At 52.8% G+C, this 137,963-nt stretch overlaps 6 protein-coding genes and 3 long non-coding RNA genes across 14 annotated transcripts in view; 4 read left to right on the forward strand and 5 right to left on the reverse strand.

The window, feature by feature from the left end:
• Positions 1-13,040: 13,040 nt before the first annotated feature.
• On the forward strand, positions 13,041-15,664 carry P2RY4 (pyrimidinergic receptor P2Y4). Its single transcript, XM_020784454.3, has one exon. It carries the CDS (start codon positions 13,178-13,180, stop codon positions 14,324-14,326), a length of 1,149 nt encoding a protein of 382 aa, XP_020640113.3. The 5' UTR covers positions 13,041-13,177; the 3' UTR covers positions 14,327-15,664.
• A 1,518-nt stretch (positions 15,665-17,182) lies between these two features.
• Positions 17,183-28,048, reverse strand: LOC110074308 (diacylglycerol O-acyltransferase 2). Of its 2 annotated transcripts, none has more exons than XM_020784357.3 (8): positions 27,681-28,048; positions 23,306-23,437; positions 21,919-22,026; positions 20,756-20,826; positions 19,332-19,536; positions 18,656-18,830; positions 17,882-18,084; positions 17,183-17,337 (listed from the first exon to the last, which is right to left on the reverse strand). In XM_020784357.3, the coding sequence occupies exons 1-8, from the start codon at positions 27,718-27,720 to the stop codon at positions 17,183-17,185; spliced, it is 1,089 nt and encodes a 362-aa protein (XP_020640016.2). In that variant the 5' UTR covers positions 27,721-28,048. The 2 variants fall into 2 exon arrangements, with proteins under 2 accessions (XP_020640016.2, XP_072837244.2); XM_072981143.2 differs by lacking the exon at positions 27,681-28,048 and adding an exon at positions 24,300-26,337.
• On the forward strand, positions 17,971-21,547 carry LOC140702264 (uncharacterized). The gene is made up of 2 exons (XR_012081374.2): positions 17,971-18,101; positions 18,700-21,547. It is a non-coding gene; the product is annotated as an uncharacterized LOC140702264 (long non-coding RNA).
• Positions 28,049-28,191: 143 nt separating the features above from the next.
• On the reverse strand, positions 28,192-33,475 carry IGBP1 (immunoglobulin binding protein 1). Of its 2 annotated transcripts, none has more exons than XM_072981148.2 (6): positions 33,247-33,475; positions 32,463-32,768; positions 31,246-31,441; positions 30,701-30,780; positions 30,385-30,509; positions 28,192-30,086 (listed from the first exon to the last, which is right to left on the reverse strand). In XM_072981148.2, exons 1-6 carry the CDS (start codon positions 33,438-33,440, stop codon positions 29,929-29,931), a joined length of 1,059 nt encoding a protein of 352 aa, XP_072837249.2. In that variant the 5' UTR covers positions 33,441-33,475; the 3' UTR covers positions 28,192-29,928. The 2 variants fall into 2 exon arrangements, with proteins under 2 accessions (XP_072837249.2, XP_020640017.3); XM_020784358.3 differs by having other exon boundaries at positions 30,397-30,509; positions 33,247-33,473.
• A 1,088-nt stretch (positions 33,476-34,563) lies between these two features.
• On the reverse strand, positions 34,564-75,856 carry EDA (ectodysplasin A). Of its 4 annotated transcripts, none has more exons than XM_072981147.2 (8): positions 74,535-75,856; positions 54,829-54,934; positions 44,376-44,402; positions 42,422-42,601; positions 41,525-41,559; positions 40,369-40,420; positions 38,717-38,832; positions 34,564-37,484 (listed from the first exon to the last, which is right to left on the reverse strand). In XM_072981147.2, the coding sequence occupies exons 1-8, from the start codon at positions 75,480-75,482 to the stop codon at positions 37,233-37,235; spliced, it is 1,716 nt and encodes a 571-aa protein (XP_072837248.2). In that variant the 5' UTR covers positions 75,483-75,856; the 3' UTR covers positions 34,564-37,232. The 4 variants fall into 4 exon arrangements, with proteins under 4 accessions (XP_072837248.2, XP_072837247.2, XP_072837246.2 ...); XM_072981146.2 differs by having other exon boundaries at positions 38,711-38,832; XM_072981145.2 differs by having other exon boundaries at positions 38,717-38,841.
• LOC140702263 (uncharacterized) lies at positions 37,484-41,118 on the forward strand. Its single transcript, XR_012081373.2, has 2 exons — positions 37,484-37,985; positions 40,345-41,118. It is a non-coding gene; the product is annotated as an uncharacterized LOC140702263 (long non-coding RNA).
• Positions 75,857-83,070: 7,214 nt separating the features above from the next.
• On the reverse strand, positions 83,071-107,020 carry NALF2 (NALCN channel auxiliary factor 2). Its single transcript, XM_072981142.2, has 3 exons — positions 106,121-107,020; positions 92,344-92,515; positions 83,071-90,768 (listed from the first exon to the last, which is right to left on the reverse strand). Exons 1-3 carry the CDS (start codon positions 107,018-107,020, stop codon positions 90,323-90,325), a joined length of 1,518 nt encoding a protein of 505 aa, XP_072837243.2. The 3' UTR covers positions 83,071-90,322.
• A 173-nt stretch (positions 107,021-107,193) lies between these two features.
• Positions 107,194-112,503, forward strand: LOC140702262 (uncharacterized). The gene is made up of 3 exons (XM_078380651.1): positions 107,194-108,527; positions 110,861-111,113; positions 111,417-112,503. Exon 1 carries the CDS (start codon positions 107,194-107,196, stop codon positions 108,310-108,312), a length of 1,119 nt encoding a protein of 372 aa, XP_078236777.1. The 3' UTR covers positions 108,313-108,527; positions 110,861-111,113; positions 111,417-112,503.
• Positions 112,504-133,614: 21,111 nt separating this feature from the next.
• The window catches only part of LOC144584475 (uncharacterized), a 6,376-nt gene continuing 2,027 nt past the window's right edge, over positions 133,615-137,963 (reverse strand). The window contains exon 2 of the long non-coding RNA XR_013538740.1: positions 133,615-135,658. This is a non-coding gene — a long non-coding RNA (uncharacterized LOC144584475). The remainder of the gene's footprint in view (positions 135,659-137,963) is intronic.

Consider the following 137,963-nt stretch of genomic DNA (forward strand, 5'->3'; position numbering starts at 1 on the left):
GCTGTTACATCTGCCACCAGTTTTTCTGGATGTCACCCCCAACTCATGAGATAAAACTTTGCTACAAGACCCTTTATGGTTTGTTGCTGCCCCTGAATGGCACTCTCTCTATTCAACTCCACAGTGAATGTTTTCCACACTGGCTAGGATCCCCGTTCAATATCGATCTTTGTGACACCCCAGCTGCAGAATCGCCAGCTGTGACAACCCAACCAAGTACTGGCTACCCACGAGAGTGTGTCTCATGGCATGGCCGGGTTGCACCACGGCCCTAACTTCCGATGTTGGAATTCACACACATAAATTTTGAACAGGGTATTTTGCATATAAGTTGTGAGAAAAATGAAGAAGGAAAAGGACAGAAACAGCAGGAAGGGAGAAAGGGGTGGTGGTGGGCATGCATCACGGTAAAAGAAGAAGTAGCCCAAAGCCCTGAAAAGGTCGAAGGGGTGGAAGGTTGTTTCCAAAGAGGACACAGGACACTTCTGCCACTGCCATCCTATCCTGGGGGAAGCCCTGCTTCTGTTGCCCCCCCCCTCTCTCCTCACAGATCTTGCGATCTTGCTTTCAGGGTTGTGGCCTTACTGGACATAAAGGATTCAGGCTCCAGGCTAAGAGGATGCTTATCAGCAATGAGGGGGAGGGGAAACCACCCAAACGCATTTGAAATGTCTTATTGGAAGGAAGCTTTACAGATACTTTGGACTTCCAGGAAGACAAATACATGGACGGTGGACCCAGTCAAACTAAAATGAATAAAAACAGACTATTATACTTAGGATGTATCAGGAGAAGATAAGAGTCACTAGAAAAGGCAACAATGCTAGGAAAAGTTGAAGGCAGTAGGAAAAGTAGATTGACTTAGATTGACTCTCTAAGGGAAGTAGAGAGCGCGCTAAGTGGTTCATTACACAGCAAAAATTCAAGAGACGTGATACTTTTGTTGGACCCCTAAAATCAACATTTAGCATCAGATTTCATGACTATTAAAGGCATGCATCAAAATTTTGTGGAGAGAATAGCAAAATTATAAATGAATGTCCCAGAATCTCATGGTAGAATTCTGGGACATTCTGGTAAAAAAGAATTCTGGTAAAAAAAACTTCTTAAGGTGAGTGTGTGTGTGTGTGTGTGTGTGTGTGTGTGTGTGTGTGTGTGTGTGTGTGTGTGTGTGTGTGTGTGTGTTGCGTGCTTTCCCCAGAACCACGTGTTTGTACTTTTCTGCTCAGCTGCTGGGAGTTAAGGCAGTCCCCCTACCCACCCGTGTGCCTTTTTTGCAAATCAAGTTTTCTTCTTGGGAAAGCTAGACCATGAAGGACGGCCTGGCCCTGAGCTTACAAGACCCAAGCAGGGCTCTTAATGGCAGGACCTCTCGGAAGCCGTGAATCCCTAGGGTTGCCATGAGTTGGGAGGAACCTGAAGCCACGCCACAGCAACGCCCTTGTGAAAATGCTGGACAGCTTGCCGGTGCCTGTGGGAAGGTTCCCTGACCCTCAGGCAGCTCTTCCTCTCCTGTAGATTTTGCACTTTGGTTTTATTTCAAGACAGCAACGTCTGGCTATTCCTTGGCAGAAGACGGGGCGGGATTGGGGTGGAGTGTCCGGGACTGAAACACAACAGGCAGCATGGGCCACTTTGCCTGTGTCAAAGCGATGCTCTTCAGACGACCAGCCTCACTGTGTATGGAGCAGCTCCATGCGAGCGCCCAACTCTACCTGGAGGATGTTTGTGGCCAAAGCTTGCCTTCTCCTGCGTGGGGAGGGGCACCACTTATTTTATGACTTGGGACAAACGCAGACAGAAATCTGGATCCTCCCGCTTGTTGAGCCCTCTCCTGGCCCTGCTTCTTTCTCTGACCTCCCTTCCTGATCCTCTTCCCATGAAAGCAACACGGAGGAGGATCAAGGCTTTCAAAATAACGTAGTACTCCAGAGAACGGAGCAACAGATGCCATTGCATAAGCTGCACGGTAGAGAGGCTGGCCCTTGCACGAGCGTGTTCAGGCTCTGCTGGATGCCGTGCCAGGATGGCCTCAGCCACTCTTCCTTGGCCTCTCCATTTTGAACTCCCTTCTTCTGTCCTTCCACATCGTCTTCGTCCTCGGCTCTTGGTTCTCAGAGTCGGAGCCTTCAGTTGTGATCCTTAGGATTTTGTGAGCTGGACCAGAGCCTCTTGCAGCTGATGGAGCACGTTGCCCAGTGCTAGGGCTTCTTATCCCATAATTGCCGCTGCAGAGCAGCTTATCTTTGCCAGATTAGCTGTGACTATTTCTATCAAGGTCAACTGAGCAATGAGCAATTTCTGGTTGTTTGGTTCTGGTGGTTTGTTTTTTTTGCTTGTTTGTCTGCTTGTTTTCCTGCTTTGTCAAACATCTAAGAAAGTGTGTGTGTGTGTGTGTGTGTGTGTGTGTGTGTGTGTGTGTGTGTGTGTGTGTGTGTGTGTGTGTGTGTGTGTGTGTGTGTGTGTGTGTGTGTGTGTGTGTGTGTGTGTGTGTGTGTGTGTGTGTGTGTGTGTGTGAGAAAGCCTTCCTGGGCTTGAAACAGATGGATGGGCCCTCCAACCACAAGCTAGGCTCAGTGGGTTCTCGGGGGGGGGGAGCAGTTGCTGTTGTGTATGGGACCCTGGGGTGGCATCCAGCCTGCAGGTTGCACTTTGCCCCCTCCTCTGTTTTAAGAGTGGTATGTCTCAGCCTTGGTTTGCCAGCCTTCTCCACAGATTCAGCCTCTGCCAACAAGGGTGCCATTTGGGGACATATTCATGCCATCCCTTCTGATTTCCACTCCAAGTCACATTTTCAAATGTTGGAAAGAAAACAGATGGCTAGATTCTCTTACCTATTTTTGCATGCAAAAATTAATACAAGTCATGTGTAATGCTGTAATCCTCAAATCAACATAAAAAACAGATTTTGAACCTTCAGAGGTTCTTTCTTAAACAAATACAAGTCATATTTAATGCTGCAGTCCTTCCACCATGTTTCCAGACATGAGCCACATAGGCAGTGGCTGAGGTTTACTCATAGGCAGTGGGCAAAGGGAAGAGACAGGTGCCTCCCCCCTCTGCACTTTTCATAGTTGTGAAGAAAAGGGCATTTCTGTGTGCTTCTGTGGCTGAGAATATGGCCATGTGCTCGGTTAGGTTTGCCTATGGTTGTTATCTAAGAAAAAGGAAGTGCCCCAATCGCTCCCCTGCTCCCCCCAGCCTGGATTAGGACAGCAGTAAATGAGCAAGGGAGGTTCACCATGTCCTTCAAGCCACTGCTGCCAGCCTCCCGCTCATGTTGGCACAAGGAAGTGCCTCGCTCCCAGTGCCCAGGCAAACATGCGATGGTAGAGTTTCTATTTCCAGGTACGGAGGGTGAGGAGAGAATGGGCATGAATGTGTGTGTGTGTGTGTGTGTGTGTGTGTGTGTGTGTGTTTGTGTGTGTGAGAGAGAGTTGTGGGTGGGGAAAAGGATCACACCCACTGCTGCTTTGCCCTGGGATTGTCTCCTGGGACCTGAGTGCTGCCCGTTGGGCATAACCTTATGTTGAACCTGAAAATCCCTCTTCTACAAAATGATCCAAGAAGGAGAAATTACTGGGATTACCTCTGAGTAGTCACATTGCTTGTCTAATAATGAAACATTTCACTCCCCTTCAGAGGCTGGACCATCCCACTGCTTGGCCTCCTTTTCTAAAGCCCTGGAATTCCCAATTATATTCTTCTCTGTTTGTTGCTTAGAGGTGGCTTTTGTCCCTTTTTGGGTCAGTCATTGCACTTAGAAGTGCTTTTTGTTATTTTCCTGCATGGGGTTGGTGAATCTTTTAACGCTCCAGATGTAAAAGCCCCTGTCCTCTATCACTGGCAAAACAGGCTGGCACTTCTTGCAGTTGTAATCCAGCTGTGCTGTCATGATGTTTCTAACTTGTGGTGACCCTAAAAAGGTTTTCAAGGATGGTGAGATGTTCAAAGAATGGTTTGCCGCACCCACCCATCCAGTTTCCATGGCTGAGCAAACATTTGAACCCTTGTCTCTTGGGCCTTGACTGCCACTCTTTCGACTACCTCGCTCTGACTCTCAAGATGGTTTTGGTGTCCCTTTATCTTGCTGTAGAAAAACAACAACCCACATTTCAATAACTTTTTCTTGACCCTTCCAGGGTACTAACTGGCAAAAGTCAAAAGCCCCAGATCAGAGCTATATGGAGAAGACCTCACGAGAAAGCAGGAGATGTTTCCACGGGTCTGAGAGCCCACGATTTCACTCACGTTGGACAGAGACCACGAGCCCAGCACTGAGAAGTCTGCCATGGGGCTTCAGACTTTTCTTATGTTGTATTATATGAGCTTTCTTATCCTTTGCAAAGAAGGGGATGTTTGCTATTTTTCATATATGGGCTGAAAGGCTCTGGTCTCGCTGTGACTAGCCAGGAACACGATCATCCGGTTATGGTGGTATCTTAATCAAATGCATGGTTGCTGTGGATGAGAGAAAGCTCCATATTGTGCCTAGTTAGAAGTGGAATGTAAAGAAACCTGCAGATGTCTTGCTGGCAAAATAGCACAGCCACACACCTCCCATGGCATAACCACTCTTGGAAAAACACCACTCATGGTGCTGGTGACTGTCCTGCTCAGGCTGGCACTGTGATCCCACAGAGCAGCCAGATGATGGAGTACCAAGGACAGTTCCCGCTCTGCCCTCCCACCAGGGAAGACGTATCTGAGAGGATGGTGCGGCAGAATGAAGCCTGCTGCTTGTTGCGTTCTCCAGGAGCTCATAGGAGGCTCCCAGGATCATGGCGCTCCTGGAAGAGCAAAGCTTGTTCTATTTCTGGGCCATGATCTGAGAGGGTGGAAGGCTGTCAAAGGCAAGAAGGCCCCAGGTTTGCCAGGGCTGGGTCTAGTCAACTGTCATGTTAGGGGTCTCAGTAGCTCCAGGGTCTCAGTTCTGTCTAGCTCCGAGGTGAGACCCCGGCCAGGGAGCTTTCTCTACTGGTTTCTCAGCTTCCATGCCTGGGTCCCGGCTACTGGGCAGGCACCATTCCTGCACCTGAAGAAACAGATTGCGGAGCTGGAAAGGGGAAACAAAAATTATTGAAGGTCTTGAGCTACTCCTTGGTGGGGAAATGTCCCTAGATTCAGAGTTGCTACTCTTTGAAAATGGTGAACAAAGGAAGATATGACAGAATGTCTAAAGCTGAGGAAAAAGTTGATTGTCCATGTAATTCTAAAGTATGGGGCGGTCATCCACTGGAGACTATTGGAAGGCAGCAGTTCTTCACCCAATGCTGTGTTAAAAATGTGTCATTTGTAACCACTTGGTATAGGAATGGCTGTCAATTTGGAGAGCTTTTAAAAAGGAGATTAGACAAATTCAGAAATGAGGGAATGAGGGCAGCTGCTCATTATGACACACATACATAATTCCTCCAGAATACAGAAATAGCATCTGGCAATATGCCTCTGTATATCTTGGTGGCGGTGAATGCCACTCATGTCTGGCCTGTGGCACGCTATGCAATATAATATATGGTGTGCGTTACACCGGAGATGCTGTTAAGTGCTTACTCTTCCTGTGGGCAACTGGTATTGCCTGTGTGTGAGACAGACTAGTGGGTTTATAGTGGCCGTTGGTCTGGTCCACCAGGGCTCTTCGAAAACTCCTCAGCCTTCTGGTCTTGGAGGAACCCCTAAGAGTGACGTTGTGGACTTGTGAGCAGACACTTACCTTGAGCCCATTTTTATTTATTTATTTGTTGCTAAGTTTCTTTCTGGAACCTAGAAAGCGGCGGGCTCCTGACTGAAATCTGCCCCCCCTGCTACCCACCACCAGCTCTAGCCCCCTCCGTTGCACCCTCTGGACACGGGCCGGCCCTCTCTAGTGCTTCAGGCAGGAGCCGCCTTTCTGGCCTGCCCAGGGATCTTGTCGGGAGGGGCCAAAGCTGGGCGGGAGCCCTTCTGCCGGTGCAGAAAGAAGGTCTCTGCCTCGGAGCCTCAGCCCCTCCCCAGCTCACTTGGCCAAGGAGGTGGAAGAGGCGCATCCCACCACCGCCACCACCACCACCGCCCACGGATGGCCTTGTGAGGAAGGAAGGAAGGAAGGAAGGAAGGAAGGAAGGAAGGAAGGAAGGAAGGAAGGAAGGAAGGAAGGGAGGGAGTTAGGGAGGAAGGAAGGAAGGAAGGAAGGAAGGAAGGAAGGAAGGAAGGAAGGAAGGAAGGAAGGAAGGAAGGAAGGAAGGAAGGAAGGAAGGAAGGAAGGAAGGAAGGAAGGAAGGAAGGAAGGAAGGAAGGAAGGAAGGAAGGAAGGAAGGAAGGAAGGAAGGAAGGAAGGAAGGAAGGGGGCAGAAGCTGGCATATCATGGTTTTGGTTTTGTTTTAGAAAAGAAGAAAAAAATTTTTTTTTAAAAAAGCACAGGCTTCTGCTGTTGAGGAGCGGCTGGCAGGTGATGAGCCCTCCGGTACCCACGCCATGTGTTGCACCAGTGGCCGAGGCCAATACTCTTTCTCGCCCTTCCTAGCTTTGCCTCCTACAATCCCAGCAGCAACAGATGGTGGCTTCTGCTCATCTGTAATTAATTGAACTCTGCTGACAATCATCTTACTCCAGCCCTAATTAGCTTCTCAGCTGGGAACTCTGGCCATCACTGTCCGGCCAGTCTCTGTGCACCCAGCCCCAGCTCTGCCCCTCCCTGCCCCTTTGACTTACACAACAATTTCCTGCTTCCAATCGGTTTATAACAATGCTAGCAGAGGGGGGAGCAGCTTGGTCGAGGGCTAGCTGTGATTGATGACTGCCTCCCCCAAGAACAGTGTTCTAGGAGAAGGGCTTTAGCCTCAAAATGGCTCAGCCTCAGCCGTGAAAAAAAAAAGGGGTTTTTTTTTTCTCAGGATGGCCAAGAGGAGAGAAGGACAAAGGCTGCAGTCCGGAGGGGTTGCCGCAGGCATGGCCAGGGGAACATTGCTGCGATTCCTTTCCTGCTGTGGGTGACTTGAGTCTTTGTTTGACACAACACGTGCAAGTAAAGGAACAGCGGTGTTGGGACTGGGACGGAGAGGAGTGGCCTGTCCTCCAGTTTGATCTGCTTCCTCCGTTTTGTGAAAGCTGCTTCTGTGTTCCCACCATTCAGAGATGGACAATGCGAGGTGCCTTGACTGTGCTTTGGGAATAACCTGAAGGGAGGCCGAGGTTGCTTATCAGATGGCAGGTACTGGTGCTTCTCCTTCAGCTGGGCCGACCGGAGAGCTTGTCATGCAAGGGACTGGATGGGGATTCATTCACCCTCTGCTTTCTCCACCTCACTCCTCAAAGCATAACGTAGTCGCCATACAGTATTTTGCCCAACTGCAACTTCTTAGTGTTCACTGCAAAAATGTATAAAGATTGTTTGCTTTACTCAATGAGTGCTTGGACTTCTTCCTAGGGCTTGTGGGCCACACTGCCTTCCATTCCATTGAGCATCTGTGTAAGCTACCCATTAAGCCTTCTACATAAACGAAGGTCTTCTCTGTAATTTCCTGGGGATCCCCTCAAACTGCACTCCAACAGCTGGGGAGCATTACAGATGGGTACACTTAAAATGACAGCAAGACTAAGCTTTAAGTAAAAGTAGTTATTCACAGAATATGCACACAACTTAACAATGTAATTCAGTGCCACAAAATGTGAAAATGAATACTAATAGACTTCATTTAAAAACAATGGGACCAGAAAACGTTTGCCAGACTTCTGCCAAAATTACATTATCTTGCTCTGAGTCAGCCACAGGCAGGTCTGGTCCCATGTATATGTGTGTGCAGAAGGTTTGGGGGCATTTATTTGATCTAATCAGGTTTCCCTTAACCACAGACCAAAGTCAGAACATTTCCTTCTCTTCTGCTGCTCACCTTGAGCCTTGGCTCCCACCCTCAGCCCTGGCACAGGAATTCCCAGAGACTCCAGTTGGTTGGTGCTGAGGCCTTGCTCATGCTAGGCGCATTCTTGATGGATTCCCTGTCCCAGCATCCCTGGTATAGCAGGCTTGGACTCAGTCAAAAGGCGTAGCGTAAGGAGTTCAGCATCCTCCTCCAGCTGCTGCTTGCTCTGACTCACCTGGGCAGGAGCCATTGTCCAGGCTGCTGGTCAGGGTCTGGGAGGGTGAGTGCTGTCGCCCGATGGAAAGATGGCAGGAGTCCCAGTAAGTTCCTTCTGTCCCAGATCACCCACGACCTTTTGCTAAGCACACACGTGCAAAAGTGTGCGTCCACTTGAACGAGTGGGACCAGAAACCACTTCTTTGTTTGCTTGTCTGTTTGAGTATCCCTATACTGCCTTTCTTAGAAAAATCACCATGGCTGACTGTATAAAACAACTGAAAAGCAACAATATCATAAATAGTAAAAACCATGGCTCAACCAACACTAAAAGCCATGGTTCAAAACAAAGAAAACCACTAAAACAGTTTAATCAGTGAGATTTAAAAGCTATGCCTCACTCACATCTTTCCTAAAAGCAGAGAGTGGGTCCTACTCTGGCCCAGTCTAGGAGCAACTGGTTGGAGAAAGAGAGGGGACCAAAGAGAGGGGACCCGAAGGCTGCCAGCAAAGGGGTGTCAGTGTCAAGAAGGGAGAGCAACCCAGAGGCTCCAACCAAGCCCCGGGGCTGTGCATCCCCTCCCTCGCCCCGGTCCCAGAGGCCCTGGCGCTGGTCTGCCAGGTCAAACCCTCTGCCTGCCTGCCTGCCTGCCTGCCTGCCTGCCTGCCTGCCTGCCTGCCTGCCTGCCTGCCTGCCTGCCTGCCTGCCTGCCTGCCTGCCTGCCTGCCTGCCTGCCTGCCTGCCATGTGCTGCTCTGCTGATTCCTGGAAGGCAGACCCAGCGTTAAAACTGGGTGGTGGCCAGGGTGGCAGCTGCTGCTCCTGGGAGTTTCTGTCCCTCTGGCCTCCTCCCTGTCCTCCTCACTTGGCTGCCAGGGCAGAGGTGGACTCTGTGCCAGGAGGAGGAAGACTGAGGACTCACCTGTGGGGGCCTGTGGACAGGCCATGGAGAGGATCCTGCAGGGCTTTCGGCCAACAGAGGTTAGCGGTGGGGGTGGGGGACCAACGTCTTCACATAACACCCACCACACCCCAGAGGGAAGGGGTTTCCCGCAGGAGTTGCCTGGCGGGGGGGGGGTGATGGAGGGCAGGTGGGACGGAAGGTGTGCGTCTACCAGGTTTCATTCCGGCAGGTTGGCCTCCTCTTCTCCTCTCCCCCCGCCCCCAAAGCCCTTGCCTGGATGCTGTGGCCACATTGCATTTTCCCCTTTGATGGCACTGGGCTTTCATGGTGGGGGTTTGGATGACGTGTCCTCAGTGGGCTCCTTCTGCCCACCTCTCCCTTGCCCCCTTGCCCAAGCCCCTCTTGCTGCTCCACTGCCAGACGTAGGCTCTGACAGAGGAAGAAGCGCTCGGCTCCCCAAGCTGCCCTTCTCCTCCATCTGCTGACCACTGGGGCCCTCTCGTGTGTGCGTGTGTGTGCGTGTGTGCATGCGTGCATGCGTGTGTGTTTAGCGGGGGGGGTTTGGGGCTCCTGGTAATTAAAAATAGGTGTGCCTCCCTCCCTGCCAGAAGCCCAAATCCTGGCCATTTCACAGGCGCCTCCCTGCTCCTTGGCCACAGGGAGCTCCAGGGCTTCCCCAGGGGCTGAGAGCTGCCAGGGTGCCTGCCAGGGTGCCAGCACCTCCCTTGTCCACCCCCTTCCTTCCTTTACAGACCCCCTGAAAAAAGGCCCTCGGCCGTCTGTCCGGATGAGCATGGCCACAAATTCTCAGAGGACAACATTGTGCACTTCCTAGATCATTTGGACTTGTTCCCCCCGCTCCCCGGCCTCTGTGTAGCCACGGATGAGCAGGGGGATGGCCCCTTGCCTGTCTGGTGGCAGGGAACCCCCTGAGGGGCCACAGTCACCCGGGACGGTCCTTGTCGTGCCTTCTCAGTCCTGACCTGCAGATGGGTACATGGAGGGCACAGCGTAGAACAACCGAGTCTCCTAAAATCGCCTTTGTTTCCACATTGGGGGATGGGGGTGGTACCTTTACCACATACCATTGTGCCCCCCATCCCCTGACTCCCTTTCTGCTTCCCTGGAGGCTCCTGTTCCTTGCTCTCCTTTTCCTCTCGTGCAGTAAGTGGGTGTGGAGAGTGGCTTGTTCTATTCCTCTGACTTGGTCCGTCCTCCAAAGAGTCCCAAGGACCAGCCTGGCCAGCCCTGCAGAGAAAGGAGACTCAGAGGGGCTCCGCTTGGCAGCCATCCTGGAAAGAAAAGAGCAGGAGAGGGCAGGGGCCGGCCAGGGCAGCAGGTTGCCTCTCTGAGAGGCAGGCCGCGGGCCATGCCAGGCTCCTGCAGAGGGCCTCAAGGACGGAGCCTGGTAGGGCTGGACTCCTGGGGTGGCCGAGCGAGGCTTCCTGAACCAGGGTTGCCCCGTGTTCTCCTCCTGCGCCCAAGGAGGGAAGCCAGAAAGAGGCAAACCTGAGAGAGCTGGTGGGAATGGGGAGTCCCGTGCCTGCTCCTTTGCCAGGTCACACTCCTCCCACCCCCACATGCACACTTCTGGTGTAAGTCTTGGAAAAGGATTATGCTCTGCGTGGAATACAGCCTCAGGCAGGTGTGGCTGCCTCTAGAATCTGATCACCGTAGAAAAGAAAAGATTGCACAGAGCTGAAAAGATGTGGAAAAGGGCAGACAAAATGACCCGGGGCTGGAAGCTACTCCCCAGTGAGATGGTAGCTCAAAATGTGAGTTTAGGGGAAAAGGACAAGAAAAGAGAGTCTGAGGAGTAAAAGAAAAATCACATCTAACATGGAGGAAGTGCCTAGGAAGAAAAGGGTTCCCCTTCTTGCCGGCAGTAGAAGCTCGGAGGATGGGTGGGGGGAAGGCGGAGAGAGGTCCTGCAGCAAAGCTGGATGATGGGAGATCCAGGACAGAGACACGGAAGTACGACCCGCCCAGCCTCTAGTTAAGCCACCCGTAGGATTCCCTGCCCTGGGAGGAGGGCATCCTATTACCTTGTAGACACGAGCTCCACCCTTTGCTATTGACAGAGGCGAGGCGAGAGAACAGCAGCTTCACTGCTGCCTTCTGTCCCGGCTGAGAGGAAGATCACCTCCACCCTGTTTCTGATTGTTTTATTACGTTTAGCTGAGCTTTTTACAGAACGGTGGGCAGCAGGACAGCTTCTTGCATTCTCCACAGAGAGCTTCAGCCAGTCCAGTCCCATTCCCCAGAACATCACTTAGGCAGAAATAAAGACAACAGACAGACAGAAAATGGGCCCATGACGCTCCGGTGCCTGTGTGGCATGCAGGGATGAGGACCTCTCTCTGCACTCACCTGCACGCTACACCTGAGAGCAGCAGTCAAAGCAAATGTGGCACATGTCCTTCAGTTTTAAGCATGCTGAATCTTCATTGGGGCCTTTGCGGTCCATAGAGGGAGGGGCTCAAACCAACAGACCGAACATTCTCAGCATCCTCCCTGGAGTGCAGCTCTGGGAGGGGTTTGGAGGGATCCAGAAGAGTGAAGTCAGTTTTACGCTGGGGTCCAGTTTCAGTGGAGAGACCCCAGATCCCTTACCTGAGCCTTTGCCTCCTTTTGGGGATTTCCTGAAGGGGCTGTGCAGGATGCAGCGATGCTTTCTGTGCGACCATTGCACCCTCCTGAGTGTGCCTGCCTTGGGCTGACCTCTCTTAAGGCTGACTCACATTCAGGAGTGCCAACCTGCTGGGCATCCAGGCCTGCTGACAAAGGTCCCATTGTGCACTGCACAAGGGGTTTATCTGAGAAGCCTGGGTCATGAGCGGGGTGGGGTGGGGGCTGGCAGAGGAAGGAGCCATTTGCTCCTTGGGAGCAGGCTTTCTAGAAGGCTGGGCTGGATGGAGCCTGGCTGCCGTGAACCTTCGACCTAGAGGAAGCCAATGAAGATGGAGCGGCTGGGCCACCACTCCTAAGTGACCGGAGGGTGAGTACAGGAGAGAGGGAGAAAGAGAATGGCAAGAGGTGCCCCCAAGCTCAGCCTCCCCCCCTCCCCCCCCCGTTTACTGCCCACCAACCATGTCCACTCAGCAGAAAGCCCCGCTGAGGTCGAATGAACCCTCCCATCTCGACCCATAGTTTTCCTTCCAAGGACCAAAGGATGGCGAGTGCAAGAGCCAGTCTCCAGTCCAGAAGGCAAGGGCCATTGTAGGCACCCACACGCTGCAGGCTCCTCCCCGCCCCCCCCCCCCATCGTACAACCACTCCTGTGATTAGACACAGAACTAAACTTGCCAGCAATACAAGGCTGGGCAGGCAGAGGAGAGCCTGGAAGAGTTGGAAGGAGTGGGGGGCGGAATGGATTCAGCTGCCCTTCGCATATGCGAGAGGAAACCAGTAATTATAATATGAGATACTGTACCATGTTTCCCCGAAAGTAAGACAAGTTCTTATATTAATGTTTGCCCCAAAAAACACATTAGGGCTTATTTTCAGGGGATTTTTTCTTCCACGTAGAACAATCTACGTTGATTCAAATACAGTCCTGTCACCTTCTTCTGGTCGCTGCACAAAGGTGGAAGGTGGGGTTTCACTTACCCGGGGCTTATTTTGGGGGCACGGCTTATATTACGACCATCCTGAAAAATCATACTAGGGCTTACTTTCAGGTTAGGTCTTATTTTTGGGAAAACAGGATATTTTATGATGTGATGTGATACATAACAGTTAAAAGCTATCTGAGCATGTGTTGAGTGCTTTCCCCTTGTGAACGGGCAACTGTAAAGGGAGTGGACCTTCTTCCTCCAAGAGTCCTTGGCACAGCCGTCCTGTGCATCTTCCTCGTACCCCAGGGCTTCCCAACTTTGGTTCACCCAAAGGGGTTCTAGGACTGCAATTCCCAGAAGCCTCCACCACCAGCTGTGCTGGCCAGGGTTTCTGGGAGTTGCAGTCCAAGGACATCTGGGTTACCCAAGGTTGGGAAACACTGTTGTACACAATTAAGCCTTCCTAATTGCTTGCTGCCAAAGGATCATTTCTAAATGCACAGTTCTTGAAAACGGCAAACATTATGGCTTCTTATCATCCCACCACCAGGCACTAGTGCACACTTTTTGTCTGTGAGAAAGTGTGCCCTGTGCTACATGGAAAGCTTGAGGGGGGGAAAGAGAGGTGACCCATTTGTGTGACCTTTGTAGCCTTCAGGTGATGACCAGCCCTAGGATGATGACGCTTCCAGACCTTGCCTTCACCGCCATATCAAGCTCCCGGGTAGCAGAGAATGGCACCGGTGGCCCCATGGAAGAGACGTGCATCTTCAACGAGGAGTTCAAGTTCATCCTTCTGCCGGTCTCCTACGGGGCCGTCTGCGTGGTGGGGCTGCTCCTCAACTCCTGCTCCCTGTGGCTGTTTCTCTTCAGGATGAGGCCCTGGAATGCCACCACCACGTACATGTTCAACCTGGCCGTCTCCGACACCCTCTACGTCCTCTCCCTCCCCACGCTGGTCTACTACTATGCTGACCGCAACAACTGGCCGTTTGGCGAATGGCTGTGCAAGATTGTGCGCTTCCTTTTCTATGCCAACCTCTACAGCAGCATTCTCTTCCTCGCCTGCATCAGCATCCACCGTTACATTGGGATTTGCCACCCCATCCGTTCCCTCAGGTGGGTCAAAACCAGGCACGCTCGCTTGGTGTGCCTTGGCGTGTGGCTGGTGGTGACCCTCTGCCTCATCCCCAACCTGGTCTTTGTGACCATCAGTGTCAAGGGCAACAACACCCTCTGCCATGATACAACAAAACCTGAGGAGTTTGACCATTATGTCCACTATAGCTCAGCCGTGATGGCCCTTCTCTTTGGCATTCCCTTCCTGGTGGTCGTGGTGTGCTACTGCTTGATGGCTAAGCGGCTGTGGAGCCCGCAGCCTCTTGGGGGCTCCCGCCAGACTCTTCCCTCTTACAAGAGACGCTCCATCAAGATGATCCTGGTGGTGCTCTCGGTGTTCGCCATCAGCTTTGTGCCTTTCCACATTACACGGACCATCTACTATGCCTCTCGGCATCTCAAAGCCAGCTGTTACACACTCAACATTGTCAATGTCACCTACAAGATAACCCGGCCTTTAGCTAGCGCCAACAGCTGCATAGACCCTGTCCTGTACTTCTTGGCTGGTGACATGTACAGAGGGCGGCTGCATCGGGCTCTGTTCAAAATGCCTAAATCCAAGCAGGCATTGTCCACTTCGACAGTTGTGTCCCAATTTAGGGAGAACAGTCTACCTGCTCAGAGAAGAAACAGCTTCTGCCTGAGAGGAATCAGCAGCCATGCCCAAAACAGTCGGGGAGAAAGCAGGTGATCAAAGGACCAGAATGGTTTTGATTGATGGTGAGACCCATGTCCCTTTGCAGATCAGGGCAGGCCGGCATGACTACACCATGCATCGTATAATGGTTACTGATCAACTTGGAACAGCGAGACCCAAGGTCAAATCCCAGTTTAGATAGTGTCAGGGGGCCAAATCTACTTCACAAAGTTGTTTTCATAATAACTTTTTCAACACAACCTTTCAGCATGTGCAAGGAAAGGAGAACCCTGTACATTGTATGTTGGTGGTGCAAAGAAAGAAGTAAGGGAGGGGAAGAAGTGAGTGAGTGAGTGAGGGATTCTGGTAATATTTCCATATGACGGCTGCTGTTTTTGCTATAAGTTTTTTTCTGATGGAAAAAGCTTCCTATGCAACTATGAGAATATCACAGGAATCCCCTCCTTAGTGATAGAACTTGGAAGAGGAAAGTGTTGGTAAATTACAACAACTGGGGGGGGGGGGGAACCACAAGACATCATGTTCTACAGAGATATGGACTACATATTTTATATTAACTGGAAAACATCATAGAGTTTCTTTGCCATATATATACACGCATAAATATGTACATGCATACACACCCACCCATCCACCCACACATGTGTGTGCACACAAACACACATACATAAAAGAAAATGCCAATCCAATGTGATTTCTCTTTCCTAAACAGCCTGCCTCCATTAGCTGCTGTTTTGTTTCACTGCTGTGATCCGTACTGTAGTAGGGAACGAGAATCATAGCAGAGCTTGAAATTTTACTTTTAGAACTTTTACCATTCAGAAAACCTCAGGCAGAATTGGCGCTAACTACATTGGTTGGGGGACTCTGGGTGATGTAATGCACAAGAGTAATTTTGCTAATTTCTGCTTCCTAATAAATAAAAATATATGAATATATGATTTTCCTATAGCTTTTTACTGAGGTGTAAGACACATTTAGTTTAGTAGGACATATATTTTAGTAAAGAGTTCAAAGGGTTGAGTTCTTCTAAGACATATGCGGCAGACTTAGTTCTTTGAAAAGAACATTATAATTTCCTTATCATTGTTTGAAACCTCTTTCCAGAAATGTAATATTCACAACTCTTAAGTTCAATCTTAGGGGGGGGGGGAGCAGATGTTTCTAATAATTTATACTACAGAAAGGTTTGACAGGCAGAGGCTAGCCTTCCTCCCTCAGGAGTTCCCTCTTGCTCCAGGTCATCAGGTGACTGGGACTGGCAGAGGTGGGCACAGACCGCGCAGAGAGGCTTCGTAGGACTGGTCTGTCTGGGTCAGAGGGCAGAGCCTCAGTGCTGCTGCCTGGGGCTGGCCCTGCTGTTTGCCATGGAGATGCAGCAGTAACACAAATGCGGGGGTTCTGAGCTGGAAGGCCTCCCAGCTTTGATGCCAAGGAGAGATGCCAGGCAGGGCCTGCATGTCTCTGTTGGGGAGGAGAGAAAGGGATATCTCTCTGGCCAGTTTTCCACTGTAAGGACTTCTGTTGCCTTGAAAACCTGGGACCGCATTTTGCAGGGCTTTTGAGGAGAGGGGCACAGCCCTCCCTTTTCTCTGGGTGCTTGCTGGAGCAATACAGGGGCCTGTGAAGAAGCCAGGGCTGAGGCTAGAGCATAACCCTCTTGCTGTGGGGGTGGGAGGTGGGGGGAAAGAACAGCAGGGCTGAGCAACCTTGAGGAGTTGGGCACAGTTGGGAAGGCAGAAGAGGGCACACCTGGTTCAGTGGCCAGCCAGTCAAAGAGCCACAGCCCTGTGGGGTCACCAAAGCCTCTTTGGTGCAAATGGTGTGGGCGGGTGGGGTAGGGAGGGGCAGGGGAACACATTCAGGGACCTGGGGGTTAGGAGGTCCCTCCACCAGCTCCACAGCCCCTGAGATGTTAGAGGCAAGGCTCCTGTGCTGGGGGGAGGCAGCTCCCCTCCACCTTTCACCCCACTCCTCCCGCTGAAGCCAAGGCCTGCCCCTGGATTAAGAGGAAAGCTGCCGCTGAAGGTGCCCATGGCCACAGAGACGGGCGAAACGTTAGGAAGAACAACCTTCAGAACAAAGAGCCAAAGAGCCCGGAAAACCCACAACAACCATTGGATCCCGGCCATGAAAGCCTTCACGAATACACTGAATTTTAAAGCTGGGGCGGGCGGGGGGAGCGCTCCAAGGAGCCTCGAAGCCACACCGGCTGCGGACTCTCAGCTGAGCGATCCCCCGGCCGGGCCCGAGTGGCAGACGCAGGAGAGATGCAGCGGCCTCCCTCCGCCAACCAGGCCGGGAGAGAGGGAGGAAGGGAAGGCAGGCAGGCGGGCTCCGGGCACGTGAAGACACGATCGTGTGTTAGAGGTTTACCACGTCCAAAGCACAAGGGCAGTTTGACAGCGAGACAGGGGAGCGCGGGCGGGGCAGGGCGAGGCGGGGGGGGGGCTCTCTTTGTCGGAGGGTTTGAAATGGACGGTAAGGGTCGACCTTTCCACGGGGGGGGGGGGCGGACTAGACGAGACGGCCCCTGGGGGGCTTTACCCTCGGACTTTCCGCAGTCCACCGCACCATCTAGCGGCATTTCGTCCCCTGGCAGCGGCCGCTTTCGCCTCCGGTCCTTGAGCGGCTTGTCAACCCGGAGAGGGAGCCCCGGGCCCTCCGCGTACGAAGTGCAGCCTCTCCGCCCCCCCCCCCCCGCATCCGTGGGCCAAGCGGCGGGGGTGGGAGTGGGGCGGGGAGCCCCTGCTGAGGGGCAGCGCGCCCCACCGAACTGGGAGGTAGCCAGGGAGAGGCCGGTCCGGCGCCCCGGAAAGGAAGGACGCGCCCGCCTGGCCTCGGCCGAAGGGACCCCCCCCCCCGCCTCTTCTCCGGAGCGGCTCTCCGTCAAAGGATGCGCAGCTCCTCCGTCTCGGGCAGACCGTGGGCGACTTTGTGCTCGTCGAAGAGTTTGCGGAGAGCCTGGACGTACATGGCATGGTACCGATCCACCATCTCCCGCGTCGGCTGCTCCACCTTGGGCAGCATCAAAGGCTCTCCGACTGGGCGGAGAGAAAAGCGCATCAGGCCGCGCGGTGGACCTGCCGGCAGAGCCCCCCACTGGGACAGCCTTCCCCGGGGGTGCGGGGTCGTGAGTGGGGGCGGCCCTCGGAATGTCCCCCGGCCCCCGAAGGGCGCCCGAGAGTGCCGCGCCACCCCCGGGGGGATCCCCAGCCCGAATCCTCAAGGGCCGCGGGGCCCCTCTGTCCGGAGCGGCTGAGGGCCAGAGCCTTCCCAGCCTCCGCCTCCGGCCAGTGGGCGAGCGAGCGAGCGAGCCACCTTGCCTCCCCCACCCCCACCCCGCGCCAGAGGTGGCTCAGCTGCCGCCCCCTCCCTGCCCCAGGCTGGGAGCTGCAGGACAGCGGTTTCTGGAAGATCACACGAGGATCAAGAAAGGCGGACACCCCCCCACGCCCGAGGGGGGGGGCAGAGGCGGGGGCGGGGGGCGGCCGTTGCGGGGAGCGCTCCCGTCGGTCCGCTTGCCGGCCGGGCGTCTCTACCGGGAGGCTCAGGCTTGGCTCCAGCGGCCGCTACGGAGATACTCACTGACAGTGGTGACCGGTCGGGGAAAAGGGAGAAAACCCCAGGAATGGACGGAAGTGAAGCCTCTGCCGTAGAAGAAGCAGGGAGCGACCCCAAAAAATTTCCGGACCCGGTTCTGGAGGCTCCGCACCCAACTGCCTTCCTCAAAATGGACCTGCTGGAAAAGGTCGTTCTCTCCGAAGGAGAAAGCCGGAACCAGATGGGCCCTGCGGGGAGAAAGAGGGTGGGTGGGGGCGAAACGGGAAGCGGGGTTGGTGGCTGAGTGGGGCGAGCCACGTCCTGGATGCAGGCTTGGGTGCAGACACCCCCCCCCCCGTGTGGCGGGCAGGCAGCGCCCCGCGATCCAGCCTGGAGGATCCCTGCCTCAGGCAGCCCCCCTCCCCCGTAGGGGCCGAAGAGCTGGCGTCGCTCCAGGGCTGGGGGGAGCGGAGCGCTGTGTGTGTGTGTATGTGTGTGTGGGGGGGCACCCCGGGTCTCCCGGCCTTGCCCAGGAGGCGCCCCTCGGACTAGGAAGGGGGGCTGTGCGCGCGCGCGGTTATGGGGGCAGAAGTCACGGGAGATTTCTTAACTCTGGAATTTTATTCACTGGACGAAGGGAATGACCCTCAGGAACAGGCAGGAACCCCTTTATGCACCGCTCTTCTTTTCAGGAGACGGCCTTTCCTCCTTTCCTCCCAACCCCCCCCCCCGAACCTGTGTGCCTTCAGCTATTCGAAAGAGGAACTGACAGTTTGACGGGAGAGGGTGGGAGATGGGGGTGGGGTGGGGGGGACGCACCCATGCTGGAGAGCCATCTTGACGAAGCCTTTGCGTCTGCTCAGGATTAACTTGGTCACCCCTGGCTGGCAGGAGAGCGACTCGGCGGCGCCCCCGACCACAATGGCCACGGCGTTTCCGGTGCCGTTCCTGGAGACGAGGTACTCGATCCCGCGGCGGGTCACCGGGTAGAGACCTGGGAGAAAGAGCCCCAAAAGGGTTACAGGAGTTAAAATACCCAAAGGAGAGACCCTTCGGAAAGCTGTGAAGAACAAGAAAGGAGCATTTCAATAAGGCATCAAAGAGAAAAGCCCTCCCACCCTGCAGTCAGCGCTGAACTGCCAAAAACTGTGAGGAATCCTAGAAAAAAATCCTGGAAAAAAAAAGGGGGGGGGGACTGGAATTATCATGACTACATTAAGAAACCTTCATTAAAGAATGTCCAGCCTTGCCTTAATTACACCACTGTGAAGTTAATTAATTAATATTATTAATTAAAAGTACTATTTACTGAATGAAAACCATAAAAGAAAAACAATAAGTTTAGAGGGTTGGGTTACATCTTATCCTAAAGGCTGTGGATAGCTCACAGATAAAGGGTTGTTTTGATCACCCCTAAATTCTGCCTCCTCTACCCCAAAGGAACATCCCGGCCAGGGGACAGGAGAGGAAGGGAGGAGAAAAGCAACAGGCTCACCGCCACTCATGAGGTATTCTCTGATCCCAGGCAGTCGGAAGTTCCCGGCCAGAGTGCCCAGAAAGGGTTTGATGCCTGGGAACTTTTCACAGAAGCCGGTGGAGCGGGTGACAAAGTTGCAGAAAGCTCCGATGCACAAGATCCCGTGAGGATGGACCCCAATGATGTAGTTGTGGCTGGGAAGCAGGTCGTGAGTCTTCACCAGCTGAAGGCAGAGGACAAAGCGGACGACGGCTGAGCCGGACAGGCTCCCCCCCCCCCCCCCGTTCTGCATGGGCTTCTGGGCCAAGGGAATTCGACACAGGCGGCAGAGGATTCTGCAACCCGCACCCTATGTTGACCTCTCAAGAGACCCTTGGGAGTTCAGGGCATGCGTGGCCTGGATCATGCCCCCTGTGGCTCTGCAGAGTGTGCCTGTGGCAGGAAAAGCTGGGACTCAGCTGTTTTTCAGAAGGACTCCTACCCAGGAAGCAGAAGCCACATTGAATGTTCCTCCTCTGGAGGAACGCCAGGTAGAATCTAACCGTCTTGCAACCATGAAGGGAGAAAGCTGACAATGGGTCAAGATGCTCTGGCCATGAACCGGGGTGGGTGGGTTTGGAACTGAAGGCCTTCCAGGCCCCTCCCATCTCTGTTATTCTGTGACCCCCACCCCCCACCCCCAGCTGCTTTGCCTCCTTCTCGTGCTTCTCCGCAGCTGTCCTTTCTACCATCCCTGTCCCACACAACATGGGGGGGGGGCTGGGAAATGGGCCCCACAGCTTTGGAAGCCAAATTCTAGCCAAGCGATGGTGCTCAACTAGGAAGGCATAATCTCAAAGCTCCTTCAGCTGGGGCCAAGGGCCGCCCCAGTTGCTTGGGCTTGACTCCGGTGCAGGGCAAGGGAGAGCTTTTGCTTCAGGCCCCTCTCCCCACCTCTGGTTTGTCCCCTTGGGATCCTTTGCAATGTCCTTCGAAACACACTTCCCTGTTGGACCTTCACCTCTGGAGCCATTTCATATGTTTGATAATGGTTAATATTTGGGAGGCTCCAATGCAGAAATGGGCATCTGAGGGAACAGTTGCAGACACCTGATCCAGCCATTTTGTCATCGGGCTGATTGGCTAGGAAAATTACTGGACAAGACCTTAGCAATACAGGGAAATCAGTTGTGCTGTGCTACAAACCTGTTGCTGTTTGGAAATGGAAGGCTCTCTTGCCCGCCTTTGCCTTTCTCTGCCAGCAGCTGCTTGGGTCTTGAACACCTGCAGTTGGCTCCAGTTCTATCCAGGTTCTGACGCTGAGGTTCTTCCCCAGCACCAGAGATAAATCTGCAGCCCAGGGCTCCTCACAAACATGCAGCGCCTCTTGTCCAAAATGGAGGCTGAACAAACACCTCTCCCTCCCCTGCCCACCGCCTTCTAACATCCCTGCAGGTTCTCACCTGAATGGGAAAATAGTCTCGGAAGTGATCCCAGACGGCCAAGCTCCGTATCCAGGAAGAGCTTCTCCCACCTGCAAGGCACCAGAAGGGAAAATACGTGAAGGGCAGGAAGGCCATCAACGTCTCCACTGGGGAGGAACGGGCAGGCGAAGAGCAGAGCAGGTGGCCTGCAATAACCAGCTGGGGCTGTTCTCTGCCTAGTGAATGGGAGAGCGTCCATCTCAGAGCTTTAACCTCTAAAGCATCCTTCTTCTTCCAGGCTGCAGCCTCCCATCCAAGCATGTGTCTAGAATGTTGCAACAGCACCCTAAGAACTTAATGGGAATTATAGGCTAGTGAGGAGCTTCTAGTGAGGAGTCTCTGCTAGACAGTCCCTGGGGAATTCCCTGAAATCCTACAAAAAAAATTCTAATTCCCTACCCCCCCCCCCCAAAAAAAAACCACACAAACCTTTGCATGTATTTTATAACTCTATAAGCCCTTCTGGAAATTTTGTGAAAGGGGAGTATAGTTGCTTTGTATGAATCATGAATCATCCTGGACCTCTAACATTAACAAACCTTCTGGCTGCATCTGCACCCTCCAGAATGGTCTGCCTCTAGGTAGGAAAGGGTCGGTGGCAAGAGGGAACATTTGGACTTTTTTTTTTTTTTTTTAAGTGGAGTGTTGTACCTCATTGCTTTTAATCTGTTTTTGGTGTTGATTTTGTTACCACTTTTTAGTGTGGCATTTGAATACTTTTAATATTTGTATACTTACTGTTTATAGCTTTTAAATATTGTCTTTTAATGATGTAAGCTGTCTTGGGTCTATTTTAAGGAGATGGATGGGATAAAACTATATTGAACAAACAAACAAATAACCATGAGAACTTAGTAGGTGGCATATTTTGATGGTTGGAAGAGGGTTTATATCACTTCTTGAGAAATTTTGGGAACAAAAATAATAGTAAAAGCAACGCAGCAACTACACGGAAGTCTGTACATTACTGTATGAGAGGGACAGAAACCGTTTCCACCCAGGCTCATGGGGGAACTTCAGATAACTTTTTTTTTTTTTGGGAGGGGGGAATGCTCAGGAATCAAACCACTGATGCCAATAGATAAAAGGCTGAGCAAGTGGGGGATAGATATCTTGTGAAAGGAAGACTTAACTCTACGCACCTTTCTCAGGCGTTTCCCAGTCAAAGATAAGCCAAGCCACGTAGAAGGCAGAAATGGGCCAGAAATTGGTGAAAACCAAATAGATGAGAAGAAGCAGGAGAACAATTCCTGAGGGGAGAACAATAACAACCATAGATGCCCGTTTCCCACCAGCACCCACATATATAGCCTTGCCCACATGCCAGGCGTCCTGAGATCTAAGGGTGGCCCTTGGAAGCTGTGGCCTTGCCTTCCTGTTTTCCCTTCCCTCCCTCCCTTCCCGAATCTTCTTCAGGAACGTCTAGTAGGTGCCAAGAAGGATGTGATCTTTGAGGCCTCTTTGAGAAGTCACCGATTTTCCTGCCTTGCAGACTGGCTTCCCCTATTTCCCCTCATATTTGGCAAGTATGAAGTTACAGCAGGAATCCACCTGAGATCCTTTTCTCTTTCTTGACTGCTGGAGCCCCTTTGATGATCTCTTTTCTTCTTCTCTTGCCTCCCAGCTTTTCCTGAAAGCCCCAGCCCGAGCCGCTTCCTGGAATCTAAATCCAGCCCAGCCTCCACCTGCCTTTGTGATCATTCATGATCTGGGTTTCAGTCTTGCTTCCTCAAGTTCCTAGTTCCCTCTTCTGAAGCAATGGCCTTGTACTTGTTTGGTAATTTGTATCATTCTCTTATTGTCTGGCACTGTACCATAAAACTAAGATTTGCTTGAAATATGGTGCTGGAGGAAAGCTTTCGAGGATACACTGGACTGCTAGAAAGATGAACAAGTGGGTCCTAGATCCAATCAAGCCTGAAACATCTCTGAAGGAAAACAGGATGAAACTGAGACTGTTCTGCTTAGGGCATATGGTGAGAAAACAGGATTCTCTGGGAAAGACAATAACGCTGGGAAAGGTGGAAGGCAACAGGAAAAGAGGAATACCAATTATGATATGGACTGATTCCCTAAAGGAACCCGCAGGCTTGGGTTTGCAAGTGCAGGGCAGTTGAGGACGAGATGTTCTGGAGATGGCTCATTCATGGGGTCGCCACAAGTTGGAGGCAATGGTGGTTAAGGACAACAAGGCAAGGGATGGGGGAAAAACAGAAGCCCACCAGGACCACCCCGGGCCACCACTTGCCCACTCCTGGCTTGAGGCCTTGGGGGCCCACTTGGCCAGATGGCTCTGGAAGCCACCGTCAGGGTGCGGGAAGAGGCTGGCAGCCATCTCAGTCGTCCTCTTCTGTACCCCAAATCAGGAATGCATCCCTCTGGAAATGAGCACGTCTACTATAGGAAAACCTTCCTGAATCTGAAACAGCTTCCATCCTTCTTTTTGCACAGAGGCCCCTGGCACTCTGCTTGGCCATGATGATGGGCCGAAGTGATGCTGCTGTCAGTGCAAATCGGCTGATCACTCACCCATCAACAGGAAGCTCAGGATCCACTGGAAGACCGAGAGCAGCTGGATGCAGGCCCGGACGTCTCTTTGCGAAGGCCAGGGAAGGGCCAGGACGGAACGCAGGAGAGCAGCCTGGATGCTGGCATGGCTCCCTGCCAAGGAAAACACAGCTGTCTGCCATCGTCCCCTTCCTGCCTCCTGGTGACCTGCCCCCTCCTGGCCACGTGACGTCCACCTGTTTGCTCAGCTTTTCCTCCACCCTCCAGCCATGGCTTTTCCAGCTGAGCCAGGCCCTGTAGACAGCAGGCAGATGGATTTGCCTCCTTTTTTCTTCAGGGACCCCAGCAGGCAACCAGGCAGGCAGCATCCTCGGCTGATGTCTGAGGTCTGGAGCACATGAATACGGCCCTTTATGCCCCACTAACGGCTTGACTGGGACCAGAGAGGACTGGCTTCTGAGCTGACATGTAAAGTACTCCTCTGATCCAAGGAGGAAGATGGGCAGATAAAGCAACAGCATTCTCCACCCCCCCTTCTCCCCTGCCCCCTGTGTGATCTCACACACCACCATGTTATTTATTTGAGGAGTGGAAGCATCAGGTGCCCTGGATCCAGAGTGTCTTCGGTGTCCTCAACTACGTATCTGTGAAGTCAGGGACCATGTTTAGCCTGCCGCTCACAACCACGGTGGTGCCCAAGCTCTTCTCCCTGGGCCAGCCTGTCTGAGGCAGAGGCTGCCTGCCAGCCCCTGTCTGGGCACCGAGGCCATCCTGTCCTAAAGCGACTGATAAGGCGGGAGGCCTCAGGTCAATGTCTCTTCCTCCCGAGGCCTCAGCCTTGATACCGGCTTCCCACCCAGCACCAATACCCTCTTCCTCGTAGCAAGTATTGGTGAAACATTAACCCTCACAGAAGACATTGCAAACAGAGCCAAGGGAGCTGGGATACTGATGCACCCCCCACCCCCACCCCCCACAAGAGGCCTTAAGTTTCACATTCAGGAGTAAAACTCACCATGATCTGTGGGCCGGCAGGAAAGCGTTTGTACAGCCCATCTTGACTGGGTTAGTTTCATCACTTGGCTGCATATTTCATGTAAGAGGCACCCTCTCCTCCTTGATGCCCCCCCACCTTCACACACAAATGAAGACACAGCACATGTTTCCATTTGTGGGTGAACTTTGATTTCCTCTTGCAAACAAGCCCTCTAAAGTCAGTTGCCCAGAGAAGCATTCAGAAGTCCTCTGTTCCGTCATCTGAACATTAACCAGCTGGCATTACGAAATGGGGTCGCTCTACAAATTCACGGTCACAGGATTACATTTACAGAATATGTGAATTAAAAAAACTACTTGTGTGAAACACAATGCAGGAAACACGGACCAATAAAAGCAGTTTTAAGATGACAGGTTATAAAGCGAAGAATCCATGGAGAAAACCAATTTACAAGTGACATACTGTAGCTATTGTTATTTGTGTTATGGGGAAACAAGGTTGTTAAACAGTTACATTTCAAAGGTATTATAAATAGAACAAGAAGGAAGTCACTTTGCTGGTTTAATGAGTAACATTTCATAGTCGCTTTCAAACGTGACTTCTGAAATGCACTTTACAAGCATTTTGAGAGAAATCCCCCAAGTTTTCTGCCATTTGCTTAGCAGCCCTAAGAGGGGATTTCTAATAATCCGTGGTGATCTAAAAGATCCCAATTGATTCGATGCAGCCTTTCCAGCTTTTGCACCATTGAAAGCCAAACATTTCTCTGCAACCTCTGTCTTCCAAATGATGTGCCAGTGCCAGTCATTGCCGTTTTTCCGAGAGTCCAAAAAAGAAGTTGTGCTGATTCACAGAAATGTCTACGCATGCATGGCTGTATGCGCACGTATAATCCGCCCATAAACTCTTACTGCAAACAGTAGCTCTGCACAAACATCATACCCAATTTATTAGCTCCAGCTGACTGCCCGAGAATAGTCTGTGGCAGCACACCTTGGACTTTGGCCTGCAATTGCGTGATGCGGGAGACAGAAAGATGCTGCCTTGCTTCCAAACCGTCTCAGACGTGCCCCCAGAGAGAGAGGTCAACAAGGCAGGGGGCTAGTCAGTCTCCTCTCTCTCTCTCTCTCTCTCTCTCTCGCTGGGGATCTCTTGGGAAGTTAATAGCCCATGGTCTCCTGTCCTAAAACCAAGCCACCCCAAATAGCTGGCATGCCACTAAGATAGGTTGAAGTTGTGAATCTAATTACTTTAAAGTTGACAGCTAAGTGCAGGAAGAAGAGGGGAGTGGGGAAGAGAGGGAGAGGAAGTCTCAGGGTGTCCCTCTCCCAAGCCTTGGCACCACTACAGTGATATGAGCATGTCTGTGTGTCAAGGCAGAAGCAGCTTAGAGCAACTGCAGCAGGGCTTCCAAGATGAGGCACTTAAAGTGAAGTTTCACCAGCGCACACACACATTTCCATGCTGAGTGGGGATTCGAACCCAGGTCTCCTGAAACCAAGTCCATCACTCCTTCCAGTTCACCACTCGGAGGAAGGTGGGCTGTTGGTTTCCCCCTGCTGCTGCACCCTCCATGACAGGAGGGCCTCATAAAGTGGAGGGATGGAAGGGCTGCCCTCACCCGTTCTGCCCACAGGATTTCTTGTGAGCCGGCCGGAGGAGAGTCAGACGGCAGTGGGATGACAGTGGTCTTCCGGGGGCCTTGGGCTTCGTTTTCTAGCAGCCGACCCCAGCCTGGCTCAGGGCAGAGGTTTAGGGGAGGTGAAGCCCAACATTTCAGGAGGGCCAAAGATTCATCACCCCTGAGATGGAGAGAGCGTTCACCTTAACTTTACAGAAGATGTATCAGAGTAGAATCAAAACCTGGCAATTGGGTGACCAGGGCAGAGCGGTTATCCCAGCCCATCCTTTTCCCAAGCTGTTCTTCTGTGAGCTCGCAGGAGCACAGGGTGGCCTCCCTCCTCCTCCTCCTGGAAGCCCTGTGGCCGGGCTCAAGGCCACCCAAGCGCCTCCGTGGCCTGATGGGGAGCAGTGAAAACAGGCAGGCCTTGGGTTCCAAGCCAAGAGTGAGAAGCCTGGGATAGCTCATTTAGCTTATCTATTTTCATTGCTTTATACTGTTTGTGTTCACATTATTTGCTATTAAAGTCTCCAGGCAGTTCAGATTAAAACTAGGCATGACAACTGTATAAAAGTAATATCCAAACCCAAAAACATTTCACAAAGAACACAAGAAAAGGAGCAGAGCTAGAGCGACCAGGAAGGAAGCTTCCGAGAGGAGGCTCAAAGGAACACGCTTGCTTTTGCTCTCTGGGAGTCCCAAAAAGCAGGCCCAGTCGCTGAATAAGGCAGCAGACCTACTTTTGTGATGTTGCTGGACAGCTGTATTTCGGTTGTGGAAGAGCCAACAGGGCCGGAAGAGAATATCTCAGCCCTAGTGGACTGCAGACCGAGGAGACCTCTTAGGGAATCCCAGGCATTCGGGGCTTTGTGTATTAGCAAAACCTGGATGTGGTTTAGCAGCTAAAACAGGCAGTAGGAGCAGAGCTCCTCTTCCAGCATAGATGTTGTGGGTGCAAGGCAGGGTGCCTCTCTGAGCCCTGAAGCTGATGCTCTCTGCATGCAGTTTTACCTCTGAACATGTCGGTGCAACGGTGGCCCCCCGCACAGCGCATGCTAGTAATCTAATGATGACACTCCCAGCGTGCGTGGCCCATGGCGGCAAAGTCACCAGGGAGTAGCAGAGGGATTGCCACCGGACTCTCTTCCTTGGTGGGGTCAGTTAGGTCCCCAAAGATGGGCACAGGACACCCCCAAACTCCATGCCTTGTCCTGCAGAGGAAGTGCCACTGTCTGCAGCACAAGGTGCCTCCCGGGAGGCTGCTTCTCCACAACCATCCCCTGGAAAGCTCAGCGGCTCCTTCCCGCCAGAGCCGAGGCCATTGCTAAGCCCAGGGTGTGGGTGCCAGAGGCACATTCCGAGTCTCTCCCTTTCACAAGACACCCACTGGGCTGCATTATAGTCAACACAAATTATTGACAATTACTTACGATAACGAGGAACCATCTTTTGGCTTGGTTTGTGGAACAGAGGATTGTACCTGGCAAATCTCATCCCTCAAAAACACCCCCCCCCAAACTGCCAAAAGTCAAAATTCCAATGTGATACTTTAATTCTGAAACCTGTTTATATTTAGGTGCAATTTACGCCCCCTGAACTAGTACTTTAAGTTATAACCAAACTCCTCACTGGCAGCCCCCTCCCATCCAAACATCAGAAGGGAACCAGGAAATTGGATTCTGGAAGCAGAATTTCAGTTGCAAGAGGACACACACCACCAGCCAACGCTGTAGCAAAAAGTCATCACAGGCCATTTCTCAGCCTTCAGCCTCTCTTACCGCTCTGGTTTTGTGAATAAGCAGCGATGATTGTTTTCATGGTGTCCACAGCACTCCCGAGTCCCTCCTTCGGTCTGCTTTGGACTTTGCTTCCAACAACAGCTGCAAGGCAGCTTTGCAAGTCGGGAGCCCCGTGCTTTTGACTTTAGACCCTGCTGGGGCTTTGCAGTGAGGCCAGAGGAGAACTCAGTCCATGGGAGGGCAGGCCAAGCAGACAAGTAAGTCCTCCTGACCCTCCCACAGGCTCACAATTTTCCAATAGGACAGAAATGGGGAAAGGGAGCCCTCCGGAGGACGCAAAGGCCCACAAAGGCTCCAGCTCCCCCCTCCCTGCCTCAAAGGGTGGGCAGATGTGTCACTCCGCCCGCCCGCTGCCCCCCCCCAGGTCAGGGTTATGGCTTTGGCCTTGCACCCTCTCAGCACATCCAGGACAGTATCTTTGTTTGGTGTTCTTTCTCTTGCACATACAGCTACACTTTTAATACAAATATATATTTTTTAAAAAACAGTATTCATTTGAATGGCCTTTATTTTTGTTCCTTCACATTCAAACTGTTTTTTCCCCTTCCCTTTTGACCTGCCCACAGATCCTTCCAGTGTCCTCCTCAGGGCCACCGAGACCACATCCTCCCAGGTGACTTGGGAGAGGGGAAGGGCGGCCATGTGGATAAAGGAAGTTCCCTCCAAAAGAAGAATGGCTACTGGAGCAACCAAGCAGCTTCACCGCGGCTCAGTTGTCCTCCTGGAATCTTCCTGGAAGGAGAGGCAGCTGGATTTCAGAAGGTGGTGCTGGGGATTTCTGCTGCACCCTGTCATCACAGGCCTGGTGTGTTTTTTTGGGGGGGGGGAGAGGCTGAGTACTGTAGCTCCCCTTTCCCTCCCCATGCTTTTCAACAGGTACCCCAAACCATGTTCTTCTAGAGCTTTGGACAAACCTGTGTTTCTACCACATAAACCCAGGGAAGAGCCAGAAATTCTGAACTGTGCCTGGAGGGTTTTCGGATGGCTAATAAACAGAGGCTTAAGTGCTGGCGAGACAGAGCTCCCTGTGGATGGGGAAACTGGCTGTTCTGGACAGAGATCTTGCACGGGGCTAGAGACGGGGGCCTCCATTCCCTCTGAAAACTCCACAGGGTTTGCTATGCTTTTTAACCAGCTCCAGCTGCCTGGGGAAACAGATCTTGCTCCAGTAACCTGGGCTGTGGTTCCTTCTAACCTGGATTGCAGCAATTTGCTGTGCATGGGGCAGCCTTTGAGGCAACCAGGAGCAGAAATTGACTCCCCACCTCAACCCCAAAACCATCCTCAGTGAAAAAGAATGGGAGAGCTGGAAAAAAGGCATTTTTCCCACTTGTAGTGCAGGACTAGTAAAAGAAACCATGTTTTTATATCACATCTTAAAAGTGGATGAGGCCTTTCTCTGGGCAGGCCGACTCCTTGCAGCGGTCAGTCACACTTCTGTGCTTGAGTCACCAAATTATTAAAAGCTTTTCTGATTTACAAATTAAGGACCTTAAGGTTTTCCCCTGAATGAGTCGGCCAAGGCATTCTGTTTTACTTTTTAAATAAAGAGGTAACAGCTGAAATCCTTTTTGTGGAACTGGGCCTGCACAGGGCTTATGATGTCATCAGCCAGGGCTGTTTTTCATACGTTAAAGACTTCCAACTCTATCCCTACCCCTGAACAGTTCCTGGGACCCATTTCATCCTGGGAACTTTGGGGGCAGGAGTAGAGAAAGAGTCTTTAATTTCCCAAAATCACTACCAGTGGTAAAATCGTGTAGTGAGAAAGGTCTTTCCATCCCATAGCTTCCCCCGCCCCTATGCCAAGGGCTTCTCAGAACAAAATAGAACCCTAAGGAAGACTCTGATGGTGTGGGAGGAATAGAAGCCTTTCACTTACACAAAAGGACCACAGCTGGTGACATCATCAACCTTATGCAGCAGACGATCCACGAGCAGGATTTGGGCCACTGACAGAGGCCTGAGGGAAATCCACTTGGCTTATCAAGCATGGTTTTAGGAAATGAGAAATTCAACCCTCCCATAAGGCCTCCACATGATGACGTTTTGGCTGCCTCTGCTTCCTGGCACACATACAAGGTCAGCCTGATATCGAACCTCACCCCACCCTGACAAACCTCATCCTGCCCACCCTTCAGGAGAGGGAATCCACAGGAGGTGCGGTGTGTATTGACGCTCCAGGTGGTCAGCCAATGGGGCCCATGGTTCTGCTTAGGCTTGCACCTCAGCCCATGTTCTTCCGGTTGCCATAACCTCTTGGGTGGGTGTCCTTCCACTCGTCCCATTCCCGTGCTTTCTGCACTGCTTCATCCCTCTCTTCCTCCTCTTCCTCCTCCATGTTCTTCTTCTCTTCCTGGTCCTTCTGATGCTCTTCTACACCCCCTAGAAACAAAAAGCCATAGCCACACTGAGACTCTCAGCCGGCTGCCCTGAACCACACAATTCCCACCAACCCAGAACACAAGACTGCCAGCTTACTCTGAGGCTGGCCACCCATTTCCTGCAACATTTATATTATGAAGAGTTGGGTGTGTGCTGTGTGACGCTGAAGATGGCCTGTGTGTGCTGAGAGAGTGAGAGTCCAGCAGAACAAGATTCCCAGATCAGGCCTGCTTTGCCTGGCCCTGAGATCTGCACACCTGTAGGCCCAGCAGCAGGCCATTCCCCACCCACCTCCTACCTGTGCACCTACCAGAACCTTTTGAAGAGATGCCTTGGTCTGGTAAAGCCCCATGCTTCCGGTGCTGCTCATACCAATCATCCACTGTCATCGTTGCCAGGCTTGGGTACCCAGCACCAAACACCCTAAGATTTAAAAAAAGAAAGAAAGAAAAAGGCCGGATAGCACTTCAAGGTGGCCCAAATACTGCCTTGGGTAGAAGGGGGACTTCCAGAGAACCTGAGGCAAGGAAGGGAGCAGCCCCCAAGGCTTCCCCAGACTGACAGTTCTGTTGTTCCTTCCTTCCTCCTCCCCTCCCCACAAAATAGTGATATACTTGGCCTGTGCAGCATCCCGGGTAAGGATGAAGGGTTTCATTGGAGGCCGTGGAGGCTGGCAAGGCTGCCTGGCTGAACCCTAGAGAAGAGGGGAGTGGGACAAAATAAGCAAAGCATTTCTCAGTACCTGTTCAAAGGCTCCCACACACAAGCACTGCAGGAAATGCCTTGTGCAAGGCAGTGGGGAGAGGCAGTGGAGACAGAAAGCTCAGTCACTGGGGGGTTCCTGCCTCAAATAAGGAGAGCTGAGCTGGATCAAAGCAAGAGTGCCTCCTGAGCACAGCCCGAGTAGAAATGTGCCCTCTTCCCGGCTGCCCTCATGATGAGGAGCCACTAGTGTCTTCGGCCTCTTATGTGAATCGAAACATCAGCCACAAAGCAAACACGGGTCGTGGGGGAGGTCTAGCCAGTTCCTTCTTATGCAACTGGTTCAACCTGCACTCTGAACGGGTAGCCCAGGAAAAGCTGTTTATCAGATTGTCCCCATCTCTCACCCACCCCCTGGCATACAGCTGCCCTCAGAGCATCATGGGCAGGCTCTCACCTGCTTCAAAGCGTCCCGTCGACTGAGGATGGCTCTCTCCTGATCAATGCTCTCAATCTCCTCCAGGCTCGTGCTGACCCACTTCTTTATCTGCAACAAATAGAACTCCCGAATCTGCTCCTCGGCTGCCTGGCCACTGTCGATGAAGGCTTTTAAAGAAGCCAGTTGGTTCTCTAGCTCCTTCTTCTGCTTGTACCTCAATTTCATAAGAGAGAGAAAAAAATGCCTTCAACAGACTTCAGCTGCAGGTTGACAAACGGCAATACTTCTACAGTACCCTGGACAGGATTCATTCTTAGGTTGGAAATGCTGCTGCCACGACAGACTAAGGTTGCTGAAGCAAGGACTGTCCATTAAAAAGATGCCCTCCCTCCTCTCCCTGAGCATCTAGAACATATCACACATTTTTATTTATTAGGCTCATTTTCTACTTCCCACCTCCATCTAAACATCACTAGCAATAAAATAAATTAACACAGATAAAGCTGCAATAACAAAAAATAATAAATACACTATGTGTTAAAAGCCAGTTAAGAACAAATTAAAAAAAAAACTGGGAGGAAAAGATAGCCCTGTATGGATTAAAAGCTCCCTTGACTACCACACACCCTAACTGTCAAATGTCCACCTGAGAGCAAAAAAGTCTCTGCCCTGGGGTATCAAGAGGCAGGAGGGAGCAACTCAGCTTCCACAGCCAGGAAGCAGCTACCAGGAAGATCCCTTCTCATGCCCTCATCAATGTTTCTTTCAGGGTGGTGGAGCAGAGATAAACAGAGACCACTGCATTTATGAGACCTTCCCCTGACAAACTCAAAGCCCTAGCAGTCCCTCAGATACTCTGGGTCTGCATCACACTAGTAGCATGTGTGGCAACAGCTAGATTGGTCATCTCAGGGAACAAGCACAAAGAGAATCTAAATGCTTAAAAGAGATCCCTCTGCTTATGAGACACTAACTGAGGGGCATACCTACTCAACATCACTAGTGGTGGATGAATAATGGCAACAGGCTGTCCAGCCATGTGAGAAATCCCACAGATCTCAAATGCCAATGGAGATCATGATGTGATGCCTTCAAAAAAATTCAAGCCACTGGTACTAACACAGCAAGTGGGAGGCCCTGCAGGATGACGACACCCTCTCTTGGCCACCTGCATTGACCAAATGGACACCATCCCAAGGCAGGAAGAGCAGAACAAGCACTGCCTGCCTGCTCACCTTTCGATCTTGGCCTTCCTATTCGAGGCCATTGTGAGGAGAGCAGTCTGGTCAGAGGCTGGCGCCGGGCTGCTCCAGGAAGTCCCAGCAGATTCGCTGTCCTCAGGTTCCCGCGGAAGCTCAAATGGCACGACCTCGTAGTCCTTGCACACTCTCAAGAAGTCCATGAAACAAGCCCGGGCCCGCTCCACGTGCTCCAGGCGCTTGTTCGGATTGACCTGCTTCAGGATGAGGGCGGCCAGCAGAGCAGGCACCAGCATGAACCTCAGGTCGACTGACGGGATCTCCTCCAGCTCTTCATTCCGGCTGCAAGGAACCAGAGGCAAGGAAGGGTCCCGTTGGGTGGGAAGCAGGCGCTGGAAGGACCCACCACGCCTTTCGGAGTCACCAGGCCCCGTGGGGCTTCTCCTTCCCTGGACCTGAGGTGGGAGACCGGGGGTGGTGGTGGTGGTGGTGGAGTTTCGGGCCTTTGGGGCGCCCTCTTGGGACCCTGGGCTAAGAAGGGGGGGGCAGGACGGGGAGGCGGCTCCTTTCCCCCCCCCGAGGGATAGAGGCCCGAGGGGGGCTTCCTCCTCTGCAGCTAGTCAGGGGCTCTCTGGGCATGGGCAGAGTGCCCTCCGCCGGCGCCGGGGATGCCTCTCCCACTGGAGGGGGCTCTGGAGGCAGCTAAGGGGGGAGGCAACAGGGCGAGGGGCGGTGCGCCCCTCCCCCGGCGGCCAGAGGACGCGGCTCGGCCTCGAGGAGGCCGGCACTCTACACATGCTCTACGGCCCCAAAGCCCAACCTGAAGAGCTGGAGCTCGGTGACCGCGCGGGCGGCCCGCTCCAGGAGGGCGATCCCGCGCTGGACCTTGCGCTGGACGGCGGGCGCCCCCGAGGAAGGCTCGGCCCCGCTCTCCACCTCCTCCAGCAGCCGCCATCCGGTCTCCAGCAGCTCCGACAAACGCTCCGGCTCCTCCGTCGCCGCGCTGGCCGCCATCTTGGGAAGGATCGACGCGCCGGAAGTGACGCGCAGGAAGTAGAGCCTGGGGGAGGGGCGGGTCGGGTGCTTCGAGAGCGGCGCAGGCGCTCTCCCGCCTGTTGTTCTCCCTCCTTCCCGTCCAGCCCCCGCCGGCGCCCTCCGAGCGCTTCACATTCTCCGGCACGCCCCCTCGAGGTGCTTCGGGGCGTGGCTTGGCGGAGGAGGCGGAGTCTCTCTCTCTCTCTCTCTCTCTCGCGCGCGCGCGCGAGCCTGCCTGGCAGGGTGGCTGTGCGCGAGGAGGAGGTCCGCTGGGGTCAGATGGCCTCGGTTTAGGAGGCGCTGTCCGGCCTGAAGCGATGTCCGTATCCGTGGGGAGTCCCGTTTCTGTGCAGCGCTTAGGACAGGGCGCGTCCAAACGGGCGCTCTCTCGGGGGTCCCCGTGGGTCAGCCAGAAACGGACTCCCCGTGGCCGGAGGGAAGCCGGGGAGGGACGCAGGAGGAGGAGGAGGAGGAGGCCGTGCCGGCTTGCCCTGCCCTGCCCTGCTGGGGTGCTTCCCGGGGGAGCGGGTGGCCACGGCTGGGGGGGGGCGGCGGTCCTCCTCTGCGCAGGGGGAACCCACTTCCTCCCTCTCCGAAGCGGGACTGGCCGGCCTGCCCAAGACCTCCAGGACGGGAAGGGGCTGAGAGGAGGACCGAGGCTTGGCGGCTCGTCGCGACACCCGGACTCTCTCCTTGTCCGGTTTTCCCTGCAGCTCACGGGGGGGGGCACGTATCGGGCAGAGGCAGAGACCGGATGCCTCGCATACCTTCATCTTCCTCCTGACCGACGGGGACGCGGCTGATTTGGGGCAGTTGTGGCAGCTGGACCTGAGTGCAAACCCACTTCAGAGAGAGAGAGAGAGAGAGAGCCCTGAAGCCCCTCCACCACCTCCACACCCCCATCCTGGCCACAAATCGCCTCTTTTGGGACCACGTGGGCAACGGAAAGAGGCATGCGAGTCGCTGCAGACTCTGGTGGTCCTTGATACCAGGCTCTGTTCCTTTCTAAATCCAGATTCACATCCAGAACCACAAACGCCTCCCCGTCCATCCCCACAGGCTGTGTGGATACCTCCCAAAAGTAAAATGGGAGTAAATGAAGTCACATCAGAAACATTTTATTTTCAAAGAAAATACTGACAACTTACGGAAAATTACATCCCAGTCTATATACATTATATATATCTATATATATCTTTATATATTTTTTATATACAGGTCACACAAGGTGAGCTTTGGTGTTGGCCAGCTGAGCAGCATACCACCCCAAGACACCTCTCCCTGTGCCAGCAAGACGGCCTCTCTCGGTCCCAGGTGTGTAGCACTCCTGCTGCTCAGAGCTGGAGCAACCCTGAGAGGGATGGAGGGATGGATCACCAGCCCTCCCCTCTCCCCACAAGCAGCCCCCTCCTCAGGACGCTACTTGTTCCAAATCACCAGGGATCCAACAGCCAAGAGGTGAACGAAGAACAGAGAGAACTCTGCAGGGCTGGGCCCGCTGCCAAAGCCCCCTTCCCTCCCACACCCACAGGCCCGTGCGATCGGGAGGTGGCCTTGGGGTGCTCAGCTTGGCACCCAGCAGAAAGGTGAGAGGCTTGCCCTTTGGGCTGGGAGACTGAGAGGAGGCATGCAAGGGCCAGGGGTATTTCACCAAGCCCCTGCTGAGGCAGGTGTGCTGGCAGGAGGGGTGCACTGGAGAGGTGGCTGTCCTCCTCCACCTGTGGTGTGCCTGAAGTCCAAGATGTGGGCTGTCCTTCTGCTACATTCCTGTCAGTTTCCAAGAGATAAGAAGAGGCTGTGAAAGCCTCTCTGACAGAGTTCCTGCTGGCAGGACTATCCGCCTGCACCTGCATTGCCAGGGATCTCAGGGCTGCCTCCCCGCCCCCACTACATGCTTTTCTTTCTTTCTTTCTTTCTTTCTTTCTTTCTTTCTTTCTTTCTTTCTTTCTTTCTTTCTTTCTTTCTTTCTTTCTTTCTTTCTTTCTTTCTTTCTTTCTTTCTTTCTTTCTTTCTTTCTTTTCTTTTCTTTTCTTTCTTTCTTTGCTTTAGAAATGCAGAAAGAGCTCTTCCATCAGCTGACAGAGGCTCCTGTGACCTGGCAAGGGTGGAGAGGAGCAGCCCTGTCATCAGAATAGAGACCACTGAGAACAGAGAGATGCCCAGCCTGCTGCTGATTGTGCCTCCCGGGACCCACAGCTGTGAGGAGCCCACGAGGGCAGGTGGTGCCTGTGCCCCCTCCCAGCCAAAGACTTGACAGCCACAAAAGGCGACACCTCGCACAGCATAAGGGCAAGGTGGGTGGGCGGATCGTTCAAGGAGGGAACCAACCAAAGGCTCCCACCAACTGCCTGTCGGAAGGTTTCTGCTTGGCCTCCTCAGAGGCGCATCGTAACAGGGAGGGCGCTGGGGTCCATCACAGAGGTCAGGTGAATGGCTCTTAGCCGCACGCTGCTTCACAGCTCCAGGGGCACGAAGACCCTGGCCACTGGGGCATTCCACAGCCACAGAAGCAAGCTTTCCCTGCAAGGGGATGAAATTGTCCTTCTCTTGTTCTCTAGCCCATGAAAATGGGCCTGCAAAGTCTGGATGTTCGCTAGAACGCAGCTGCCCACCCCTCTCCCAGGAGCAGTCTACCTGTGGAAAGGACCAGCCTCAAATGAGAGGTGCAAGCTGTGCTCCCACCGATTGGGTTGACTGAGACTCAGCCCAGAACAGGAGCAGCAAGGAAGCAGCTGCTGGAAGCCCCTCCAGCAGCCCCCAGACACCTTCTCCCTTCTCTGTTCTTGCTGCTACAGTCATCTAAGTCCAGGAGGCAGGTGGCAAAATGGGGCTGGGGACACGACACCCAGGGCAGATTTTCCTCTCTCCATGTGAAGCCAGAAAGACCCCAAGCGAGCCATGGAGCCAGGGAGGAAGCCTGTCACCACCAGACCTTTGCCTTGGGGTGGAGGTGTTTGAACTGGGCAGAGTGGCCTTGCTGAAGGCACTTCAGGAGGCCCTGGGAACAGCAGCCCCCCCCGGTCTATGTTGTCCCTGTTGAAACGAGAACTCCTTGGCTACAAGACGGCTTCACCCCCATCCCTCCCTGGAGGGAGGATCTCAGGGAAGCCCTGGAATATCTGGCATGGAGCCACAACACAGGGAGGGGGACTTTGGGGCTGCCCTGCCTGGCACCTTTGTAACACAAGCTCTGGGAAGGGTTGGCTTCCCAGAGAAGCCTTCATTTTGTTCTCAGGGGTCTTGTTCTCCTGATGTTCCTGTCGCTGCCCAGAATCCCTGGCCAAGACCACGTCGGTCTTCTCCCCTGGCGTCAGGACCCCCAGCTCCTTTGAAAGGGCTCCTTGGGCTTTGGGGGCGGGGAAGCCCAGGCCACCCCAAACAGGTCATGCTCCCATGGGCGTGCTTGGGGCGGGTGGGTGGGCAGAGCAGCCCTCCAGAGGACCCCTTCCTCTGGCCCCTCTGCACCACAGCTGTTCTTCCTAGTGCAACTCTGAAGTCGGAAACCACCCCCTCCCCACAAGTCTGGAGTGGGTGTCGGGGTGGGCCTGCCCTCCTCCCTCGGTTTGGCACGTCATCATCCAACTTTCAATGTTCCCGCCACGCAAGCCACAGGAAGTGGCCCTCTTTTCAGGTGTGGTGGCATCCACAGCGAAGTCTCTCTGATCCTTTCACCTCTCTTGAGTCCTCAGCAGTGATTTTGCCCCCGGCCACTCTGCTGGATGGCAGGACGGCGGGGTCCTGGGTGCCTCTCCCGCCAGGCGCTCTGTGGTTTTAAGACACAGGTGCATCTCCTAGCCGAATGGCTCCGAAGAAGGTGGTGTGCTTGCTCATGTTAATGGAGATGTCAGCGTGGACCATTTTCACCGCGATTTTCTGCCGCGCTCGGAGGAGACAAACCCCAGCCGTGTAGCAGGTGTTGAAGTTGGTCTTGCCCGTCTCAATGCTTCGCGTGCATTGCAGGAAGGGCTTCTCGTCCACCACCACCTCGTAGCTGGCAAAGTCTGTGAAGTTTATGTAATAGACCTGGAGGGTAGCAGACATGAAAAGAAGGGCTTCGCTGAAGCAAATGCACAACTGCAGACTCTCCACACAAACTGTAAGAATGACATGCCTGCCTCACATATGGGAGGCGTCCTGCTGACTGCCTCCTAAGGCCTGTGCTGGCTCCAGGCACCAGATTCTCTTGCCAAAGCCGTTCCTCTACTCAGTGGCACTCAAAGGGTGCATCTGTGAACTTTTGAATTGATTAGATGCAATTTTGCAAAAATAATTCATTGGACTTTCTTCTCTCCAAAACCCCTCTCTGCTTGCTTTCACCTTTCAGCAGCCACACGAGGCCGCATCTGTCTTCAGCTTCACTGCCTGACACCCTGTAGCCTTGCCAAGCCCATCTGGGAATGGACTGGAAGACAGGGGAACTGTGTGCTCAGCTTTGCTCCAGTGGGGGCAATGGCATGGTCAGCACAGGGACCTATTTGACCGCTGACCACCATGACATTTCTTGGTCTCCTTGGCCTGTTTCTGGTAAGAATGATGCTGGCTGCAATAACGTGTATTCTGCAGAGAACACTGCACCCATTTAAAAACCACTGCAGAAATGCCATCAGCAGGGCAGGCAAAAGGTGGCTGTTCTGAAACAGGACACCTGACTTTACACCCTCACATTCATACACAGAGGCCACTTGCTGGAAGAAAAGCCAGCCAGTGGGACCTGGGGGACCCTTAGCTCAGTGCTTTCTGGGCCAGGGATGGGCAGTAGGTGCCCCTCCAGATGCTGTGGGGCTGCGCTGCCTGGGGCCAGGGGGCGTCACTGGTGGGCCACATCAGAGGGTCAGGCCTTGCCCACGCTGGGCCTATGGGATTGGGCCACAGCTTTCCGGAGCACCTCCAGCCTAATCTGGACATGACTAAGGACTCTGAATCACCATTACTCCCTGATCAGCCCATGGTCCCTTCAGCTTCCCCTGACAGACGGACGGATGGACGGACGGACAGACAGACAGACAGACAGACAGGAAGCCAAGGCTCTCCGGGACCTGACATGCAGCAGCCAGTGCCATGGTCTGCATGAGTGGCATCCATTGGCCACCCAGTTTTGCACCCTAAATACAAACTGCACCCAACAAGGATCCATGTGGTTCCTGCCTTCACGGCCTCCAACTGCCCCCCCCGGCCCCCTTATGCTCTTCTCACATCCACATCTGTAGCTGGGACATAGGAAATGGAGTTAGGCCGAAGACCGTACTCACTTCTACCTGACTATAGACGAAGTAGGTGCCGTCCACCAGTACCTCCAGTTCTCCGCTGCGGGTGTGCAGTTTGAACACTCTGGGGTTCATGGTGATGCGAGACCAGTCATTCAGCACTCCACCTGAAAGATCTCAGTATGAGAAAACGGCAGTCACTCAGGACTCATCGAGATGGAAGGCACAAAAGCAGCACAAACACAGGCACTCCCCAGATTTCCTTCCCTAGCAGGCTAGGCTGCTGGGCTGAAACCTGCTGAAGCCGAGCTAAAGACCCTTTGGTCAAACCTTTCTTGCATAGGGATTCCCGGCTGAGATCCGGTGTGGGGGGGAGGCACGCAGAGTGCTAAAATGACCTTTTGAGGAACCCTCAGCTTAGGACGACATTGCACACTGAAGGGAGCCCCACCTCCCGCTTGTCCTCCGTCCCACAGAGCTAATCAGCTGAGAGTGGCCACATGTCAGGTCAGGTAAATCTCTGGCTGAGAGAAGTACCGAATGTCTGTAGAAGAAGCTATTTTTCTTCTGCAGGGGTGAGGGTGGAGAAACAGTCCAAAGGGGAAGAGAAAGGGGGGTTGCGAACACCAAGCCCTCCACTTGGGCTGCCGGTCCCTTTGCTTCCCTCCCTGTCATTGGTTTTTGCTAAGCGGGAGAGGCTGAGTCTCTGGCGCTGGTCCTCCTCTCGCTTCTACCATCCCCACAGGTTTGGTGGCTTTTCTGTAGCAAACATTTCAATGCCAAAGAAACTGGGGGCGATAAAGATTCATTCAATTATCTGTCTTGTGTGTGTGTGTGTGTGTGTGTGCGCGCGCGCAGCATGTGTGGGTGCATATGGGCAGTTCGGCAACCTTTCTCAAGGGCTGGGTGCTTTCTCTCCTCCTGGCACACCAGCTGTGGACTAACAACTTTGATTGCAACCAGAAATGGTGTGATCTCTCCAATGAGGAAGCCCCCGTCCCCCATTTCTTGGCCAATACTTCAGAGAAGGAACCCAGACTCAGAGGCACAATCACTTCCACACTTTAAAGCTCATTCTGGTGGCAGAAGCAAAGCGCAAAGGGACCCCTTTGCTAGGAGGAGGGGCAGTTTAGAAGAAGCAGGCGGACTTGAGACCCAGGGGCGCGTCAGGTGAAATCTCACGACATGGAAGGCTAAGCAGCTCAAAGCACGAGGGATGGGGTGAGGGGCAGGCTGCTGAAACCTCGCACAGACGGAGCATTTTGACTGTGCTTTCCCTCTAACAAGCTGCCAGGTCTTGAAGGCAACCCTTGAAAGAGGCTCAAAGGCTGTTTTCTAGTAGAAAAGTACCAAGCAAGAGGGTTCGCTCCCCTTTCTCCAACAAGAGCTGCTCCCAACTCCCAGCTCCCCAGGCTAGTTCCTCCCTCTTTTGCCCCCCTAGATGGCCTTCCTGTGTCAGACCAATGGAAAGGCAGAAGGCCAACGGAGAGGGCAGTGAAGGTGAAAGGCAGCCGGGCTGGTTGAGACGGGAGCCAATGTTTAAGTGGCCACAGGGAGAGAAGAGAGCACACACCAAAGGAAAACAGAAGCTGACTCTCTAGCTGCTCTATACCATTATAACCTCCTGGAGTTCTGTTCTAATATTAAAAACTACACACTCTCGCTCTGTTTTTTTCCAGGGACCACTTGCTTAGGATTCTTACCATTCTTGACTTGAATTGCTGATCCTTGGCCTTGAAGATGAACAACTGCAGGCTGAAAATCAAAACACGACAGATTTGAGATAAAAACTTTGTACATCTCAGAAAGGTGCCATTTCCAACACTGACAGCATTGCTGAAACACGTTATGGGAACGTGGCTGCCTACGCCCAATGGGACTCAGTTCACATGTGATTCCACTGCATGCATTTTCCACTATCTGTCTGGAGATGCAAGCATCAAGAAGACACCGATCGTCTTGTTCCAGGGGGTCAGAAGTGGCTGCCAAAGAGGTCAGGATCCTCTTGCATATTTTTGTTGGTGTGAACACTAGCACGTGAGCACCTCCCAAATCTTGGAAGATATAATTGTATGCCACACCATGTATATGTTTCTATGGGAAGGACTGGAATGTGATATTTTCATAGTGAACCATAAGTGGCAATTAGCAGGTGGTCGGATAAGGATAAATATGCAATAGGATATAGTTTTGCTAGAGAGGTGTTAGTTGATAGATGGTTGTCTGATAGGGTCAAATATGTGATAGTGTTAGCATGGGGTTGATAGGTTTAGCTGTTAAATAAGTCAATTGTCTATTAATTAGAGTAACTATGCCTGTCAAGTTTAAGGAATATATACTAGGATGATAGAGTCAAGTACCAGTTTAAAATATACCAAATGTCAAAGCACTGTGCATTTATTCTATTCTACATGTGTTTTAAGCAGTAAAGGTTCCTGAATGTTTTTAACAAAGACAAAGTAACCATTTTATTTACTTTCAACTATTTTCTCTCTCTCTGTCTCTCTCACACACATGGGAGAATACAATTTTTACTCGGCGTGTGTGTTTTTATCATAACATTTGAAACAGCTATGTGCAAACTCTGTCAGTTACATTTAATATTTTTAAAAACCAGATCAACACAGAATTGGTCAAAAAGCATCTCAACACATCATCTGAAGGAAATTAATGTGATTATCAGAGAAGGACAATTTAAAGCTGGTTCCCTTGTAATGCAAGTGGAAGCCAACGTGTCGCCAAGAAAGAATCTTTCGTCTCATTAAAAGACATATTTGCAAAATGCCACCCTTTCTCATTAAAACAGAGGCCCCAATCTGGTCGTTTCAAGGGTGGAATGACACTGACTCATTCACTGACCTGTGCATCTCGAGGTCCTGCTTTATCTGTGGTACCTGCAAAATGGATTATTTTATAATAATAAACTAGCAATTAACATGGTCATGCACAGCCTATGGCACCAAGTTTTTACAGAAGGCACCCTCACAGCATCAGGATTTCAGTTCCAGGGAAAAAACATATTATGGGATACTGACATGGGGGAAGTGCTGTGCCACCCCCTGTCCTGCATCATGTTTCCATAAAGGGCATCACCTGTCAACAAATTTCATGCAAGCTGCTTTCCTTAGAAAGAAACCAAGTCCAGCTTCCATCTGGAAGGGGCAACTTGGATAAAGCTGCCCACCCTCATAGTAGGCAAAAGGTGGCCAATCTGCAATTTGGGGGGGTGTCTTGTCCAGATGTGCAATCAGCCTGCCCAGAACCTTCTTTTAGCAAAGAATTACTTCTTCAAATTGGGAGAGGGGAGGCGTTGTTAGCCTAGAGGGAGAAAATGGAGGAGATGGTGGAGGCACTTCATTTTTGCAGAACACAGAGCCAGAGAGCTGTGAAAGGTCTCTTTCTTTTGACTCCTTCCAGCCTCTTGCTTTAAAAGTTTACGTCAAGATCACAGTCTGTTATGTGCGCTTTGGTGCCAGTTTTGCTCCTGCTGTCTCATAAACCGTGTCTGTGTCTCTCATCAAACCAAGGACTGGACACTGATCCTAAATGGGGTTGTGGAGGTGTGGGGTTGCTATCTGCCCCATTATCAAAATGCAGTTTGAAGGGCATTTGAGGAACCCAGAATGGGTTGTGAGCAGCAAAGAAAAACAAGGAATGCCGATGCTGCAGGCCAAGCAAGGGGTTTTGACCTGGGCAGGTTGAAACCACAGGTTGGGGAGGCATCCTTGTAACCCTCTGCACGTCCCAGACACTTACCGGTAGGGCCCTGCAGCCCAGGGGGTCCCTGAGCGCCAGGAGGGCCCGGGGGGCCCGGGGGCCCCATCACTGTGGTGCCTGGAATTCCAGGGATCCCTGGAATTCCAGGGGGTCCTTGGGGCCCTGGGGGGCCAGGGGGTCCTTGCGGGCCGGGAGGTCCAGGTGGGCCGGCTCTTTTACCTGTGGAAAGAAGGGCAGCGGTCACTTCTGTCCCTCGGGGGGTGGGGGGGCAAAGGGAGGGAGGGAGGGATGGGGCCGAGGCCACCCCTTGGACACACTCAGGCGAGTGGGCCAGGGAACTGGCAGGGGCCACTGGGCTGCCGTTCACTTGGAAAGACGCTGTGTAAAGACCACCTGCCTTGCGGGCATGACGGCTGCCCACCCATGTCCTGCTCCACTCAGCCAAGAGTCTCCTTCCCGGGAAGGGATGGCATCGTCCCACCCCAGCGCATCCCTTGTGGCTCCCTTGACCCGAGGCGGCTATGGCATGAGATGATCCTCCTTGTGGAAAGCAGTAACCAGGAAAGGCTTGCCACCTTCATGGGCTTTTCTGGCACCAAGGGAAATAGCTGTTTATTCTTCCCCATGTCAGGCTACGATGATTGCTGGTGACAGTTACTGCCTTGTTTTACTCTTAATGAGTGGGTTGAAGGGCCTCAGCTTTAGTGGCAGAGAGAGCAGGGCCTGGTGTGCCCACCATCTCCTGTCTGTGGCCTGGCCAAGGCAAAGGGCACCCCAGGAGACCCCGTTCACTTTGGACCCAGCACCCCATTTTGTCACCAAGGGATGTGCACAATCTAACACCATAGCCGAGAAGAAGGGCCTGCTGTTCTTTGAGCTCCCCACCATTTTTCAAGAAGCGGGCAGAAGGGCCACCACTTGGCCGGTGCCCTCCCTGGAGGGAGTGGGTTCCTGAAGAGACCCAGCCCAGGCCCTCCCCTCCACTGGCCTTGGAGGCTGCCGGGGAGCCGTTGACTAGCCGAGGCAGGCAGGCAGGCAGGCGCCTGTGGCCTTAACACCAGCAAAGGTGGCAAGGTCCTTCCACAGGGCCAGGAATGAGGAGCCCCAGAGCCACTGTGAAATGCCCTGGCCTGCTCTTCTCTCTCTCTCTCTCTCTCTCTCTTGGCCAGCCCAGGCTTGGCCAGCCAGTGGCACAAAGCCCCTTGCTATCCGGTGGTGCCCTCGGGCCAGTCAGCACCTCTGGGGCTGCTGGCTGCCTCCTCTGACCAAAAGCAGCACAAGGCGCTCGCAGAAAAATGCCAGTGCTTCCCTCTGGATCGGCACTCACGGCTCCCGCCTTTTAGGTCTGAGCTGGCTAGTTCGCCCCTCGGCTTTCTTCTCCCTCACTCCAGACAGGCTGAAAGCTGTACACCTGAACCATGCCCCAGAATCTGTATCTTTCACCCCAGAGCATTCAGGACTAAATTCCTTGGTACACGCCTGACATCTTCATCCTAGCCTGCGCTTCCTGGAGGATCTCAAGAGGTGCGCCTTGGGCAGGTTTGAAGAGGCAGGTCCCAAATCAAGGGGAAAGACTGACCATCGCTGTTTTGATTAATCCTGCCCCAGAGGCCCATTTGGCTACTAAATCAGCGAACACTTCAGGTGTAACACAATTACATGTAGCCCCGAGAGGTGCTCAGGGAGGCAAGCCATCACTTTGCAGGCCAGACACCTGGTTTTTCCATCCCAATAAGATTCCTGCTTGCCCAACTCAGGGAATGTTCCCCACCTTCCTCCTGCCTATGCCCATCTTTAATTAACCCTGCATGCCCCAGCGGATGTGGCCTCCATCTGGTTTTCTAAGGTGAGAAATACAGCAGAGTTCCCCAGCCACTGGCCACCTTCTCCTGGCATGCAGAAACAGAGAGAGAGAGGGGGGGGGTGTCTGTATTTCTAACAAGAATGACACAAGGAACAAAGAAGTACAGAAAAAATATGGACACAAACTTACCTTTCTTCTTTTTAGCGGAACTCGCGCCTACGAAGAAAGAAGGGAACATATTTCAGACACAGAAATTAAGCCTGATCTGTTCTCAGCACCAACTGAACAGTTGACAGTTTTCATAGATTAGGAATTCAAAACTGCTTAGATTTATTATCCTCAAAGCCTAATAACTGAAGATCAAGGAAACCGGTGCAACTCAGATTATTTGTTTAGAATACATGATCATTGTTTAAAATGAAGAAATTGGCTTAAATACAAAGTATTTTATTTTATTTCATTTTGTTTCTAGGCTGCTTTTCGTCTAGGGATGGGCCCCCAAAACAGTCTACAAAGTAGCCAAAAACTAGCAATGCTTAAAAACACAGTTAAATTACAAAGGCTACAATGTAACAAAGCCCATTCTAATGTATTAAAGTGCAATTGACATAAAAACTCTTTAAAACACCTCACTTAAAATACTAGATATACTGTACTTTACCTTAAGAAATAAAAGGAACCCAGAAAATCACATTACTACGACCCATCCTTTTTCCAGAAACAGACGAAACCCAAACATTCAGTAACTATAAAGGATAAAGAACATTTTTCTTTTCATTGAAGATTTTAATGACTGTCAAAGTTTTTCTCAGCCTCTGAGGGGAAAGGGCATCCGGATCAGTACGGTTTGCTCCAAGGATCGATTTGGGTTTTCTTGCTCCCCTAAATACACAGTGGTGCAGGTGTCACCCGGGGAGCCCCTTTGCCCAGACCATGCAACACACTTTCTAAAAGAAACAACGCTTTGCCACCACTCGCAAGGAGTCTGATTTAGGGCTGCAAATGCCCCTCTCCTCGCCCCCAGGGACCCTGTTTTTCCTTCCATGACACTGACATGCCCTTGAGCCAAGTTGCTTCCAGAGGAGGCCACAAGGGCAAAATGCCTCTTTTTCAACACGTGGTCACCCATCCAATGTGCCAGGGGGTCCATTTGTGCAAGACAGAAATAATGCGAAGGAGAAGGTGCAGGGAGGGGTGGGGCCTTCCAGGCCCACCCTTGAATGGAGAGGAAGTCCGGCAGAGCTGGTCCTACAGCAAGACGGTTTTCTGCAGGGGTGGGTGGGTGTGGGTGGGTGTGTCAAATGTCACATGGTCCCCCCCTCCATGCTGGACTCACCTGTGGCCCCTCTATGCAGCCTCTGCCTTCCCACGGGCACATGAGTGTCAGGTGAGGGACAAGGGAAGGAACCCCAACCCTTCCCCCAGGGCAGCAAACGCACGGGGGGGGGGGGGAGGTTTAATTTGTCCGGAAGCCTTTCTGAAGGACTGGAGATCAGGAAAGCTGTGGGCTCCTCCTGGTGCCGCTGCCTGGGTTCATAGGATCAGAGCTAGGAATGGCCCCCCTCCCCCTGACTGGAACCCTCTCGTTCTTATCCCCCACCCACTCCTGCCAACACCTGTCTGTCCTGTGGTAGGATGGGAAAAAATATCTTTGATTTTGCATAATAGGTCAGACGGCCTGCTTCATGCTAGGTAATTAAAGCCACCTTTCCCAGGAAGGCTGTGTCAGACCCTTCACCAAACGCTCTGCTAAAAGCCAGCCTTCCTGCAAAGGCTTTGCCAAAGGGAAACCAAAGACAGCCCCGGGAGAGACTCAGGAGCCCCCCCTTCGCCTTTCACAGAATGGGAGCCCCCTCTCCCCTCCACCCCTTCCAGTCTGCCAGCTGTTTTTAGGTCTCCAGCTAGATAAAAGGCCAAGGAGCTTCCCCCCCCCCCCCGGGCGATCTCTCCCAGCACCCAAGACATCCTCCCGAAGGGAGAAAGGAATGCCTCCCCTCTCCATGAATCCTGCAGGGCACACAGAAGTCAAATGGCTGTGGGCCTTTCCCCCAAAAGACCTGGTTCAGTGGCTGGACATTCTGTTAAAGCACTCTTATGAATAAGAAGACTGTGCCCTGCAGCCGTTGGGCAAAAACAATGCAGGCCTCTTTGTCCTCGGTTTCTGTTGGACAGGCACTCTGTGTAAACTCTGTCCCTGCAATCTTGACCATTGGCTATTTCTAGGCTCATCTTGGTATAAGTATAGATATGGCTTGATAGCATTCTGAGTTTTGCTTGTCTTGTATTCTTGTGCCTGGAGTAAGGGTGACAAGAATACTCCCACCCACAAACACACCCAAAAGATGTTAAATCTTCTGCTTTTAATCCCCTTCAGCCACCACAGCTAAGTCTAGCTGTTCTGGGAGGAACAGGCGACCACGGCCCACGATGCAAGGACAGCCGGATCCGATTGCCATGGGTCACCTGAGATGGGCTGCTTGTGAAATGCTCATTCGTTTCCTTGGGGGGGGGCACAGTGGCCGGCGCGGCTTCTGAGTGGGAACGGGCCGCACAGCAAATGCCTCCTTCAACAAGCCTTTCAAAGCTCTGCTGACTTTTCATCCATTTTTCGATGCCATCTGAAGGGGCAGCTGCAAACTCCAATACACAAAGCCAGGGAGAAAGGACCTCAGAGGCTAAACCAAAACCCAGGCAGAATCAGAATCAAGACATAAACAAACACATGGAATGAAGAGGCCAGAAACCACAGTTTCTATAAACAGGTAAAACACAGAGCCTGCCCCCAAACCAAGAGTATATAACTGAGAGATTCAAATTGAATGTCTAGGGAAAGAGCCAGGTATTCCTGGCATTGGGACCCTTTGCCCTGGCACTGGTGATCACTCGAGGGGCACCTTTCTCCTGTGTGTGTAAAGTCAAAGGACCCTCCTAACCTGGGAGGGAACTTGCTGGAGAATCCTAACCCTCCCCTTCCTCCCCTTTTCCTCTCTCTTCCCCCCCCCCCCAAATGCCCAAAGGACGCCTGTTTCTGAGTCAGGCCAGGGTGAGAAAGGCAAGGAATTGGGGGGGGGGCTGGGGTTCTCCTCCCTTGTGATACTTAAGTTTCTACACTTTCCTGAAATGCAGAGGGATTTCTGAAATGCCCCAAGGAAGGCAAAGGGGTGGGGAGGCTTTTAGGTGGGTTTTGGGCCACCCGGTTTGGCATTTCCAACAGACAACATCAGAAATGCTCAATGGCAACTCTGCCGGTGGAGCGTGGCTCAGCCATGAGGGCGCTCAAGTGAGTTTGGATCCATGAGAGAGGCTGGAAGAGGACAGAAGGTCCTTCCTGGCACAAAAGGAGGGGTGCAATCTGGTGGCCACCCCCACCCCACCCCTTCAAAGTCACACACATGCATTTCATATGTTTGCATGAGTATGTCTACACCCACACACCCCGCCTCACGCCATCAGAATTATAAACAGAGTGAAAGTACAAATAACTGTGGTGCGGCAAAAACATCTGAAAGGGATGGAAGTCATTACCCCCAAAGGCAGGCAGGCAGGCAGGCAGGCGGGATGAGAACCACATGAGAGGATGTCACCCGTCGGCATCTCTGTTACAAGATGCTCTTCTGTGCCAGGCTCAGCCAACGGAAGCCCTCGGGCTCCCTCCCTGGGAACCGAACTCAAAGCATCTCCCTTGTTGGGCTCTCTCTGCTGCCCTGCTTGCCCGGCCCATGTTAGCAGCCCAGCTAGCTTACACATGCGCGCCCTCTCGGATGGGGGTGGGGTGGGGTGGTGGTGGTACTGCTGCTGCTGTACAAACTCTGGCACCCCGGCCACCTCCCTTCTCAGCCCCTTGATTGTTCAGAAGATGCAGGAGCCCCACGTGGAACCTCTCGGGACCAGGCAAAGCCCACCTGGTTGGAGCCCTCTGGGCACCGGGGGGGGGGGCTGCTGAGTACTGCCTGCCCAACAGGATCTCGGGGTCTGAGACGAGGGAGCAACGGCTGCCCAGAGCAGGCCCACCGAGACCCTCAGGCCCCTCGGGCCCTGCAAGAGGCACCAGGGAACTGCTCCCAGGCTTCTTGGGCAAGTTCAGCAACTTTCCCACATTGGCCAGTCCATAAAACCCTCCGTGGCGACAGAGCGGTTGGGTCTTTAAGGTGGCCTTTGGCAGATTCGGATGTTTCTGGGTTGAAAAGGAGCATTTTGGAAGAAGCATAGTTTTATGTGAAGTCACTGCAGCTCAGGTCTTTTTTGGGAGAAAGGTGGGAATTACATATTTTAACTAACTAGCTAAATAAATCTTTCAAGCACATATCTTTATATCAAGCCAATTCAGAAGCCATAAATCTAAAGAAAGAATCTGTGTCCCATAGATATGGTTCTGTGGTGGCGGTTGTGTAATACAGCACCTGTGGCACAGAAAGTCAGAGACAGGAGCCGAACCTCCTCCTCCTCCTCCAGAGCACAGGGTCTTAGCCTAAAGCGCAGGCAGACCTCGGCTCCTTGGAAAGGTGCCCAGGTTACAGAGGAGAAAGGCAGCTGGTGACGCAAGGCAAACAGAAGGTTGGGCATCTTTTCATTTGCAAAGACAGGAATCGTGTGCACACCTTTGCTAATTGCACTCTTTGTGTGCTACAAAGCTCAAGAGTTACTCTGCAAAATTTCAGCGTTCTAATTGCTCTGAGGCGATCATCCTCAGTCTGTTGGCCTCTGGATGTTTTGGAGGACACAACACCTGACTCCTGGTCGGAGGCTGATGGGAGCTGGAGTCTAAAACAGCTGGAAGGGATATTCCTGTCAGGGAGGCACAGGCATGAGCTCTCCTGGAGAGCCAAAGAGGGACGAGGGAGGTCTTGCCTGGACTCGATCAGCAGGTGTGGCAAGGAGGTGTCCCTCGGCTGGCCTCTCTTTTTGAGAGAGGTCAAACCGCGGCCTTGCCCTGCTTGGCATGGAGCACGAGTGGACACGGATGGACACACATGAACACACACGTACACCCCCACCCATACGCCACCCGATCTCCCTTCCTACCAGAAAGTGCTCCATCGCTGGGCACGAGGATATGGCACACCAGCCAGATGTTTGATGCCCTGTGAGGGGGGCAATGGAGCTATAGGCACCCCAAAGGGACAGGAAGCATTGGCCTTCCCCCCCCCCCGAGGAGCCATAGAGGCCAGGAGTTGACCGCCCAGGCATTTGCGTTCAGCTTCCACAGGAGCTCCTTCCCACGGAAAACTCTTGCGGTTGGCAGTACAGCCTGCCACCACGTTGGTCCCCACCCGCCAACTGGTCTGCTGCCAGCCTCCCTCTGGTCTGACTGGTCCACTGGAGACCTTTCTATAGCCAGCGGGCTCCTCCCCCTCCCCCTCCCCCTCCTCCAGTCGGGGACATGGTGGTCCCTCTTCTAACCCCTGCTCCCACCTATTCAGAGCAGGCACAAACCCCACAGTTCAGGCTAAAAAAGCTCCTGTTAGACAATCGACAGACCTCGCTGAAAAGGGAGCCAACAGAGAGATCGCCATGCGGTGGAGACAGCGCATGGCATTGGATGAGCATCATGAAACCAGAGTCTTTTGGATGTGAAATGGGTAGAGAGTGAATGTCAGAGCCTCCAAGATGTGAGAATAAAGTCACTCCTAGAAAACTGGACCAGCTGACCTGCCGACTTCAATAACAGGTGCCAACTGGAAGAGGCTCCATGTCCCTCTGGCCCTGCTCATCCTAGCACCACTAAATGTTCTGCTGAGAAGGAGCAGGTGGGCTACCCCGCAGGAAGGAGGAGGAGGAGACCGACCATGAACTGCTCATGAAAAACAACAACAGCAGCAGCAACAGAGTAAAGCTGAAGAATAACACTAAAAGCATCATATGCCCCCCCCCCCAGAATTTAAACAATATTTTTGATCAATCTGAATTCTGCACAAAGAACAGATTGGTATTATTAAATTCAGCTGACCATGAATCAGAAGAACCATGGGCTGAAACCAAGGAATAGTATTGGGGAATAAAGCAAAAAGACAGTTCTTTTAGTTAAACATAAAGAATACCCCGGGTGAGTAACTGATGAACAACTCTTAAAGGCGACTTTTCAGTAAAGATAAAGACAGAGAGAACTATTAAAATACTCAGTTGAAAAAAAATAGATAAGAATAACACATCCACAGTTTAAGGGAATCTCCTTCTGAATTTCTTGCTTTCTCAGTAGTCTCAGGATATTTCAGGTTTTAGAAGAGGTAGTCTGTGCTAAAAACAACACAAAACAAAACAGGCCAAAAGAAATAACAAAAATAAAAAATAATGATGACAAGAATGTTGTGGCACCTCAAAGACAAATTGCTACATTTTAGTGTGAGCTTTTGTGGACAAGTCCACTTCCTCAGACCATTTCAAGATATTTTAAGGCTCACTTACAGATGGAATCACTCCCTAATACGTGAATGAGGCCCACACCTAACCGTGACAGCTCACAACCGTGGCAGATGTGGCTTCTTGTGCACATCGGCTGCAAGCGTGTCAGTGAAATGCTAGTCTTTTCCAGACTCCCGGACAAGTAAAGAAGGCCTTCCAGGGAACAGGTAAGAGTCCGCTCACACTTTCCACCACAACTGCACTGAAATAACTTTGGCAGCTCTATTTCAAAACATTAAGAAATGACAGCTTGAAAAAAAAACAAGAAGGAAAACCTCAGACATGCAACTAATTACAAAATTACTCAAATACTTGTCCAACTTGGTCTGAACTTGTCTGCAGGGGAAAAGACATATTGGCAAAGAGAGGAGAAATTGTGCAACTGTGAGCAAGCAGCACTTTGCCCGAATGCAGGTTACAGACCAGGTGAGGCTTCAAGACCAAAGTGACAACAGCAGGGAGGGAGGGAGGAGGCTTTGCCGGATGCTTCCTTTTGGCCCACCTGTGCCGTAAAAACAGCTTCGCCAGCTTTCGCACTGCATACACTGGCAGTGCCTCTGAGCAGATGGAGGAGTGTGGTCAGGGTGACCTTGCAGCCCATTTCAAAAGCCCCGCCAGAACTTGGGGAGGCTCTTCGTCTATAGCCTCAGCCACAGCTGGCAGCATCACACATTCGAACCCAGCCCTCGGCACAACTACCGAACCCTTGAGAACATCTCTGGTTACTGGCAACTGCAGCAGGCCACAGCTTGTGAGTATCGTAAGGGCTTATTTCTCTCAGCAGTTGCTCCAGTTCTTTCTTCACCTGTGAGTAACAAATAAAATATGAAGCAAAAAGCTGCTGACAGAAGTCTTAGTCATCCGAGCGAGTGCAAACGTTTGTTTCTCAACAGCCAAAAATGTCCAGAATTATAGCAGAGAGGTTCATGGTCTGGGAAATCTCCCCCATTGATTTCTTTCTAATGCCATCGTGTGGTTTTTTTGTGTGTGTGTTTGTAACTACTCTTATGACAAACAATAAATATATGTGAATATAATAAATACAGACAAAGAACAAAGAAATACAGTAGAGGCAAACTAGAAACAGATGAAGTGTCTGGCACCCGCTGTTGAGGCCAATCAATGGAAGATCAGACTGAGGCATCCTCCAGGTCATAAACAGACTGCATAAGGTGCTATCTCTCATGAGTAAGGTCTAAATTAATAGAGCCATGTGTACAGTGTGTATTGGTAGACTGGCCACTAAATATTCTGCTGATTAGGATGTGGCACTTCCATTAAAATTTCCTGCTCCTACTAGGATTCATTTAATCTCTCTTGGATCATCCAGGAGAAAGAAGCTTCGGATCATTCCGAAACGACCACTCACAGTGAACTAAACTGGCAACAGTTAAACAGACGTTGTCACCAAAACCTCAACACACGTCTGAGAACTCACAGACTTCCTTCAGGTCCTGCCTGTTTCAATTCCACCCCATCCCTGCTCCCAGATTCAACTCAAAGCAAGGACCAAGGGCCACCTCGCCTGAAACCCTGAGCTATCGTGAAGACAGGAGGTGTGTGTGTGTGTGTGTGTAGGGGGAGGCCCATTTCAGCTGCACTTGGCCAGTTGCCCTGGCTCCTCTCAGAAGCATGGCCACCTTTCGTGGCCAAGTGGGACTGGCTGGGAGGGCTGCAACGTGACACCCTCCCCTCCCCTCGCTTTCCCCTTCAGGCATTTAGGTGGGAATCCAAAGAGTTTTGTTTGTTACAGAGCTGACAGATGTTGCCCCAGTTTTAACATATGCAGACTAATACGTTTAAATCAAATATCCAGAGGCTTGTTGGCTGGAACTTTCACCTAACCCAGCTCGCTCCCTCTTGCTTCAGCACCCCCAGACACACATGCACGGCACACTCGATGTTGTGCTGTCACGGAGCTGCAGCGGTGTCTCTGTGCAGGTGAAGCCACAGCCTCTCGGGCCCTTTAAGCCGCAGCTTCTCGGGAGACCTATAGGCAGGCTGACCTATAAGAGCAGCTTGTCGGACAAGGGGCGGTGCCGTTTCCTCTCTTAAACAGAGGGACTGTGTGGGACTATGAGAGAGAGAGAGAGAGAGAGACAGAGCCTATTGCCCAGGTGTGTGTGTGTGTGTGTATGTGTGTCTGTCTGTCTGTCTCTCTCTCTCTCTCTGTGTCTGTGTCTGTGTGTGTGTCTGTGTGCGAGGTGAGCCCTCTGGAAACAAATGCTCAGGAGAAGGGAGTGCAGGAGCACATCATCCAGGTACCGAGGAGGTGATCCAAGCCCACACCTTGCACCAAGGCAAACCCAGGATATGTTAGCAAGGCTGGGGCTGGGGGTCTAGAGCCCATTACTCAGGAAGGGGTCACTATCCCAAAGGGTCCAACGACATGAAATGGTGGCTGGTTGGAGAGCTCAGTGCTTTAGGCATCTCTGACTGTGGAGCCAGAGGATGGGAGTTTGATTCCCCCACTGGGCCTCCAGGGAGAAGACCCAGTCTATGGGGCCTTGGGGTCAAGATGCACAGTGGTCCCAGGCGGCCCCAAAAGAAGGCAAGGGCAAACCACCCCTGAGTGTTTTCTATCCAGAAAACCCTGATAAGTCAGAAGGGACTTGATGAAATTTGTTTGTTTGTTTGTTTGTTTGCTCGTTCGTTCGTTCATTCGTTTGTTCGTTCGTTCCTTCCTTCCTTACTTACCAGGAAGGCACCACACAATCCCTTCCCTCCGTGCCCTCCATCCCCCACCACCACCCCACCCCCAACACTTAAAACGGTGTCACACTTAACAGGAGCTACTTATCAAGGGTATTCCAGAATAATAATAAAAATAAACATTCAGGAGTGTCTAGGGAACTGAAAGCCCTTGTGATTATTACGGTGTTACTTTTTGGAAATCTGGCAACAAGGACATCTTTTCAACCAGGAATTTGCAAAATATTTCAGGCAAGGCAGAGAAAGAAACAAGCTACGTGAGAAGCTAACCATGCCACAAAGCCTGGGTGCCCACTTTCCTGCAGATCTTTCCTGCAGGGCCACCCCTGCACACAGCCCTCCAGAGACACGCATGGCGGGGTGGAGGACAGAACAGCCTACCCGGGAGAGTGCAGGCTCAGCTGCCTCCCACCCCCCCCGTCTCCGTCCCCAAGCCAGCCTGGCCAGGAGCAGGGGTCGAATCAGAGAAGGGTCTGGACCTTCCCAGATGTTGCAGCCTTCCAACCTTCAGATTGAAGACACCTTAGCGTCAATGCTGACCCACAGTTTCTGCCATACTCTTAGATGAACAAATCTCACTCTGCTCGACTTATGCAGCCCCTTGTATTTTTGGTGACTTCTTTCTTTGGAAACCTGGGGTGAGTGGGAAGCAATGCCTCTGCATCACTGCAGCCACAGTGGAGGAACAAGAAGACATGCAGAACCCCAGCCCCAGGCCCCCCTGGAGAACCTGAACATTTCACAGAGCTGCAGGGCATGGCTCTGTGTGTGCCTCAGCCCCTCCCTGGCACTGCCTCCAAGGAAGCCCTCCCTCCCCCCAGAAGCGTGCCACAGAGGCAGTGGGGCAAGCTAGATCCCCTTTTCTTGCTTCAGGTCCAGCCTGGAACATTCCTGCCATTTCCTAAGTTTGCACTTGATGTTCTGCTTTTTGGCTGCTTGACTTTCTCCATGTAAAAATGATCTCTCCCCACCCGGGGCCACTTCCTCTCCTCTGCTTACATCTCCTCACTTGGACCAATTATAGCTTGTGGGAACAAAAGCTGTACGCTGGCAAGAGAGTGCCAGAGGCTCAGAAAGTGTCTGGCAGGATGAGCTGTTCGACATTTTAGGCGCTTAGAAGTGGCATTGATTTCCTTTATGGAGTTTGAGCTACAGAACAATGGGAGAAGTTTCAGAGTCCAAATGAAAGGGAGGATAAGCTAACATTTCAGTCTTTGAAATCGTCCAAATGTGAACACAGCAATCTTGGAAATGGAGAACATACTGTAGAAGAAAGTATTTCCATTACCAAAACACTTTAATGAGCAAGGAAAAACTAATTCTGCCAGGAGTAATTGCAAGAGGAAAGCAGCCAACATCTAGTGATAAGGAAGCTGACATCCCGTTAAGATGACTAAGAGGATGCAGCTTGTGCAGTTAACACTCTGAGGGCCAGCCGAAAGCAGGAGGTGGTCTCATATACAAAATGCTGTGCTATGTTCTTGTGCTCACAAAGATATTCAACATAAAAATAAAAGTGATGCAAACTCACCCTCTGGTCCTTCACTGTTTTTGCTTCTCTTATTCCTGCGGACATGGTGATTTTCTTCCTGAGAATAAGACCTTTCTTCCATGGAGAAGAAATTCAGCAATGCCACCTGAAAGCCCATTAAACAGAAACTTAGGGGAGAAATAATAAGCAGCACAGAAACTTCTCAAAGTCAAAATGCACCACAGCGAAGGAGTCAAGACAAATGCGAGAACCACAGCAGGTGCCAGCACTGCAGGAGTGGAGGATTGGTTCACATGTTTATTTTGATCCCAGTCTTTTTAAAAGGTGACCTCTTAAAGGTTGCTTCCATACAGAAGTGGGCAACTTCCACAGGCCAAAGGCCTGTCATACTCTTCTGCACCCAAGTTCCTCTCTGCGGGTGGGGTGAGGGGGCTGCATGTATTACCAAATGTGTGATAGAATGAAAACTGATTGTGCTCAAATATTAAATCTTTAAACGTTTGTAATTCCATGTATTTTATTAATATATTATGAGTTGCCTTAAGTCAGTCTTGAAAGACAAAAATAACACAACACAACATGTAAAGTCATGATCAACATTATATTGACAAAGCAGTGCAGGGCAGTAGAAAACAAGCACAAAGTTAAAACAGGATTAAACTGAGGTCTTTCAAGAAGCTGCTCATCGCTGACATTGTTTGACACAGGCCCAGCTATAAAAGGAATGCAACTCTTCAGAAAGTAGAAAGACCTACAATCTGCTTCCCATAATAGAGAAATTATTTCATGAGCAGCATCTCCCCAGTCCTGCTGAAGGGACCATTCTTTGGCTCTAAAACAACCATTCCCAATGAGAGCCATATGCCCCCCGGGGGGGGGGGGCTGGCACCTCTGCAGGGGGCCACAGACTGAACAATATTTCTATTCACCTGTTCATGTCATATCCTTGTTTGACAGGTGGCTCTGGAACCTGAGAGGAGCTCCTAAGAGGGCTCTGGTCTTAAAAAGAGGCCATTCCCACCCCCCTGTGAAATAAGGAAGGCCTTGGGTTGTGGGCAAACAAGGATACAAGAGGAACAGATGAATCGGTGGGAGCTTTGAAGTGAGTGCACGGGGGGGGGGGCTGCTCTAAAGAGAGGGCTCAAAAATTCATCTTCTAAATCAAGAGCAAAGATCCTGAGAGATAATTTTAGTTCCACAGAGAAAGTGAGAGAGGATCTTGTCCTTGACAGTCCTCCTTTGGTGAAAGGAGAGGAGAGCAGAGGAGAGGAGAAGAAAGGAAAAGGAAAAGCAAGGGAAGGGAAAAGGAAATATTCCACAAAGCCAAGGAACCCTTTTGGGACAAAGCAAGATCTGCTTGAACAGCTCAGCCCAGCCACCCATCTCCAGAATTGGACATGGGTGTACGATGCTAACACCACCTGCGCGCAAAGTGCTCCCTGGGGTCCTCTCCCACCTCTCTCAACTGCTACCAAGAGGGACAGAACCAGGGCAAGGCAGAACTGAATCTGGGGGCAGTGGGCTTGGTCTGAGTCAGGATACCTGAGCAGGGAAGCACCTCCACCAGGAGGGCAGCTAGTCATGGAAGTGAAACATGGCCCCTGACCTTCTCCAAAGGGCATGTTTGCTGAAAGGAAGGCGGGAGCTTGGCCAGAACTTAGGGATCAAATCACAAGCCATGGATTGCTTTTCAAACAACAACGACAACAAAAGAGATTCAACGAATGCCCAGCTGCTTCCTGAAGCCCCTGCCCTCTTAGAGGCCAACTGGAGCATCGTCGGCTCCTGTGAAAGTGGTGTCGTGAAGATCAAGAGAGAAGCCAGGCAGGAAGGCCAGCAAAGAGGTCACCCTGAACCTTTCCCCAAAGGATGCCCGGACCGAACGTCTTGCAGGCAGCAGAGTCTGGATTGTGCCAGGCTGTTCCCTCTGGTGCACTTTAGGGCTCTGGAGGAAGCCCCTCCCCTCCCTGGTCAGCGCAGGAGCTCAAGCTGAGCAACCCCCTCCGGCTGGCCCAGTTACAGAGTGGCCACAGAGTGGAAATAAGTGGCTACAGCGTTGCCTCTTCTTGGCTGTCACATGGGGACTAACCGAGGCTTATGAGAAAAGCACTTCAGCTCCTCAGCCCCAAGCTGAGAAACCTTTGGCAAGCCTCTCGCTCCGTGCTAAAGGCCGGGAAGACGGCGAGATGGGAACTCTGCAACCCTCCAGCTGATCCACACTCCTCTGGCTCACACATGTTCTTGCTAACAGCTGGGATTACACTTGAGTGCATCATTGGGCTCATTACACAGGTGCTGAAGCAAGGATAAAATTTCAAAAAGGCTGGGATACCTCAACACCGAGGAATGTGTGATTCCCTTAGGGAGGTCACTCCGCCCCACATGTTACTTCTCAAAGTGGTAATATCCAAATAAATTTAATGCAAACTATTTTCTTACAAGTGAAAGCTAGCATTTGGGGGAGGAGGCAAGAAAGCCACAAATTTAATTTCTCTGAGTCAAAATTTGCCTTTTCTTAACTTTGGATATCCACAAGTAACGGTCTGCTTGGAGCCCCTCCCCCTGTGGACCTCCCCCCCCTTTAGGGGGGTCTCTGTTTCTGCATTACTGTACTAATGGCAGTGTAGAAACAATAGTGGTGATTGGGGGGTGGAGCATGGTGTGTGTGTGTGCGCACATACACGTACATGCTACATCTCCTCTTCTACACAGTGACCCAGAGGGGTGTGTGGAGAGAAGAAAGGGAGACAGAGAGAGCACTAGGATGGGTGGGCGCTTGGGGGAAGGGAAGAAATCCTTAGTTCTGGGAAGGGAAACAAGCCCTGGTTGGCAGGCGGGGAGCTGGAGGGAGAGGAAGGCAACCAAGGTTGGTGGGTGAAGGACAGAAAAAGCCTGGACCAAAGGGGGGGGGGAAGGAAAGAGCACCCCAGCAGGTGCAGGGGACAACAGATTCCTAACCGGGTGCTTCAATAAAACTGCACCCCACCTCCCAAGCAACACAAATCCTGAGACAGAGAACAAACATCCAGGCCAAAAAAGCGACCGAAGAAGGAATTGCTTCTATGGAAGCCAAGAGGTTTCTCTCTTTTTAAATTATTCCTTCTCCTTCTTCAGTGGCGTTTCCTTCCATTCCATGGTTTGGTTGGGCTGTTCCCTCTGCTCACTGCCAAATAATCATTCCAGTCCCAGTCGCTCCACACAGGCCGAAGGCATGCCTGTGGGGTTCAGGTGCCTTATGCCTTTCTTGATTCAGGGCAAGGGTGAAGTGAGGCTGCAGTGGGAAACGCCAGCCTACGGATCCGCTCAGCCCTCTGAAGAAGGCAGTGCGCCAGCAGCCCAAGGGGCCAGACGGACACAGATGGCCTTCCCAAAGGACTCTACTCAAAACCAGACAAAAGTCAGGACAAGAGATCCAGCCAAAGAGATTGTGATCTAAACACACAAGGAACCCAAGCAGGACAGGAAGCAAAGCCATGCTTCAACCTTTGTTGGACTTACAAATTACAGTATATGATACAAAACACCAACCAGCCAGCCAGCCAGCCAGCCAGCCAGCCAGCCAAGCTAGCAAGCAAGCAAGCAAACAAGCAAGCAAGCAAGCAAGCAAGCAAGCAAGCAAGCAAGCAACCAACCAACCAACCAACCAACCAACCAACCATGACACTTGTGGAGAAAGATGGGTTCCTTTGAATCCATTAAAAAGAAGAGGTGAATTTACTGTACCACTTTCAAGAATGAGAGACCTACATTAATGACATTTTTGGGGGTCTCCTACTATGATGCCACACACTTCAAATGCACAAATGCTGGTTGCTCATCCACCAAGCTGGTTCAGAGAATTCATGGCAAAAGGGAGAAAGAGTAATGGCGTCTTGTCCGGAGCACAAAACACAAAACACTTGCTGGGGTTACTGCAGGTCTCCAAATCATTCTCCAAACATTGCTGCTCACAGTGGGGTATCTGTGTCCCCACCCAACACAGAGGTGCTCAAGGCACAGCAGAAACCCAGAAGGTTTCTGGGTCTGCTGGCCCTAGGACTGGATGGAGGAGTCCCGAGGGTCAGCAGCACTGTGCCTCTCCGTACTGGCCACACAGGGAGTTACAGGTGCAGCCAGTGCAGGCCAGTGGGCTGGATGGCCGAGTGCCCCCCCCTTCTGCTCCAGCCCAGACACACAACCCTGTTCTTTGCTTCTTCATTCCCCATAACAACAAGGGACCTCGATCAGGCAGCAACCAGCTGAGGGATGATCAGCTGGGTGGGGAGAGTTTCCTCCCACCGAGGCACCTCTTTAGCGCCTTTCAGGGGATTCTCCTCTTTGAGTCTCTCTCTGCCAGGTCCTCCTCTCGGGAGTGCTATGCTTTTGGGCCATCAGCCATTGTCCCACAATGTTCCGAGGGCTCCCTTGTCTCCCACGATGCCAGTTCTGCCATCTCACCACCTTCCTCCTATCCTCACACGGCTGCCGCTTCCCCTCTGGTCTCCGCAGAGTTTAATATTCGTGCACCAAAGGCATCCCCTGCCCCTCCCCTCCAAGCTCCTCTACCTCCATGGCATCAGCCATGCCTGGGAGCCAAACCCCGTGCTGAAGGCTTGGACTAGAGAGATATTTTTGAAAAACCTTATCAGACATGATAGCAACACAACCAGACTCTTTGCCAAGGCTGGCATCTCTCATAATGTACAGTATTTGGGGGAAAAACAACAGCACACAAATTACATCCTTAAGAGGTAGTAATTAAAACATCAACAGCAGTGACATTGCCAGATCACATAACTGTTCCAAACATATATTACAATGTGCACTGAAAGAGGAGAGAGAAGCCCATCTTTGTCCGAACACGAATTGCTCTGGATGGGGAGAACGTTGTTTGTTCAGACTGTTGTACACAGTTTTGCCAGAAGCAAGAATACACAGAGAAAGAAGAAAACAACAACAACAAAACAACAACACAGGAAGTGAAGGACAGATCATATACACAACAAAATTGAAAACAGAAGCACCACCAAACCTGAAGTCCAGGGACAGTGCCTAACCAGAGGAGGCCTCCGTTGGCTCAGATGCCAAGAGGCGGTTGCAGGGGTAGTCGTGTGGATGCCCACAGGGGCTGACAAGCTGCCTCCAGGGCCCCATGAGCTCAAGGCGACCTCCCTCTCTTGCACTTTTCTTACACTTTTCACATGGCTCTCACCTGTTTCTGCACACCCACACCCTCTTCCTCCTGCTGGAAACCAGAGGCCAGGATGGTTACAGGAAACATGGGATTCTATGGCTTGTCTCCCTGCTTCCTCCCTGCCCCTTGTGTGTTTGTGTGTGACCAGATGTGGGTGGACGGGGGATGGCCTAATCCAGCATGGCCCACCATCTATCCTTCAGACTGGGCAGCATCCTGAACCGCTTTTGCCCGCCTGCAAACATAAGACATCTGTCCCTCTCCTGGGACTTTTTGCACCCTGTTCCTTCCCACCCCTTCCCTGCATTGCTAGCACTGAGAGCTTAAGCTTGTGGCCCATGGACCCAATTTTGATGGACAAGTATTTCCGATTTGGAAGCCAGCCATGCAAAACCCAGGAGAAAACATGCCTGCTGTCCCCACATTTCACTTTACACAGGCTCTCATTCAGTTTAAAAATACACAAAATGCCCAGCATGGATCCAAAGGAAAAGCCAGTATGTTTGGCAGGCATTCTTTTCCCTCTCCTTGTTGGTATGAGTTTCAAGCCAAGGGATAAGTTGAAGAGGGATGTCAGACTAGTCAGCAATGGGCAAAGGGCCTGATTCTGGGGTGAGTCCTTCCAGAAGGGGCATCTTTCAGAGACACAGGTAGGCAACCATCGCCAGCCACTGTCCTCTCTGAAAATTAAAGTTTGACAATGGAAGAGTTGCTTACGTATGCTTATTAAAACTCAGCTGAGGAGATGTGAGCAGAGTTTGAAGCTGAGGATGATGTTCGGGAGGCAGTGATCTGGACGGAAACAAGCAAAGACACCCCAGTGGCTAACTTGAGCAATTACTCTTCCAGAAGCCCTCTTCAGAATCCAAGAATCCTGGAATGGTAGAGCTGGAAAGGGACCCCAAACATCACTGAGTTGAGCCCCCTTCCACTGTCAGGACTCCGCTGCTAAAGCATCCCCGACAGGCGGCCACCTCTGCTTAAACGTCTACAGTGGAGGTGGGTTTTTTTTTTTTTTTTTTGGTGGAGGGGTTGATCTGACAGAAAAAAACCCACCGCATTCCAGGAGACCCTCCTTCTGAACTGAATGGATGGATGCCTGCGGCAAAAAAAGAGGCACACCTACTGATGAAAAAAAGAAGCAGCAGGAGGAGGAGCCTCTCGGCGATGCTCTGGGCACCAGGTGGAGCCTCCTGCCTGCAACCACAAAGCTGCCATAGGCCACGTAAAGGAATTCACGAAAGTGGCTCTCAGAGGCCCTCAGCGACCCTTTCCCTTTCAAAGGACAAGCAACGTTTCACCCAGTCCAACAAGCAAGTGTTGTGTTAGACAAGATGTTGTACTGCAATAACAATAATAGGAAGATGAACAGAGAAGTGCCTGAACTAGTTCATCTTTCAGGACTGAGTACACTGTCAGAACCAGATGTTTTATACTCTGCTTTCCAGATGTTTCACAGCTGGTCCACAGCTGTCTTTGTTAAAGTGCAATTTTTACATAATAAGCCACTGGAGGAAAAACTAATTTCCAGCAAAACTTAGTGGTAAAATGAAAATCCCACTACAGATTTTTACTCCATGAGAGGCTAAAGCATCTGTCCTGGTGTTATGAAATGAGTTCTTTCTGGAGTCTTGGTGAAAGCCAAGGAAAAACCAGAAGGAGCCAGAGGGGGTAACTCCCCCACGAGGAGCTCTTTGTCTGTGTGCTTGTCCCATGGCTTCCTTTCTTTCCAGGCTGGAACTGAGAGCAGATTTTCAGCGATTTGGGGAGCTGTACCCACCAAGATGCCTTTGTGCCTCTGCACCTCTCTGACCCATCACACCGATCAGAACAGCCACCCTAATCCTGAACAGGCCCCAGTGCCTGAATCTGAAAAGCCCATGAAAGACTTTCAGCTGCTCAGATGAATACTGAAGCAAGAAATATGATATTAGTCTGAGTCTCACACTGTTGCTAGCCAAGTATGTATTGCTTCTAAAGAGCATGGGGGGAATATTTGAAAATCTAAGGATAGTCTTAGGTAAACAGTTGAAGGGATTACAGGAACAAAGAATAAAAAAATGTTATAGATCTGAAAAATGCCAAGCCAAAATGAAGAGCTTTTGCAGTCAAAGAAAAAAATGGTTTCATATGGAATTAACTCAGCCCCAACTACTAATATTCTGCTCTTGGATGTCTGAGCAAAATCGTCGGGTAGAATGTGCAAAGTTATTCCACAAAACACTCAGCTTTCTCACCTGTGGCACCTGTAAAAGGGCTGGCATGATAGCTCAGTGAGTTAGGTATGGCTCTGCAGAGCCAGAGTTCAATTCCCAGTGTGTGCCTCCTAAGAGAAGAGCCAGCCTGTGCAGCCTTGGGCAAGCTGCACAGCTCCAGAGCGCCCCCAGAAGAAGGGGATGGTGAACTACCTCGGAGTATGTCTAGAAGCCCCAGAAAGAACTGCCGTAAGTCAGAAACGGCACATAATTAATCAACAAAGAGCAAGCATAATCTCTGGCAGAATTCTCTGTTTCTTATGCACCAGACTTTTATTGGTATAAGGAAGACCGCAAGTTCTGATGGCTTTATCAGAAAGCAGGAGGGGGCAGAGGTATCTCTCTTAGTTCTTATACTTGGGTCTCAGGTACCAAGTGGCATGTAAAGTTCAAACTCACCACCTCCTGTCTTTTTTTTTTTTAATCTGAACCAAATCTGGCAGCCTGAGTATGATAAATAGGCAGCAGACCTTGGAAGCAGGAGGGAGACAACCAGATTGGGGCCCTAGCCAAGAGACCCTCCCACATTTTGCAGGAAGCCCAACTTCTGAAGGGGCCCCACCCATATTCCCATTGCCCTCAGGAAGGGACAAAGCACCTGTGTGCCCATTATTCTCTCTGCAGTCAGGGGAATGTTCTGCCATCTCTCTCTCTCTCTCTCTCTGTCTGTGTGTGTGTGTGCGTGTGCGCATGCATGTTGGGCATAATCTCTCTTTCCTAGAGTTGCTTCATAGGTGACAGGAGGCAAAAATAGGAGCACAGACTCTTAGCATCTGGAAGACACTGGAGATCATATAGTTCAGCACCTTGGCATCTCCAGTAGAGTTTTCAGCCTCTGTTCTCAAAGCGCCAGGCGAAGCGAACCCTCCCCCAGGGGAGGTGGTCTCTGCTGCTGAACACTTTGACCACGTCGACTTCTACTGAACTAGTCCTCCTGCATCCCTTGCCTTGATGGTTTTGTGCTTACATGCAAGACTTTGCATAGACTTCTGGTTAAGCCCACTAACTTGTCCCAGGTTGGCATTTCCAGCCTGTCAAAGAACATCTGGACTCCAACTTCTGGCTGGGTCTGGTGGGAGCCCAAGCCCAAAAACATCCTGACAGGGTGCCCCCAATACATGGCCCAGTTGTTTTCATGCAGCCCATCCTTTTTAACCAAAGGCAGCTTTCACAGTACCTCCTGACCGCTAAAGTATTTTGTCATTTTCATCTATTGGTTGAGAGCTATTGAAAATCAACTGGCTCTGTACAGACATGATACCCAACGACATGTTGTAACAACTGCCTGAATTGTCTCAATTTACTGTTTCACCTACAAACTTCAAGGGACTTGTTTTTAAACACCTGAGTGTTGGTTGACACATTCCACCCTGTATTACTCATGAGGTTAAGCAATGAATACAAACATGGCCTCCAAAATCCTTGGAGGATTACCTTCATGCGCTTTCAATAATCAAGCACCCCAATACACAAGGCATAGTACCTGTGCTTACATACTAACATGAGTACAAAAGAAGCCTGGGCTCCTGAAAAAGTCCTCGGAAAGAATCAAGCCGCCACCAACTTGCTAAAATGCTGGACTACATTACTTGGCACACCGGGTCTAGCCCAAGGAGCCATGATCAGGAGCCACTGGTCGACGGCTTAGTTTGCAAGCACCCAAGCTTTTAAAGATGGCTAGGAATTTTACCTGTGAACATTATCAACATTTTTTACCAGACAACTACAATTACATACAAGGACCAGTAATTATGTAACAGCAACATTGTGTTCTTCAACCATTGCTCCTCTCGTCAGATCCTCTCTCACCAAGTGAACATGAGGAGATGGTGGAGGAGGGTCTGTGCCATCACGATTACAACTTTGAACAAAGGGAAGCCATGCAACAAAAGGTGTTTTATTGTCACTTTTGGAGTTGATTTCATGTGTATTAGTGCTGAACTTCTCCATCAGGGCAGGGCACACTACTCTTCCTTCCTACCAGGGAAGGTAAGCCTTTCTGTCCCCTTGTAAGAATTTGCTATAATGAGTCCAGCTGTTAAACAGAAGCAGCAAATGAAGTCTTTTGGAGAATTTCATTATTCTTCACAACAGCGAATACCCTCTGCAAGGCTAGCATGGCTGCTTGGTCTGAAATTGGTTCCATTTTATGAAGCACCTGTCTCTGAAAGAACACATTGGGACATGCCCATGATATGGGCAAAGAGGTACCCAGCGTGCTGCACTCTCTCCAGCATCTGGGTTGGTGTCTCTGTCGCAGAGGAACAAAGTGCCACAGGCAGAGGGCTTTAAGGCAAGGCCCCCGAGCATTAGCTGGCACAGGTTTCAATGGGAGACCCACTCCATAACCCCTTCCACATGGCTTCACTCATGGCGCTTGCCAAACCCAAATCCTTTTCCCAGACTTCTTCAGAACCATAAGCCTTACTATACAGTGCATTAATCAGAAGCGCATGTGTTTTGGAGGCCATTCCTTTTTTATTTTCTGCATCAAGTGCTATCAGCTGCTCCACTGAAGCAAGTGGGGCAGAAATCTGTTCTCTGATCAGAGAGAGGGAGGAGAAAAACTGTACACGTTGCAGCTGAAGCCACGAGGATCTCCACTCCGCCTCCCACAATTATGTCCAGAGGTGAAGGAGGAGAAATCATGAAGGTCAGCACATTTTGGCCAGCCTGACCTCACAACAGACACTCATGTCTTCCACTGTGTCTTGACTATGGCTATGCTCTCAACATGGAGTTAAACTTGAAGATTGTCCAGAAGTTCCATATAGTGTAGTAAGATGCAGCAGCTGAACTGAGTGTTATGGTGACAAGATAATATGACTTCAATACCAGAGGGCCCGCAATGGTTGCCAGATGTTCTACAGTCCCAATTCAAGATGTTTGTTTGTGTTTTTTAAAATAAATTTATTAAACAAACATCTGACATAAACAACATAAACCTAACACCACAATAAAATACAATTACATAATGCATCAGTGCCACCATCACCCTCAGGGCTAGCATTAATAATATTTTTAACTTTCATTCAGTCCATTTTCTCTCCAAAACTTCATTGTTTCTTCTCTTGATGTACAGTATACCCCTTTCTTCTCCGAAATACATACAGTATTCGAAGAATACACTCCACATTTTCTTAAAATCATTATTTTTTGATGGGCCTTATTTTCATATCACATGTCAGTTTATCTTTAATTGCCATATCCCATAGTTCTCTGTACCATTCCTCTAAATTGAGTTGGTTACCATTTTCCCAGTTTCTTGCAAAAATTAACAAGGTGTTGGTTTCAACCCATAAAGCGCTAAAAGGTTTGGGGCTTGACTCTCAGAGAGTTTTTTCATGGGCCCTTGAGATGTTAAGACTCTCAAGAGGGGCTCTCCTGAGAATGCCAGCACCTCTGAAGACCTGGCTGACAGACATACAGGGGTTGCCTTTCCCTTCTGCTCCCCCTAGACTAGGCCCCTCAAAGTCACAGTTCTGCTCATGCTGCTTATAGGAAGTGGTCCTATAAGGACAACATGCTGCTCTCCCCTTGCGAGACCAGTCTTTCAGACTGATCTTGCAAGCTGTTTGACGTTCATTGTGAGGATTTTAATTATGGCAATGATTTTGATGGTTTTATTCCTCAATCTGTTTTCTATTTGCTTATTTCTTATTGCATATTTGAAGATGTTTTCCAACCATCTAGAATGCCTCTTTTTGTGTTTTAACGGAAAAATGGGATAAAAATGTAATACAATACGGTAGTAGAGTACTGCAATTAAATCCTCATTATCACTTCATTTTTCACCGGGGAGGGGGAGCCTGAATGGGATCAGCCATGTCAGATCCCTTGTGAATGGATGTACGTGGAGAAAGCAACTTTCTAGGGGTGTGAATCAGGTCAGCAGTTCTGTATAATGTTTGTGCTGCTGCTGCTGTAATTGCAATGCATGCATTTCTGTTCTAGCGGACTGGACTTTTTAACCTTTCCTTGTTTTGTGTTGCCACAGTTGTGTAGCCCCAGCACCTTGTTTTGCTCACTCCAAAGCTTTCTAGGTTGCCTCCCACGTCACCTGCAGTCCATCGGAGCATCCTGAACCTTCACTATACCTTTGCTCGGGAGGGTGTGTGAGTTAGAAAGGAGCCTCTTAGTGCCTCCCCCAACACAAATCTGGCCAGTCCATCTTCTGCTCTGCCATGTGGGGACAGCAGCATGTGGTCCTCCTGAAAGATCTATGACTACTAAATAGGTATGAGCCTCCTTTGCTGGTAGTAAGACACAGAAACATAAAAGATAAAAAAAATGAGAAACCCAGCTCCACACCTGGCAGGACAGACAGCCTGAAGGGTCCACAGGAGAACCCTCCCAATGAAGCCCCTTGTTTCCTTTTGAAATTTCATGGCTGCTGCTGCAGCACCTTTCCCAGTTTTACCCCCCCCCCCGCGGTCTCTGCTAAAAGGTGTCCTCCTCTGACCACCGGAAGTACTTGTTGAAAAATCAAGCTGTCTCCCAAGTCCTTCTCACACCCTATTCCTTCTGCCAGGGGGGCTCTGCCACCCTCTGAGGGGAATGCATTCGGCCCTGGCATTGATGCCACTCAGCGTCGCAACATCCACCTAAATCAGCAACCACTGCCCTCTGTCCCTATGAGAAACAAACGACACACAGCAACACAACCGGGGCTCACGGTATCATCAGCTCTGGGGGAAATACAGAGCTCTCTTAAATGAGTCCGGCAGCGTTTGTGCTTCAGTTGTGAAGTTCAGAGTGTCCAAGGTCCCCTCTCCTGTTGCGTATGCATTGGTCCTTTTAAATCACATCTGTATCATAAAAGGCTGCTCGTAAGATGTGACGCCCCTCCCCATGTCACCCGTGCTGGCAATTCCACAGAGATTTTCATTTAGGACCTGCAGATATTTTTAGATTCTAATGAACCCCTCATAGTCCCTCCCGTAACTGAAGAATGATGAACCAAGGAATGATTTATTACTTAAAAGCAAGTTGCTGTTTTTTTAATAACAGACTTAACAAATTTGTTCCACCTGCTCAGTTATGCACCCCATGGCTTTCTTGTGGTTTCACTGAAGTTTTTCAACCCAACCTCAAAGAGTCTGAACTCAGCACTAAAAACAAACTTTGCATCATTCCTGCCACTCATAATGAGAACCAGGGAACCTCACTGCTTCAAATTACAGCAAGGTTGCTCAACTAAGTGGATGCAGGCAGTGAGATGATGAAGGTTAATGAGTGTGAGCAAACGACATGTGCTTTCAGAATGCACACTCCCAGGATCAGCCTCTTTGTACCACTCCAGAAAGGTGGGAAGTAGCCCCTGCCTTCAGTGACAGGAGATGCCAGGAGAAGGGCGAAGCTCTGCCCTGGCCAGCAAGGCAATACCCATATTAAGACGTGGGCGATAGCTACAGGAGCCCCACAGCTGCCGAGGGCTGCCCCCAGCTGAGAAAGGACAGGCAGCTTCAAGACACAAGCAAGCAGTGACCTTCTTGAGGGCCCACCTGGCAGCTAGCCACGCAGGGGCCAGGATTCAATCACATGGGCCGGGACTGCTATGGAAGCAGATGGGGCTACAAGGAAGGGAAGAAGCCACAGTCAAGAGCACGCAGGAACTACATCTATCTCCCTGGAACGGCCTCCGGCAGAAGGGTTAGCAAGATGTCCTTTGTATGATGCACACAAGCACACGCTCAAGCACACTTCCAAGAAGGTAGACCAGCACAACCACTTGGATGTTGATGGGAACACCTAGGAGATGCCACTGGCCCTGACGGCACAAAGGGGGGGGGGCAACTATGACCTGCACCGCGGGGATCTAGAAGGAGGAAGAGTCCCAAGGCGGCTTTCATTATTCCTTTGGGAACAGGGGGGAGGGGAAGAAGAGAGAGAGAGAGAGAGAGATCATTTTGGCACCTTGACCTGTCATGACTGAAAAGATGAAGCAGAGGCATCTGTTACCACTGCTGACTTATACTTTGTAAATACCACTTTTTAATGTTGTCTGTTATTACTTCACTTTAAGCCTCAAAAATGAGAGGCTGAAAGACAGAAGACACTGGAGGCTATATGTAGTAACCCAAGTAAATCAAATTGTCAAGCATAATTAATTTATTGAAGTCAGTGCCTTCATCACCCCTCCCTTGCTGCCAATTTTCTTGGTGAAATGAGAACACAACTCAGCCTTTGACATCAACACACAGCCAGGTAGGAATATTAAGAACATGCCGGATCAGACATGAGTTCAGGGCAGCAGAAAGAGGCCAGGGCTGTGGTCAGGAGGGCCTCTCTGGATTGGGATGGAAAAGAGGGAACAGAACTGCCCATTCATCACACCGTCCTGAGACCCTCTCCTGCCAGTTTGATGCTGGCATGATCCACTGCAGTCAACCGCAAAGGGTCAAACAAGAATTCCCAGCCCAGCTGGTGGATCTCGTTCTTCAGGAAAGAGCCTCTGTGGCCCAGAAGACTCTCTTGGTACCACATGGCACTGAAAACCATACCAAGGTCCATCCACAGGAACTGTCCACGTCCTGCTCTAGCCAATCACCTATGGCAGCCAAAGCTATCTTCCTCTTATAAGCAAATTCAATCTGATCTCGATAAACCACACCACACACAAAACTCTAGAGCTGGGACATCACAACGACCACCATACAGGAAGGAGTTCTGTCCTGCCAGCTCTGCGACCAAGCACATCCTATGGCATCCTGCAGAGTTAGCCCTTCCATGCTGTTTGGTCAGACAACCTGGTTTCAGTTTTGGATAAAGTGCCATCAAAGCCACACTAGATAAACGTATATTTTTTAATGGAATGTAGGGGGGAAACCTACCCCTATCACTTGGATTAGACACAGGTTCAACCTGGAGATTTTTAAAAATAGCCTGGCCTCTCTGGAAATAACAACAGCTGGCAAGAACTCAGAAGAACCCTTTGAGCTTAAGACTGCGCTGATTCCAACATTTATTTCCTGGATCATTTCCACAAAGCCCAAAGGCGGAAAAGGAACGCCAAGAACCATATGAACTTCCATACATTCAGTCAATTGCTGCACTCCTTCTCCAAAACATGGCCTGCTGGAGGAACGGCACTGCATTCTGCACAGAAATGTCCGAATCACGCCCACCTTGTATGGCAGATCCAGAGAGTTCAGCTGCTGCTCCTTGTCAAGAAAGCAACACAGCAAAAGTTTTAGTGGGTTGTTTCAAGCCACCAACAGCAGCAGAAAAAGGGACCAATTATTTTCAGATTTGTGTTGTCAAACTGGAACTGATTGGATAATGACATTCTGACCCTCTTACTTGCTACTCTGGGAGTAGTTATATTACTACTTCTGGGTATCAACAGGCTGTTCATATTTAACTGGTTCTGCATAACTATCTCCATGGAGAACTTATTTTACATGGAAATGATGTGTCACAAATATGTACAGTAAACAGTTTTGTTGAAATGTAAATACTTGTGGAAATAAAAGATATTTATTCTCATCAGAGTAGGGTCAACAGATACCACACAACAAGCCAAAAACATGCTGAACAACAAACCCATTAAATCAGATACCATATTGGGTGTCATCAAGTGTATGTACAGTTTTATTTCTGTTACATCTTAGTTTGTTTCATGATATTATTTTGTAAACACCCTCCGCCCCCTGGAATGTTTTGTCACAGAAAAGTAGAAAATGAGCAACCACATGGAGTTAAGAACACACAGCAGCATAGAAAGAAAAGTCAAACAACAACATAAATATACTTTTGGCCTTTGACTCTTGGGAAGAACTCTCACCAAGAAGAGGGAAACATGAATATACTCAGAGAAACAGCCTCTGCCTCTAGCTGGAAGGATGATTGACATCCAGGCCAGGCTTTGCCTACCCCAGTCCTGCCAGAATGGCAGAGTACAAATTAAGTCATGCATTTAGCATTCCCCTGCAGACACCCAGCGTTTCACAAAAAAACAGACCCACAGAATACTCTGAGGTCTCAAGGGAAACACCCCTGCCTGTCCCAGGTGCTCATTTCCCATCCTCCCACCTGGATTTAGCCAAAGACAGAAAGCATGCTAAGATTTTAGGCTGGGAGGATCTCTTTCGTCTTTATCAGAATTTCAGTATTTAGTAGGACCACTATGGGCAGGGGGAACAGCTACCTGCCTCAACTGGATACTGAGGTCATCCACATGTAAAAATACAGACTGCTACCTGCATTAGGATGCACTGAGGTTGTTTTTTTTTAAAGTCCAGTTCAGAAAAGAAACCTGTGCATTGTTAGGTTTAGGGTGCAACCAAATACTTATCAGGTCCATGTTGACCCTCAGAGGATTGAAGATTAGGGCTGAGTTAAAACAAACTGGATTGTCTTCCAGATGACCAGATCAGGGCCCTGAAAAGAGGTGGTACTGGTGATGATGATGAGCAGGGATTGCTGGACATCATCTGTCCTGGCCCCACATTTTATGGGCCTTGTGACACTGGAGGGCTTTCGTCCTGATGTTTCTCGGGTTTGCTTTTGACAGTTTATGGATTATGTTGCCAAGTATAATCTCAATTAAAATTGATAATAAGTCAGTAAACCGGCAAAGCCCCTCAGGATCTTTTCCAAGCCTTTTATGGCCTTTAAAAAGTAATCAATGGGAAAAGATTCCCCTCTCTTCTGTTGTGTGAAGTCTGGCCATCTAGACCTTTGCAGTCAACTTCTGTTTCGTGGGATATTTTCTCGAGAGTTGACCAAAGAGGGTCAGTGGCTTTCAGGAATCAACAGGACTTTAAGAGCCTTCCAACATGTTGCCTGTTTCAAGCCTGGGTGTCTTTGTTGGGAAGGCTGGAGGCCTTGCACACACACAGAGGCACATCCACCCACACAGTGCCAGCTTCCCAAAACAGCGGGGTCCAACCTGCAGGTAACCTTTGCAGGTACCAGGGCACACGGCAGCTGGTAGAAACAGTCTTTATCCAAACTTGATGAAACACACAGTGACTTAGTATAAAGTTCTGTTTGCCACCCTGTGATAAAGACCAGAAGACAGCATGGTGGCATCAAGTCCCTCCCCTATGCTGGGTGTTGTGTGTAGGTGTGTGTGTGTGTGTGTGTGTGTGTGTGTGTGTGTGTGTGTGTGTGTGTGTGTGTGTGTGTGTGTGTGTGTGTGAGAGAGAGAGAGAGAGAGAGAGAGAGAGAGAGAGAGAGAGAGAGAGAGAGAGAGAGAGAGCACACACTACACCTTCCACATCATAAAAACCCAGTGAGGCCTCAGAATGGCTAAAACACATGGGATCAGGCCCATCCTGCCCCTAATTCCCACACTGCATGCCTGGCTGTGTGATGGATGATGCCTACATCCATTCTGAAATGACATCCCCCTTCCCTTGCAAGGCAGAGCAGACAGGCCTTCCTTCCTCTCCCAGCCCGAGGAAACAGATGCGCACGAAGGCCACACCAGCCTCTCAGGCAGGGCAGAAAAGAGAGACACTCGGCAAGAAGGCTGAGGTTGGAACGCTCTGTCAGCCACTGGGCAGAGACCAGTTCACCTGGAGGGAAGCCTGGGCTCCTGCGAAGGTCCACAGAGGAGTCACGCACCTCCTTGGGCGCGCCTCTTTCGCGTGGCACTGTGGCAAGGGTGCCGCATGAAAACCAGCTCTGGTGCAATCCAAGGCCATCGCCATCACACTCCAGGATTGCTGCTGCTGCTGCTGCTGCTGCCGCCGCCGCCCTTTGGCTTGCCTTTGGAACCCTTCTCAGGTACAGGCCTGGCCAAGGCAGACCTGGCTGCCGGAGACACGCCACCTGGGCCGGCGAGCCAAGCGGTTCTCAGAGGCTTGACTTGCTGCCCTCAGACCCTGCTGTGGCGGCTGCTGCTGCTGCTCTGAGCCTGCTAACTAAGTCCCAAACCCCCTCCCTCTCCCACACCCGACGGCCCATTTCACCAAGGGTGTGTTTCCAGGGAAACAAACAGACTTTCCTCTTCCTTCTGTGCCAAAGCTCCTGGCAGAAAGTCAGAGGCCTGAGAAAGCCGGCCAACTATGTCAAGCATGTGCACCGTCTTGGGATTCTCCCGACCATCACCAGCCCCTGCGTGGCAGCAACATCTGCCAGCTGAAGGGCTAAACTTGATAACAGCCCACTGTGGGCCAAGGACAGCCTCACTTGGCCCAAGACACAGGGGGCTCCTGGCTGGTCAGGACACAGCTTAAAAGGAGCCCAAGCAGCAGGGACTCCAGCAGCCCAGAAACGGTCCGGGTGAGCACGGGGGGGGGGCATGTTCAGCTCCCTCTCTGCCCCACAGCCTCTCCGGACATTTCAAGGGCCAGGCAGACCAGAAAGAGGGCCCAGCTTAGTTCCCTCATGGGACCACAGTGGACACCACAGAGTGATCATCAGCAAGGATGCTAATTGGCACTCCCTGGCCCATGGCTGCAATCTACGGCACAGCTAAGTTAAGCCCTTCTCGTACAAGGTGAAGGCAAGCTCGTTTTCAGGTATACTGGCTTCTGAGGCATCATCAGGGAACTGGCAGATGAGTTGCAGCCCCAACAGCAAATTGAGCCACATCTCAGAAAGAAAATCTGGCAGGAATGGAGGATTCTTGCTGTGCTCCTCGAAGGGAGAGCACAGGGAACCTCACGAAGATGCTTCCTTTAGTCGAATCCAGGCTTGGAAAGGGGCAAGAGTGGCACAAGGCATCCTGCTAGGAAGCTAGCTAGGCAGGCTCTAGCAGGAGGGCAGCCTTGGGGTGACACTCCAGAAACAAAAGCCCTCCAGCCCCTGAGAGAAAGCACCAGGAGACTGGAGGCTCCTGATCCCATCCCAAGATGGCAAGGCAGCCGCCCTCCCCCCACCTCTGAATACCCCCCCCCCCGTAAGGAGAGGCTTCAGGTAAGGAAGCCCAAGAACCACCCTGGCATGCCAACCTACACCCCCCCCCCGGGTCGCCTGGATGACTGAGGCCTAAAGAGGAAAACAGAGCATCCTTAGACCAGTAGGTAGAGTGGGGGAGACCCTCTGGAGGGCTTCCCGCATTCACTTAGCAGCCCTGAATGAGGGGAAGAAATGGGACCAGATTGGTTTAGGGATGTGAAAGGCTCCCAAGGTTAAGGACCACCAGGGAAGGCAGGTGGCCAGATGCTCCCCAGGGCCCGTTGGCTGCGAATGGGAGCTGGAGGAAGCAGCGGCCACCCAACCATCCTGCTGGGGGACTTCCCTGGCCCATCAGGGCCTCCATGTGTTGTAGAAAAGGGTGTCCCTTTGGCTTACACCCCTTTGCACCTCAAAGGCTAAACATCCGTTTCCTGCCTCACCCCCGCCCCCCGCCCCGGACTGACCAGCACCTCAATCTGAGAGCAAGAAACACTTTTTGGGAGCTTAGAGGAGTCCGGCTCCTCTCTGCGGTGCAACCACTCCTGGGACCCGGTGCCTAGATCGGGTCCCTACACTCAAGAAAGCAAGCGGCAAAGGGGACTGACACCCCGCGGGGCTGCAGCCATTGCCTCCGGAGAAAGGAGGCCAACATCAGTCTGTTTTAAAGGGTGACTAAAGGTCAAAAGAGTAGCTAAGTCACTGGGAGGACAAAAAAAGGACCCTCGGAGAACCTTTATCGGGAAATCGGCGCTGCAGGACCGACCCGGAAGCGGCCCCCCGTCTCTCCCGAAAGGAGGACCGGCCCGCTTTGCCCTCCTTCAGCCGAGCCGGGCTTTGCGCCCTTTAGCCTCGCCACCCGCCGCCGGCCGGTCTCGACGGGGCCCAAGCGACGGGGCGAACGAGCCCTCCCCGCTGCCGCTCCGGCCGCTGCCCAAGCCCGCCTGCCCAGCGCTGCCCTCCTCCAGAGAAGATGACCGGGGGGCCGCCCCGAGGAGACGGCGGCACCCCCCCCCCCGCGTTCGTGCTAGGCAGGGCGAGCGAAGGGGGCGCGGTGGCCACAAGAGCCGGGCAGGATCGCACAAGCCCGGTTCCGTCCGCCCGCCCCGCTTCTCTCCGGCCGCTCAGGCCTCTCTTCTGGGCCGCCGGGGGGCTTTCCTGGGCTCCAGCGCCAGCCGTCGAGAGGGGCCCATGGAGCCGCGCCAGGAGGCCGAAGGCCCCGCCGCCCGGGTCCGCTCCCCTCCGGCCTTCCCTCGGCCTCGGCCCCCGAGGACCATCCCCGGCGGGGGGGGGGCGCGCGTGAAACTGGCCTGTCCCCGGAGGCACCTGCGGCGGCGGCGGCAGCAGCGATGCGCGGAAACACCGAGTCTTCCCGCCCCTACGCCCCCCCCCCAGGGCAACCCGGTCGGCCGGCAGGAAGTCCGGCGCCCCTCCGTCCCCCTCCGACGCTCGCTCGCCCGGTGGCTCACCTGTTGGCGGCTCCGTCGCGGCGGCTCCAGGGCGAGGCGGGCGGGGGGCGGCGGCGGCGGCGGCGGCGGCGGCGGCGGGGCGTCGCTGCCTCGGCGGGGCGTCTGCGACCGGGCGGGCCCGGGCCCCTCGCGCTCCCGGCGCAGCTCCGAGCGGAGCTCCAGGTAGCAGCCCAGCGTCAGGAGGTGCAGCGCCAGCGAGAGCGCGAAGAAGCCCGCCAGCGCCCGCCACACGCCCGCCCCCCGCCGCCCGTCGCACGAGCAGCCCCCGCCGCCGGCCCTGCACCCCTCCGGCGTCCGCGGTCCCTCGAGGGCCGGCGGCGGGCGCCCGGAGCCCATGGCTCGGCTACTGCCGCTCCCGCCTCCGCATCGTCCCTCTGGCGCTGCTGCCGCCGCCGCCGCCGCCGCCCTCTCCGGCTCCGTTCTTCGGCCGGGCCGGGCTGCCAGCGCCGCGCCTCCTCGCCCGCTGCGCTGCCGGGCTCCCTGGCTGGCTGGCTGGCTGTGGCGGGCGCCCCGTCTGGCTCTCCGCCTCCCCTCCGGCCGCCGCTTGAAGATGCCCCGCTCGCGGGAGGGACCGGCGGAGGAGGAGGAGCCGCCGGAGACCCGCCTCGGCCGCGGAAGGAGGGCGGGAGGGGAGGGAAGGGAAGGGGGGCGCGGGGAGGAGAAAGCACCCGGGCGCCGCCTTCCGCCGGCTCGCTGGCCGCACACAGGAGGGGCTGCGGGTCGGGGCCAGCCTGGCTGCACGCGGGCAGCTCCCGGGCTGGGGTCCCTCGTCGCCTTCCCTCCAGCCTCCTTCCCCTCCGGCTGGGGAAGGTCTCCCTCCTCTGGCCTGTGGTGGGCTGGTCTTCGGGAAGTCAGGCAGGGTCCCTCCGGACGCGGGGAGGAGAAGCGCGCTAGGCCGGGTCCCTCTGGCGCCCTCAGGCTGGGCCCGGATGGCCCGGGAGTGGGCATCGAGGGCCCGTCCGTCTCCAGGAGCAGCCGGGGAGGCCTCGGAACCCAGGCAGAGCGCCTTGCCTTTCAGACCCGCCAAAGGGATTCACAGCGTGCCCATAGGGGCTCTTAAACTGGGTCAGCCCCATTGATGTCTCTTCTGGGTGCAGCCTCATGGGGTTGGTGGTGGTGGTGGTGGGCCCCTCGCCCGCCGGGTTCCATAGGTCACAAGGGACTCGAACCCATTATCTTCCGCGCAGCTTCGGGTGAGCAGGTAGGAGGTTCCTGGGCTGATGCCGTCTTGGCTGGTTGGACCGAATCAGGCCGCCCCAGGCTCTGAGGGTCATTTCAGCAGAGTCACCGTGCTTCCCGGTTCACACCCACCCCGGAGCATTGGGATGCCCAGCTGAGCACCTCCCCCCTCTTCCATGCAGTTGGCTCTTCGCCCCCCCCCCCCGCATCTTTGCTTCTGCTCAGCCTTGGAGCCCTTCGCTCTCTTCTTCCGCAGCAGGTGGCGGAGAAGGAAGCCTCCGAGGCTGCAGGAGCAGCGGAAGCCGCGTGTGTGTGTGTGTGTGTGTGTGTGTGTGTGTGTGTGTGTGTGTGTGTGTGTGTGTGTGTGTGTGTGTGTGTGTGTGTGTGTGTGTGTGTGTGTGTGTGTGTGTGTGTGTGTGTGTGTGTGTGTGTGTGTGTCTCCTGTCCTCAGGCTGAGACAAAAGAGGGAGAAAAGGAGGGGGGGGAGAGCGCCAATGGAGGAAAGTCCAAGATAAAGATCCATCAATGGTCACTGCTGGGTTTCACCTTAAGGCCCCAGGAACCTGCACCTCCCTTGGATGGGGTTCTGGGGGAGAAGAAGCTGAGTCTGGACGTTCTTCTCCCCTTGGGCCAAAGCCTTTGCCCGCCCACGCTCCCACCCCCACCCCCCATATAAACCTGGAACAGTGAAAACTGTTGGCAGGCCCCTTGAGCAAGATGGCGGTTCATTCTGCCACGGTGGGGGGAGGAGGAGGAAGACCCCCCCCATGGGCTGCCGCCACGCATGCCTCCCCAGCCCCCATGCCGGCCTGCCCTCACCCAACTCCCCAGCTGCTGCATTTTGCCCCTCTTGGCACTGGGGATTCCTCAGGCAGATGAAAAGGGAGAGGCGTCGCCCTTCCTCCCAGAGAGGGTCACCCAGGGGACAGGCGTCCAAAGGGCCCATCCTGGCTCTGTGTCAGAAGAGATGGGTGGGGACAGTCAGGGTGACATAAGCCTGTGAGACTCAGACGCCTGGCAAGGTATTTTTTTAACCCCTTGTTTTTTCTGTCAGATCCGCCCCCCCCCCCCCCGTGCTCTTCCGATGGGCGCTTGTCGGTGAGGCTGCAGAAGAGCAAGAGGGGACAACCTCTTTGTCACTCTTTCCCTATTAATCTCAGGAAAGAGTTTCAGACAAGAAGTGTGTTCGAGATAACAAGGGTTTCATAAAAAAAAAAAAGTGGAATTACTGAGACTACTTTCAGCACCTAATTAAAAACATAATTTGGCACCTAACTCAGCAACCTGCGCCAATTCTCATATTTTAGGGAGTTTGACTCGGCCTGACTCTCAGCCAAGAAATGCTGTGTCAGACCCCCCCCCCGGCAGCCCCCCTCCACCCGCAGCCCCTGCCTTCCCTTGGCCAGGGGACCTCCTGTCCGCTCTCCTCGGCCTCCTCTGCCCTCCCTGGACACGGCAGCCTTCCTCAACAATAGAATCGGAGCGTCCCTGCTTGCACCACACCCACCCACCCACCCACCCACACAAACAGACACGTGTCTGTCAAGCACTCTGCTCATCCCATGTCTCGTCCGCCCCTGGCGCTCTGACTTCTAGCCCCCGCCCCCCCCCCCGCCCCGGGGCCCCATTAGGGATGCTTGCTTTCTTGTTCCGGGTGGATACGGCTACCTTTGGGGCAGGGGACAGGTATCCCAGGAAGACTCCCAGTTGGTCGCAGAACCTGATATAGCACAACTCTTCCCTGGGAGCACTTCAGGCCATCGCACCAGAAGATGGGGGGTGGGGGTGGGGGCTGAAGAGGAGCTGTGGTGTCCATCTCTCTCTCCCGGCTCACTCTGTGTCTAGAAAACAGGATGTGGTTCCATCCAGATCCCGTTTGCTAGATCAGAGTGAGGGTCTTTGCCCTTTCCCAGCCTCTGGAAATGTCCTGTAGTGGTCATTGGGTAGCTCCAGGGTATCCAACGGCAGGGCCAGCTCAGAAATACGTGAGCTCCATGGGTCTCCCTTGTCGAGGGGCAGTCCATACGGCATTTCCTGTCCCCCCCCCCCCCCTGGCCATCCACAGACAGCTTGGTTGCCTGCCTCTTTCTGACAAATCCTTCATTTGTGGGTTGGTCGGCTCCCTACCTTCAACACAGGCTCTTGGCCGTGTGGAGGAAGGAAGCGCATGATTCAGAGCTGGAGGAGAGCCCTCCTGGTACACCCCAATACACCTGCCTCCTCTTGTTCGCACCCTGTCCTTCCTTACTCAGACAGGCATGCCAGTTTTGACTTGCTTCTGCGGTGGCTTGTGTTGACACTTGTTCCGTGTGGGATGGGTGGCCTGGAGGGATCTGTCTGGGAGCTGTTTCTGGGCCCCAAATGCTTCTTTCATCGAGGGCTGAGATCTGCCCACAGTAGCCCAGCGTGGCTCCAACGATGCCCACGAGGCAAGGATTCCACGCTGCCCAGGGCAGGAGCAGAGCGAAGCGTGTTTTCTGCCCCTTTAGAAAATTGGGGCCACCTTTCAGCTTTGTCAGATCTTCCCTTCATGTCTGTCAGTTTCCTAGAAGGTCAGGCAAAAGGGAAGGGAGCAGGTATTTTAAACTGTAGTCAGGAAAGGATTAAGTGGGCCAGGCTTGCCCAACTGCCTTTTTGTGCCTGCTTCCAGCTCCTGGATTCGCTAGTCAGGTGGGGGTGCTTTCATTGGGTGGCCACTGGAAATGGTGGTCCTTGGTAGCCCCTGAGTGCTGCAACCTCTTAAGGGAATTTAGGAAGAAATGTTCCCATGCACGGGAAAAGGGCAGGACAGGAATGAAATGGAATCCGACCCATCAGTAAAACGTCTGCCTGTGGGTTCTGCTTCCTGTTCAAATAACTACGCGCAGGTGACAGGTGGGAGACTGGGTGGTTGAGGGTGATCTTGCCTCTAGCATCTTCCTTTCCATCCTTGCTACCTATCAAGAAGCAAAGCATGCAGGACGAGGCAAGGACGCTGGTGTGGGGGGATCCTTCCCAGGTGCCTGGCTGTTGTGGTTTAGTCATTAAGTTGTGTCTGACTCTTCGTGGACCAGAGCACGCCAGGCCCTCCTGTCTTCCACTGCCTCCCAGAGTTGGGTCAAATTCATGTTGGTCACTTCGGTGACACTGTCCAGCCATCTCATCCTCTGTCATCCCCTTCTCCTCTTGCCCTCACTCTTTCCCAACATCAGGGTCTTTTCCAGGGAGTCTTCTCTTCTCACGAGATGGCCAAAGTATTGGAGCCTCAGCTTCCGGATCTGTCCTTCCAGTGAGCACTCGGGGTTGATTTCCTTCAGAATGGATAGGTTTGTTCTCCTTGCAGTCCAGGTGACTCTCAAGAGTCTCCTCCAGCACCACAGTTCAAAAGCATCAGATGTTATCAAATGTGTGTTGGAAATGTGAAGCACAAGTGGGAAGCTATTATCATATGTGGTGGTCATGTAGAGTAGCGAAAACAGTATTGGAAAAGAGTACATGCTGTGTTGCAACAAATATTGCTTTGTAAGGTGCCATTAACCCCAGAACTGTTTTTATTGAGTATGATACCTGATAACATAGATAAGACAAAGGAATATATAGTTATATACATAGTTACTGCAGCCAGAATTCTCTATGCCAAAAATTGGAAAAGTCTGATGGTACCGAAACAAGAAGATCTTATAGAGAAGATACGGGAAACAGCAGAAATGGACATTTTATCAGAAGTGATGAAGGACTGTCCTTTACAAAAGGCAACAGAAAGATGGGACTTATTCTACAAATGGATTGAGTCAACAGGCAGTGTATGAAGAGCATATATTGAAATGGTGAACTTAAATCTGGAAGAACTTAAATCTGGAAGGCACAAAATAGTAAAAAGAGTAATTTGGAATTTTGATATGGCAATAGGTATAGAATGGATGTTAGTATGATATTGTTTCTCCTTTTCCCATTTAACTTTAGTTCCCCATTTCCTTTTTGTCACCTCTTGTTAAATAAAAAAAAGCATCAATTCTTTGGTGGTCAGCCTTCTTTATGGTCCAGCTCTCACTTCCATACATTGTTACTGGAAAAACCATAGCTTTGACTATGTGGACTTTGGTCGGCAAGGTGATGTTTCTGCTTTTTAAGATGCTGTCAAGGTCTGTCATCACTTTCCTCCAAAGAAGCAAGCGTCTTTTAATTTCGTGGCTGCTGTCACCATCTGCAGAGATCATGGAGCCCAGGAAAGTAAAATCTGTCACTACCTTCATATCTTCCCCTTCTATTAGCCAGGAGGTGATGGGACCAGTGGCCATGATCTTAGTTTTTTTGATGTTGAGCTTCAGACCGTTTTTTGCCCTCTCTTCTTTCACCCTCATTAAGAGGTTCCTTAATTCCTCCTCACTTTCTGCCATCAGAGTGGTATCATCTGCATATCTGAGGTTGTTGATATTTCTTCTGGCAATCTTAATTCTGTTTTAGGATTCATCCAGTCCTGCCTTTCGCATGATGTATTCTGCATATAAGTTAGATAAGCAGGGAGACAATATCCAGCCTTGTACTCCTTTCCCAATTTTGAACCAATGAGTTATTCCATATCCAGTTCTAACTGTTGCTTTGTGTCCCACATATAGATTTCTCAGTAGATAGATCAGGTGGTCAGGCACTCCCATTTATTTAAGAACTTGCCATAGTTTGCTGCGGTCCACACAGTTAAAGGCTTTTGCATAGTCAATGAAGCAGAATTAGATGTTTTTCTGGAACTCTCTGGCTTTCTCCGTAATCCAGCGCATGTTAGCAATTTGGTCTCTAGTTCCTCTGCCCCTTCGAAATCCAGCTCATGCTTCTGGGAGTTCTAGGTCCACATACTGCTGAAGCCTACCTTGGAGGATTTTGAGCAATTGTACGGTAGCTGGAACATTCTTTGGCGCTGCCCTTCTTTGGGATTGGGATGTAGATTAATCTTTTCCAATCCTCTGGCCACTGCTGAGTTTTCCACACTTGCTGGCACATTGAGTGTAGCACCTTAACAGTGTCATCTTTTAAGATTTTAAATAGTTCAACTGGAATGCCATCACCTCCCCGAGTTTTCCAGTGTCTCCCTCCCCCCAATGGGGGCAGCTGACCCTTCACCAGAATATGTCACGGATTGCCAAAAACCAGTGTGGGAACTTCTGTTCACTTGTTAGCATAGATTACATTTGCTGTCACCAATTTTTAAAAATCTACAATGGCAAAACCAAAAGAAAGCAGATCTGTTGGGATAATTTTTGTCTCAGCTGTTTTTGCATGTCACTTCCCTTTTCTTTCCCAAAGGATGTCATTTATTATTCTCTCAGTGGCAATGTTGTAAAATGGCTATCTTTTAGATCTGATTCTTGTTTGCAAGATAAAGTTACTAAATTGCTCCAATGAGGCACTAAGATGACCAACAGCCCTCCCTCCCTCCCTCCCTCCCTCTCTCCCTCCCTCCCTTCCAGTGCCACCCAGTGGATTGTAAGGGGAATTATAGCCAGGGATGCTTCTGGATGGAGGAGATGTGAGGTGACCAGGAGCCATGCAAAATCAGGAGAAGCCCTTAGGCCAGTACAAGGCTGAGCCCCTGGGAGAGGAGATGTTGCCCTGTTGAACAGGTGCGAGGACGCCTCCCTTTGTCTGAAAGCTCACAGAATGGGCTGAGACCTTTTACGGCCCCTTTCTGGTTTTGCAGCATTCTACAAACCAAGGAGCTGGCTGGCTAGCTCAGTTGTTTAGGTCTCAGGCTTTAGAGCCAGAGGTTGGGGGTTCAATTTACCACTGGGCTTCCTGGGAGAAGAGCCGGCCCATGTGGCCTTAGGGGTAAAGTGCCCAGAGCGCCCTCTGGCTGGGCCCCTGCCATCTGCCTGCCTCCCACTCCCACCCCTGCCCCCTCAGCCTGCTTCCTGTGAAATTCCAGACGGCCCTGCCTGGTCTTGATCAACTTCCCTTCCTTGACTTGTATAACAAGCTGTACGAAGGGCTAAACATGAAAGATTAAGGCTCCAGTCAGACTGGGTGTAGCTCCTTCTATCATCCTTTCCAATTAATTAACTAATTAGGATTTTACTATTGTGCCAATCTGTTCCTCCAGGCACATGAGAGGAAAACATAAACATAAACCTCAAACAAAACATAATGTCGTATGGATCTTTTCTAAAAGGATATGTGGGTTGTTGTTTTCTTTTTTTTTGCCTTGGTCCCAATGAGTCTGTTTTGTACACAGTAAGTTCATGGCACACATGACTCTCTCTCTCTCCCCCCCCCCCGCCGTGAAAGAGCACATGTGGGGGCCAGGCAGGGGGACTGGGCTGAGTGGGCCTTCCCTCTTCCTTGCCACCCTCAGAGCCACCCCACCCATCCCCATCCCCCCCCACCCCAGCTCCCTTCTTGGCCACACATTCAGATGGCATGGGCAAGCGCTGCTCACTGACCTTTAGGTGGGATGATGGGCACCTCACTCCCCAAATCAGGCAAGAGGCCCCCACCCCGTGGGGTGCCCTTTTCTCTCCTCCCTCCATGCCAGGGGAGAAAGGCCTCCTGCAGCTCCTTCCCAGCAGGGGCCAGGAAGGCAGATTCCCTGCAGACTCCCCCACCCCCACCCCCACCCCCACTTGGGAGGGGAGGTGACCAGCTCATCACTTTATTTGGCCCTATCACAGTGCTAGCCTCTTATCTAGTTTGTGTGTGTTTTAATGGTACTACAAGATTATCATCCTTCCCTCAAGTGTCACCTTCCAAGAGATCCCAGGCAGCCCCTCACCCTGGGGGGGGGGCCAAGGGCACCAGAGCCCAATCCACCACACAGAGGATCGAGTCCAAAGGCACTCACCACACAGTGGGTCATGACCAAGCAGAGGCAGGAGCACCAGGCGGAGAACACAGGAGCCGGAACAAGGCACCAAGAGGCCAGCAGAGGCGAGTGCGAGGGGCAAGGCAGGAACAGATGCAGGAATACGGGACACACAGGGACTCCGGAGCTCAGGAGCAGCAAGGCAGGCAGCGCAGCCTGCACAACACAGCCGACAACCTTGGTTGCTGAGGCCAGTTCTGGGAGGGAGAACCGCTCCTTAAATAGCCCTTCCCTCCAGGTTTCCAGGTGAGCCTCATGAGTCTCATCCTGCAAACACCTGGCCCTTCCTGCAGCTGCCAGGGTGGTAGGGCCCAGATCCTGACATCAAGCAACATCTTGCATTTTTCCTGTGGGAAGGGAGCTGTTAGTAGCTTTGCTGCCTGCAAGGCTTCTGAATCTTTTTCTCAGCCAGGTTGCTCTGGAGGTGTATGAGAGAGAAGGCAGCCCCTCAGTCAGCCCCACGGCTGGCCCGGCCCCTTAGGAAGGCTCCTTGTCAGCTTGGGTGAAAGAAGCACACCGGAGGGGAAGTTATCATCAATTCTTAACATTTTATTTCTTTACTGGGTTAAACAAGGAGCAGAGAAAACCCCGATCCAAAATACAAGAGAACTGAAAGCGTTACAGGTACAGAGACTATTGAAAACACAGAGAGTAGGATAATAGTTTAATACAACTGAATTATAGCGTGGTTTTGTTTGTTGGTCGTTGGTGTTTCTCCTCCTCCCGCCCCCAAACCATTTTGGAAAATAAATGTAATAGGAACTAGTGCAAAAAAGTTCTAAACATGAAGCACAGTGTATAAAATGGCATAAGAAAACTGTCCCTCCCCCCTGCGGCTCAGGACACACTCACTTCCTCTGCTCCGAGGAGCGCGGAGGAGTTGAGAGAGGAAACAGAAGGGAGGGGGACGGAGAAAAAAGGGCGAGGAAGCCGGCAAGGGAGAGAAACAGGGTCTCCAAGCTTGACTTCAGCTCTCGGTCTTTCGGGTTTCCCATCTCACCGGAACAGTTCGGAGCTCGGCAGCCGCCGCTCCCCTGCAACCCCCGCCGGGGCGAGGCACCTGCGCCGGAGAAGGGCTCCGCCTGTCCGTGGCCCTCCTGAACCAGATCCGCACCCCGCCGCCGCCGCCGCCGCCCGGCCGCCCCCTTCTCCGCAGGTCTCTTCAGAGGGATCCATCGGTGGCACCACGTGAAGAAGGCATCAGAAAACCACCCTGGGCGTGACCTCCCCCCCCCCCCGCCCCTTCCAAAAATTCAATGGGAGCCTCCCCCGCCCCTCCTCCTTGCCATGGGAAGGGACTCCCTGCCCCCCCCTTTCCGCCGCCGGCCTTGGAGCCTTTTTTTTTCGACAGGGGTGGCGTTGCGGGCCAGGAAGGCCGAGCGCCCCCCCCCCCCCAGGAGTAAGGGAGAGCCGACGCGTTTCCAAGTCCTATGCCAGGGATTTGTTAAGAAGTCACCGCGAGGCCCGGCGTGTGTGTGTGTGTTGATTTTTATGGGGAGGAGGGTGCACGTGCACGTTGGACTGGGCTAAGTCTGCTTCTCTCCCTTGCTGTCCTGATAAGAATGGTCTGCCAGCCGCCATCACGGACACCGCTTCTCTCTCTCTCTCTCTCTCACTCTCTCTCTCTCTCACACACACACACAGACAGAGCGAGGGCTTTGGAAAAACTAGACGCAGCGCCGTAGGGAAACCCAGCCTGGATTGGGGCCCAGGGAGCTGGTCTCTTTCCCCGGAAGGTGCGTGGCCCCGCAGCTCTCGGCGGATCGGGCTAGAAGAGGAACGGAGCCCCCCCCCGCCTCCCCAGGGCCCGAACCAGCCTTGAAAGGCACTCACTTTCGCCTTCAGAAGGCGGGGGCGGGGAGAAGGACTCTCAAGCAAAGAGCATCAGCCGCACAACAAGGCTGGGAAGGGCGCGGCGCCGGGGTCGGTTTGGCCAAGGCGGCCCCACAGGAAGGGCCGCCCGCGAGTGAGCAAGCAAAGAAGGAAGGAAGGAAGGGGCGGTCGACCTCCTTTCTGCCCTGTGCGAAGCTGATCAGGAGCGCACACACTCCTTTCCACCGATCCTATTTAAATGTAAACCCAACCTAACCAATCCAGGTACGATAAAGACAGACAGCCCTTGTCGCTCCTGCTTGTCTCCCTTGGCGGGGGCGGGGGCGGGGGGGGCGACTTGATCCTTCCCGACCACGTTACCGGCCTTACTATTGAGGAGCCCAGCGGGAATGCCCCCCCCATTCTTGTCTAGGACTCCAAGATCAAGGGGCTACTTCAGCCCTCCCCTCCCCCGCTTTGTGGGTGTGTCGGTGTGTGAAAGAGAAAGAGAGCTGGCTCGAGTGGGTGGTCGTCCGGCTCTCCACACCAGGGCTGTGGGAGAGGGCCCGATTCTGGCGGTGCTCTAGGGAGGAAAGGTGGGACCTCTGGATGCTAGCTGTGGTTACAGGCAGGGAAAAATGGCCATTGTTGCCAGTGTTGGAGGTTGCCTCTCTCTCTGTGTGTGTGTGTGTGTGTGTGTGTGTGTGTGTGTGTGTGTGTGTGTGTGTGTGTGTGTGTGTGTGTGTGTGTGTGTGTGTGTGTGTGTGTGTGTGTGTGTGTGTGTGTGTGTGTGTGTGTGTGTGTGTGTGTGTGTGTGTGTGTGTGTGTTGGAGGGGGCAGTGCGATGCCTGAGTTGGCCTTGGTGAGGTCCTCTTTGAGAAGAGGGCCACGGGGCTTCTTGGGGCTTCTTCTGTCTTTTGCTCGCCTGCAAAAGGCAGCTCAAAAAGGGGATGGGAGGCAACTCACAACAGTAAGGCTGAATGAAAGGAGGAGGAAAACACACATAGCAAATTCAGTTATGAAAACATTTACAATATGGACATAGTTTGAAACACGCTAATAAAGAAAATCCCACGCCCGCTTAATGAAAAGCTGCCCCCCTCCCCAACTACAAGAAGGGTCTATTGCCAAGGGGAAGAAACCCTGAAGAGCCGTCCGTACCTTTGTCCACAGAATGACACCCGAGAAGGGCGCCTTCCATTCTTTCTTGGAAAAGGAATTCCACCACCTGGGAGCAGCCACCCAGAAGGCCCTCTCTCAGACCCCCACACCTGAGACAGGGCCCAGGACAGGCGGGCAAAAGCAGACTGGCCTACACTCCGCCACAGCATACGGGGCCTTCAGACGATGGCCTGTCCCAAAGTGGTGGCTCTGGGAAGATGGTGAAGAAGGACCACCACCAGTCTGTCTCTCCGGCCTCTTTTTGGCCGCCCGTTTACTTCCAGGGCCAAAGACCTTGTCGGCTTGGCTTTGCCACATCTATCCATTCCTTGCAGAAAAGCGATGAACATGTCTGTCCATCAGTGTTGGGCTATTCCCATCTGACTATGGGAAAGTGGGATGGTAAACCGCTAAAGAAAAGGGAAAAAAGCGAGACTTTCATTTCAAAGCAGGAGAAAAAAGTGGAGAGGCTTCAGCTCCTGACCAGTAACCCTTTGCTCAGCTGAAGACGTCAGCTTTGCAACTTCCTTCCCCAAAAGGCAAGGGGTGCTCGACTCATTCTTCTCTCAGTGGGTCTTTTGAGAAGCAGGCTGCAGTTACTCTGGTGGGCGTGGATGGGGGTTCTTTTGTAGCTGCCGCTCAAAGAGAATGATCTTTTCCCCATTGTTTAGAAAGACAGAGTCTAGAATAAGAGAGAACACAGAGAGTGCCACCTAACTGCCCAGGCTCAATTGCTTATCTCCAAAATTTCATGGGCCCCACACTGTATCTGGGGGAACAACATGCTGTGGCTTCTATAGTCACCCATAAAGCCTGCGCTGCCTCTCGTCATCCCTATAATCCAAAGGGTTTAACTGCCCCTTTTTGAGTCTGCTGCAATTCCCTTTCGACTGGAGCCCCTTTTTAACAAGCTTCCTTCTAAGTGAGTTCAAAAAGCCACAAGCCAGTTTCCTTTTTGAACTCTGGGGGAGGGGAGGGGGTCTCTGCTCCCAGGACAGCTCCATGCAAGACCCCAGGCCTTCCTGTCTCTCTGGAGCCATCTTTGCTGGGCCAATGAGCCCACATGCATGCAAAGGCCGACGCACCAGCCCTGAACACGTTGCTTTGGGAAGGAGGGATTGTTCTCACAGCCCCTCGTGGAAGGGGCAATGATTGTGGGAGTTTAGTGTCCCAACAACATGGGTGGCTTTGTCATCTAAGATTGCAAAGCACGGAGATGAGGGGCGGGTGGGGAGCAGATTGCATCCTGGCATTTTCCCTCTGACCCTAACTAGGAACGGCAGCCCATCTCCGTTGCCAACCAAGCATGCAAAGGCAAGGCTCAGAGGCTGAAGCCCGCCACCGTGGCCTGCTCTTGGCCCACCCAACGTCACAGTGCAGTTGAAATACCAAAATGCTGCCTTATTCTTTCCATGCATTGTGGAGGAGGGATGCAAAAATGAGCCAGGAATGGGGCCGTCTCTTCTGTCTGACAACAATTCCCTCCCCCCCCCCGCCGTGGCCCAAGGCAAAATATGGTGTCTGGCATGCAACAAAGTTTGCCAGGCCCCTAAACACCTACAACAGGGTGGACTTCCAAGCACCAGTAGCAAAAACACTTGCTTCTGGCCCTGGCCTTAGTGGGAGGAGCCAGAAGAGGAGGCAGTGGTCCAGGCCTCCCTCTCGGGCAAGGGTTCCCCCCCCACTCCCCCGCAGCCCCTTTTAGCGCCTGGCCGGGGGGGGGGAGGAGGAGTGGCCCTTATCTTGGCCCTGGAAAGCTGGTCCCACAACCACCAAAACACGGGGTTGAAGCAGTCTGATTTACGATACCATCCCCATCATCCTCATCCTCAGTAGGAGCAGCAAGAACATTGTTCCACAGAACAACAAGGGAGGTGAAAGAGAAACAGAGATGGAGTGGGGTGGTGGTGGGGTGGGCATCAGAGGGAGAACAGGAGGAGGGTCCGGTTTGGAGGAGGCGGACAGAGCTGGCCTGCGCCTGATGCCCCACTCAGTTTGTCATGTGGCATAGGGTGCTGGGGCTGTGACAAAAGACGGCACGGCCTTCCTTTCACCTTCAGGGGCTTTGGTGACACACCTGGGACCAGGGAGCCCTCGAGGTTCAGCTCCCAGGCCCTGCCCTATTCTTTCCATGCATTGTGGAGGAGGGATGCAAAAATGAGCTTCTCTGATGTGCTAAAGGCTCTCCGGGCCCAGGAGCCACACGTGTCCTGTGCCTTGCTGGTTGGGTTAACGGGCTGGGAAGGAATGATTGTGCCACTTTTGGTGGAACCAGTTCCCACATTTCTGGTTGACCACGAAAGACCCCAACCAACAAGCCTGTGAATTTGTTCCTGGTTCTAAACACCATTACAAACCTTGGTAGCCAATGGCAAAGGATGCCTTCAGAGAGAAAGTAATACGTTTACAGATCTGGAATAAGCCTCACTACCCAGGGGACATAAGGCGGGGAAACACACACATCCACTTTCCACCGGACCCTGCAGGAGAAAAGGCCAGGAGGCCTGTGAAGTTCTGCTGGGTGTCCCTGAAGGTGCTTCTCTTCTCAGGTAGCCGGGAGCCTTGGCCTGCTTGGGGTGCCTTTGGGGGCAGGGGCCTCGTTCAGGCAGAACAGCCCGGCTCAAACACCACGGTTGCTTCTCGACAAGGGGATGGGTCCCCCCCCCCTGGCAGTTCTTCCTTACATGGAGCATCGACATAGAAAATGACCCCCCCCCGACGCACACTGCCTACCGATAGAGGAGCTGAGGACAAATTCCCCAGAACAAAAGGGCCCTGGGAAGGGGAGGAGGGCGACTCTGACCGACCTATTCTGAGAAAAGGACTGTGCCTTCTTGACCCCCCCCTTGGAGGGAAGCTTTGTGGCCGAAGTGGTGGTGCCTAAGCTTGGGTTTGAGGAGGGCCCCTTTGCATTTCCACATGCGTGTGAGAGGTTCCCTTCTGGGGTTATCTCAGGCTTCCTTGTGTGGGTTTGTTCAAGGTATTAGCCCTCGGCCGCATCCAGGATGCAGATAAGACAGGTGAGTGGCTCTCCTGGCACCCCTCTCCCCACTGTCCTCACTATCTGCGAGGCAGGAAATGGGCAGGGAGGCACCGAGCCAGAGAATAAATTCCCTGGACCAGATGCTTGTCCTCAGTCTTCTTTCAAAGAACTCCTGCCACACTGGGGCATTTTGGGGGGGGGGGCAGGAGGAGGAAAAGCTGGCTGCTCCGGAAAGCCCCCCCCGCCTTCTGCCTCCTCCATGGCATTCCCATGGGATGGACCGTGACTCGATGGCCGGTTCAGGCCTGGATTCCTGACCGAGCAGGGGCTGCAGGAGGAGGGACCCTGCTCTCCGTCTGGGCCACTAGCCCTGGGCCAGAAGGACGGAGGAGACTCTCTTCCTGCCTCTGCCCAGACGTGGGGCTCCCCTAATCAGGGCTTCTTCCTCCTGGAGCCGAGGGCTCCTCTGGGCCTGGGTTTGTTGGGGGGGGGGAGTCCTTGGCTCCTTCCTTCCCAGACTCTGGGCAATCTTGAAATGGACCTGGAACACTGCAGTGGGCTACTGAGGAAATTAACAGGAAGCAGCTAGGAACACGCCACACACACTCGCTCACACGCACACACAGAGCCTGCCTTGGAGAAAGAAGCCACATGTCCAGAGAATGAGGGACACTTTGGAAGGAAATCTCCTGGTGTGATTCTCCCCCCCCCCCCATGAGTGACACATTATGGGCCAAACCGGATACCGCATCAAATACTTTCCTGCAGTTTTTGTGCGTGGTTTTTTTAAAAACGCAGCTGGCTGCTGCTGAGCTTGGACAGGGTAGGGGAAGAGCAGCAGGACTGCCAGCAAATGTTTGGAAGGGGGTTTAACTCTGATTTAAAAACAAATCAACCCTACACTTGCGTGAAACTGCTACTTGCATTAGAGGCGGATTTCGCTCAAGGGCCAAAGAGGCCCCGGGAGTCGACAGGGACCCCACGCAGGCGAGGGAGCCCCGCGGAACAAGACAGGACCTGCTCTTCTTCACAGGACGGATGTCCTGGGCTTCGGAGGGATGAGGCAGCCATTCCTTCAGGAACCAAGCCCTCTGGCAGCTCTGGATTGCAACCCCCGGGCCACCCAGCCACCATGGAACCTAGCGTGACCCACCAGAGAATGGAGAGGTGGCCTCACAGGTTGCCACCGGTTATCCTCAGGAGGAAGGGAGGTAAGGTACGGGGCCTTCAACATCAGGGTGGGTGGGTGCTGCACCATCAGGACTGGCTGGAAGAATGGGAAAAGACCCCTCCTCAGCCTGGTCTCTTCCCCCGAGGGCAGGTTTCACCCAAGTTGGTGCAGAGAACCAGCGCTTCCCCACAGGACCCCAACTTACACATCTCAAAAGCAAGAGAACCAGCGCTTTCCTCTTGCCGACCGACCGACCGACCGACCGACGGGCATTCTCCGGGCCCCTGCCTTTCCCTGAAGGCCAGGCCACCTCCCGTGATCGCAGCTTCCCTTTCGTACCCCTTTATGAGCCTCTGCCGGGCTGCCAGCCCATTGGCGCCAGGCCTGTTGCGGACCGAGCCCTTCTCCAGGCTGAGTCCCCGCAGCCCTGTGTGTGTGTGTGTCAGGGACTCTTCGTCACAGGGAGGCCCCTGTGAGGAGCCACTCTGGCGGGTGGGGGCTCCATGCTGGGGTGGGTAGGTGTGCATTACCCCCAGCCCAGGCCTCTCACTGGAGGTATATAGCATGTGCCCCCTCCCTGGATGGGAAAAGAGCAGGCGTCCTGCCGGAAGTTTTCCTTTTCCCCTGCCGGGGTGGAGGGGGGGGGGGGAGAGTCACTCGTCTCTAGGCAGGCTCTCATCCATGGTGGGCAAGGCCTCCAAGCTCAGGCTCCCTCCGGCAGCCACCCCCCCACTGTGGACGCTGGAGAAGGACACCATGGTGTGAAGAAGCATGAGGACCAGAACGCAGAGTCTGATTTTGCTGTTGCCGAGGCGTGACCCTGCAGAGACCGGCAGCAAAGAGGGGTGAGGGTGATGGTACTGGTGGTGGGGGTGGGGGTAGTAGAGGTTGTAGTGCTGCTGCTGCTGCTGCTGGTGGTGGTGGTGGTGGTGGCGGTGGTGGTGGCGGCGGGAGTCCTGGGGCTGGGGGTGGAATGACGCTGACTCCGTGGAACTGCTGGATGTGTTGTGGCCACTGCCTTCACTCTGGCGGCTGCAGGAGTCCCAGTGGACCTCACAGCATTTGGCTTCCTGGTCCGGCAGCTGCTCCTCCAGCAACCCTGTGAGAAGACAAGAGCAAGGGGAAGATCCACGGTCTGGTTGGGGTGGGTGGGCTCCTCTGAAGGGCCCCCTCCCTTCCCTGCCTGGCTCGGCCACAAAGCCTCAAGACGTTCAAAACCAGACTCCTCACCTTTCCACCCAAGCCTTCCACATGTTTGCCTATTTGCTGCCATTGCTGCTCATGAGCACTCAGCTTGGCCTTGGCTCTCTACCATCCCTGAACGCTTGCCCATCTTGCACAAATGAAGCCCTTTCTCTCCATCACCTCAAAATAAGATAAAATAAAACAAATGCTTGGGCTCGTGATCTGTCCATTTCCCACCTACCCTAGCCCTAATCCTAACCCGAAGAACGTAAGGCCATCTTCTCACTTTCTGCCTTGACTGGCCTGCCTCTGGCCCGCCTCGCCTTCACCTCTTGCATTGCTGCTGAGCTCCCTTGGAGGCCCGAGGAGGCCTCTGCTGAAGGAGACCAGCGCTGGCTCCCTTTCAGCCCCCACACCCAACAAAACCCACCCGTACCTGGATTCAGAGCTCCTCTCTCTCTCTCTCTCTCTCTCTCTCTGCCCTGGGAACCCCAAACTGGTTTTTGGATCTTGACCTCCAGCCCCTTGTGCCTTCGCAGGCCTGCTCCCTCACCCAGCAACTCCCCTGGTGGCCCGGTCTCTTCAGAAGTGCCTCCTGCAGTCCCTGCTATGATGACGACTCCCCTCGTCCTTTCTCCATGCCCAGCATCTGTGTGACACTGGACGGACATGGAGGGTCTGACCCCAGTCCCTGCCCAGAACCTCAAATTATGTCTACCTCATCCCACCCCCATATCCAACTCCTTCACCTGTTTCGGGTTCCCAGACTAGAAGCTCCTCAATTGAAAATGCCACCTGTCTTTCTGTGCTTGGTAAAGCACTGCACACATTCACGATGCTATGACCAGCCTCTGGTTCTGTCCTGAGGTGTGATCAGAGAACCAAAGAGAGATGCTGCAGGTGGCAACCCAGTGAGGCACCGGCTAGGCACGCTCAGTCCCCCAAACAGCAGATTTACACACACAAGAGTTCCTCTTGTGTGTGTAAATACTGAACAGGCCTCTATAAATACACCCTCCTGACATCAGGGGTCTGGGTTCAGGAGCGGCCAGGAGGGAAGCTGGCTTGGAGAACATGCAAAGGCAGCAGTGGTTTGGGTGAAAGCACCTGGCACGGCAGCAGATGGTGAATGTGTGGAGAGGAGGCCAAGATGCAGCTCCGAGGTGGTGCAAGGCATGCGCAGGCATGTAGACACATCCCACACATGCCCCAAGCACACTGACCCCATCTGTGGACAGCCCTGTGTGGCTCCATCCTGGGTCCACCTTCTTGGTCACATGCGGGCAGGAGGTTGGGGGGGGGCGGCTTTCAGGTTGACAGAAGGCTCTCCACAACGGCCAGTAGCCCCGTGCCTGGCACAAGCAGCACCCCCAGGATGCCCAGTTTGGGGGGGGGAGATCCACAAAGCCCTCGGCATCCCAACTGGCAAAGCAAACCTTTCCCATTTCTGTATGACACCCCCCGCCAGCCAGGCCCCCTCCCTGCTCACCTGTGCAGATGAAGCCTGGCAACCCTCCGTAGATCAGGTCGTCATTGTCCGGCAGCACAAAGGGACATCTCGTCTGCACCTCCAGGCAGTATTGCTTGCATGGAACCCGGTGTTGGCACTGCAGTTGTGTCACATTGAAATACTCAGAGCACAGCCAAGCCTTGTAGACAGCCTGCCAGGAGGGAGGGAGGGAGGGAGAGGGAGGGAGGGAGGGAGAGGGAGAGGAGGGGAAGCCAGGAGAAACAAGAGAGCATAAGCAAGCTTTGGAAGGAACCAAGGCAGGCCAAGCCCAGCCAGAGCAAGGCCTGGTGCGCCTTTGACAGGTCGACAGGGGAGATGGAGAAGACACATGTTTTGAAAAGGAAACAAACGAACAAAGAGAAATCATAAACAAGCACATGTGGTGAACGAAGGACCTCCAACTCTTGCTCTTATTTGTTTTTGAAAGGAGAGGTGTTTGGAGAGTGGTCTGGGCAACTAAGGCCGGCTGGCTGGCGGAGTGGTGGGGCCAGGTTTCACACCTCTGGACCCAGCACAGCCCAGGAAGGCCAGCTTCCTTTTGCTAAAGGGGAAGGGAAGGGACTCGGAGTGATGAGAAGTGGGCAGAGGCAGGCAGGGAACCCCCCCCCACTGCATGCGCCTCATGGGTCTTCCAAAAAGAAGGTTAGCAAGAATCCCAGGGCTCAGTGGCCCCTTCCCCCTTTTCCCGTTTCCCCTCCCTCTCCCTTTCCATTGTTTTTCACTACTTTGTTACCTGCCTTTGTGATACACGTGTATCCTAAATACGCAGGAGATCAGCTGCAAACGCAAATAAGGAGATGGCAAAGAAACACCCCATTGACCGCACCCCACCAAGCTCTGACCCCCAGCAGAGCCTCAGCTGTAGAAATTACTTCACTGCACCCAGAACAAGGCTAACCCAAGTCTCTACAGATAGAGGTCCAGTTTATACCCGAGATTTATACCCTGCCTTTTAGCACCTGCCCTGACAACAAGCCAGCTTAATTTAACAACGTTAAAGAACCAATAATTGACAAACACCTGTTTGAAACACTATCAGTTAAAAAATAAAACTATAGAAGGGGGGCACATTATGACTTGTACAGGAGTAAAAGAAGAAGCTGATAATGAAAAGCAGCAAAGGGATCCCGCATGACTTCAAGGGATCCAGAGCAGGCGCACCAGATCGCCTTCTCAGTAGAAGCTGTTCCTTAAGTGGGGCCACCCCCCCTGGAAAAGACCAGCTGCTCTTTCAGACCCACCTGGTCAACCTGGGCCAGCCAGGTTTTACAGGTGCCCAAACAGCTCAGTGCTTTAAAGCTATTGTTGTTATTGTTACATGTGGTCAGGTCGCCTCCAGCTTAGGGTGACCTTAGGAAGGAGTGGCCTCCTCAGCAGCCCTGCTCAGTTCTTGTAAACTCAAGCCTGGGGGTTCTTTTATGGAGTCAATCCATTTTGTGTTTGGCCTTCCTCTCTTCCTGATGCATTCAACTTTTCCAAGCATTATTGTCATTTTCAGCAAATCTAATCTGCTTCTGGGGATTCTATACCTGGAAAACCCTGTGAGGATTTTCTAGCTGTAAAGCCCCCAGGAGCAGCTTTAGACAATGCTGTGGTATCAAATCCATTCTGACTAGCGGTGTTCCTCCCAGGGCTTCCCAGGTGCAAAATCCTCAGAAGCAATTTCCAGCCCCATTTCCCACCAACATTTTAAACTGAGCCAGGAAACAAGTGAGTATGCAGGACGAGTGACACAGGGTTTCTGTGATGTGATCTGGCTGTTTTGGCACCTCCAACTCCGATGGGCACCAACAGATCCTTCGAAGGTGGCCCATGTGAGCAAAGGGAGCAGATGCCACTCTGGGCGCTGTCTTGGGCAGGTCCTGGTTCAAGGGGGAGCCTTGCTGCTCCGGCCAGGCAGGCCACATGGAGCTGCCCTCAGCCCTGGACGTCCCCTGAGCTGCAGACCTTTGTGTCTTTCTGTACCCAAAAGAAAAACAGACACAAACCTGACATTGGAAATGGCCGCTTAAAATGGAACCCAGCACAGCACCAGGGCAAATAGTTCGGTCTCTGAGTACGTTTTGTCAGTAACCACAAAGCAGCCAGTCTGGAACAAAGCACTTAAAGATAAACAGCTGATCTAATGCTCCAGGTACTAATCGACTCATCACTGCAAGATACACAGTATGTTGCCACACAACAATGGTTTGCTAACGGATAAATCAATGAGAGATTGTTGATGTAATGAGCACTTGTTGATACTTTTTGCATCTCAGTGCCCTCTCATACAATATGACTTGCCCACCTCACCCACCCATCTAAGGATGTGGAACATCATCCTCTGTTACTGAAAGCAATGCTACATCAGTTGGAGTCCATGGCAACTCACAGCAAAGAAAACTCCCTGCAGGTAGATTGAACGGGGAGGGAGAGAGAGGGAGAGAAAGAAAGGGGGAGAAGGTGCAGGTCCCTCCTTCTGCACAAAGGGCCCAGACGGTCTGCCTCCGTCCCTCACAAAGGCACATTCCTCCTGCCTCTTCTGCCACAAAGCGGAGGTGACTCTCCAGAGCATGAGCGAAGAGACCAGCCAAAGACCAAAAGGATCGGGGAGGAACCAAGCATCCCTCCCGCGCCCACTCAACTGGGGCCATCAAAGAGCAGCCACGGGCCAACCCAGGCTCACTTGGTCTGCCGAGGAAGGAAGGAAACTTGGTCAGTTGCCCCTTTGGTTATGACAAGGAGGTCCTTGTTCTGCTGTGACTCCAATCCCATCAGGGGTCAGATGGCCGTCACTCAAACTGAGGACCTTGAAGACTGCCCTGTAAGGATGGAATTAGAGGCTGACATGAATGGTTAACCTAAGCCAAAGAGATGTCACGATTTCCTTTCCTTTCCTTTCCTTTCCTTTCCTTTCCTTTCCTTTCCTTTCCTTTCCTTTCCTTTCCTTTCCTTTCCTTTCCTTTCCTTCCTTCCTTCCTTCCTTCCTTCCTTCCTTCCTACCTACCTACCTACCTACCTACCTACCTACCTACCTACCTACCTACCTACCTACCTACCTACCTACCTACCTACCTACCTACCTACCTACCTACCTACCTACCTACCTACCTACCTACCTACCTACCTACCTACCTAGGCTGGAGCCTGGTCCTGTACGGTGTAGCGGTAGTTATTCTGTGCTGTCAAGTCACATCTCTCTTGGAGGTGCACAATATATCTAGGGGGTGGCCTTGCCAGTTTCACCGCCCTCCTCCAGTGAGTGTCCAGGGCTGAGCAGGAAATCAGACCCAGGTCTTCTAAGTCTTAGTCTGTTACTCTGGGTCCACTACATCCAAAGTGGTTCTTACATCCTTACTAACAAATCCCTGAGAGGAATGTTTTGGCTTGGTGCCAAACTAGCATTTCAGGAGGAGCTGAAAGAAAGACTCAAAAGGAAATCAATTCTGGCAATCAAGGCAATGAAAATCAACAATTTATCTGGGATATATAGTATCAAATGCATGCATACCTACAAACATACATTCAATAGCCACTTCCCTGAGGCATACTTCTATTTGATTCCCTTTACACATGTGGAAGACTGTGACTGTGATATGACTGCCCAGCTGAATTTATGGTTGCACATTTCATGTTGATCTTAGCCTTTGAATTATGTTCCCTCCTTTTGACAGTTGTAGTTATGGAAGTCTGTTACATGTAACTGCAGCATTTCAGCATATTTTTAAAATTCTTTTGATAGTATATTTTTCAGTTTGCAAGAACTGAGCAGGTCTGTTGACCACAGGACTTTCTAGAGGGTGTACATTCATAAGGTGGCCATACATTGGAAGCCACTTGAATGGAAGGCACACAACAACAACAACAACAACAACAACAACAACAACAACAACAACAACAACAACAACAACAACAACAACAACAACAACACCTGACTAAAAAAGAAAACAATGAACATCCTTGGCACAAGGTCTTAACATTTGTTTCATATGCCATGTGTATACGAAATTGTATTTTGGAAGCTGCTGCAGTTGAAGAGCATAAGGTGACTAGACTGGACAGGATTTACCCATGTAACAAGCAAATACTTCTCCTGGTGTGGTGCTGAAGGCAAGTTACTAAGGCTCACATTAACCCAATGAAGAAAAACTTGTGCTGATTGCAATCCAGGGGGGCGTACACTGAGAAGTGGGGAGCAAGGAGCAGCCCAATGGACAAGATGGATTTTCGCCATGAATGCACAAGAGAAAGGAAGGATCAGATATGCCAACCCAGGACAGGCATCACCTGGCTTGACCCTTCCTCTGACATACCCATCAGCTGCTTTCATGCTTGAATTACATGTGTGAAGAATTAGAGGTTCAAACACAGGCTGTGTGTCACCTGGCTTAACCTCTGGTCACCTGGCTTATGAGTGAAGAGGATCTCAGGGTTTTAGTAGAGAGCAAGCTTAAGGAGAGTCAGCCATGACCTGGATATTAGACTCCTGTTGATGGAATTCCTTTTCTTTCCTTGTTTGTTTGCTTGCTTGCTTTTGCATTACACTACTGACTCACACTTAGTTTGTGGTCTCCAGAGACCCTCAGGTCCTTTTCATATGTACTACTGTGTCCCTGTAGTGGGAGGAAGGCAGGCTACAAATAAGACAAATAAAATAATCAGATAAATAAATACCGCAAAGCCAATTGTCACCCACATCATATTTGTGTGTCTCTAGTTTCTCCTGCCTAAATGAAGAACTTTACATGTTTCTCCTTTGAAACTCATGTTGTGAGCTTCGGCTCAGTTCCCCAGTCTATTTAGGTCGTCTTGAATCCTGATTCTGTCACTTGGAGTATTAGCTACCCCTCCCAGTTTGGTGTCACCTGCAAATTTGATTAGCATCTCCTCCACGCTCCCACTCAGGCCACTTACAACACTATGGAGCTGTCCTGGGGCCAGGTCCTAACCCTGTGGCACCCCAATGGTCACTTCTCTCCAGAATAACAAGGACCCCTTGCTGAGTAAGTCCACCCCAGCTGGCTCCAGCACAGGAGCATCGTCTCAAACATGCCAGAGAAGCCAGGGAGTTGAGTAATGGGGAGGTACAAAAGTGCCCTCAGCTTTCCCTCTGCTTGTCCCTTGTCCTCAAGCCAAGGTGAGAAGGGAGGCAATCTGCCCAAACTGGAGAGTTCACCTGGGATTTCCCCAAAGGCTGGGAAAATCCCTTCTTCATGCTGTCCTCGTCTTCCTCCTCCTCCTCCTCCCTGGCACACAGAGCCACAGCACAGCTGCAGGAGGAGAGGTCAGGAGGAACCCAACATCCTGGCTGGTTTCCATGGCAACCAGAAGTACCAAGAGACACTCAGGCCAGGGCTGCAATCAAGCAAGTGGAAGCGGGGGGGTGGGTGGGTGGAGTGGGAGGGGAGGGAGAGACAGAAACCCCCTCTCCTTCCCCCCCCCCACTGGAAGGAAAACCTCTGCATCTGCAGCCATTTCCACAGAGGCAGCCCTGTTTGACTGCTTCAGCATCCATATATATATAAACCACAGAAGCCTCTGGGCTGCAAGGTCAGAAGACCAGCCATCATAAGATCAAATCCACGTGAGATCCTGCCGCTTGTCCAAGCTCCTGCCAACCTACCAGTTTGAAAGCATGTAAAAATGCGTGTAGATAAATGGGTACCACCTTGGTGGGAAGGTTCCATGTCTAGTCACGTTGGCCACGCGACCACGGAAACTGTCTTTGGACAATCGCTGGCTCTGCGGTTTGGGGATCAGCACTGCATCTTAGAGTCAGACATGACTGGACTAAATGTCAAGGGGGGGGGACCCGGAAAACCATTCCTTTCCTGAAAGTTAAGGTGGATCTTCTTCCATGTCAGAGAGGGAAAAAGTAGCTAGAAACTCCAGAAGCATTTTGCATGAATTTGTGACTGGGTGCCCTCTCACTTGCTGAGTGAAATTAGGCATGGCATCCTCTATTCCAGGGCAGCTGCTGCCCCAAATGGGAGCCTGGTTTTCCCAGAAGGGTTGACAGCCTGGCCATTTGCTTAATAAGAACGATGGAAACAACTTCACGGGCTGCCACATCCGTTTCTAACTCATCATGTGCATTACTCACAGTTTTCTCTGGGATAAATTACAGCTGCCTCCTAATTTAGGAATCCACCGAGTGAAATTTCCTGTTTCTGTCAGCAAGCGCTATGCCTGTCGGAGTTGGCATATCGGCAGCAAAAGCGGGTGGGGTGGGGTGGGTGTCTCCTGGCTTGAAAGACTGCTCTAGCGGCTTATCTTCAGAGCAGCCGGGCAAATCATTGGCCACTAACCTAAGACAAGGAGGGTCTTTCCATGAGGAAGTTGTCATGCTGTAGCCAATGCCTCATAAATGTTTTTTGGGAAGAGGAATATGCACGAAGGAAACAGAAATGTCTCTGTGGACTTGGGTGAGCAAGCTTCCATGTGCCTTGAGAAATGGTTGCAACCTTTTCAGAAAGACCATCAGCAGCGAAAGGGAGAGGCAAGTGCTCTCCTCCCTCATTCTAGTTCTACCTCTGCCTGCCCTGACCCCAAAAATCCATCCAGAAGAACGCATTGTGCTCAATACCCGAAGCACCTCGAACAACAAGTTTGCAAATGCACAGCTAGATGTTTCACTGATCCTGCTTAAGTTCTGCTGCTGTTTATAGAACGCATCTGATGAAATCTGGAAACAGCAGCCTGGGAGAGTCCTTCAAAGGGATTCAGGGCCTTGGTGCACAGGAGATGCCTCTGCCTAGCTGTCTGGGCACACAGCTTGCAAATAATGGCCAAAACATAAGTTTCACAAACCACAAAGACAGCCAAGTTATTCCCTGCCCAGATTACTCCAGATACACCATTAACATGCTTCCACCTGACCTCTGGGCCAGCGATTCCTCTCCAGTCATACTGCAATCCCTGCTTCTTGTCCATTGGCATCACACCAGCCACAAAGAGCGCCACTCAAAGGCTTCTCCTCTGGGCAGCCTCTGGGGCTAGGCTGAGCCAGGCAGCCTCGTGGGTTCTGTGCCTCTCAGCTCCCGAGAGGGCTGGGCCAGCGGGGTGAGGACCTCTAGCGTTCCACGTGTGCCATGGCATCTGCCCGGGAAAGTCTTAGGTTCACCTGGAAAGGGACTGGGTGGAGGTGGGGACCACATGGGGGGGGGGGAGAAGGAGGAGGCATGGAGTGGGACTGGCAGACCAGTAGGGATGGCTGACTTGATCAAGCTCCCATTCTCATCATTCTTTTTCCTTTGAGATGTTCTTTCCCCTCCAGAGTGATACTTTCCTTCTTCTGCTAATATGGAACTTGTATACACTGTCCATTTAAAACTTCACCCATGCATTCATGCTCCCCATACACATGTATAAAGTTTACCCATGGTTGAGTGTTGCTTTCGAGTTAATGTGCTAATTTATTGAATATTTCATCTTGGGTGCCTTTTCCACATCAGACACATTGTGTCACATGCATGGATTTTGCATCTACTTTTTTTTCTCAGTGGCACACCTTTTTCAGTGTTCCAAACCTTTCTCCTGCCTGGGTCAAAATTAATAGATTTTCTGGATTTTCCTCATAAATCACCAGAACCCTAAAGACCACTTTGGGGTCCTCGGGCTTGGCTGCCTGCTCCTGTGGCAGATTTCAGTGCCATGGGTCGAAGCCACTGAAGGCCTGTCCTCCTTGTTTGGCCTCTGCCCATTCCGCACTGCCCACTGCAACAAGGAAAGATGGTTTTCAGTGGAAACCAGAGGGGCCCCCAGGCTGGCCTCTCCCTAGAGAGAGCTTCCCCACCAAGACCCATCGCCCAGCTCCTGGCGCTGCCACCCCTGCCCTTAGAGACGATCAAAGACGCCTGCTCCTGCCTGTCCTTCCCCTTCCCGTCGTCTCCTTCAGGTTGCACTTCTTCTGCTTACATTTCTAAAAATGCAAACTCCTTTGATCAGCTGATCCCTTTCTAGCTCCCTTTGTCTTCTCCCACCTGCCCTATTTGTCAAAACTCAAGTAAGCCATGCTTTGATCTTTATTTTAAGGACGGGCTGCTATGCGTAAGCTATGCGGGTAAAGCTTATGATGTGAGCCCAACACGATCATACTGCAAATTTACTTTCCAGAAGTTTAGTTAAAATTATTTTAATTTCATTTCACAATTGGCTCTTGTTGAGAGCATTTTTTCTTTTTTTAAAAAAATCTTCTACCCAATGAAATCTAATTAATATGTCATGTAGCTACAAAATGAAGATACCAGTAGTGTCTGAAGACTTGTAACATTTGGCATCGTTTCTCACTTTAAGCTTTTGTAGGCATGAAGAGGGGGCTGAATCTGGCTGGAAAAGGGTGAGGGTTCAGCCCCTGAAGTCCAGGGAAAGGCCTGCCTTTCGCGCAGCAGCTGCAGATCGGGGCTGGCCAGGGGCTCCCCTGCCATCTTTCATGCACCTGATTTCGCCTGCCTTCTCCCCTGCAAGTGGGGCCCAGAGTGGCTAATGATAAAAGGAATAGACAAATACAGGGAAAGAATTCAAACAACTTCAAAAGCCATGACATATTTCCCCCCTTAAAGGCAGCCACGTGGGTTTTAAATGCCCTTTGCAACCATCCAGCTCACTGATATTAAGTCTTGCCTGAATAATAACTGATTTTATTGCTGTTTTGTTCATATGTGTATTTAATTCCACCGTACCATCAAAAGGCATGCAAATTTACAGAGAATCCATTTTCATGACCAATAAGATTGGGGAAAAGGGCAACAGCAGCATCACAATCGTTTTAAAACAGGCAGTGCTTTAAAAGGCACTTTCAGGCCTTGTCCTTTCTATGAGGGGCAGCTTCCATCTCAATGTCTAGGGGATTGTGAGTGTGTGTGTGTGTGTGTGTGTGTGTGTGTGTGTGTGTGTGAGAGAGAGAGAGAGAGAGAGAGAGAGAGAGCAAGGGCAATCAATATTCGAGAGCATCGTGGGCCTACCCCTCTCAGATCTGTTGCTGCAGCTGCTTCAGGCAAGGCTCTATCAGCTCAGCAGGTGCCACAGTGAAGAACAGAACTGCGGCACACAGGCAGCCACACAACACACCCCAGCCAGGCCAGGGCCAGGAACGGCAGGACTCCATGGGGGCTGGAAGGGAAACCTGGCACGTGGCAGGAGAAGAGGGAACACCAGCCAGCCAGCCACCTGTCAGGACTGCAGGCTCCTTCCCTCCTTCCCTCCCTCCCTCCCTCCCTCCCTCCCTCGCTGCAGCAGGCACAGAGGGACACCCCTCCAACTCTAGCCCCCCTCTCCCGTGTTTTGCTTCCAAGCACCCCTGGGAAAGGAGAAGCAGGCATCCACGGAATATGAAAGCGAGCATTTCTGCAGCACACACATGAACGCAAGCACCCATGCAGTCCGCTCAGGTTTTATGCTTCACAACTAGCAGCCTGCCCTTTCCATGAGAAAACTAGAGATCTCTTTAGTTGCCACCCACCCCCCCAAACTGGCAGGTGTCCCTTCTCATGAGCAAGGGAGGTACCTTGAAGAGTAACTGGAGTTCAGGGATCTAAGCCCTGAGGGACTGCACTGCACGCACATAGGTGCTGTCTGCATCTGGTGACAGCACACAAAGCCTGCTCCTTTTTAAGGCATCCCCCCCCAAGGCCCTCAGGTGTTTTTCCTACAGCCAGCAAAGGGGGCCACCCCCACCCTCGTGCCCTTGAAAACATCTCAGGAGGAAAACATGGCATGAAGTGCTGTCTTTGTTATACATGCATATGTGTGAATTTTGGAGGGGCTGGCAACCTCTTGGAAGGGACTGCTCACACCAAATTCTGGACAAATTTGCACTCACCCAAATGTAAAAGGGCCAGCCAGTTTTATACATTCTTCCTTTGAACTGGCATTTTTTCATATTGTATATGAATCTGAGGACATTACACCCTCTCTTGAGCTGTCAAGTTCTAAAATAACAAAATTCAGAGAAATCTGCATTTTTTGTGCGGCTGACCTTTAGAGTTTGCTTTGCTTAAAGTTTTTGAGCATGCTGTTGCATTTCCATAGCAGAGCAGTGGCTCTGAGTAACATGTTGTGCTGTGGCACTAAGACTTCCACAAGGCAACAGACTGAAATAAAAACCCGAAGTGCGTGCCATTACCTAACACACTAAGAGACACCTGTAATAAAGAGGAAACAACTCTTCCTTCCTCCTCCTGCTACCTCTCTCCCCCCCCTGCAACCACCATGTCTTCCTTATGGGATTCTTGTTTGAAATATGATGGAAAAATAAGGTCTCACTTTTTTTAGTGCCTGAAGCAAAGCAGTTCAGACTGATTCAGCTCTAACTCAGACCGATCTGATATCTGATTCAGAATTTATGGCTCTCAAGCTGCCTGCTTTGGTTCAGGGCTTGGACAGACCTCTCATGCTAGAAGGGTTGTTAGCAGCCCTCTGTTATGACTGGGACTTTTGCCTTAAGCACTAAAGCAATCAGATGCCTTACCTTGGGAGGGTGCAGACAGAGGCGCTGGGTGGGTGGGGCAGCAGGTGACTGGCTGTTCTGCTCAGGCAGCAAAATGCCTTGGGTCAGCCCTATCTGGGAGGAGTCCCTTTGTTTCTCACAAGAACAACCCTACAGAGTCAGATTGGACTGAGAGGTGGCAAGATTTGCATCCAGGCGGTATGGCGGTATGGCCGCTTTCCCCCACGCCCTGCCTGCCCTGTCACATCACTTGAGAGAGCCGGTGGATGTTTCCTGCAAATTTTCATATGTTTCTTTTCTCTCTGTCTGCAAGCCTCCAAGTTCTTTCACTGACTGATGCTGTTGAAGAAACTATCCATCCATGTGTGCGCACACACGCATGCCTGCACTCTCACCCACATGCTGGGAAGAGTTCTGCTATGAAACCATCCAGCTGTTCCTCATTTCCTTGTTCTTGCATTTCCCCCCTTTAATTTTCTCATTAAAATAATGTTACTAGTGAAGGAGAAAAGATTAGCACCCTGCATGTCTCCTGAAGGAAAGACATTCCCTGAGATACAGAGGCTGTTGTTGTTTTTAAGCCAGCCCCATCAGCCGTTCTGAGTTCCAAGCCCATCTTGGGAGCTAGAAAAGGGCACCTGCCCACTGCGTCCACAGACGTCTGTGGAGGCGTTCAGGACACGGGGTGCCTGATGTGTTTGGCTTCTTCCTCTGGCTCATTCTTGCCACAACCCCGAGTGCATCTTTTAGGAAAGGGTCTCAGAATCAGGGAGGCCAGATGGAGGTCCTCCTCTCTCAAAGATTTCAGACCTAAATCCAAGACAAGATGTGGGGCTCGAGAGGCCACACAGGCTGGGAGAGAGGATGGAACTGCTTCAGCTCAGGGGCTTCCACCCATCCACCCAGGCTGTTTTACCTACAGAGCACAGATGTACTAGGAGTTTTCGAAGGCTTAAGCTCATCCCCACCGGGCAGAGAGCTTGACCCTTTCCCACAAGTGAAGGGTGCTTATTTTCAGCAGCACTAAACTATTGCACTAAACTATTTTTTTACTTCCATAGCCACAACAATGCTCCACTTTAAGTGAGTTAAAACAATGAACCTGTGTGAGCTGGGAGTGTCATCCTCTTTTACCTTTGCTTGGCTCTGACAGGGTGGAAAGCAGGTCATGTGCTCCCGACCAATCCTTTGGTGATGTGCAGTGGATCGACAAGGATTCCCAGCTCCCAAGAATTTAACAACTGCAGAAAACCGTTTCCTCCAAAAACTGTGGAGGACAACAGGAACCTAATGGTCTCATCCATGGGATCCAGTTGTGATCCTGTTACTGAAAATTGTTTTCTGGCTGAGTGAGTTGCGTCCTAATTTTCAGCCACTCTGTTGTGCTTTGTGTCACTCTGAGGACCTCACAGCGCTGGGGAAAACAAAGCAGCTCCAGCAAGGGTTTGGGAAGGGCTCAGCAACCAGGAGATACACACAACTCTCAGTGGAGCCCCTCCTAAGACTGTGAGATCTGGAGTCTAAATGGCCCTGAATGGCCCCAAGACACTGTTCAGATTTATGGGGCAGGGATGCTATGGCATCCGGACAGGAACAGCCAAGAGGGGTATGTTTACCCCCCGCGTCGTGTCCCCATCTGCGTTCTCAATGAAAACCACTTCCTGTGCCAATGGGAGTTTCCCCCTCTATGTTGACTGCTGTGCTTAGGGTCAGGATCCGAGGTGGGGAAGGGAGCGAAACCTTCCCCTCTTCTCCCTGCAATCTACTGTAATACCAGTGAACATCAGCCTCCACCCCCCACCCCACCGCCACCTATTAAAACCATGCGCTCCTCCGCAGGCTACACTCTCCATGTGCATAAAGCAGTTTCAGTGGCTTCCCAACTGGGGAGCCGCCCACACCCAGCCCAAGGCAGTCCTCACAGCCACATTTGAATGGAGAAGTGGACAAACAACTATTCAAAGAAAAAGAAAGGGGGAAAAAACCCCAGCTCCGTAGCACATTAAGAATGCCTCAAACGCCCTGTCATAATTATTTCATTGTTACACTTGAGTAGATCCATGGCCACTGAGGCAGCTTCACAGCCCTGACGAATGTGCTTTTCATTGGGTGGTTCTTGCTCCTGTGGTTGTCTAGCTTTTCTGAACCGGCAGGTTTTCAAGGCCGCCTTCTTGAGGTGGGCAGAGCACAGGCGCCCTTCCAGTGCAGGGCCAGTCGAGGTGCTCCTTTGAGGCCTGGTTCGTTGCAGCTCGTCCTGGTCCAGAGCCACCCTGGCTTCCCTGGGGCTTCCCTGGGGCTCTGTCCCTAAGCCACAGCAGCAAGGGGTGGGGTGGGGAGGGAGACGGCCGGGCCCGTTCTCTGGCCCCTGGCTCCCAAAGCAGCAGGACAGGTGCGCTGACAGTGACCCTCCCTATTTTGACCCCTGTCCAGCTCCCTGCAGGAGAGGCCACCCTGAGGGCCAACCGCCTGCCTCCACAGGAGCAGGAACCCGGCGGAAAACTCATCCAGGTGGCAGACGGTGCCACGCCACATTGCCTGTGCCGCACCACAGATGGCTCAGGTGTGCCCCCATCATCTCCTCGACACAGGAAACTCCAGTAGACAGCAGTGCCAGAGTTCCCACACACAAAATCATACATAAGATAAAATAAAACCAATAAAGAAATTGCTGGAGTTTGGGGAAGCCTTGGGAGAGAATGGCTTGCACAATGGAAGAGGCCCAAAGGAACACACAGCAGGGCAGAAGGGGCCTTGAGAAGACAGAGCCTCCCAGCACGCCTGGCACCCCCTCTGCTCCGCTGTGCTCACCCCTCTCCCCCGGCCAGCCCCTTTGGTCTCAAAGCCCATGCTCCTGGCCTGTGGTGGTGGTGGTGATGATGATGGTAGGGTTGCCCTCCCTGCCAGGGAGCCAGATCCTGGCATGTCAGAGAACGAAGTGGCCCCTGACTCACCCACGCCGACCGACCATCCATCCAGAGAAGGTCTTAGGTGGCCCGGCCTCTCTCGGCTTCCCTCCCTCCTTCCCTCCTCCGGCCTTGCCCACTTGCACGGTAGTGCTGAGTTTGGGCTTCCAGCAGCGTTACCTGGGGCCTCCGGAGGCTAGCTGGACTCCTCCGCGCCCTAGAAGCCAGGCAGGGCAAGACCCGACCGGGGGCGCTGGGCCTGGCGGGCCAGCAGGAGGGTCAAGGCGGCCTCCGTGGGCAAAGAGGCGCCAGGAGAGAGGGGAGCAGGACAGGGCGGGCAGGGGGGCCAGAGAGGGCGGCGGCGGCGGCGGCGGCGGCGGCGGCAGGGGGGCCCTCCGGGAAGGGAAAGGGACGTCCTCCTCCCTACCTTGCAGTCTCCCAGGCAGGACCGGACCGAGTAGTCCTCGGCCTGCAGGTACTTCTCCAGCAGCAGGTCGAACTCCTCGTATTTTTCCTGAGCGTGTTGGTCCAGGCGCTGGTAGGCCTCCAGGCAGCTCCGGCAGGCCTCGCCGTGCTGGGCTCCGGCCGCCGCGGCCAGCGAGTCCCCCAGCAGGTGCGGCAGGCTGCAGTCCAGGCTCTCCGGGCCGGCCATGCCGCGCAGCAGGTCCCAGACCGTGTAGGCCGCGCAGAACGGGAGGCGGAAGCGCCCGAAGTGCTGCGCCAGCGAGTCCAGCTGCGAGGCGGCGGCGGCGGCAGCGGCGGCGGCGGCCGCGCCGGGCCGCAGAGGCACCGAGGCGGGGAAGGCGGCCAGCGGGCCCTGCAGGAGCCGCCGCTTGGTGCAGGCGGCGGCGCTCAGCGGCTCGGGCCACGGCTCCGCGGCGGCCGGGCAGGTGGGCGAGGGCGGCGAGGACGAGGGCGAGGACGAGGGCGAGGACGAGGAGGGCCAGGCGCCGGCCCGAGGGCTCCCGGTGGCGCGGGGCGGTCCCGGCGAGGCGGCCCACGGCTCCGGCGCCGCCAGGCTCCTATCCTTGGCGGGGGGCTTGGCCCCGGCGGCGGCGGCGGCGGCGCAGAGCCACAGGCGGTCGGAGAGGAGGACGGTGAGGAAAAGCAGCGCGGCCAGCGAGCGGCGCCATCGCTGGGCCCGCTCCGGGTCGGCGCACGGCTTGTCCGGCGGGCTGCTCGGCGGCGGCGGCGGCGGCGAGGGCCCGGGAGCGCGCGGGCAGCGGCAGGAGCCGGGTCGCGGGCGGCGGGTCGGGGCTCGTCTTCGCCTCCTCACGGGATCCTCACCATCTTCTGCTCGGGGAGGCATCCACGCGCCGCTGATCATATTTTTCGGGGGCGGCGTGGAGGGGGCCGGGCGCGCGCGGAGGGTGGCGGCGGCGGCGGCGCTTCTGGGCTGGGCGCCTCGCCGTCCCCCCACCCCAAGAATGTCACCTACCTCCTCCGCCTCCTCCTCCTCCTCTCCGGCATGGTGGCGGCGGCGGCGGCGGCGGCTCGGCGATGAGTGCCGGCAGCATCGCTCTCCCGGCGGCGGCTGGCGGCGAGGAACCGCCTGGGCCCTGTCCGCGTCCTCCTCTTGGTCGCCGTCGTCGCCGTCCTCCTCCTCTTCCTCCGGTGTCGGCGACCCCGGTGCGGTTGCCCCCAGCCTCCTCCTCCTCCGCCGTCTCCTCCTCTTCCTCTTTTTCCTCCTCCTCCTCCTCCTCCTCCTCCTCCTCCTGCGGCCGCGGGGCTGCTAAGGGCTCCCACCGGCCCAGGCATGGCGCCGCGCTCCCGCCGCTGCCGCGCTGCCCCTCACCATGGCCGGTCCGGGCGAGGCGAGGCCGCGGGGCGGCGCAGCGCCGGCAACATCACCAGCCGCCGGCTCCGGCGGACGGCTGCAGCGGCTTCGCTCCGTCCGTCACCGCCCGGCCGCCCGCATCCTCAGCCCCGCGGGCCGGCCGGCCTGCCTGCCTCGTTAGCGTTCTCTCGGGTTCGCCCTCGTTGCTTGCTAGTGCCTGCCTGCCTGCCTGCCTGCCTGCCTCCTCAAAGGCCTGGCCTCGCCAGCTCCAGCAGGTGGGCCCCGTCCCGGCCGCTCAGGCGCGGCCGCATCCGCAGCATCCCGGCGCCTGGCCGCCCCTCGCAGGCCTTCTGCCCCGCGCCGCCTCACGCCGTCGCCATCTTCCGCGGCGCAGAGAACACCTTGAGGAGACGCGGAGCGCGGCGGGGAGGGAGGGAGGGAGGGAGGGAGAGCGGCCGGGAGGAGGGGAGCCGGAGCGGGCGGGGCGTGCGCGCTCCTCCCCGCCCGCCCGCCCGCCTGCCGCCCTTCCTCTCGCCGAGCCCGGAGCCCGGAGCCGGCGGCCCCGGAAAGCCTTCCTCCTTCCGCAGCGCAAACGCCAGAGCGGTAGCCGGACTCCCGGCTTCTCTGGCCGCCACCGCCACTGGCCCGCGGCTCCCTTCGGGCTCCGGAGGTCGCGCCTGCGGGCGCTCCAGGGGCCGGCGGGCGCCGTGGTGCTGAAGGACAGCTCCGGCGGGCGAGCGGGCAACTGTGGCCTCCGTGCCCGGCCGCGGCGCCTCCCGCCCCTGCCCTCAGCCCCTGGGCGCTGCTCTGTGGCGACCGTCCGGGAGGGGCCGGGGTGGTAGTGATGGTGGTGGTCGGCGGCGGGGGCGACAGTGGGCGTAGACGCCAGGCGGCTCATCTCCGGCCCGGCCGAGCCTCCTCCCGCCCTTCCCTCGGTGAGCGTCCATCCCGTTCCTCGAGCGAGCCTCGCCAGAAGTGATCCCAGACCGGTCCGGGGAGGTCCCGCGGAAGGGGCCGCGCCCAGGCCCGAGAGGCCGTCCTGAGATCCCCTGCTGAGGTAGGCTTGCTCGCGAGGCCTTTCCCCCGCTGGGGCTCCTCCTGTCAGAAGCGGGTGCCACCCAGGTTTTCGCCCCCCCCCCCCGCCTACCTGGCCGCCCGCCTACGCTCGCCGAGGCTCCCTGTCCCCAGCCGGGATGAGTCTCCAGACGAGCCCCTGTGCTGGCCCGCGCTTGGAACCTGTGCCCCCCGGAGAGCCTTTCAGCGGGTGAGGGCCAAGGGCCTTACGAGGAGAGCTGCTGGGGCCCCGCTTCAAATCTCCGCTACAGTAGGGAGACTCATGGCTGGGGGGGTGGAGTGGCAGCTGGTAAACCCCCTCCTAAAAGGGCTGAAACATACCTAGAAAAGCAAGGAAGAGTTGGCTTAAGGTGGAGGGGCGCCTTGAGGCCTGCCTCCTTTTCTCTGTGAAGGGAACCAGAGTACAAAATGCTGCAACTCCAGCAGTTAAAACTTTATTTTTATAATGGAGGAGGGAGATATTTTGTCACTCCTATTAAAAAAAATAGAAAGGATCACTCAAAGGAAGTAACAGCCAAAGCTTGATAGCAGGTTTCTGTGTTTGGGGGGGGGGGGGCTCCACAGCCATCTTTGAATTACAGCTGCTGTTCATTGATTCTACTGGTGTTTTGTTACCCAAGTTCCTAATGTAGGAAATTCTGTTCTTCTCTGGTATGCTGAGCTTTTTGAGGGGAAAAGTCTGATTGCGGAATGAGTTTCCGAGGGAAAACTTTGAGCTGCACACCAGTATAAGGGAGGGGCAGAGTTATGTGCCATACCTTGTAGTGGGTGGCAGATCTGCCTCTTTGAGGGGAAACCTCAAATGCCTTGTGAGCAGGTGCTTCTGCTTGGAGAGAAGGTCTAGTTTCTTTTGTCTAGAATGATGTGGGAAACATTGGCCTACTTTGTACAGGGGACCTCAGGTGTTGTCTCTTCGTTTTGTTTATTTATCTGTATGATGAATTTTAACAAAATGTCTCTTACTTTGATATGGTCAGTAAAGAAGTCTACGGATCTACCTGCTCTTCTCATCCATCTGGGCTGAGACTGTATTCTTCACTTGGGGTGGGAGCCTGTAAGAAGCAGAGGGAGTTGTTCCCCTCCCTCTCTCCCCGACCCCCAGCTATTCTAGATTGTGAGGGACCTTATTTCTGAAGGGAAAATCACTTCCAGTTTTCTTTTCTCTTTGGGGAAAGAAGGGTCTGTCCTAGACATAGAAGAACAATTCGAAAACATTTATACTATAGTTACATTTTCTCTCTTTGCAATTCTAGATAGTGTTCAGACTTTATGAACAACTCAGCACTTTTAAGTCTTTGCAAAATGGCTCTGCAGGAATTCGTTCTTCTCTCTCTGGGGTCAGAGTGCGCCTGGGTAACCCTATTTCTCCCTATTCCTAACCTGACCTGAAGGAAGCAGAGGAATGTCATCCTGCACCACCTGAAGTGGCTGGGGAAAGATTCCCTCTGGCAGCCAAACCTCAAGACAATTGGACCATTAGCCATCTGGCTCTTCTTGCACGTTGGGCCAAGGGGGACCCCCAGAGGGAGGGGCGGTGGGATTCCTCCTTGCTCATCCCTCCCCTGCCTTTCCCAGATACTATATTTTGGCCTCAGTGGAAGAAAACCTGTCATCCTGTGTTTTGTAGAGAGTCAGTTCTAGAATTTGAAGCATTTGTCATTTCAATCAGATTTCCAGTACTCAGAACAGAATGCGTAAACATTTCCACCTCCAGATCAGTTCTGTTTGAGTTGGTCCTGATTTGTAAGGCAAACATTTGGGTACAAATCACATTGGACAGTATTCACACACTCCTGCCTCTGACTTTGTAACACGTGCAAACTGGACAGTGGTGGATTATCTGCCTAAATTTTGGAGAGAAGATAGATTGAATGAAGTTTAATGCTAGTCCTGAAGGTGATGGGGGCACTTGTGAAATTGCATCTTATTGTTTTTTATAGTTCTTTGTGCGGCAGTAGGTTTATGTTGTATTAATTAAAAATATTTAATTAACAAAAGCAAACTGGACAGTGGCAGCAACTGGAGATCAGAGTTGGCTCATGCTCTACAAACTTTCATAAAATCAAGAAGGAGATACCAAATATGTGCAGGAGAAATTGTGGACTAAAAGGGTCATTAGAACATATGTGGATGTGATGATGGTAATGTATTAGGTCATAGATTTTGTACATAGGCTGTATTGTTTTCTCTTGCTGTCCTTAAGGACTGTCAATAAAAATCATTAAAAAAATGAGAAAGTTGCCTAAGGCCTCTTTTGGCCTATTGATGGACACATTTACAGTATGTCTTGAAAAATCAATCTCTTTTTCTTGACAGGCCCAGTTCCTGCAGCTCTCTCTCTCTGCTGAAAGGAAAGGATTCCTTGCACACACCATGAAACACAGGATCTCCCTCCTTTATGGAAGCAAATCCCGGGGGGGGGGAACCCAAAGGAGCGGGGCCTCCTCCTCACCTCTCCCTCCATTTGGCACCATCCAAAGGCCGTCCTGTCTCTGCTTACACAGCCAAATATAAATCCACTTTGCCAAAACAAAGGAGTGGGAAGCGCAGAGTGGAACGAGCAAAAAAGGTGGGGAGGAGAAGCCCCCTCCTCTTTAGCTGTGCAAAGCTGTCAAACTGGCAGAAGAGCTAAGCGGAAGGAAGGACAACGTTTCCTGCTTGGTGGAGCCCTCTGAGCAGAGACCACTGAACGAGCAGCATTCCTTGCCTTCTGCTGCCCCTCTGTGGGCTGTCTGGGGAATGGCAAAGTCACGGTTCCTCAGAGGGAGGAAGACGGAAGGGTGAGAGTGGGGAGCGGATCCATCTTTACGTTCTTCAAAACTCTCTCAAAGAGGCTGGTTTCTCAAAACCCACCGCTTTGTTTCCTGAGCAGCCATGAAGCAGCTTTGACCCGAGGAGGGACCAAATCCTACTCACCAGCACAGATGGGCGCTCTCCGGTGGTTTTCCCGCCACCGCAACTCTTCTAGCCATGTCCGTCGTTTGTGCCCTGACCCCTGCAAGGAGCAACACAAGACGCTGGTTTCCACATCCAGGTCGTTGCCTGCGAGGACTGGAATGTGTCGCTCAGCGGGGGGGGGGGGGGCGCTTCCCAGCCCTCTGGGACCCATTTCACTGCAACTGCCCCCTGGCTGCTCTCTCCAGAACCCCTGTCTTTCCCTCTAGCCCTGCGGGGAACCTGGGCCTCCACAGACAGATCTCTCTGGGAGGGCAGGGGCAACGTCTATTTATAACGCCGAGAGGGGCAGGACTGATGGCGCTTTTCATCTGTGCACCTTTAAAGAAGCACCAGATTGAGGACCAGAGGGGGGGGCAGAGCAAGCACCCTCCTTTGCCCCCCTCCGCCCTATACACCCATGACTAGGGCCAAGTGTACCTAGAGCCAGGGTGAGGCCTGATCCGTCTGTGCCCGCTGTCTTCCCAACCTTTCACTTGTTTATAATAATCTCTATCTCTTCCTCAGTAATTGTTCTCTCCATTATTTCTCTACCCTCATCTGTTAATACTTCCTTAAAGTTCTTGTTCATATATTCTTCAATCTTTCCTACGGAAGATTTCTTACTTGTAAAGGTAAAGGTAAAGGTTCCCCTTGACAATTTTTGTCCAGTCGTGTCTGACTCTAGGGGGCGGCGCTCATCCCGCTCTTCAAGCCATGGAGCCAGCGTTTGTCCGAAGACAATCTTTCCGTGGTCACATGGCCAGTGTGATTTAGACACGGAACGCTGTTTACCTTCCCACCGAGATGGTACCTATTTATCTACTCACATTTGCATGCTTTCGAACCGCTAGGTTGGCGGGAGCTGGGACAAGCAACGGGCGCTCACTCCGTCGCGTGGATTCGATCTTACGACTGCTTGGTCTTCTGACCCTGCAGCACAGGCTTCTGCGGTTTAGCCCACAGCGCCACCACGTCCCTTTTTCTTACTTGTATATAAGTCTTTATAAAGTTTTTGAAAAGCTTCTAGTTCTTTCATTTGGGGCACATGTTCTGGGCTCAAATACTGAGCCATGCCGTCCACCCCTCAGTTTTCTCATGCACATATTGCTGCTTCACCCATTTCACAGAAGGCAAGTCAATTAATTTCCCATCCTAATCCATCTGTCACCATTAGATTTGCTTCTCATTAATTAAGTTTTGGTTAATTGCCTTTATTTGTCATTACACCCAAGTCACCACCAAATGAATTAAATACTATTTAAATTAATTCATACTCCCAGCTGAATAGCTTGCCCACCCGTCTAGATCATGTCTGATCATTATCTAGCAAAAGTAAATTGCCTAAACTAAAGCTTTCAAATTTTACCTTCAGAAATCCACTCTTTGTCCACCTATTCTGCTTTTGCTTCACCTCTGAAGGAAGGGAAGAGAAAAAGGGGGAAAGGACTCCCCCTGCATCCTTGCTTTCCTTGTGCTGGCCCTGTGCCTGGGTTCAAGCTGGGCCCTCAGTGTGCAAAACCTCAGAGTGTACCCATTGGGTAAAAAAGAAAAAGGCAACAAAAAGCAGAGTAACAGCTGAAAACCCCAGGCGGGGAGTGACTCTACAAGGATTAACCATGAATTCACAAAACGCACTGGCTCCCAAGGCCTTCACAGTTCTTCATTAGCTCTTATGATTAAAAAAAAAGGACCAGAGGAACAGATCCTGAGTTTGCAGGCTTTGGCAAGACTGCCGTAGCGTTGGGTGGCTTGCTTCTTCTATCAGGCCGGACACGTGTTGATGTTGTTGTTGTTGTTGATGTTGTTGTTCTTGTTGTTTCTTCCTTGTCTTGGTGCCTCCAACCTCCCCTCTCTTGGGTAATGTTTGTTCCTGGGATGAAAGGCTCACATTTGTTTGAGTCCCTTGCAAAGAACACAATTTCACCTTCCTCCACCACCCCAGATTCCTGGTCCAGAAGAATTTGGCGGGGAAGGAGAGGGCTCCTTCCCTCCCCCACCCCTTCCCACTGGCCTCCCCCCTTCCCTTCCCTTCCCTTCCCTGCTGAGCCAGATGTGAGGGCTCTGCCAGGGATCTGCTCCTGGATGAGGAAGGTTTGCTTTCTTCTCGCCTGGGGCAGCTGCTGACAGAAGGAGAGGAGGGGGAGCAGCCGCTTCCAAGAAGCCAAACCAAAGGAAGGAAGTTTTGCAGTGGGGGGGGAGGGGAGGGGAGAGGGCCCCTCCCATATGGTCTGAAAGGATGCCGTTGTTGGGGACTCACTAGGAGAACATGCTAGGGACAGTGCTCTTAGTGTGGGCACATGCACATCCCTTCTCCATTTGCTCTAGAGGACCATCAGATGGAGTTGCTGTTGTTGTTTTTTCCCCCAAACTCTGCCAAGTCTTCTAGTTTGCATTTTCAGAGGTTCAAAGTGGGCATGAGGTCTTGGCCTCTGGACCCTGGGCATGGAGGTATCTCTGCCAGCTCAAGGTAGCCCACTAGGTGGAGGACAAGTGCAGAGGTGCTCCCTGCCTGTCTCGCCCATGGGTGCAGCGCATGCGGCGTATTGTCAGTGGCTCTCTGCATGTATGACACCAGCTGCTGGGAGACGGTTTGGTTCAAGAAAAAAACCCAGTAAATCCTGGCTCCTCTTTGGAGGTCATCCAGGTCCACTTTGGCCAGCATGTTCTAGCACGAGCTCTGCATGGAACAGAATTCAGCTGCTTTCCTCAGCCAGCGCTTCTTCTTCACAACGGACCATCATATGCCACAGATCTCTCTCTCTCTCTCTCTCTCTCTCTCTCTTTTGTGTGTGTGTGTGTGTGTGTGTGTGTGTGTGTGTGTGTGTGTGTGTGTGTGTGTGTGTGTGTGTGTGTGTGTGTGTGTGTGTGTGTGTGTGTGTGTCTTCTCTCTCTCTCTCTTTTTCTGACCCTCCCACCACCACGACACATGATTAGGAAACAAGAACACAAAGATGCCTTTCACAGCATTCCAAGGTGGGGAAACAGTTGCCATCTCTCAGGCAAGTTGCTTTGATCCTAAACGTTCAGGAAAGGTCCACAGTTTCCTTGATGGCTGCTGCGAATTCTCCTCCCCTTTGAGGCTGCGCCTTGAGCAGCCTTCCAGTTATGAGGCAGCTGGTACCTGTCTGGGCTTCTCTCATGAGTTGCTCATGATTACAAACTAATAGGAGCCTAGTGATGGGGTGGTGGCTGGACTGTGTCCTTCAGGGTGCAAAGTTGCCAACCAACACATGGTGTTTGCATTTTCTACCTTGCCATCAAAGTGCACAGCAGAAAATGCTTTACTTGCTTCCTTACGGAAATGTTGCTGACTTGAGATACACCCACCCCCATCTTGTGTACTGGGCCAATTTGTGAGACACAGGAACTGAGATTCCCATTCAACCGAATCCAGTTGTCTGCAAATACTTCATCTGGATCCCCCACACCCTTTTTGCTCACCTTTTTGCTTTCAGTTCCTCTTATCACATCTTTTAAAACATTTGCAGGAGAGTGAGAAGCTGCCCAGGTGATATGTGCCCCAAGCCTTGTGTTATGCGTGCCTGGAAACCTGATGGTTGCCGGGCTGGCTCTCGATTCATGACTGTTTCCACAGACGTCCTTCTGTGCCCACATACAGAACACTCTCCTTCCTGCAATGATTGTACAGGAAATGGGTTTCAAATTTGGGATAACAGCCAATGTTTAGGGTCTCATAAAAATAATTTATTGTAGAGAATGAAAACTGGCCAACTTAAGGGAGTTGAGAAATCCTTAATGGATTGAAAACTGCAGCTAAACTTCAACAAAGTTGCAAAGTCATCCTCATCAACCTCTTTTGCTTTGATGGCCAAACACGTGTGAGTTTCACAAATGACTGTACTGTGTGCAGAATGTTGCCCCTTGTTGCTTGGGAGATCTGAGACTGGGAGGGAGCATCCATCCATCTGCTCTACACCTGGCCTCCAGATCTGACCCCTTGGCGCTCACTCTCAAAGAATAGCTTGATCCTTCTTCCATTCATAAAGAGTTTCAGGCAAAAAGTCAACTGGAGGGTTTCATGCATCCCAGCACAAGATGTCAGCTGTGGGAGGAGGCACCTGGGGTGGGGGCAGAGAGGAAGCAACAGCACATAACATAAACAAGGCGGAATTCCAAAGCTGACTGTGTCAACTCCACATCCAAACTTCGTGTTTAAAAAGAAATGGCTTCAAACTTCCGCTGTCTCCTGTTTGCACAAGAACTAGGCAGCCTATAAACAACAGCAGCATGTTGGACTGAAGTGAAAACAGGATGCGGCCAGCTGGATTGGCCAGTGGAGGTAGAGGAAGCAGGGCGTCTGGCGGCCATTACCAAGAGGACATTCCCTTGGGCCAGCAGGCCTGTGCTAGTGGCCAGTGACAAATGGGGCTTCTATGTGCCCACTTTCTGTATAGGAGCACAAACACCCCCTCGGCATCTATTTGGACAGATAATGCCAGACGCATCGAACAGCCATTCAGACCAGTTCCCAAAAGGCTGCAGTTAACTCATTAAACCAAAAATAAAACAGAAGTGTGAAACTGCTTAAGCAAAACATTGAAACACAAGCAAAATGCAAATTGGACCATGAGGACCAGCTCCTTCTGCTTGTGACAACTATCAACCCAACCTGTTCTCACTTGCCCTTATTGGGCAATACGGCCCATGTGAGGCAGCTTCAACCTCCCTACTAAAGCAATCAGCAAATGTCCTTTTCTCCCAGCCTCCAAACCTGCATAGATTCCCAGGGATCAGGACTTCCTATAACTGTCAGACAGAAACCACAGAGCGTGTCCTTGGGAAACCAACTGCTGCATCCTCCCTGTTGATTTCCAGGAGACACGTTTCCTTTGGGGGCACTCAAGTGACAGGATGGTCACCATACAAAAGAGAACTGCACCTCCCTCCATGCAGGGTGGTTTATGTCGCTGAAGGTCATGCCCACGACATGGGCAAAGGTGCCCATGGGGGATGTGCCTTTGAAGAGCCACATACCTGCCATTTTCATAATCAAAAAAAAAAGAAGAGGAGAAACCAGTGGCAAAACATGTCCGTTCTGGATATGGCTGCCGATATGTCAGTCACTGCTGTAGAAATGCCATTTGATCTGAGAAGACTGGAAACAGAAGAAAATGTGTGGCTACATAACCACCGCCCTTTAACACCACCGAGCCTCACCCTGGTCTGCTCACAAACTATGGAGAACACCTGAGGAAGATGCTTGTCATTGAATCCTCTCAGTTCTAGAACTGCGGTATCCTTGCTATTGTCTTTTGCTCTAACTCTTTAGCAGTTCTGTTTTTAGGGTTGCTGCATCATGTGCGTGTGTGTGTATGTTTCTGCATGTAAACAGACACACACATCCAGGCACCAACCGGAGGTTCCCATGGATGAGCTGACAAAACAGGCTGTTATGGCCCTGGACAGAAAGGGAGAGAAAAGAGAAAGAAACATCTAAGGTGCAAGCCGTTGTCCAGTCCAGCAGGCCCAAGGCTAACTAAAATGAGGCCTATAAGCCCACTGTGGCTAGGGTCCTGGATCATCTCCCACCAGCCCTACCTGGCCCATCTGGGAGAAGATCTCTGGTGGGGTGGCCAATTGCTGGTCTCCAGGCCAAAAGGTGGAGGCCTGGGGGTGGGGGCTGCCTAGGTGGCTTCTAGGATGGCCTACAAGAGCACCCCTCCCCACTCATTTAACAGGCGCCTCCACCTGGGCACTATGGATGCCAAGCTGCCAAGCCCCTGTCCTGCCTCCAGCCCTGAAATCCGGAGCTTCTCTTAGTGTCAGTCCTGAAATAATATTTCAAGGCATCCCTGTGCAGTTAGACGCCCGGTAGAGTGTTCCTTGGCTGGAATCTCAAGCATTCTTATTATTCCAGATGGAAGGTTTTCCTCTTGTTGTATCCAAATGTCTGTACAACAACAACAACCACTCGAAAGAACATCCTCACACTGTTTCCTCCCACCCCCCCGCCTCCTCCTTCTCCTCTGTGATAATGATATCCATGAGACCACCCAGGCTGAGCAGAGGTTGGTTTTTTCCCCCTCCAGTCCTTCCAAGCTTCGTGTTCCAACTGCACACGTGGTGGCTCACAACCACCACACCCCTTGGCTGTTCCCTTGCCAAGTCGTCTTCCTGGGAGGAGCCTAACGAGGGCACAAGAAAGGCCCCGAATTTGGGTTGGCCAAAGGCCCCTTGCATCTAGCCTTCTGTTCTAGTCAAGGTCAACTGGTTGGTGCCATGGAGACCCCAGAAGAAAGACAGGAAGGCGGTAAGACATCCCCCCCCCCGGTCACTGGGAGGGAACCCCCCTCCCATCATGTGTCATGGCTAGGAAGTTCATCCTCCTCAGATATGTTTCTTTTGGAAGCTGGCCAGGTTGAGGGAACAACCTCGGTTCCTACGCAGGAGCAAAGTCTCTTACTCAACAAGGTGCTCTGTGAACAAACCTGGCCTTTCACATTTGTATACAATTTCTGTGAAAGTTTGCAGTTTTGTGCAAAGCGTCATCATCATTGTTGCCAATGGAAGAACCCTACGGAGAATGGCAGGAAATTCTTCACCACCATGTCCCCGTTCCCACCCCCACCTTGCTGGCAAAAGGAACTATGTCACAGTTCTTCATTCGTTGTGCGGACAAGAGGAGCCAGGATTTGCATGCCTAAAACCCTATACATGGAGGCAAAGGGAGGGGGGCAGAAGGTGTTAAGCCAAGCCTGCTGGGCGCTTGAGGTTTATCTCACTTCTCTTATCCCCCCCCCCACCTCAAGTTTTCCAGAGGAATGAATGTGCAGAACAATCTCTCATGGCTGAGCTGTGCCCAAAAGGGCCAGGAGAGTGGGGGGGGGGGTACCCGAGAACCTCTTCAGGAGGAAAGAGCCTGCACAAGAGGGGCTGGGATGCTGGGGTGGGAGGAGGGGGTGAGCTGGGCTCTCTTGGGGAGAGAAAGCGGTGGTGACCTGAAGCTGACACAGCAACACCCCCTCCCTCCTTCCTCACTGAGCGGACAAAGGAAACTCGGCAGACGCAAGCAAATTCCTTAAAATTATTTTTTCATTTTCTCCTTTATTAGTTTTCTTTTTTCTTTTCTATTTTTCCTTTTTTGAGTCAGAGGGAAAAATAAACAGTGCTTAAGTCTCCTATAACACAGGCTTAGCAGCAAAAGCTCCTAGCTCCCAGAGGCCTGTATTTGGAAGGCCTGCCATGACGGTTCGTCCAGCTGGGAATAGGAGGATGGTCCCTGGATCTCACCCCTTCCTCCCTATCCCTTGGAGGGAAAAATCGCTCCGCAGGGAGGCAGGAGGAGAAAATACTCCTGGGAGCGACTCTGCGTGGGGCGCCTTGAAGTGTCCGGGGAGGGTGACCCGGCTCTTCTCCTGCTCAGGGCAGCCCCACACGAGGCATTGGGTCCAATGGACAGAATCCTGTCCTGCCCATTGCCTGGCACCGTTCCATACAGGGGGCCAGGTCTGAGGCAGCCCCGAGTGAGGAAACCTTGATCCTTCTTGGGCATCACAGTCAGTACTGGACATTAAAGCACCAACGTGTGTGATGGGCAACCTGAACCAATGCTTGTGGGAATGGCAGGGAAAGGCAAGTGGGCACCCAGGGAGGCTCCCCCCTCGTCTTCCCTAAATAACACTGATGCCTACATTGCTCCACTCAGACAGGCCTCCCTCCCTCCCTCTTGAGAGCCAGAGATGCCGTTCCTCTGCTTTCTTAGAGATGGCCACAACCACACACAGGGCTCCACAATGGCTACTACGAAACCTACACATCGAGGCCAGCCCTGGAAATGTTTCCTCCTCTTTTGAATCATTTCCCTGGGTAGTTACTCCTCTTTAATGCCGACCGGCCCACACGAAGCAGCTCTGTTTTGCTGCTAAGCCACCAAATGTTGCTACTGATGATAGCTTCTCCACGGATTGAAACTCACTGGATGACAAAAGGCTCTTGGAGGCCATGAGATCAGAAAGACTAACCCGAAGGGGCTGAGGACCACCCGACTGTCTTAGAACGCCCCCACCCCAGCTCCCAGGCTACCCCACTGCTCAACACCCTCAGCTGCCAGCTCTTTCCTTTCTTCTGCAGCCCTGGGCCTTGCTTGCATCACCAGTGGCCAGCGGGAGAAGAGAAGGGTGCCAGGCAGGCAGCCACTCTGTGGCGCTCTCTGCCCACGTCTCATCCCAAGCAGCGCTGAGGCAGCTGAGATCTGGGAACCAAGCCCCTGCCAAGAGGCAGGCTGGTGAGCTTGTCTTGGCCTTGTGGGGTGGACGGAATTTTTGTGCTATTGTTGTTTTCCCCGAGAGCTGGAAACTACGGCCTATAAATCTCCTCCCGTGGCCCATCTGATGTAATTTATGCTCTCCATGGGGCCCCCTGCACACTTTTATCCTTCCCCTTTAATGCAAACCAGAAATTTTCTTTGGCTTAGGACAGCCGGCTGCCTTTCTCTCTCTCCTCCTTGCTCCCTGGCCGATTTCTCCTTCTCTTTGCAAGATGCGATAAGGAAAAGATTTATGCAGGAGAGGAATGAGGCAGGGACCAGGAGGTTAAAGACCTGCTTTTTTTGAGGGGTGGGCTGAAAGCCGGAGTGGGGGATCTTTGAAGATAAAGTTAACTGCATCTTATCTTCTGCTTGGGGCCCATGTTGTCATATGGGGGGAGGAGGAGGAGGAGGAGGAGAGGCAGGCTGAAGATTCTTTTAATCTTCCGGTCTCTTCCAGTTTCGCGTTCATTACAGAGACGTGGATGAGGATTTCCTTTCCACTTTCTTGTCCTTGGCCACGTGTGGCTGGAAGCCTGCCGTCAGTTGATTGATCCGGAACCCGGTGGCCGATGGAAAACGACAAGCAAGCTCATGGTGCTTGTGAGGCCTCCTCACCGTTGGCAGAAACAGCATCTGAAAAGGAAGCCTGTGTTGCTTTTCAGCCCCTACTCCCCTTGAGAGCCCCCCCCCGAAAAGACCTGAAAGAGGAAAAAGAAAGAAAAGACTGTCTTCTCATCCTTGACATCAGGAGCAGCTGGATCTGGCCGTTCCCAGCGCTGCCGGAGTCAGAGGTTGTGCTGAGGGTGACCAAAGAGACCCCTTCCCTCTGGGTGGCTGGGAGGCTGGAGTTCAACCTCTGACCCCCCCCCCCTCCCCAATGTCAGCAGGCATTAATGGTCTCCTGATGTGTGGGATGCAGGGACTGGTGAAGTTGGTAGCCTCAGGTAAAGAAGTCACTTTCCAGAGTTACATATTGTGTGGAACATCTCCACCTCTTCGTTCCCCCCTCTCCCCAGACCATGTGATTCAGGGTCAGCTACTCAAGACTGCCCCCCCCCCGCCTCTCTGTGGGGAGGAGTTCCAATGGCTGGCTCTTCTGCCCTCTGCCCTTCAGCTAGTCCTTCAGAAGGGGTGTCTCATCATGAGCTCCGTCCTCTGCTTCTTTGCACCTCAGTCCCCAGGAGAGAAAAGGAGGGCTTCTAATCATATAATGCGCAGCCGCTGGGTTTAACCCAAGGGACCTACAGACAGGCTGCTCAGCCCTGCAGGGGATCAACATCCCTTTGCTCTGCTCCAGGGTTACCACGGAAAGAAACAAATACACCAGTTCAGTGTGCATTTACCCGCTTGTACAAAGGCATGGCACATGCCTGATTCCTACTGGGTTGGGGTTTTTTTTTGCATCCTCCCTCTCCAATACTGTATTGCTAGATACATCTCCAGGACTTCCTCCACTGCAACACATCAACTGGAGTCAGGTTGGCTCTGCTTCATCCCACCCCAGTGAGCTTCTGATGTGCACCCAAATCTAACATTATTCCTAAAGGCTTTTAATTTTTAAAGTGTTTTTAATGGACCTTTAGCATTTGAAAGGCCGTTTAATTTTTTTTTCTTAAAAAAGCACCCAAATCTTCTATTTTGTTGTACCTCACTTTGTCAGAAATGCAATTAATCAATACTTTCTATAGAACAAATGACAACTTGTAATTGACCATCTTTACATCTATCTATCCAGCAAGGAGCCAAGGACATCCCATGAACGTGTCCCATGCATCATTCCATAGTGGCTCGAATTTGTCTCAAACCTCCTAGTGAGTTTCGTAGCTCATTCAGAGATCAGATCCTGGTGGGAAACCCAGCCTGGGACCTCCTGTGACTCTGACAGTTCATAAGATCCAGGAGATTCCACTAGTTCATAGATCTTGCCACCTAGTGGAGCTCCTGACACTCCAAAGTGTGGTCTCCGTGCTCAGCTCCACATGTCCACTAGCTGGTAGGTGACTCTTGGATTGAAGACCACCGTTTTTATCCTTGTTCTGAGCATTAAAACTGTCTCGCCCTGCTTTGTTGAAGCCATTGCTTCCCGATGCAAAAGTGTATCATTTCTGTCAGTGCTCTTAAGGGCTAATTAACCACAGGTGAATTTAGAAAGAGTTTTGTCACATGGTTAATGAAGCCCGCAATGCTCACTAGACCCCTTTTACACTGACCAGCAGGCTTTTAGCCACTGCTTGGGGCATATCTGGAGAAGCCATTAAGCCGTCTTGGCCTGACACACAGACTGTACATACCCTATAACAGTTGCTGTTAAACAAATTACTGCCCCCTTACAGTTTTGGCGCATGCACCTGCGGGGTCTGTTCCTTCCCTAAAAGTCTTCCAGCTCTCTCACTTCATCCTTGAAGGGCACTGGTCCAAGACACACCACAGTTCTTTAGAAGTTTAACACCTTACAATGCCCCAAAGAGCCTCCTGCCGTTGTCCCTGAAATACCTGTTGTTTCCCCCCCCCCCCCCAGTGTTCATTTCATGATTAAACCTGCAGGCAAAGCACCAGAAGCTTGTCAGGGAGAATGCCTAGAAGTCTGTGTGATGGATGGCGCCTTCGCTGGGGGGAGCTGGGTTAAACTCTCACTCTTCCGAAATGCATCTTGCCCTCTCCCCACCCCCCTTTTGCTCCAGAGAAAGCAGAGAGGCTGCAGCTGGGATCAGGACCACCGTGTTCAACCTTGAGTATCTAAAGTCTAGAGAAAGCCCTGTTCTTGGCAATACATAGTGGAAACAGGAGTGCCTGATCCAGATTGGGACTGAGGTAGCAAGGCAAGGTTCAAGCCCCTCGTGTCCCCTCTCTGCCCCCCACCCAAAATGAGGTGTGTGAGCTGCTTTCATTTCAGCTGCGTCTGGAAAGGACAAACGATGGTGCTGTGCAGCGTCCTGCTCCAAGGAGCTTGTAACCCTAAATATGGACACACCGTGAACAGCGGAGGAAGGGCCGGGAAGCCCTGGGTGGGTGGGTGAGGGGCAGCGGCGCATCCCTGCTGCAGAGTCCGCTGGGCTTCGGCTTGGTTAGGGTGAGGCTTTGGGAACGAGAGGTGGAGCCGAAGGCCTGAGCGATTGGCAGGAAGGAAGAGGTGCCGCTGCCTATTAATTATTATCTGCCAGGCTTCAAAATAAGCCAAGCAAGACCTTCCACCGGAAGGATCTTTGTTTGGCTGAGAGAGCGCCTGCCAACACTGGGCGTCCCAGAGCACTGGAGGAATGCCTGGGCTTACAGATGCCACAGACGCTGGATCTGCTCCGAGCTGGAGGGGCTTGCTTTAAATCCCTCCTAACCCTGTAGATGCTTTGGATTTCAGTCCCAGGGGCATAATTATCTCCAAGATAACTCTTTCCCACAGAGGTTTATCTCACTGAACTCGGCAAGAGCTCATTTTTATAACCTGTGAAGAGCAGAGCCCAGTGGGTGAATCTCTTCCGTACATGCTCCGAGGGAGCAAATGTTTCCCTTATCTCCGGTCCATCTTCCCTGATGGTTCTGTGGGGGGGGGGGAGGCTGCTTATCTGACAGTTCCCCTTTTCATGGGATTCTCACAAAGATTTCTCTGCTGGACTTGCTGTCTTGATCTTCAAAGGACCTCGGACAATCCTCTGTACTCTCTCTCCTGTCTCCTGTTGCCCCCTGCCCTCGGCCAAGGGGTGGCTTCTATACTTCTTGGGGCACAGGTTGGTTCAAGCCTTTCTTTGGCTCACTAGCTGATGGTCACCAATCCTCAAACCTGGACACAGACAGGTATTGCTTGCCATGTGCCTGTACATGATTTCAGCCAGAGGTGCCCCACATGTGGGGTCCACTCTTCCCCTGTCTCAGAAGCAGCAAGATGCAGGAGGGAGAGCGCCTACTAAAGAGGCAGGCTGGCAGATTGCCCCTCTTCCGACGACTCTTTTGGGCTTTTGTGGTTCCTCCTTCTTTAAATAGGGACTCTCCTGGGCTTGGCAAGAAGTAGAAAATTGGCTTTCAAAATCATTTTGCTCTGCTAAATGTTAGATCAGAGAGCTCCGAAAGCAATTTTCTACTGTTCGCTTTAGTAGAGAAGATCCCCAGCGAAGGACTCCTTCAGAGTCAGCTGTTGGGTTAGGCGTTTCTTTTGGAAGAAATGGCCGAGCGGCCTCCACATGACTGACGCCTCCTTTTCCGTTGGGGATCTTCTTCCCAAGCTTTGAATAGCAAGCTACAGGCCACCTTCTTTGCAGAAGGTTTGCCTAGATCCTGTCCTTCCTTGCAACACACAGAGTAACCCTACTGTTTATGGACAGATGCTGTCCTCAGATGCCTTAAACATTTCCAGTCACCCAGATGAATGGACGGTGAGAACCAGATGGATGGCCCCAACCGGGTGGTGGTTCTTAAGAGTGCTGGGTGCTGTGTGGGTAGTGCAAAAGGCCCTCTCCCCTTTCCATGAGCTTAGCCAGGACTTTTTGGCCACCAGAAAGGGTTCCTTTTCAGGGGTCTCAGAAAAAAGGGAGCTGGCATCAAATTCTCCAGCTGGCCCAGGATCACATTCCATATCTGAAGCCCCCTTGTCTTGGCCCCCTTGTTCCACCAGCATGGCACAGATCAGAAGCGGTTGGGATTTCCTTGCTGTCAAAAGATGGGGAGGATCCTGGTTCATATCAGTGGCATCTTGGCCTGGTGACAGTGCTCGGCTGTGTCACCTCCATGGGTGACGTGAGGCGAGCAGCACCTCCAGAGTGCTAGGACTGTGTTGCCAGCACCTTCCACTGTGACACTAGGTGAGGCAACTGCCTTTCCAGAAGGCCCAGACTTGTCATCCTCCAAGAAGAACAGCAAGGATTAGGAAAGGGTTGGGGTCAGCTCAGGGTGGGCCTGGGACCCCAGAGGGGGCCTGCAGAGCACCGTTGTGGGGAGGAGGTGCAGCGGGGCTCAGGTCTTGTGCTGGTGGTCTGAGGGCAGCCCTTTTGCCCCAGAGCATGGCTTTGGCTGTGGGTGCAGGCAGGGACATAGGTGTGCCAAAGGCAAAAAAGTTTGAGCGGTGTCTCTCACTCCCAGTGAGGAGCACGTGTGGGAAGCCTTCTCTAGGAGCAGTTGGATAGCAGTCAAGCCCACCTTCCCTTCCAGGTGGAGACCAGCCAGGGGCCTTGGGTTGAAGAAGCGCCAGGGAAATAGAGGTGGCAAGGGGTTCCACCCACCCACCAGAGCTATCTCAGTTTTGATCCCCCTCCCACCATCTTCCCAGTAACATCCAAGATGATCTCCTCCTTCCTCTTTCTGGCCTCTGGGGCCAACACCCCCAACCCCACCTCCTAAAGGTGCTGTAGACCCTTAATATGCAGGACTCTGATGGAGACAAACAGGCCAGGAACTTGGCAGGGGAGGAGGGATGCCATGTTTGACCTGTCATTGAAAGAGAGCAAAGCACCCACAAGGAAGGGGGTTTATATCACAGAGATAAGGGGGATGCTTAAGGCAGGAGGAACATACTTAGATAACCCTTTGGCCTGTGCAGGGCTCTCCCACTGTAAACTGGAGTAGACCAAGGCCAGTGAAACATAAATCCATGGACTGGATCATCCAAATGCCCTCCTGCCCCTGTAGCTCAGAATCGATGTCTTGATGGGGGGGGGGGGAGCTTCTTGGCAGCCCAGGAAAGAGCTGGGAGTGGCTGGTCTGTAACCCTCCAGGTCCACTGGAGGAATGAATGATGCAGAGTTGACTGCCCCAGATATTCTCTGTTACAGGAGAAGCCGCCAGACAGTCCCAGGGGTTCCAGACAGGAAATCCCAGGCTGCAGGAAATGAGCTTGCACACTTAAGCTTGAAGGAGGAAAAAGAATCCCTCATCTTAACCAGGGGAGCAGCCCAGCATCCTATGAAATGTCCCATCGGAGACAGACTCCAACTACGAAACCAGGGCAAATTCACTGATGCTCCTCTGTGCTTCACCAAGACTATGCCGGTTCAAGTGGAAAAAAAAGTAGCAGAGTTCCCTAGGACTAAACTTTGACAGTTGCAACAGAACTAGGGAATAAGAAGGATGGGAGCAAAGAGAAAGGATGGAAGGAGTGGAGCAGATAGGGGGTCCCTGTGCTGACCTTTTAAGAAGGAATCAGAGAAGGCTTGTTCATTTTACTTATGCCCTCCTGATACCCAAGGCGCCTTACAAAATATTTAAAAGACAAATGTTAAGACAATTAAAAATACAATAAAATGAAACATTGAAAAAGTAAATATATTACACATTAAAAGGACAGCATGGAAACAGTTTAAAACCACCTAGAAGCACATTAAAGAAAAGATGAAAGACACAGCACTCACCGCCTTTTAAAGTCCTTTGGCCTGGCAGAGGTCAAAGGCCAACAGATGCTGAAGGAGGAGGCGGGCAAGAGATGCAAGGGATAAAAGGAAGCCGCCCTGCAAGAGGGGAAACACCTGGGGGAGCAGAAAGAGGCCATTGCTGTGGGTGGGGGTGGGTGGGAGTGAGGCTGGGTGCTGCTCCCCCAGGCAGCAATTCCTCTCAAGGGGTGGGGGATCCACCATGGCAGCCAAGCCAGGCTTCATGTGAGCTTTGTCCACATGGACCCTGCGATTCCATTTGTATGGCTCCTGCTGGGAACTGCCCCCCCCCAAGAGCTGCAGGAAAGAAAAGAAGGGGAGGGCTGGAGAGACACGCAGCAGGGGGAGGAGAATCGGCCCTTGAGCCAGGCTCCTTTCTCTGCCTCCGGGGCTGCTGAGCAGAGGCAGCATCACCTGCTGAGCACCATCAGTGACCTAGACAGGAAATCCACCTGGCACGATGGATGGATGGATGGGGTTGTGGCAGTGGAGACCTCTCGGAGAGAGAGAGAGAGACACATGTGGGTCTCAAAGCAAGCCTTAACAGGCCTGCAAGGAAACAAGATCTGGAGGAGGCCACACTCGTGACGGCGTTGTCGTCCCCCCCCCCACCCCCCATTCCAAGGCAAACCCTCGACTGCCCTGGTGGCTTGTGCCAGCCTGGCCCTTTCCCTCCTGCGAGGCAGCCTCTTGGTGTTCTGAGTGGCCGCCCCCTAAGCGCCACCCCCCAACCCAAGATAACCAGCTCCCTTTGGGTGAGCCGGCCTGGCAGGTGCTCATCCCACTCCCCCAACCAACAGGAAAACCCACCTGCCCACCCCCACGGTGAGCTGGCAGGGCTTTCTCCTGAGAGTGATGGGTTGCCCAGTCAGCCCCAGGGGCCCCACTTCGGAGATTCCCTGCTGGTTTCCTCTGGGGTGCCTGCCTCCTCTAGGTCCCCTCCGCAAGGGAGCCCTGCCTGCCGCGGGAACAACAGGTGGGGCCCAGACAAGGACAAGGCTGGCTGGAGGGGGGAGGCTGGGGAGGAGGGAGCCCAGAGAGGAGCACCCGGGAACAGCCAGGTGGCCTCCGGGCTCCCTGGCGGACAGAAGTGGTTCGCCCTTCCCTTTTTCCTGGTGCTGGTGCTGGTGGTGGTGCTGGTGGTGGGGAACCCTGCCCAAGGCCACCCAGGCTGGCTTTCCTTCCCAGAGGCGAGGCACACCGTTGTGGAATCCAGCTGCCAGCCTCTGGCTCTGCAGCCAGAAACATAAACCCCTGAACCATCTGGCTCAGTCAAACGTGTTTTCCATTTCCCATGAAAAGATCTCAGAAAAAAGGTCCAGTGGCTTGCTGTCCGGAAGGGTGCTCCCCATGGTGAGACCAGCCTGGGACCGAGGAGGAGGTGCCTGGGACCTTTTGTGTTCTCTGCCGCCCTGTATCTTGACACCATCCACAAGCAGCAAGGCCTCCCCCACTGATCTCAGGGTGCCGCTGGGTCTCGGCAGGAGGCGGCCACCCTTCCAGCCTTTACGGCTCCAAAGTGCCATCACGTCCCTTCGAAGGGAGCCTGGAAGGAAATGGGTGAGCACGGGGCCCACAGGGCATGATCTCCCTCCAAAGAAGTCGGGACCAGCCCCAGTTCGAAGGCATCGGTGCCTGCATGCTAGGGAGGTGCTGGTGGCTCCCCTCCCTGCACCAGGCCAGCATGCAAGTCTGGCCTTCTGGCTTGGGTGTGCTCTTTTCAGATAAGCCAGGCAGGGCTAAGCAAACAAACACTCCTGCCTGGGATAAGCATCGGCCACTACCTTCCGGAGAGTCCTCGTAAAACCTGACCTTGTCCTGCTTCCTTCCCCCTCTTTGGCCGTTCAGAGCCAGACAGGCTGACTTGCTGGCCCAGACAGCCTGTGCCCCGGGAGTGGTAGTGGTGGCAAGGGGGGGGGGGTCTCCAAACACACAGCAGTGAAAAGAGGGCAGAACCTGCCCCAGCAAGGAGACTAGCAGAGCCCGCCAGCGGCAGGTGGGGTGTGTGTGTCCAGCTCCATTATCTCAGGGCTACGTATGTTTGCCCAAAGATTGCAGGGGAGTCAGCTCAGCCCAACAGGCTGCGAACTTTCTTGGGTCTCTCTCTCTCTCTCTCTGTCTGTCTCTGCGTCCAGGTGCAATGAATGATGCCTAGGGAGGCTTGAGTTTTGACAATGGGGGATGGCCTGCTTCCAAAAAAGAAAATGCCCCCTGACCTTCCTGCCTTGGGGTGGGAAGATGGTCAGGGACCCTCTTCCTGCCTCCCCCTCCTTACTGGATGCTGATAAAAAGGACAAATGCATGCATCGGAATGAAGCCAAGGTGAGGAAGAGATGCCCCCTCTGCTGCTCCCTTCCTTTGCTTAGGAATGCAGATGCCACGTACAGCCCGCCGATTGTCCTGTGTCTCCCCAGGACTGAAACAGTGTCAAAGCACAATGAGATGGGCATCAGGTCCGATCCTGCCCAGCCCATGTCATCTCCCCTACTGTCCAAATTTAGCTTGATCGCTGTTTGGGACAGCTGACGTATTCTACTCTTTAGAAGACAGACGTGCAGAAATCAGCCTAAATCTTATTAGTGTTTAGGGTCATGGCTCCAGGACCTGTTTCCAGACAGTCAAAAGGTTCACATGCAAAGGAGGTTTCATGAGCACAGGGGGGAATTTTGGCTGGGATGTGTGTGCGCGTGCGTGCGATCATATGTACATCCTCAAATAAGGCTGTAGCAGCCTCTCTCATCACTCAGCGGTGACGACAGGGAAGGTGCCAGAGAAGCTTGGGCAGGGGAAGGTGCCAGAGAAGCTTCCTTGGGCACCTGTGGACTCAGAGAACACCAATGGGCATTGGGCAAGGGGAAGAAACCCCACTGCCCCACGCCCTCCTCCCTGGTGCTTAAGGGTGTGTGTGTGTGTCTCCTTGCTTTGGCCCTTTTTTCCGAGCTTGTTTTCCTGGGTCTGGGATGATGTCTCAACGTGGGCAAAGCTGTCGGGTTTAATATACAACTTCTCATGGGGAGCCTTGGTGCACAGGTCAGTTCATGAATAATGGCCAGTGGTTGGAGTGTGTTTGGGTGGGATTAGAGCTGGGAGGACCTAGTCAAAGGTCGGCCGGAGGCAGGAAGGCGAAAAACCGACCACCACATCTTGTGAGCGTGCAGCCAGCCTTCTCTCGCATGCCTGGAATGTTTCCCTGTCCAGACCAGCGATGGGGGTGGGTGGGCGGGTGGAGGAGGTCAGGGAGTGAAGGGCACCAGCAAGCATGTGACAAATTCAGGCCAGTCTTGCGTTCATGAAGGAGGGGCTGGCAGGAGTCCTGGACATTAAAGGGTTGGGCGGGTGGGAGGCGGGAGGCAGGAGAGAAGATGGCAGCCGTTTCCCTTTTCCTAACAAACCTGAAGCAACAGCTTGCCTCCAACCCACAGAACCTCTATCTGGTTAGGATCCAGCCCAGTCTATTGCCCCTTATCCTGATGTTGTCCAGGCCCCCCTTGACTCTGACAAGAAGGAGAAACAGAGCTGGCCATCATGAGCACCTGGTGGCAGCCAGGGCCAGAAGCCAGCACAACCTTACCCAACAGCTTCAGAAAGAGGCTAAAGGCCATCCGGGTGGGAGGTTCACAGTGAAAGCCTCTGGCACCCCCTACAGAATCCCCCCCCAATGCCACTGTCCGCAGCCACCCCCACAAGGTAAGAACAGAGCCACCGTAGCACCACCTGTGATTGGCGGGAGGCCAAGACAAGCCCAGATCCCTCTGCACCTGTTCTTTCAAAGGGCAATGGGGAGGGGGCTGTCTGGGGGGGCACAGCGACCATCGGGGGCAGACAAGGCTCATCCGCATCAACAGGGCAGAATAAGTGGCCGAAGGAGAGAGAAATGAGGTGAAACGAATGGCTGGCCGGAAGAAGGAAAAATGGGGAGAAATGAACATTGGCAGATTTGTCTCTCCTATACGATGGGGGCAAGGGGGGGCATGAGTGGCCTTGAGCTGCACATTGGCACCGTTAACAGAAGGAGACAAAATCACGTTCCGTAAACCAACAGTTGCTTTTGTGGCCTCCTCTGAATGGACAGATGAGGGAGTCCGTCCAGAAGCTTATTTGAGGGGTCTAGAAGCTAGATAATGGGGGGGGGGCAGGAATGGGAGGAGTTTCAGAGAATGGTCAGAAACAGTTCTCCTGTGTGCCAATGTGGACGTGGTGGGCACACCTCCTGCCTACTGAAGGGCATCAGCTGCTGATCTGACCCTCTCTTCCTCTCCTGCTGCAGCAAGAAAGCAGGGTGTGCTTTTACAGTCTTAAAACAGGACCCCATGCCCCCAACTCCATCGTTTGCAGAGAGGTTGAACTTGCAGTCTTGACACCAAGTTCTGAATTCTTTGTCAAAAGCACATACATGCATACATAAGCACACAGAGAGAGAGGGGGGGGGGGAGAACAGACGGGGAGTGTCCACTACAATAGCAGTGTCATGACTTGATTTGTGTGAAGGCTGGTTGCTCCAACATGTCATAAGAAGACAAGACGGATCCCTGCGCTGGGAGCACCTGTTTGCACCAGGCAGGGCCTCCCCCCTCCGCCCGCACTTCCAGCCTTTCCGCTCCAGTCCGTTTCATGTCTTATTAACTGACTCTGCCCCCCCCGCCTGCCCTGCTGAGGCTTCGGGGGGGGGGCAGCAGGTGTCTGTGCACTGAGCAAAAGCACGTCTTTCTTTTCAGACCTACATATGTTTAGGAGCAGCTTAGAGGGGTTAGCAAAAGAGAGGCTCTTCTAAGGTTTCAGACATTCCAAGTTGCCTGCAAGAGTCCACAAGCGAGGCTGAAGTTGGTTACCAATTACCCCTTCTTTCGTGGGCCAAACATTTAAATCAGGGCTCAGGAAGAAGTGGCAGTAAGAGGGTCGTCCTTGGGGGTCCTGTTGCTGATGGGAAGATGGAGGAAGCAGACGGAGGTGGTGTGGCTTGCACTCCTTATTGGGATGTGGGCTGCTTTTGTAGAAAAGCTGAGAAATGCACAGAATCGAGAGTATTTGTGCCCTTTTTACGGCCAGGGGCAGCGCCTGGCAAGGCCAAGGTGGGCGGGCGCTGGTGGGTGCCTGTCCTACTTTCCCCTGGGCCTGTCTTGCACCAGGTTGCTCCTCAGCCCCATTGCTTCGATTCAACACGTTGGCCGGATGCTGAACTTTAAGAAGCACCTGTCTTGATTCCACAAGAGCAACACTATCCTATTTGGGGCCTCAGAACTGGAACTGTGTCTAATCCCTTTGGAAAAGGCTCTTGCGGGTGATGAAGTCGTCAGCAAAGAGGGGCAAGGAGCTCCTCAGCCCAGCCCTTGCTCACTGGTATGGACAACCACTCCATCATCCATCAATACTGGCTGGGGCTGATGGCAGTCGGAATGCGAAAACAAAAACAGAAACCGCTGGAGTTCACCAGGCTGGAGAATCCTGGCTCCTTTCAGGCAACGTTCACTCATTCACTTCTGCAAGTGGGACCCTGTGTCGCTTGTTTTAGTTAAATATTCGAACTTTGAGGCTTTTTAGGTTGGTTGCCATGTTGGTTGCCTCTGCAACCCAAGGACCAGCTCCTGAGGTGGGGATGGAGAGGATTTAGCTGGCCAAGGGACGGGGCGTCCCACGGGGGCGGGGGGGGAGGCGGGGGCGTGAAGCTGCACTTTCCAGAAACCGGAGAGTTTGTGGAGGCCACTGTTCAAAACTCCTGCTGTTTGGAGCCACCCCCTCTGCCCCCTCCCCTCAGGGTGACTCTTCTTAATGACTTCCTAAAGTCTTGGATGACAAACAAATGGTAAAACTGGGAAAACATTCAACAGTGGGACTGAAAAACAAGAGAAGGCATTTGGGCTTCTCAGGAGGATAAGCTGTGAACTCCCTTTGACATCCTCATCAGATTGCTTTAGGCTTTACTTTCCACTTAATAAATGAGCCATTGAGAGACAATAAGATCAATGGGAAGTGGTTCTCTCCTCCCCCCTCCCCCCCTTAAGTGGTTTGGGATTTACAGTCTGGCCTGAGTGTCTTTGCTCACGTTCTGTTGCCAATTTGTCTCCTTCGAAGGTGGTGGGGGGCCGTTTCTCCCAAATGTCACCAACCTTCATCAGTAAAAGTCCTTCTGGCGTCCCAGGAAATGTGGCTCCCAGCTTGGCCTTGGCCTGGGAGCCGACTGGCCTCCAAGGAGTGGCCCCAACAGTCCCACTGGAAGAGGGCCTTGGAGTCAAGCCCCCCCCAAAGCCCCCCTTTTGCACTTGAGGACGCAGGAGGGGCTTCTCTCGCCTCACCCGTCTTGCACCTTCGCTCCCTTTGCATTGTGTTTGGCCTTCACAACTTCAGCACAGGGTGACTTTGAAGCCTTCCTTCTCTGAGGAAAATCTGTGTGAACCGCACTTCGACCACCTCAGCCTGTTTCCAGCTGTAATCCTGGGCCACACAGAACCTCTGTTGCTTCCTTCAGAAGCTCTGTTCTTTCACCTCAGATACCTTTGGGCAGGTGGGCATGATTGAACAGTGGTAAAGGAGAGAACAATTCTGCACCTCTTCAGAACTCACGTCTTTTGCTTCCCACAGAAGTCATGTTTGCGTCCCCTTGGTCTTTTCTTGCAACTCTTGGTGACATTCATTACCTTAAACATTTTGATCACCTGCCAGTCCAGATTCAGAGGCTGAACCTCTCCTCCACTTTTTTGGCTGAAGGAACATTTCGGCAGAGCTTGCATCAGGCAGGGGTGGGGGGGGAGCCCACAGGTGACCTCTGAGGAGCCCACGGCGGCTGAAACTCCTGCTTCGAATGCTCCAAAAGCACCACCAGAGGGCGCTTGGGCTGAGGACAAATGGCCTAAAGTGTGAACTGGCCCAGAGTGAATTGGGGTGGGGGAGGCACTGCATCATGATGAGAGAGTCGCAAGGGGAAGGGGGTGTGGGGGGGCATGAGCTGTTCTCATCAGGAAAGAAAACCTGGGGATGCGGGGAGAGGCCAAGAGCTGGAAATCCTGCCTTCGGTAAGCTACAAGGCATTCAATGCAGGCTCTGTGAAGAGAGGGCAGACGAAGGCAGCAGGGGAAAAACATGGGCTGTTTCATCCTGATGAGTGTCCACGGAGTCGTACAGTGGGAAAGCCTCCTGTCCCGTCCCCAGGGAAGGCAGGAATCCAGGGCTAAAGCCCCCCCCCGCCCGAGTTATTCTGTTCTCCTGGAAAGTACCCCCCTGCTGCACCAGGACCTCAGCGGCCCAAGCACTTGCACCCTCCTCCTCCTCCTCGTCCTCCTCCTCCTCGGGTCCTGCCAACGCTTGCTTTGGCTCCCCAGTTGGCCCAAGGACTCCTCCGAGGGGCAGCCGACTGGTGGGCCCATTTGGCCTTTTGCTGGGGGGGGGGTCAGGCTGAGAGCTTCCCATTTTTGTGCCAAAGTCAACAGGCTCCTGGTTGCAGGCTGGGCCCTTCCAGCTCCGGGAAGCCTCCCAGGCTCTCCATCAATAGTGCGGGAATAAATAACGTCAGGGAGATAAACAGAGCCAATAGCAATCTGGCTGTTTTATTTCAGGACGTGTTTGCACTTGGGAGGTGCAATGCGGCAGCTGCCAGAAACCTGGGTGCGTTTGTGTGCCAAGAGGGGCCGGGTGGGGTGGGTGGGATGGATCCCTCTGGCCAGCAGGACGGGAGAATTGGGGGTGGGTGGGGAAGACAGCAGTCATAGAAGAGGCTCACTCCCCCCCCCCAGGGCTTTGCTGCCAGCCTGCAGAAGGGGCGGGGGGAGACATTGAATGGCTCATCAAGAAGCACCTTGCCTCTTTTGTGGGCCTGTTCCTTAAAGGAAGAGCCCTGTCCCGCCTGGATGGAGCAGGCTTCCTGCCCCTTTCCAGTTTAACAAGTGACAGCAACTCCATCGTGCCTGGACTGGGTTTCTGTTTATTTCAGCATCTTCAGACTTGCAAGCTGTGTTGTTGGGAAGCCAGTCCAGAGTGGATCCTTTGGGTGCTCCTTCTTCCCACCTACGCTCCCCTCCATCCAGAGCGCAGAGTTCTGACTCATCGGTTGGAATCCACGGTTTAATCAGGAGCCGCTCCCAGGGCTGCTGCTGCTGCTGCTGCTGCCGCCGCTGCTGGCTCAGCCTCACCCTTTGCTTTGCTTTCACACCTGCCTGGGCAGGATAGCTGTGTGGGATCCATCCTGCACCTGGTGGCTCCAGCCAAGAGCAGGAGGCCCAAAGGCAGGTATTAATGAGGAAGCCAAATTTGGCAACCGGGTTGGATCGGCAGGGTGTCACTGTTACAGGCAGAGAGCAAGGAGGAAGGATGGGCTCCTAACCCTCTGGAACAAAGCTGTGGCATCCCCCAGAAAAGGCAGGCCTGGCTTGGGTGAGACGAGGTTGCATCTCCTCACCAGCCTCTCCAAGGCCACTGGCCTTGCCTGCCACCACTGCTGCTCTTGCTTGGACAGCTATCAGTTGGTGCCAGCGGCCCAATGTGACATGGTCAGTGGGAGACGCATGGAAGAGTGGCTGGCTGTTGGTGCTGCCAGGGGTGCAAAGCTAATAGAAACCTCCCTGTTGGTGAAAGTGGTTGGCTGGATTCTCTTCTGCCGGCTGATTATCTCAGAGACTGGCCAACAGGGCGATCTGCCTGCAGGACTGCTCTGCAGACTCAGATATGCCAGCAGAGAAGTCAAAAGATGGAGTGGGGAAGGGGATGACTGAGGGCACAGCTAGACTGGGCCAGAACCAAACTTGGGCTGGCCCGCCCAGGGGCACTGCTGCCCAGGGACAGAGAAGCCACTGCAAGCAGGAAGACCCCCACCCCCCTCCGCGGCCCGCTTTGAGAGGCCCCTTGTATAGTCACAACAGCCAGACCAAAATGAGGGCAGGGAGAAGGGTGGACAGGGCAACGAGGACCACAGGCCCCCGGCCCCTTCCAGCCAACCTTTTCAGGGGTGATCCACTCCTTCCAGGGACCGCCCAGCCGAAGGGACGGAGATCCATCTCAGTGTGGCCTGGCTGAAGAAGTAGCTTCTGATGTCCACAAAAGTGGACACTGAAACAGGTCTGTTGATCTTAAATGTACCACAATAATTTTGCTTCTGTTTTGGAAGATTTCCCTTGGAAACTGCCCTCAGCCTCGGCGGGTGCCTTTTCAAGGCAGGCGGGAGGGCCTTTCTTCTGGAGCTGAGTTTGGGTCCAGAGGCAAAGCTCGACAAGGTGAAAGTGTTCACACGTTCCTCTTCTTCCCTCTTTTGAGTGTGTTCATTCGACAAGAAGCATCTCTACTTTTCTGAGACAGGCAATCAACTACTGGTTGAGTTCAGGCTGAGTCACTCCCAGTGTGGCTCCCTGGAACTCCATGAGGCCTGCTGTGTGTCTGCCTTGACTCATTTGTCTCACAGAACTTCATGGTCTACTCTTGAGCACGGTGGAGTCTGCATCCAGCCCACCTCCAAGAAAGCCAAGGAGTGGCTACTTGAGAGTTAGCAGAGGGGGACATTCATAGCAGGCTGGATTTCAGCAAAGCAGAAGACGTCAGAGTCCCAACATGTGTCAGTCCGGCTTTTGGAGTTCAGTGCTGTAAAAATTAATTTGCACAACTAAACAATCAAACAAACCCACAATTGAACAACATACTTCTAAACGTTATGTATTTCTGTTAAAGAAAGAATGCTTTGCTTCCTTCTCTTGAAATACAGCAACTCCGGAGAGAAGCAACTCTAAAGAGTAGCCTCAACGCTGCCATCAGACCGAGGTCAATAATAGCACAGACGCTTACCCAACAGGTTACTTCAAAAAAGTAACTTCTCAAGATCTGCTTCTGGACAGGAAGGGGAGGAGACTTACGCCAGGGGGGAACCGGAGGGCAAAGGGCTACCTCGTGCCCCCTGGCAGTCTCCTTCTGTACCCGCCAACTAGTCCTGGCCTCGGGATCCGCCTTGGCATAACCACCCCAGGCCAGGCGGTCAGGATCGGGGCCGTTTGTCCTTCCAGGGTCCTGGCAGGCCAGCCTCAGCCTGATGCAACCCTGCTGATGTTTATGAAAGTGCATGGCTGGGAAGGAAGAAGATCAAACCCGCTTCAGAGGAATCGTGGTGTTTTTATCTGTGCTTTATGAGGTGACCAGACCTTGTCTGCTCTGCTTGAACTTGTTATGAAGCCTGTCTCTGTTTTACGACTAGCATCCTGAAATGTTTTGACATTGGCAGCCCTCGTCTGCCTCGCTGCCCTCCACCAGCCACTCCCACCACCACCACCCCCACGGCTTTCCAGGATCCTTCTGGTGGTGGGGCAGGGTTGGGGGGGGAGGGAGGGAGACACGGAGGAGGTGCCCCCTCAGGAGTCCCGTCAGGCTGCGGCTGTGGAGAGAAGCTCCCAAAAGGGATGCCCTCTGGCTCAGGAAATCCCAATGGATGGGTGCCCATGGGTAATTGTATTGTATTGTATTTTATATAGGGGTTTTTTTGGTAGTAGTAGGTTTATTTTGTATTAATTAAAAAAAAAAAAGGAAATCCAAACTGCTTCTAGAACAGGCTGAGGGTGTACAGGCATTAAATGCACAGGCGGAGGCTCGGGGGGGGGGATGAGGGCAAAGGGGGACGGGACAGGCTTCGCTACAACCAAGAGGCAAAACAGCAAGGGAGCTCCCGGGTGGAGGGGGGGGAAGCAGAGGCACACAGCTGCACCAGGTGGAAGGCATCCCAGGTCCTGGCGCCCCCTCCCTGGCTTGGAAAGTCCACCAGGAAGTCCTGCCTCCTGGGGTCTCCTTGCCTGGAAGGCTCTGTGTGTGGGGGGGGGCAAAGGGAGGTGAGGAGAGAGGGAGCCTGTCTAGGCTCCGTCTGCAGGCCAGCTGGCCTTCCTCAGGGCAGCAACTGGTTGACCCACGGAAAGGAAGTTTGGGGTTCCTTCTGCTAGAAATCAGGCCCTCTCTCTTTCCCCAAGAAAATGAAATTTTGGAGTGAAAATGGATGGAACAAAGTGTAATGCTAGTCCTGAAGGTGATGGGTGTATTGTTTTGTATTTTATATAGGTTTTTTTGTGTAGTAGTAGGTTTATTTTGTATTAATAAAAAATTATTTTTAAAAAAAGGCCCTCTTTCCCACCCGGAAGGATGCTTGCTGGCAGAGCGCTCCTGCTTTGGGCTTGTGGAAGAGGCTTGGCTTCCACTTCCAGGGGCTGCTCTCCTCTTCTGCACCATCTACTACTCTGGGGGTGGGGTCCACTTGCCGGCCCCCCTCAAAGGCATCTCCCGCCCTTTGGAATCACAGCAGATGGGTTTCGTCTCCCTCCCTCTCTGGCTGCAGCTCTCCCTCGGGAAGGGGAAGGGGTTTGCCCAGCGGCCGGCCTTCCCGTCACAAGGAGCCGAGCCTGGCCTCCTTATGGGCAAGGTAAATGTTTTCAGCCTCTCAGTCCAAGCTGGCCCTTATCAGGAAGACAAACATTTCCAGTCACCTGGGACTGAGCTGTTTTGAGACAGGCATTCCTGAGGTGGCTGGTCACCTTTCGGGTGACTCCCTCGGTTTCTGTGGCGCTCCGTTTTACTACGACATCAACCTTGGTGGGTCCCATTAAGGATATCATTGAACTAACAAGGCATCTTCCGTTTTGCTCTCTGTGTGTGCATGTGTGCGTGTGTGTGTGGAGGGCCGCAAAGCAGTCCAGTTGCTAAACTGTGGCTGGAGAGTTTGCTTTCTTAGTCACGGCTGGGTGTCCTCCGCCGGCAGGGATTGCACCACATCCTTCCTGTGAGGAATGGGGCAAACAGGGATGCCGAATGGGGCAGGCAGGTGGCCCGCACGGAAGCTAAAATGTCCAGCCAAGGGGGGGGGGGAGCCCTTCCTCAACTGGCCTGCGGCACAGATCTGGGCACTCCTGTGAGTGGT

This window comes from Pogona vitticeps, chromosome 11, assembly GCF_051106095.1.
Source record: "Pogona vitticeps strain Pit_001003342236 chromosome 11, PviZW2.1, whole genome shotgun sequence".
Taxonomy (NCBI): Eukaryota; Metazoa; Chordata; class Lepidosauria; order Squamata; family Agamidae; genus Pogona; species Pogona vitticeps.

Bases quoted from the DNA above. Each gene is read 5' to 3' on its own strand.
- P2RY4 (XM_020784454.3), top strand. From the start codon at position 13,178: ATGACCAGCCCTAGGATGATGACGCTTCCAGACCTTGCCTTCACCGCC.
- EDA (XM_072981144.2), bottom strand. From the start codon at position 75,482: ATGCCCACTCCCGGGCCATCCGGGCCCAGCCTGAGGGCGCCAGAGGGA. The intron at 42,602-44,375 runs GTAAGTTTGTGT...TTCTTTCCACAG, and splicing joins TTCCGCTAAAAAGAAGAAAG to GTAAAAGAGCCGGCCCACCT. The intron at 37,485-38,710 runs GTGAGTACGGTC...GCTACCCTCCAG, and splicing joins TCGTCTATAGTCAGGTAGAA to GTCTATTACATAAACTTCAC.
- LOC140702262 (XM_078380651.1), top strand. From the start codon at position 107,194: ATGAGTGCCGGCAGCATCGCTCTCCCGGCGGCGGCTGGCGGCGAGGAA.
- IGBP1 (XM_072981148.2), bottom strand. From the start codon at position 33,440: ATGGCGGCCAGCGCGGCGACGGAGGAGCCGGAGCGTTTGTCGGAGCTG. The intron at 30,781-31,245 runs GTGAGAGCCTGC...CCTCTTCTCTAG, and splicing joins GACGGGACGCTTTGAAGCAG to GGTTCAGCCAGGCAGCCTTG. The intron at 30,087-30,384 runs GTAGGAGGTGGG...TTTTGTTTCTAG, and splicing joins AGGTTCTGGTAGGTGCACAG to GGGGTGTAGAAGAGCATCAG.
- NALF2 (XM_072981142.2), bottom strand. From the start codon at position 107,020: ATGATCAGCGGCGCGTGGATGCCTCCCCGAGCAGAAGATGGTGAGGAT. The intron at 92,516-106,120 runs GTAGGGAGGAGG...CCCTCCTGGCAG, and splicing joins CCTGCCTGGGAGACTGCAAG to GCTGTCTACAAGGCTTGGCT. The intron at 90,769-92,343 runs GTGAGCAGGGAG...GTCTTCTCACAG, and splicing joins GCCAGGCTTCATCTGCACAG to GGTTGCTGGAGGAGCAGCTG.
- LOC110074308 (XM_072981143.2), bottom strand. From the start codon at position 24,453: ATGGAAACATGTGCTGTGTCTTCATTTGTGTGTGAAGGTGGGGGGGCA. The intron at 23,438-24,299 runs GTGAGTTTTACT...TTTCCTTGGCAG, and splicing joins CTGCCGGCCCACAGATCATG to GGAGCCATGCCAGCATCCAG. The intron at 17,338-17,881 runs GTGAGTATCTCC...CTCTCCGCCCAG, and splicing joins CCGACCGGTCACCACTGTCA to TCGGAGAGCCTTTGATGCTG.